Source organism: Genypterus blacodes, unplaced genomic scaffold, assembly GCF_046128005.1.
Source record: "Genypterus blacodes isolate CSIRO-AG114 ecotype Tasmania unplaced genomic scaffold, CSIRO-AGI_Gbla_v1 ptg000076l_1, whole genome shotgun sequence".
NCBI lineage: Eukaryota > Metazoa > Chordata > Actinopteri > Ophidiiformes > Ophidiidae > Genypterus > Genypterus blacodes.
The window spans coordinates 6,163,459-6,274,477 of NW_027466885.1; the positions used below are offsets into that span (position 1 = coordinate 6,163,459).

Consider the following 111,019-nt stretch of genomic DNA (forward strand, 5'->3'; position numbering starts at 1 on the left):
CTCCCTCTCCCTCTTGAATGTTTCATTACCATGAGCAGCTACAGCAGCAGCACCAGCAGAAGCAGCAGGCGTTGGAGGCGTTGGTGGGGGTGTTTCCCATCCTGTGGCGCGCTTGGAGGACACTGGCAGCTGCTTCCTGATGAACCTGCATCTGTCTCTTACGCATCTCCAGCCGTTCTGAGCCCATCGACTGAGGAGGGGGAGATGAGGGGGAGGAGGAAGGGGGGGGAGAGAGAGAGATTATTACCACATGAAGCTGTAACAACATACTCATGGCAGTCCAACACACAGAGATGATTAGAGGATGCAGACCGGAGGGACCCCTGCATAGTCTTCCTCCAAATCGATATCTGAGGGGGCGTTTGTCGTATAGGAGGACACCTTATCTTGCGGAATGCACGTCCACTTCACGACCATGACGCAAAGCGGGGGGGGGGGGGGGGTTCTTCACCCCAAAATGAACACAGCTTCATTTTGTGGTGAAGAAACAGCGCGTCGTGTTTGGTGATCGGTTTTTATATCTCCAATGCAAACAACCGCGTAAGATGTCAGCGTGTTTGGATAATAAAATCAGATTGTGATGAGCAACAACCCCCCCCCCCCCCCCCCCCCCCCCCCCCTCCTCCTCCTCGCCGTCGTCGTCCTCTCTGTGTGAGGGATGAGCAGTAATGATAACGACAAGGCGTTACGCATGGACCGCAACAATCACATCCATCAATCGCCATCTCAGGAGGAAACACACAATGTGGGTTTAAGAAACGCAACAAAAAAACGAGAAGAAAAAGGCCCCCAGCTGTTTATAAAGACGTGATAAGGAAAGTATTCGACCAGAAACACGAGGATTTAGAGAATTATCCGAGGGTTTCTCCGTCTGATCTGCAAAAAACGCCATTTCCCCGACGATATTTCGATTTCCGACTTGTTCAAAATGCTCTAAACATTTGTGCTATCTGTGATATTGACGTAAAGATGCTCCAGCTTCACTGCATCCTTTAATTACGCACAATTTTGCAAAGCTGCGCAGATGCACAAGTTGAAGCAACATCGCCAGTCTCTCACTGCTGGCATAAATGCGAGACGTACATGCCACTGTTAATGTTAATGTAAATGTACTCACTGTGTCACCATGAATGCAGGATCCAGGTGATTTGGGGGCTCGATCACATCCGTCTGCTTCCCACTTGACACAATCCAGTTGGGTTCCTCTCCGCGCATGCGTTTCCCCGCAAGTGTGAAAAGATTTTTCTGCGCCAGTGCATTAATGGCACAACACAATGTACGCTGTCTGTGACTGCAATGGCCTCACAGACACACACACAGACACACACACACACACAGAGAGAGAGAGAGAGAGAGAGAGAGAGAGAGAGAGAGAGAGAGAGAGAGAGAGAGAGAGAGAGAGAGAGAGAGAGAGAGAGAGAGAGAGGAGCTTATGCATTTTAAAGTTTGTTATTAAAATCTAATTCCATATCTATACCAAAACTGAAAACCTGAACACCGAACAGTTTGTTTTTCTTTTCGGGGTTGTGTGAATGTGGGGTTGTGTGACTGCTCTTTTCTTTTCTTTTTTCCCCTCCTTCTCTTCTTCACCACAGCCCATGATGCGATCTGTAGTTGCCTCTACTGATGTTTGACATCCTCCCGGAAAAACCTGTACCTATGAGATCATCGCCTCAACATTAGTGATGCCATCCTGGACTCCTGGACTCTCACTACCTTCGGCGGACGTGGCTTCCTGCTGTTTCTGTTTCAATTCACTTGTCTATTTACCTCAGGGTCTAAGTTCTCCTTTCTCCCTCTCCCTCTCCCTCTGCCTCTCTGCCTCGCTTCGAAATAAGTTAAACAACAACAATAACAATAACTATACAACCTTCTTTCCTTTTCCCTTTCTCTCTCCTTTCTTCCTTTCTGTATAAAAAAATGTCTCAAAACTGTATGCGCACTGTCATGTCAAATGCTTGCTTCAATAAAAATATACAACACAAAAGTTTGGATGAGGTTAGAGTGCAACAAAGTCATTTAACATAATTGTGTTTGGGAAGGGTGCGTTACTCTGACACATAGGTAGATAGAAAGGAATTCACCTTGCAGGTTTTATGAATAATTCAATAAAACAGCTGGAATTCCCAATCCACACATCTGCAGCTTCCCCTTACCTCGTTTGACGCGGCCGGGATGCTAAGCGCAGGATCTCCACCAGAGGCCAGTAGTGTTCCATTTAAGAACGCCTGGATTTGCCAAACAAATGATGGGATTCAGTGAAGCTCAAGATTATTGACAATTCCTGAAAAACTGGATTAAGCCAGACACTTTATCCTCGTATTGACCAAGTAGACCAATTGGAGGATCACCCTGTAATAATAAATATACAAAACAATAAAGGCACATGTGTCATTTTAATTTAAACAAAACATATCTAGCTGGACATAAATCATACAACATAGAACAGAGTAAGTAAAAACAGCACCAGTCATACATATAAGATTAAACACTAAACACAAAATTATAAAAATAATTAAACAGTACATAAAATGTAAATTATATACATTTTAACGATTTAATAGGACTTAAAGTTGCTATCACTCTCAATGATATGTTGTTTTAATACACATACTAACTTATTAATATAAGCCTAAATGTTTAGTGATGTTTCGTTGAGAAATACACAAAATTGCTCGAATGATTTCTAATGAACCATTTACAGCAAGTAAATGGTTAAAAATAGCCAATGATGCTTTATTGAAGTAGTGCCGGGGTCTTGAAATGATTTAACCACATGTCTATGAGTCATGCACTTCATTCCCCTCACACTCACTATATACTGTATACTCCACATTTTCATCAGACTTATGTTTCAAAAAAGCTTACATTTGGAAGAAAAAAATTAATCTACAGAAGTGAATACATCTTCCAATGGCTGCTCTCCTGTATCACGCCACAGCACACACTGCAGAGCCAGCTGAAGTTGCATATATGACAGTGTAAATATGGTATATGGTGATTGGGAAGCGGCGGAAGAGGGAAATCCATCCTCTTCCACTTTGTACTTGTGACACGTCTATAAAACGAAGTCAATACACAGATGTCGTTCTCTTGCAGTCTTATGGTAAATCATGCGTTTTGTAGCCCTGGTAATCTTTCAGAGAAATAGCCTCTTTAATGGACCTTACTTTCTAGTTAGATAACCACTTAACTTCATATAGCTGACAAATACGAGTCCCAGCCGCTATGTAACAGTAGTTTGATCTTATCACCGTGAGCACACCTGCAGTCTCAGCATGTATGGTGACGTATGTGCACTCTTTCTAAGTGCAATACTGTGTAAATTACACTGAAGTGATGGAACTTTCCAAAATACCGCCAGTGAATCAGCCAGCATGTCACCTGCTCAGGGGCCCAAGTCATTGATTTGTGTTGTGTTGCCAACATCTCACATATCAAGTCACAAGTCTGGACATGCAAGTTATGGAATCAATTCACAAGTCAGTTCACAAGTCCACACAGACTTACAGCTTGGTTTGATTCTTTTATGTTCTATTTTAGTATTGTGTGAATATGGTTGCTCTTGTGTCAATAAGACTTATGACTTTCCTGTCTTGACTTGAGACTTGCCTATTTTGTCTCGGGACTTGTCTTGTATATTGCCCGTGTTGGCTTGTGAACAGACTTGTTACTGGGCTTTCTTGAATTGTGACTTGTGTGACGAGTCTGTCTACAGGTTCGTTGGATTCCCTGAGTGGAGGCTACAGTCGGGTCGTCAGGGAGACGAGAATCACCTGCTCTGATTGACTGATGATTATGGTGTTACTCAGTCAATCACTCGAGATTCATTGTAAATTACATTACAAATTTGGGTCATTTTGTTACATTATTAGGATGCTTTGTGAAAAATTATTAGAGCATTTTGTGTTTTGGGAGTGTCGCACATGAGGAGTTTGTTTGATTTTGGCTGTGGAAGTGAGCACATTTGGTCCCTTTTCTGTGTTTCAGATTTGGTGGTATAAATTTGGGTCAATGCTGTATCAAATGTACATTTTGTTTAGTGGGTACTTCACTGGAACCTGCACAAAGACGAGGGGTTGAGATTTGCTTGAAATATCCATTTGAATATGAGCACTTTGGTTTGCTTCATTTGACTAATATTCCATGAGAAATGTGGCATCAGGGATTTGGTCTTGACTCAAGCACATTAAAAGCTGAAGCATTGTTAAACTTAATGTGAGGTCAGGGTTTGGGCCTTGAGATACACTACTGTCTCGATCGCTGTGCCTCTGCCTTAATTCAAATGTTACAGCTTTCCACCAGTCTAAGGTCCAGTGACAGATGTCCAATGACAGATCAGTGGTAGTCTGCACAGAGGCCTAACTGCTGCAAGTGTAAGGTAATGCTATGTCCCTCGTCTTATTTCACACGAAGAGGAAAATTCCACATTCTCCTCAGCCCCTCATTATTTTGTTCTTCTACAAACAGAATGGTTATACTTAGATGTGCATCTTTTATGAAGCAGGTCTTACCAAGAAATCACACTGTGCAATAGTGAAGAAGACATGTTGTGAGTCTCTGATATATTGTTTTGCCTTTTGTTGTGCAAGTGTAAGACTGACATGTAATGGCCTCTCTCATGGCCCTGCCAGCGGGATGATCAAGGATGATGGGGTCCACAACGTCAGGGTGCAGCAAGTGCACATTGGGGGGGGGGGCTCTCTTTTCCCTGGTGGTGGCAAAGTTGTGAAGCACCACTCATGCAGTAATGATCTGGCGAGCCCGCTCCGGGGACACCCTTAGGCCACAGAGGCATTGAATCCAGATTCAATGACCCAAAAGGTTGTCTCTATCCTGACCCAGGTTCTACTGACGGCCACGTTGGACTGACTTTGTAACCTCATTAGTGGGTCAGGATAGGGGGTCATTACAGTATAGCCCCTGCTGCCCCCAAGGACAATAAAGGACAAAGACACAAGAGTGACTAAGTTAAACTAAAGCACAATAGTAAAATGGAACCAAAGAGAATCAAACTAAATACCTGCCAGGGTGGAGAGTGATTGACTGAGTAACAGCAGCTGATGACCGTCAGTCAATCAGAGCAGGTGAATCTCGTCTCCCTGACGACCCAATGGAGGCGTCCACACAGGGAACCTAGGCCAGACTCGTCACACTAGTCAAAAAGGTAAAGTTACAAGTCAAGATATGCAAGTGAAAAGTTGGTTCACTAGTCAACACTGACAAGGGCTATAAGCTAGTCTGGAGTGAAGACATGAAAGTCACAAATCAAAACAAGCAAATCACATGTCAAGTCACGTGTTAAGACAGGCGAGTCACATGTGAAGTCCCAAATCAATTCACATGTCAAATAATCATCACCAGCGCTGTTAAGCCAAGATTTGATTCACTTATAACTCGGCTTCTCTTCTTTTCAGCCTAAGGCTCAAATTAGTGCGAGTCACCATTTCTGTTTTTCTGCAAGTGAAACTGAAGAAAGTTTAATGAATCGAGGAGCTAAGTGATTCACTCTTGCTCATTTTGTTCTGTAATTTAAAGATGGATTCATGCACCGATTGTCCTAAGTGAAATTATTGGAGTCTTCTGCCGTAATGATTCCTTCATCTTTATCTGGCTGATTAATTCATTTCCACCACTCAGCTCAGCTCGGGTGGCAATGCAGGAGAAGATCTGAGTTCACGGAGGCAGGACGTGCCTGCTGCACCTCAGTTAGGACACCTGGACGTGTCCTCAACTAAGCTACTGAGAGACTCCATACACGTTTCCCTTCCACAACTTGTCTCATACTTATACTTATTCCTCCCTGCAGTTTAAACATAAAGGAAAATATCGAGAAATCAAGACGAGATGTGCACAGCAGAAAGGAAAACGCTGACTTTCCTGAAATAATCCTTTTGTCCCAGAGAAATGGTCAAACCCTAATTAAATAATGAATCCATTCTGCTTATGTTTAATCCTCCAATGGGACACTTTAGGAAAGACCCGAGCCTAGTTTATCATTTCTTTGCAGCATTTAATTGAACTCTGAGCCAATATAATCGGAAAGGAAATCACCGTTATGCTTAATTTGCTCTATCTTCAGCATTATTATCATTTGTTTTACTTTCTCCTTTCCCGAAACGTTTTGTTATGGTTGCCTTATTTGGGTGTAATTTGCTGTAAGTAAATGCTGAGTATTCACTTTTCTAGGATTTGCAGCAACATTAAACTTTAATTTTTGTATAACTCAGGGGATGGATTAAATATTTATGTGGCCTGCATCCATCCTCCAGCATGTTGCACTGAGTGAAACATATTCCCTCAACATCTCTCTCTCTCTCTCTCTCTCTCTCTCTCTCTCTCTCTCTCTCTCGTATATTGTCTCTATATGGTCTATGCATTTTGATCTGTACCCCTTTGACAGCCATGACACAGTCGATGCAGGTTTCATCATAACGTTTTCTACAAAGTCAGGCATGATGTAATTGTTTTCCCATCTTCTTACGCATTTAACTGTGACTACTGCTTGCTCACAGAGAGGTGAGGAAGATATCAGTAACACCATCTCTGGTAGCATAACGTCACTCAAATACTGCAAGAATTAATTCAGTGATTCCTCGTGACTTTTCTCCTTCCACCCAGGAATCTCAACCCTCTGGAGTCTGACCTGAGTGATGTGATGTCAGCTGTCAGGATATAGTGACGGTCCACGACCATACGTACATACAGCTCACATACACACACATCCAGATGGACCCTGTTTTAATGTTCTGCCACCGCCATTAAATCAGTTCTGAGGCTTAACTTGTCTCCTGCTTGACAGTGACTTGGAAAATAAGGCAACTAATTAGAGTTCTGTCAGGAATAAAATGGAGAAATGGAATATGTTCCCACAATATAATTGGACCCTAACAGCGCTCTGAGAGCTACAGCCACAATTTGGCTGTAAAAAAAAAAACGTCTCCACGTCTCCCTCCGTTTCTTTTGTCTCACTCTGCTTTGTGCTTTAACGATTTCCACCGATCCATCTTATTTGCTCATTATCTTATATGGATATATGTCATGAAAAGTCACCTCCTATAGTGTCTATGGCCTCACTTCCATTATTTCCAGCAGTGATGTGGATGGTAGTACTCTAATGTGCACCTTTTTCCATTTCTTTTCATCTTTCTCATGTCTCTGTGCACTCTAATGTTGTGCGGTCGTTTGTTCTGCTGCCTCCTGTCTGTCTTTGCATGTGGTGGCATTTTGCTTTTTGTTTCAGCTTTTAGTTTGAAACCAAAGGAGTGAGATAGCCATAGCAGGGGCAGATCACACGCACGGTGTTCAGCAGCAGCTATCTCTATATAATTTATAAAATCTCTGAAATGCACCATCATCAAGCTAAAAAAGAACAGTTATAAAACAAGCTAAATCCTAACACGTAAGGTTAAGTTAAGTCAATTTCCATGTTATTATTTCCATATAAAATGTAGTGGATTAGTACAAAATACACAAAAGGGGAATACTCCAGTACAGAACCTCACCTGGACTAGTTTTGCTATAAAAACAGAATGGATGAACACCATTTTCTGCCAGCTCCCTGTCCGCTCTCTGCTTTTGTCACAATCAATGTTCCTCCATTAACTTTGCTCCGGCGGTTTAAGAGCTAAATTAAGTGTTCCAACAAAGGCGAGTAGTGGAGTGGAAAATGAGCAAATCTGGTTTGTTGTGCTGCTACTATTTTGTATGAGGGGACAATGAGGTTTCTGAATAAATTTTTTTTTTACAGCCGTCTGTCCAGAGCGGGAGACATAAGGTGGGACAAAGACGGCCAAGTGTTAAATCTCGGCTCATCGTGTCAAATGCAGATGTGATGTTGTTATACTTGGACTAAGGTGCAACAGATTTGAAGCAAATGGTCAATATCATGTTTTTACTTTTTGCCATGTGGATGCCTCAATGCCACAGATCCACACAGGAAATAAGTGAAGAGTGCTGCAGTAAACTACTTCAGGAGATACATGGGAGGGTTCCTGCTGAGGTGTGTGTTTTGTTTTGGCTGGATGCTTGGGCTTTTTGTTCTTAAGAATCAAAAAACCTGATGGATTTCAAGCAGACGCCTCAGTAAATAAATTTACCTGAGATATAGAAGCACACAAAGCTGCTAAGAGATAAAGTCTTTGAAATCCCTGTCACATCTTCCTTCTGGTCAGTTTATACAAACACTGCCTTTACTGCTGTGCTTTAGAGAGATATAAAGACCAAGAAGAGGAGAATAATCAACTTCAATGAGATTTGAGCTGTAAACTCGTCTACATTTTCCCTGCGACATGTTGATGGCGATCGCCCACAGCCCGAAGGCAATTACTTCAGGAAAATGGATGTGTGTGTGTGTGTGTGTGTGTATGTGTGTGTGTGTGTGTGTGTGTGTGTGTGTGTGTGTGTGTGTGTGTGTCGTCTGGAAACTTTATTATTGATAGCATGCAAAAGATTCTAAAACTCAAGAGGCTTCCTAAATCTATTCCCAGTGAGCTTAATTCCAAAAAGTTTTTCTTCTGATTTAAGTTATCAGAGTTATACCAAATTGCAAAAGTGAAAAGGGTCCAAGCACAATAATAATGAAGCAGGATTCATCATTCACTGTTTCAATTAAAGATTGTGTTTCATATACAAGACATCCCACAAGACCAGAGCACAAAAACCCCCAAAGCTGAAGAGAAATAATATAAAATTTCTTCAATTATGAGGCAAAAATCCCATTAAGAGCACTGTCAAGTTTCCACCAATTATTATGCAAGAGGCAAAATACAAAATGAAAACCAATATTAAACGATAAATCCAAGCAAAGTACGCAGGGGAAAACAAATGTGTCACAGGAAAGTGAAGTCTAGATAATTGTAGGTAAACAGCTGTAAGGACGAGACTCATCAACTCAACAGTTACATTTTCATTGATTCATATTAACTCACTTAGTTGTCAGGAGGAAATGTCTTTGAAGGTTTCATGTTGTTCTGGTTTCAGACTGGACTGGAACAGCTCTTCATTTGCAAATCACTTTATAATAAATTTGTATGAGTTAAATGGGTTTTTTGTTCATTTACGTGACTTGTGACTTCGCCCTGTTGCCTGCTTTGAATCTTGAAATTTTCCTGACTTGACTTGTTACTTGATTTAGGACCTGTTGCCAATAATTGAGACTTCCCTGTGACTTACAAATCAAAGACTCATTATTTTGATTCAAAGATGAAAACTTGATTTACATTTTTGACATTATTTCTCTACATTACTCTAGAGTGAGCCTTAAAGAAAAGTGTAATGATGATCTCTTTTGAATTATTTACAGAATCAAACAACCATATGTCGACTAACTCACCCGTTGCATTTTTCATCAGTCAGAATGGGGAATCACTGCATTATCACCAGTTGGTATAAATGATCTGTATCTCATCTTTGATCTGCTAATGTCTTTATGATACCGAGCATCTCTGTCGCTTGAGTTTGTTTGATGAGTCGTGATAAAGGTCTGACAGGCAGCAAGTCCCATTAAAAAGCACGCTGTGTTTATCAGCTTCGGCCTTTTTGAAATCACTCCCCGGCCTTTTGATCAAATATTCAGACAAAACATGCAAACAGGTCTGACTGAACGAAAACATCAAAGGAGAGTAGTAATCGCTTCTTATGTCAGGATTCTAAAAATACAGAGGAAGCAGATTGGAGTAAGGCGGATATGTGATAAGGGTGACTGATCAGACAGACGAACGCTCAGATCATGCTATCGTTTCCTACAACTGCAACCTTGGTGATTGTCATATGATGGTTATGGTCATGCCTTTTTATTTGCCCTCATTTTTATCGTTTAAGAGTTGCAATACTTGAGGTTCATGTGTCGATTGTCCCTTTACTTCTACAGCTTGTTTACCTCAATATGCAACACATTTGAATTGGCTGGCGAGCTTCTGGCCAACCTCCATGTTTGTTGTTATCACCAATGATGACAGCGTGGGTCCAGTCTCTAATACATGTGTGTCCTGTTTCACTCTGTGCACAGCAAGGGAGGGTTGAGAAAAGGATAAGTGCTTTACTGCACATTAAAGCACTGAAAATAGACCCCTCATGATGTTTTCACCTCATGATAAATATGTCTATGCAGTCGTATCTGTTTTTTCAAATATAAACTTGTTTGTCTCATCCTACAGTGAGCCAATTAAGAGAATTCATTTAAGACGACGACGATTAAATCACCTCTTTTATTAACTGGTGTGAAACAAACAGGAGTATAAACAGCCTCCTTTAAACTCTTAAGAGCCAAATTGATCAGAGGAACCAATCGGTAAATGTTAAATATCGCAGCAGGTTGTTGGCTGAGCAGCTCATCAGGCTTTGAGCCTTGTCACCCTGTAGGGACGGAAAGGAATATGTCTATTTTTAGTCATTTCTGTTCAGATTCTTGTCACAAAGTCAGCAGGTCGAGTGGAGTAAAAGTTCTGCTTTTGGCGAAAATGATGAGTTTTTAATCGCGGAAATAGCAGAATCTTATCACTGCGCGCACATTGTGTCTGTGAAAAGGATTTTTACTCACACCGTCTGGCTTGTGTTTGCCTGCAGACGACGAGGTTGGAATAAATGTGCCACAGACTCCTGGCGTTTCATTTGCAAAAGAAACTAGAAATGAGTGATAGTGCAAAATGTGGTCTGATATGCAATTGCTGATCATTTTTGCCAAATGCTAAAGAAATGCCTGAATGAAGTGTGAAGGCCTGAAAAATGTTTGAATGGTTTCTGTACCTGAAAGTATGAAGAAGTTAGAAAATGCCTGAGGGAAATCTGAATGTACTGTATTTATTCTTTAGCGCCACCCCTGACCATGATCAAACCCTAATCAATATATTAATAACCCAATCAACACGCCAAAGCATCCCAAAATTACCAGTGAAGGCCATGAACAAACCTGACAGTGCACTTTTGTACCTGCTGGGGTTCTCTTAAACTTAAATAAGAGTTAAATAAGAGAGCCTATGTCTCCACTTTGTACACACGTGATGACAACAAACTTCCAGACAAAAGTCATTTAATGCTTTATAAAAGTGTCGGAACAACTTATTTCACCACAACAAACTAATTAGCAACCTCCCCAAGCACGACCCAGTAGTGTCTAGCTTATCACAGCACACACACACATGCCGGGAGACCCACTGGACAAACAACAGCAAGTAGTTGAGTACCAAAACAACTTACGGAAGAAAAAAAGAAGAACAATATAGTGGCAAATATTGCGCATGATCAACAATTCTCATTTAGCTGTGACATCAGGGTAATTTGATAGAAGCCCTCTTTTGACTCCAGAACAGATGGATGTCCTGGAAACACAAGGCAGGTCTGTTAATCATCTTCAAGCACTGAATGGCAGATTGGGAACAATGCTGGTGTTTGTTGATGAAGATTCCTGTTTGGGTATCGAAGAGTTGTTTGAGGCAACTGGATTGTGTTGTCTTGACAACCTTTCAACACTCATAGCTTCTGGTTCCTTGAGGTAATTCTAATGCTTCTTATACTTTGAACGGATTTGTCATGGGTGCATTTACGCTTGCAATTTTTTATTGGCTGATCCCTGTTTTGATATTGTTAGAGTTGTTGTCTCGGCTTCTTGGCTGCATTTGTGTGCACCTGCTGGAGTGTTTGACAGATGTGTAACAATAAAGTCATAAAGTGATGTAACTGTGCAAGGCAATCCAGAAAGAAAGAGCTTGTGATCCCATGGTGGCCAAGCTAAGACAGGAGGAGAGAGCTTTGAATCAATCTAGGGCGACAACAAAGGTTACGCAGTGGAAGTGATTTCCTGAAACAAAATTGACATCCTTTATTCTGAACAGGGAGACTGATGATCCCGCACAGTGTGGCCTTCAGAGACAACACAAAAAATTGGATTGGAAAATGCACTTTAAAAAATGCAAAATGGGATTTTCTGCACACGGGGGAACACAACTACAGCACCATAACACACCTGAACAAGTGCAAATTCCTGTATTACTTTAAGTCAGCATGTTATCCGGCTAGTGTCAGTCTGTGAGTGCCTTTGTAAAACCTCCAACTAATGAAATCTTGATTATGATGTTTGTCTCTGTCAGTGTGGTGCGAATACATTTGCAACCGGCCCTGCAGTGAACGAATCAGCCAAGCGTATGAATTATTCACATTTTTGCATATTTGAATAAGCGAGTAAGTGGTTTGTGTTTGATCTGTAGGAGCGATGAGGGTAAAGGGAAAACTTCATACATTACATCTTCAGAATAGATTTTGTTCCATATGTCGTGTAATGGGAAAGGAACGACAACCATCCATACCATCTAACTGCTCCGTTGCCAGGTTAAGGATAGATTGGTGCATCACTGTTATTGAATGCATCTTTGTATTGATGGTCTAATTTATAAGAAGTGATGGATGAGGTTGCATTAAGAGACAGAGAGGCCCATTTCTCAGAAGAACAAACCTGCAGCTGTGTCCTAATATGACCAAAGCCACAATCTGGAGTTAATAAGTATTCACACCTGCATGGTGGAAGGAGGTGTATATGAGCTAAATTATTGATTTGGTTTTGCACAGCCAAGAAAATGGTAAATACAAATACCTGCAACACCACTATATTTTATCTTTTGATTCCAGGCCCAAATCCTTGTAATCAGTATTAAAAACTACTCACATTGAACTAAATCTAAGAAGTGATAAGAGAATATAAAGAGCCATATTGTGTCTTACTGAGGTGTAAAATGAACACTTTGCTGATAAATGTTTTACAGATACTCTGGGTAAAATGATAATGGCCCCTTAATGCCAGGGGCATGTAGTAAAAGGCTTGTAAGGTCAGCAAAGCATATAGATGGACCTAACAGCTCTCATTAGTTAGGCGCCTGTCAGGTTGGTGATCATTAGTATGATGGCGCTTGTCGATGTCACCTCCATTAACCCGAGGAGCAGTGTTGGGAGCCAGGGGACCCAAAAGGTCTAAAGCAGCATAAAGCAGTTTGATGGTGCATAACAACACAGATGAAATATCCTAAATACTTATATTTTTCTCTTATTTCTTCTTTGTATTGTATGGAGCAGCGCAAGAACGCAAAGCTCAGCAGTTTGTGGTTGAATACAGATGAATGCATACATAGATCCAGTCAGCCAAGTGGAGAATTAGCATCGTTATTGATTTTTTTTTTTTTCTTCAGACCATGACATCCTTGTCTTGTCTTGACTGCACGCACTTCAGATTGATTGTTGTCAGAAAAAAAACAAATAATTGTGCATATGGACACTTATTGTTGTTTTCGCAGGTCATCCACATCCACTCCCATCTTCAGTCCAGTCAGAAATTAATGTGAATCTGTACGACTCAATATCATCAGAAAAAGGCCGTAGGGACTAAAGATAACACTTCAAAGCCATAAAAGTAACAAGATTTTCAAAGTAATATAAGCTGTGATCCTCTGAATTTTTTATTCATGAACATCTTATGAACATGCAGCTTTATGGTTTGAATCTATAGCAAACACTGACGCTTATTGAAAGAGATGGAGTATGATTCATATGATAAATGATCTCTGCCTGCATAAAATTAATTCTACCAAATGTATCTTTCTGTTTGGAGATCGTTCTGGTCTTTAATTTGTCCAAATCGGTGTGAGTAATGAATTGGTTTTAAGGATGGAAGTGGAATCGTGCAGAGATAAATCACCTCAATGTTTTGTGCATAAGTGTGCACTCATTAAAATATCAATGAAACTGAAATCATTTTCTATCATCCATTGAGCTCTTTAGCAACTCCAACGTACTAGATTATAGACATGATATGAGGATTTATTGGCATAGATCTTCATTGTTTTGGACAGTTTGTTATAGGAAGATGGATCTGTGGAGCGTCTGACTTCGACAGGGCTTCTCAGTCATACTAATGTGCAACCATCTCTGGCCTCTGGCTGATAACTTCTGTCTTTGTGTGGGATGTGCGGACTGGGGTTGATTTTTTTGTAGTTAGGAATACAAGCAAATGTGTCACGATAACATGTAAAACAGACTCAACAGCTCCAATCAGCAGTAATCAGCCAGTGAAGTACTATTGATGCTGTAGTGCCAAAGTTCCTGCCTGTAACCTGCTGTCCAAACTTTCATAATGAATGTGATGTTTGCAGCAGCATCATTGTGCTTCACACTCACAGCTCTTCAGCCCTTTAGTCTTCGTTGTCTATACACTTGTTTGGGGAACTTTAATGGCAGACGTCTGGTGTTATAAAAATACATTTCCTTAATAAGAAAAGGAAACTGCTTCAACAGAAATCAGGAAGAAGACTAAGTACTTCACTCAGCCCAAATTAACTTTAACAACATTTATATAAGAGCCATCAGTAATGCTACACTACACTATTCAATATCAGAAAAAGTCATATTTCTTTTTTTTTATACATTACATTACGATCATTTGGCAGACGCTTTTATCCAAAGCGACTTACATTACATTATATTACCACCCTTCGCAGAGGGGGGAGCAATCGAGGGTTCGGTGCCTTGCTCAGGAGCACCTCGGCAGGGACTCGAACCGGCAACCCTCCGGTTCTTAAGCGGAAGCGCTACCCACTCGATTACTGCCTCCCTACATGCATGATTATCAATAGGTTCATAGCAATGCACACACACACACACACAGACACACACACACACGCACACACATACACACACACACACACAAACACACACACAGCTTAATTGCTCACAGGCGTTGCTCATTACTCACATGGGCTGCACCTGCTCCCTGTGCTTTGCTTTGCACAACAGACTCGACTCTCCTCATGTCGTCACTCAGGTCGCTCGTACGCTCACATCGCTCAGTCTGTGTTCCTTTGCCATGTGTCATTGAGAAGTTGTGTTACATTACATACGGTACCCACTTAAATGACACGTGATTGAGCACATGTTGGGTTCAATCTGTGCACATGCTTGCTGTTTTGCTCCCTCAGCACACTCACAGCTTTGATAAGTCTTCTTTGCTCAGATTGTTTTGTTCTGGTCTTTGAGTTTGGAGATTGAATTGAAGAATAAGCGGTTCTCTAAAGGTAAGAAACAAATCTGATAACTTATGAAAAACATAAAACCCAAAGGTCACATTTCTCTGCCTGACAGGTCTTTCTTACTGTTCCACTCTACTAACCGCTGCTTTTGATTCTGCTGCAAATAAATCATCTTATGCCCAAATGATACAGCAGAGGAAAGATGATTTCCTTACATTGTCTGGTGCACAAAATAGTAGTAAATTGCGATATTCCAGAATACTGCTAATCTATGCTGTAATTTAGGTATTTGTTTATCTGCCAATCCTAATTTTAGCAGCAGCAGAATTAGCTTCTATGTTGCTGAGGAGATCTTTGAAGAGATGGAGATGCAGCTGCGTCTTTTGAAAGGACGGTAAGAGGGATTGGATTTGAGGAAGATCTGAGTCGTGTCCAGAACTGATCTTTTACATTGCAGGCATTTCTTGTCATTTTAGCATATTTGTTTGCTTTGTATCCTATGATGGCTCATCAGCAGGTGCGGTTTTCGGCCAAATCTCAGGTTGAGCTGTCACATTTCTTGTGTTGCGGTCCATTAAACGTGAATTTGCTCGTCGAATCCCTCTTGCACATTGATCCAACGCCTTTTGTGTCTATATTGACAGGACCTTGATTGTTCCAGGTCAGTTATTCATCTAAAAAGGGTTTATGCAAGTCGATTCTTTCACCGCCTGAAAGGTTCTCAAGTGCTACTTTCAGTTGACAGCTTTTGTACAAATTGTATGTACAACAACTCACAGACAGTCAAGGATCTCTTGACCTATTGACAGCCTCGCAAAATGCAATCCCTGCATCTGGATAATGACAACAGTCGCTGGGACTTACATGTTCACTTATGAAACTATTCTTTTGTCATTTTGAATTCTGTGTGGGTTGTGATCGCATCTTGGTTTGTGTTTCCTCTTTGCACGATGGACATCCTTCATCTGTATGAATTGGGCATTGCAAATGCAGGGGAGACTTTAATGATGCCCTGCTCCCCCTTCCTTCCTTCCTTCCTGCAGCATCCCAAATCTGCCTCTACAGCTCCTCCACGAGAGGTAGCGATTTCTGGTGGGGTTAATGTTAATGTTCTTTAGATTTACCCAAATCAGATTAGGGGGCTCCACATAGAAATATTTTACAGAGCACTCAAGTTCTGGACTCCTATTCCTACTATTACCTGTAGCTTTAACGCAAACATCAACTGAAACTCTTTTGTGGCACTTAATATTCTCTGTTAAATGGGTTCCGCATTGCCTTTCTGATCTGTGCATTCCGCCTTCCTGCTCGCTCTCATCATTTCCTTTTTGAAGTGCTCTACTCAATTGCAGCTCCCTGTATGGTGGAGGATGAGATCCACATGGTCACAGTCAGATTCCTCTCCACTCTGATGGTGCAGATGGCGAATCCATGTTTAGACGTAAGTGTCAGAGCAGCTGTGCTTTCAGGACTAAACATCGCAAACGACTCCAAATATTCCAGAAGAGATGGAAATTAACACCAACATCGTTTACACAGATTACTCATCCCTCAAAATACTCATCACTCTCCATTTGTCCCAGAAACATTTGTAGCTGATGACATAGAGGATTAAAAATGGATCAGATCAGAGCATGCATTTTTGATTAAAGGCTGTGTTTCACTAGCAGCATTTCTTTATTCTTTGTCGTAAAGTGAATAAAAGATTGTGTAGGACGCACAAACTGGAGATTCTCCGGAGGATTGGCTTTATGCTCTTGTTGTAACTTTAAAGAAGATTTCACAGCAAAGGATCTCTCCTCTGTGCTCCCATCCCCTCCTGAGATCAGTCAGGTGTATGTGTGGTGTGTGTGTGTGTGTGTGTGTGTGTGTGTGTGTGTGTGTGTGTGTGTGTGTTGGTCCAGTGCTCTAGAGCAGCAATGATCAGCTGCCGCTCTTCATCATGGGTGAACTGTACATCGATCAAATCTGGACATTGAGAGGTGATGTGGTGAGTACTTTGTCTCCCAAAAGAAAGAGTAAATCAAATTCATCAAGATGCACGTGAACAACAGATAGCTTAGCTGGTTCATCACAGACATGGGGAAACACACACAAGCAAATATACAGTATGTTGCAATTGGATGCAATTCATATACATATACGGCGTATACTGTAAGTTATTTCAGATATTCCCTTTGAAAAACGAGGGAACTCTGAATAACTCCACATCTGACAACATGTACTTCTTAAATAATTCACAAAAACAGAAACGTGCTGAAGTGCCTCTGTTCCACTTTACACTCTCTCCGTTGCAACCCTGGCAGGTAAATACATAGAAATATGTGTGTATGATGCTTTTCTTAACCCTTAGTGAAAGAATACACAAACATGCAACACAGATGTTTGTTTTATAATAAAGAGCAAGTGATCAAAGGTGTGATTCTGTCTTTTCAAACTGCAGGCAGTGTAATGCTCAGTCCCCCTGCATGTGCTTTGTGGGTAGATTAAAGCCGCCCCCCTACAGGTAGGTCAAAGTCCTGCAGCGCAGATGCAGCAGCGTGTAAAATCTCATCCAGTCCCGCAGTCAGACAGAGACCTGGATCAAAACGCTGTGCCATCTGGGTCAGTGCTCAGGGACTCGTGTGGGGATTCTTAATTAAATGTGACAGATGTAATAGTAAGGACGGAGATAAAGAAACATGTGGGGCCAGAGGTAATGTGGTGAGATGAGGCTGTTCGGTTGCATTTGTGTGCAGAGTGATTTACATTGCGTTCACTTGTTTGTTTCAATTTATGTTGCAAAAGGAGAAATTACATTTTGTTATGTTTTTTGTACTAACCATGTTCTTCATCCTTTATGTAAATCTACTTTAATATCACTCCCAGGAAATCATTACATCTCTCCAACTGTGACCTTGACATCACTACTTTGCCTTGTGACGCGCGCACACACACACACACACAGACACAGACACACACACACACATACAAATGATACAATTGGTTTGAATAATTTAACAGTAAAATATTCTTTTCATGAGATTCATCATGTTGAAGGCCATTACCTTAAGGCCTTCGCTCCTGAATTTCATTTTAAGCGCACAGTATCTTCACTTTACCTTCTCCACTCATTAACTTCATATCATAATCGCCTAATTAGAATCCGTCCCTCTTTTACGAGATCAGCGAGCAAACCCCCTCAGAGAAGATGTTTACTATGAAAAGCATAGATTGCATCTGCACCAAGCAAACCACAGGGACCGATGAAAACAGGCATTACATACCCATTAATGTTCCCAAGTTACCTCTTGCTTTCTCATCTTTGGATGTCCACGCTTTTAGTTTGCGGTCTGATTTGGTTCAGCAGACACACAAGCCCCGAGTCATGCTGCTCTTCCCAATCCCTTCACTGTCATTTGTCTTGGTATGGTTTTTCACCCTTGCTACTGATCTTACGCACTTCAGTCTGATTTATCGCCTTCATAAATGGAACTCGAACTGACGATGATGATGAGGAGGTTGCAGGTTTACAAACATAGAGAATGGGTCACAAATTGCGTTAGGCCACCCCAGGGGGAGTTTCAAGGGTAGCAGGTTGGCAGTGAGCGAGAGAGATCATCTGCCGCCCCGAATACCGGCTGGTTCAGATGCATCTGCTCTGCTAAAGTGCCTTAGAGCACGAAACTGAATGTTTACCAGCTCTGTCAATATAAGAAAAAAGTCTGTGTGGGCTAAAATCTCTTTATAGCTCTATATTGTCCCTGATGGGTGTCTGGACTGAACCTTTGTGCAGTGTTTTCATGATACAGTGCATCTGATTGTGTATAACTCCTCAGTAGACACAGGCTATGGGTACACAGTACTTAATGAGGCTCTAGCTTTGGTAAATGTTAAATGGTATGTGATTGGTAAGAGACAAAACTTCTCTCAGACTGGCATAAGTGTTAAACTTCACACTGACAATGCATTCATTTAATAAATGTCTAGTGTCTCCAAACACTTCAAACACCTCCGTCTGCATGGCTTTAATGTTACCGACATTCAGTTTGCAGAACCTGCCGTGTCTTGACTGAGATACTGAAACATTTTGTAGTACATGAACTCAGATATCTCACTTTTCAAGGTTTGAAGTTTTTAACACATTTCATTCATTTTCTCAAAGTCCCTGATTTCACTCACACACATGGGCGGCATCATGTAGCAACAGAGTGGCTTGAAGTTTCCTGTGCTTGTGCTCAGACACCCTGCTGCGTCACGCTCACTGCTCCTTCTAAAAAACATAAAGTCTGTTTTATTATAGTGCAGATTGGAAAACATCCTCTGGCCTCACACAGGTTCATCCTGTTCCGGCACTGAAATTCATTTTTACAACAAACCACCAACAACAAATTCACATTTCGTCCATGTTCATTATTAAGTGGTCACAATATAAAATGATTCAGCCATTCTAAATGAAAACAATTCCATTTTCAATTTTGAGTTTCCTTTGTTTTCCTCTCGTTAAGGTCAGACATTTTGCCTTCTTGTTATTTTGCTTTTCTTTAGTCGCCTCCCCCTTTCCACACGAGCTGTAAGAAAACTTTTTTTAATGACCTAAAATAACATAGGTAGCGTCTCTGAAGGTCACCACCCACTCCAATGTGTCTGCTATCTATGGTTGCCGTGGAAACGCAGACGCAACTCAGCAGCAAGCAGCGATGTGATTCACCTCACAGCCAACAGACCGCATCAACATCTCCGCCTGTGTGGCTAATGACTGAATACGCCCATCTGTGCACGAGGGCGGGTGCTGCTGGGTCACTCACACACAAGTGCCCTGCTAAGACACACACAAAGCAGAACGCAACGACACACTTCACAACTGATACTTTGCTGCTAACTGGGACATGGCGGCGACATGTTTAAGGACCTTTAACCTGCTTGTGTGTTGTGTTTGTTGTGTCATGAAGATAGTCATGTTTTCACTTCAACAAAAATGATGATGAGTGATGACAGTGTGGAGAAGAAGACTTGTATTTATGACAGGATGTGACTTACTGTGTGTTTTCACCATCTGTCCCATTGTTCTAGTTGTAATCACAGATACACACCTGAGATCAACCTACTGCCTGAACTGTGTTACATGTTTACTGTTACTGTTTATGCCACATGTGCACTGAGAATTCACATGTCAACTGTTTCCATTACATTCAAGGCGACATCTGTTGTGTGTGTGTGTGTGTGTGTGTGTGTGTGTGTGTGTGTGTGTGTGTGTGTGTGTGTGTGAGTGTGTGTGTGTCTGCATCACCGAGCGGTAATTCTGCAGCTGTTCAGGTATGCAACAACAAGAGCATTGATCTTTCACAGTGACTTTCACTTCTCATTTACTCACAGGTGTCCATCAAACGCTCCTGGTTTCCCCGGTGACTGATCGTGGGAGAACACAGCGGCACGCCTCAGTGCACCGTGGTAGAGTGAGTGAATCAAGGTTTGAGTGTATGTTTGTGTCTTCATGAATCGCATGATAAAGTAGGTGACGTCTGCAGGAAGCCTCTGCTTGCCCCATGATGCTAAACAAGTCTGAGTGTGTGTCTGAGAGTGTGAGCATCACATTGGAATATATTCCTGCTGGGGGATTTTTTATCTTGTTGTGTTCCACTAAGCGAGGCGCCGTGATGTTTACATTAGGTTTTACTCAAATTCTCAAGGTGGTTTCATCCTCTTATTTTCTTTCCTCTCACATGAAATGAACCTGATACATGGTCATAATCTGCAGCTTCACAAAACGCTGTGTGTCTACTTTATGACATTCCGTGTCACTTTTGGGGATTAAGAGGAGGAATATTTTGGTAAAGGTTATGATAATTTATTCCTGTCACTCACACACAGTCCTGATATTCTTTCATGAATTCACGGTTAAGGGTTATTTCATAAGCTCCACAAAAAACCCTTTTACACTTTCAGCAGAAATGGAGAACCATTTCCCTCTGACACCGTGTTTCTGTCCAGCTGATCTAATATCGACTCCTCTGTTGTTTTTTCCACCAAGTCCTGAGTCAAACTGATCTTTATCTGTCAAGATGCTCACATTTCTTCACCAGCAAGGTATTAGCTTTGTTAGCTCTGTGGTTTGGCACTGGTCCGGTGCTGTTGGTGACTTATTGCAGCTTTTTTAATGGAAAAGGGGAAGATAACAGCAGCAACTACACAATGAATGCGCAGCTATAAAAGCAAAACAATGAGCTAAGACAAGCTGAATGCTCTGTAGCGCTGCAGGGTTTGGTCATTGCACAGAGACATTTGATTCAATGTAATTAAAATATTGATTGATAGCCTAATTTTTACAAGTACTCAAATATTTATCAGAGAACAAATAGTCTGAATCACATCGCAGCAGCAAATGACATCGATATTGAGTAGAAGGAACCCGGAAAAATATCTGGGACTAAATTGAAAGAGAAGGCATTCCCAAAGCAGCAGGTCACCCACACCTGTCCTCCTCTTCCTCAGCATTTCTGGCCTCTTTCCACCTCTTCCATCACTCCTTCCTCCTCTGTAACTTTTCCATCACACCTCCCTAAATTCTTCTTTCCCCACACCGCTGCTTGATGTAGTGGCAATCCTGTGTGCCGTCCGTTCTTGCAGCATTGATTGTAAACCGCCTGCCTTCCCACAGTGCACACTCAGCATTTTTTGAGATGATCAGCTGTTCCTCTGGGTTGTAGATCGAACCGCATGACCTGCTGACTCCCCATGACTGATCCGGGCTTTGCCGCTCTGAGGGTGAATCTTATAACTCCTGCAGTAAGTATGCACTCTGTGACTTACACCACATGTTAGTCTCAGCCATGCATTTCATTGGTGCATTTGGACTGAAACATACCGTGATTGCACTGCACACAGAGTAAGGATTGCTCTTCACAGGTTATACTGTACGTCTCTTTCTATTGATTTCAGTCCCATTTCGGTCTTCAATACTCCAATCCAATCCGTACACATTAATAAAGCAGAGGCTGCGGCGTCACCAATCAGTTCTGTTGCTGTTTTTTATAAGAAATGACCTTTTACTGGATTTATTACTGATTTATACAGTATATTTCTGAATATTTTCATTGGGAGGCAGATCATATTCTCCACAGATGATCTCAGCTTGCAAGACACAGTTTGCTATGTCGGTTATCTGCCTGCTGTTTGTTTTGCTTCTGAGAGGGATCAGGGAGTATTTTCAGAAAATAGCACAGGCTCCTATTACTGAAACTCCATACCGTGAAGAGCTACGGTTGCTCACAAACAAGATGCAACAGAAGCAACACGCTCAGTTTCCCACTTACATCTTTTCATTTGGGAAAACCAACAGACTGAAATAACTGATTCTACATCGGAATCCATACAATTGATCTGCTCCGCCTCTCAAACGCTTCGGAGTTGCTTAGTCATACTGCTCTCATACATTAACAGGCGTCGACTTCATTAATGTGGGTATTTGGTTTAGATTACATAATTCACATGGAAAACAGCAAGAACAAGAAGAAAACACTGTGGGCTAAAAATAAGAAGTCCAGGCGCAGTGATGCCCAAGGAGTCCAGTAATCTAAGACAAAGTATAATTCACACGCAATGAAGGAGAAGAGCTAAAGATTAAACCAAAATGAACAAGGTCTGTGGAAGTAAAAAGACTGACAGCTCAAGGATGGAGAGAGAGAGAGAGAGAGAGAGAGAGAGAGAGAGAGAGAGAGAGAGAGAGAGAGAGAGAGAGAGAGAGAGAGAGAGAGAGAGAGAGAGAGAGAGAGAGAGAGAGAGAGAGAGAGAGAGAGAGAGAGAGAGAGAGAGAGAGAGAGAGAGAGAGAGAGAGAGAGCATGGTAGAATTTGTATGCGTGGCATATACAATTGCACAGAGATTAGCACAGGAAATGGTCAGATGTTTGTTTGTTTCCTGGTTTGTTGGCATCACAGCCTTTGAAAGTTATGTTCTTGTAAACCCGTCTAATCCCTGGCGGTCCATGAAGGCTTTTGCAATGCTCACAGAAACGCTGACTTGATTGCCTCACACACCAGCATGTTGTCTCGTCTAGGCAGAGGGAGGGATGCAATTTGTTTTGATATTAATGCGAGTCAGCATTGATTTCACCAATACTGAATCGCATTACAGGGTGTTTTTTTTGCACCCTTATAAGAGGGGTCAGAGGTCAGGGCCAGGTGCAGAGCAGCAGGCATAGAGCTCATGGGCTTACAGTAATTTATTCAAGCTCAGTGGTCAGTTGGGTGTCATGTTTGCAAACACAGAAGTTAGAATTATGAGGATGAAGGAGGATCTAGTGACCAGAACATCCTGCAGCACGGTCATATTAAATAAACACAGACTTGGAATTCTGATTCACTCGGTATCGGTTACAGATTTGTGATCAAAGCAAGAAAGTTTCAAAGTAAACCACAGAGTTGGAACAGAAAGTCATTAATATTTTTGCCTTATTTCTCCCATACTCGCTGCACAAACTGAACATTTTTAATGGAGATTTTTTTTTTTCACCTCACAGAACTAATTAAACATCAGAGTGAGTGAAGCGTAAAATAACAAAACTCTTTACAGCAGCTGTTTCCCTTCAAACGTCCCTCTCTTCATTCATTGGTTTCCGTTGCCACTTATTCTCATCCACGCTCGCCATGCAGCTGGACCCAATCCCGGGGAAACTCTCCACAGCTTTCAGATTACACTTGCTCTTAATAAAGGCCTGGACTGGAAGGAGCTGATAACAAAAGAAGTACATGAGGCGGTGAAGATATTTTATTCCACTTCTTTTGTTCGATTTCTTGGCTTCTTGAAAGTCGAAGCCAAGAGCAAAAAAAAACCACTGTGAGGCTTAATAAGCTGCTCCGTAGACAAATACATGGTGTGATATCAAAATGAGATATTAGTTCCTTTTCATTACCTGTGGATCAGTGCCAGACATCACACATCACACCAATTTACAGGGTTTCTAGCTGAATGAGATGAATGTGTGCATGTTTACATTAATGAAGCTGTCCTGGGACACCGGAACGCTGCAAGGCCCCGCTGTGAATCAGTGAGAGCTCATGAGTCGTACGTGCTAATGGAGGGTAAATTCATTCATGAGGATTAAAGCCTATATAATGTGATTTTTAATGGTGCTAAATGTAAAGAGCTATGATTTGAGGGTATTCACAAAATTGATAACCAGTGGGTGTAACAGGCAAAGATGGTGAGTCTCTGGAGGGGAAATGAACGAAGCTGTTCACGCGTGTGTTTATATTCAGTGAGCACATAACATGAGCTAATCCGTCTATATTTCTCTAACTTCAATCATTTAGGTTGTAAGTAATAGACCTGATCACTAATCAGAGACACTTGTGATTGCAGTAATAACAGAGGCAGAAGGAGACAACCTGAGCAGAAATGATAAGGTGAGAGGCTGCAAATGAAAACATTGAGCTCTTTCCATTTATTACTTTGACTCAAGCTCGGAAACTGCGGAGTGTCTTTTGCCGCGATAATGAGTTTTGACATTTCATTTGCTTTCTCCCGCCATCCAACCCCTAATTGCTGACAGAAGCTCGTAGATCCGTGGCCCTCTAGAGCCTCTGAGGTACCAACAAACAAGACCTTTTTATATCCACAGACAGTGGCGGAGCCGCGGCGGATATATCAGTCGCTTCTCCGACTGATGACACACAGTGAGTCACATCAGGATGCATGATACTCTGCAGAGCGCTGATGCTTAGTACAGAGTACACAATGCAGCCAGGATAGATATAGATAGATAGATAAATAGATAGATAGATAGATAGATAGTGTGTGTGTGTGTGTGTGTGTGTGTGTGTGTTTGTTTGGCTTCTTCCCTGATCACCGCTCTCATTCGCCTCACGCTCAGTCTGCACACCTGCCTCCCATCAACCCATCAACTCAGCAGCATCCTGTCGTCCCTTTGCTCTGTTTGTTCGTCTCTCTCTCTCTCTCTCCCTCCCTTCTTACTCTTCCCAGTCTTGAGTCCTGTGTCTCTCCTGTTCACATATTAATTTAACAGAGGGAACCATTCTTCCCAATTTGTACTTAAAAATACTTTTGATACCTGAATACTTTTTCCTGTTCATACTTTCCCTGAGCTAAGCTGAACTTTTATTTGTCATTCAGAAGGATTTTCCCCCACATGGTTTTATTGGCTCACACCATAGAACTGTCACATTTTAGGTGTGAAGCCGACCCAGTTGTTGGTCATATTTCTATATCCTCTACAGCAGAGATGCTCTAAAATGTGCAGACTCATCAATCTGTCCTGCATCTCGTCTTCTCTGACTCCCTGCAAACAGTCTTTAAATTCTTTTTACGTCCCGGGGGACTGCAGAGATATGAGTTTGGGTGTAGATTTATATTTGGGTGAGAGGTTTCCTGCCACACATCTCCGCTGTGCTGATACACACACACATATTACTGCATGTTGATACAGTGACGATACAGTTTGTGTTCTTTTGGACTCATTCAACAGTTCTGTTTACTCCACATGAAAGCATTTGGCAGCTTGTTTGTCAGGATTTGCCTTCACTGAGTTGAATTCAATGTAACTTTATTGAGCTAAAGGAAGAAGAGAGTAAAAATTGATTAATACCATGAATACATAAAATAAGAATCAAACCCACCATTACCAATAGATTCTTCATAATCAACCAATAAACACCACAATACAGTACAATATTGATCAAAGCTCAAATTCAGTCAATGGTGCAGCTATTGACGGGATGAAATTCAGAATAACGACGCCTCTGGTGTAATACTTTGTGTGTGTGCGTGTGTGTGTGTGTGTGTGAGGGGGGGGGGGTCCAACCCGGATTGCGCGCCACCGCCGCTCCATCTGTGCGTGTGCACGCGTGTCCGCAAAGCCGCCGCCGCTCCTGCTCTCCAGGCGCACAGTGGCATCCAGAAAGTTTGACGAGCCGCAGCCTCCGAGCAAGACACCAAGAATTCATTTATGAAACTATATCTTACAAGGCTGACGAGTGCTGTATCCCGAGTGTGTGAGGTGAGTACATACGAGCGTCTGTGTGTTGTGTGTGTTGTGTGTGTGTGTTTGCAGTGTTTACGTATCCGTCGCTCAGATCTGAGAGTTTGCATGATCCACAAGTGTTCAGGAGCCAAAGTGAAGTTTGTCTATTGATTTCGTCATATTTCATTGCTTAAATATGGAATCAAGCGTTGGGTTGCGTTGCGTTTTTACGCGCGATCAAAGCGACGTTAACTCGTTTCTCCACCTTTATTTTACATATATAAAATACCGCATTAAGCCTCATTCTGTCCACTTTCTAACCTGGTGCGCAGGTGTCACCATGGAAAACATTCCGCTTGAGCTTTTCAAAGAGGACAAGTGCGTCTCCGCGGACAGTGAGTGCGTCGTGAACGCCTCATCTTGGATGTCCGGATACCCCGAGAGCCGTAACGTGACCCCGGATGAGAGCTGGGAACAGGAGCGCATGTCCCCCATCATCCCCATCATCACCGCGGTCTACTCGCTGGTCTTCGTGGTGGGTTTATTGGGGAACTGCCTCGTCATGTATGTCATCGTCAGGTAAGAGCTGGATTCTGAGTAATACTGTGGTAAATTTGGAGAAGGATGCTGCAAAGAAAGACCTGTATAATGTAGTAACATGTACAGGAAGCCTAAAGCTGTAGAGTGGCAGGGAATCATCTGGAAACTACAGCAAATTGAGGAAAATGATGGAGGAAGAATGTGTCTCTGTGAGCCTTCCCATAGTTATTTATATATGTATTCTATGCAGTATGTGTATGATGATGTAACCTGTGAGGGAGGCACAGGCATCGACCCCCGAGCTCCTATTGTGACCCCCTACGGTGACCCCCAGGCCATCTGCTCCACGTCTGCTCCTTTCTTCTGTGCCTGTGTTGCCATACACTTGTATTAAGAGGGCGTGTTGCTCTGGCTCATCTGTTGAGTTAGGATGTAATGTGCGTTTAATGGAATCAGCTGCACACGGCTGGTGAAGTATCCGAAATAACTCAAGGGTTAACGAGATCCAGGAGCTGCTCTGGTCCACCATTGGCAACACAAGAGAAAGCTGGATAAACATACAAAAGCAAAAGACACGTAGAATTGATTTGTGAATTGTTAAAGGTGAAAAGGTACGCAAAAACAATTCAAGTATCAATTAAATCCCTCCAAAATGCAGTGAGGATCTAAAATCATTCCCAGTTTGGAACGTGAGGAGGACGTGATATTAATTACAGCTAAAGCAGAGGTTCTTCATCATGCTGATAGACTTGCTTGCACCTCATTGGGTGTTATTTATGGCGTGTTAGAGCCACAGATGTCCTGTGATGTAACGTAAAATGCGGCAGCGCTATCAGAACGTTCCAGACCGTAGACAACAATTACCTTACATCAGATTCATAGCACCGTTTGTCAGTGGAAGCCAATTTACTCCTTTCAATTCCAGAATTGACTATGTGTTTTCCTGCGTATTGGCAGCGAGCAGGTGAATTATGCAGAGGGAAGAAGCTGTACGTTTAGAAATTCAATATGGGATAATCATCATAATTCATCAATACGGTAGATGTGCCTGGCATAGTAGTGAGGCTCTTAGACATCACAGGGTTGCACAATTAATCATATTAACATCAGGATTTCCATTTATAATGTATAATCGAATGCGCATATATCTACCAGTGTGAAGTTTGTGTTATTCATCTTTTGCAGCCATTGTTATCAGAGATGTTGAGTTCTGATTTTGGATTCCTTTCATCAGGGCTGTTTAATATTTGGTCACAGCTCATAAATCCATAGTGTAACTGAGGCATAAGCAAAGTGAAGGAAAACAAGTTGATTCAAGTTGATTGCACACAGCCTGAAGTAGCAGCAAGTGTTTGATTAAAGGAAGGAACTGTGTTGTAATGTTTAATTCATAATGAGCCCACAGCCAGGCGCTCGAAACACAGCCAGAGGGCAAAACTGGACGGATCCTTGAGTTACTTCTGATCATCCGGCTGTAACAGGATGCCGGTGTTGTTGATGTCACAGGTACACGAAGATGAAGACGGCCACCAACATTTACATTTTCAACCTGGCTCTCGCCGACGCCCTCGTCACCACCACCATGCCCTTCCAGAGCACAGACTACCTGTTGAACACGTGGCCCTTCGGCGAGGTGGTGTGCAAGGTCTTCATCGCCATCGACTATTACAACATGTTCACCAGCATCTTCACGCTGACCATGATGAGCGTGGACCGCTACGTGGCCGTGTGCCACCCGGTCAAAGCCCTGGACTTCCGCACTCCGCTTAAAGCCAAGATGATCAACGTTTGCATCTGGATACTGTCCTCCGCTGCAGGGATCCCTGCGTTGGTACTGGGAGGTACACAGACAAGCAGCGGTGAGAAAGAGCTTTAACCTGGCCTGATTTAAGGAAAAATTATAATAAAGTGTAAGAGTCCAGATCCTGCTAGTCCACTACTGAAATTAACATTCGGAAATTCCAAGTGTCAATCAATTTTCTAAGCATTAAAGGTTTGCTCCTGGCATATACCCACCATATCTTGAGTACAGAAATATATTCTGTCCATCTGTCGGCACAGAGTTTTCAATTAGTCTTGTGGCTGCTGAATGTAGATAAAGTGAACAGCGTCCCAGTCAAGGGCAGAATGTTCCCTTTTGAGTGCAGATTAGTGGTTCCATAACAGCTGGCCAAATTGAAAGCAGGAAGGTACAAAGTGGAGTTTTATTTAAGCACAATAACACCTCATCAGTGAACTCCCCCTCTCTGCTTCCTTCCCTCTCCCAGAGATAACGGAGTGTGCCTTGCAGTTCCCTGAGCCGTACATGTACTATGACACACTGATGAAGATCTGCGTGTTTGTTTTCGCCTTCGTGGTGCCCGTGCTCATCATCACCGTGTGCTACACCCTGATGCTCCTGCGCTTAAAGAGCGTCAGAATGCTGTCCGGCTCCAGGGAGAAGGATCGCAACCTGCGGAGGATCACCCGCCTGGTGGTGGTGGTGGTGGCCGTGTTCGTGGTCTGCTGGACCCCCATTCACATCTTCATCCTGGTCAAGGCGCTGGTGATCGTGCCAGAAACCACCGCCATCATGGCAGCCTATTTCTTCTGCGTGGCTCTGGGTTACACCAACAGCAGCCTCAATCCTGTCCTTTACGCCTTTCTGGATGAGAACTTCAAACGTTGCTTCAAAGACTTCTGCCTCTCACCCAAGCTGAAGGGGGAGACGGGGAGCAAGAAGGGCCCCTGCACAGTGAGGGAGACCGCAATCGCCCTCGAGACTGCAGATGGGAACAGTAAGCCCGCATGACTAACAGTTGAACTATCTTCAATTTCCCACATTGGAAAAGAAGATTCGAACGAGCTGGGCTTAACTCAAGTGACATCAGAATTGTAACTGTGACATTGTGACTCTGTAACAGTTAAGTTATGTTTGGACTTACATCAGTGCCATTATTGACCTGTGCCATTGTTTTCATTTCAGTGAGCAGATGAAAGTTATATATCATAAATTACAACATAGGATCAATATGAAAGTGGGGAGCCGCTCCCCAGGATCCTGAAAGGAGAGAGAATGTCATTGCTTAAACCCATAGTTGTCTTTAAAAGGTCACCTCGGGTCAACCATCATTATTGCCACAAACAACAGAAGGAGCTGCACCCAAATCATTGTCTGTGTTCAAAAATGGTTTCAGTTAAAGGCCACTAGGGGGCGGAAAAAACACAAGATCTAATTATGTTATGGCGATGGGGTCATGTTTGCTTCACTTTGCTTTCCTAGAATAGATGGATGAAGTAGTGTTACATGTTCCAAATGTAATAGCATAAAAGGTCATTAGACCAAAAATCTTCAACTTTCATTTACCTATGTTTTCGTTTATAAATATTCCCATGAATCTCTTTTTTTTTAAACCAAATGTGCCTTTTATAGTCCAGTGATAAGAAATGCTTTCAGGATTGGTTGTTGATGGGGGTCAAACAGTGCTTCATGTGTTTTTAGACTACGAAGGTCATTGGTTGTTCACATCACTGACAGCAGACTGGTGCCAAAAACACTCATCACTCCTGTCAAGTGTTTGAGTACCAAGTGAGTAAAGTGACTCATGAAGTGCTTGCTTTGCACAAGAGTCACTGAGTGTTAAAGCGAAAAGGGAGCATTACATGAAATAACAAGGAAGCAGCAGTTTATCACACGGATGAAACGAGGGAAAGGGAAAATCCTGGACGTGAATGTGCATTTAAATTTGACAGAGGGCTCGATATCAGCTTGAATCTAAGACTGATATGATGTTTAATTCATAGTATATATTTCACTCACCTGTGCTGTGAATATGGCTTTTGCGTCATACACCTATATGTACTAAAATACTCTTAAATGCTCTTAATCTAGAGAAATGTTCTATCATTGCAATTTTAAAACTCGAATCAATGTTTTAGCAAGTTGTAAGTTGACATTGTAAGTATATTTTAAGTATATTTTGACAACTGTACACAATGATATATTATGTATACAATACATTATTTAGCATTGAATACAACCCATTAAACAGATATTAAAATGTACTGTATGCATGCTGATTGATAAGTCCTGAGCTTCACTCACGAGGAAGTGATCAAGGGCTGTAGTACTGTTTTGGTTTTGCCAAGTGTTTGAAACCTGCACGTTGCAGAGGAAACCATACGTCTGTGTGTTGTAAAAGACGGACATTGTGCTGTTGTTGTCACTGTGGCTGCTCTTCACAACTGTGGCTTTAAACGTGTTGATTACCAATATTAATGACTTTCACCTCATCCTTAACATGGAAAACTCTAAGGAATCATCAAGGAATGGATTTATATAATATATTATATCTATTTCAGTATTCCATTGCTCAGTACTGATCAATCAATTTGTAGCATGCCAATAATAACAGCTATGATGTGCACATTGATACATTATAATGCTTCATATTTGGCCAGTATATGCTTGATGACTTGTGCTGTTGTAAACTATTTTGAATGTACTACATACTCTGTTAGATATGAACACATGATTCAACTGTGGTTGGAGCTCATCTAGAGAATATCTGCTAATTAAGTAATTCAGTATTAAAGCTAATGAAAATACACAATTGCTTTACCAGCTTCTCCATTGAGTGTCAGTTTGTGTGTCTCAACTGAGACTTTGTGGAGTTCGGATCAGCTTTTTTCTCATTCAGAAAATTAAAGTTGAAACATGATTAATGCATAGTTTCTCTTTGAAGATATAACACAAGAGTTGTGTTCCAATTTAATTTCAAGAAAATACACTGAGACCTACTGTAGCATTCATTTGTTTTACTCTAATCTGTGCTTGCTGTTTTACAACCTGATATCATATACAGGGCATGTACTGATCAAAACATCTTGCCTGTAGTGCTTAATATTAAAGCAACAGTTCAACAAATATGGATCTATGCTCTTTTTTGGGGGCTGAAAAGGTTTTACTGTTATTTAACACTGCAAGAGATTCTATTGTAATTCTTCTCTTGGAGCATAAATGTGGAAAAACTGTGTTCTACCGCATGAGATTTGGGATTTTCATTAATATTAAAATATCAAAATACTCTTAAATGTTTCACGGGCGCTCACTTGAGTCGCACTTGTGACTGCAGTGCCCTCCAGAGGAGAAAGGGTAGAACTGCTGAAAAGTATTTGTGGGCGCGGCCTGGCGGTGATCATGGGAGCAGGATGACGTCAGTGCCTGAGCTAAGTCTTTTCCGGGTGTTTACTTCGGGTTGAGTTTGCTTGTCTCGGCTAACTAACGCAGCTTTCTGTTCAAGTCACAGTTTTATTTCCGACATGAATCGTTTGTTCGGCAGAGGCAAACCTAAGGGCCCGGCCCCAAACCTCACGGACTGTATCGGGGGTGTAAGTATAATTTTCAAATAACTTTTTAAAAACTGTTAGAAACCGACGTAAACAACGGTGAATCATTTCTGGGCTTGGCTAGCGTTGTGTTAGCTAACTTTTGGAAGCCGAAACTAGGCCAGTGTTTGTTGTTCTTCATTAATGATCTGTTGTTTTAAATAAGTGTGACAACTGTTAGGTTTGGCGTGTGTCACAATATGATTTTAAGGAATAACAACCAAAATTGTGTTCTTCTCTAACGCTATGTGTTGGAGCATAAAAAAGACATTTAAACGATCAGAAAATGACAAATCGCACGATGATAAACGCATAAGATAAATAGATGTATTATGATTCAGAATAATTACATTTTGTGCTGGAATTCAACTCGCATACTGCAGGGATCATGTCACATTGTCTCATGAATCAGGCCTTTAACTGGTTAGACTGGTTGCTTGTCTCGTCAGAGCTTTTGTTGCTGAAATAAGTCGGAAGCTTGATATGTAACACGTTCAAAAGACACGTTATTTAATTACCGATAAACAATTTAATTACTATTAGGTTCATCCAATAACTAAAGTTGATTTATGATTGCTCCACTTCATGTTTTCATATATAGAAATACTGTAAATGTCTCTTAATTGGGCCTAAAGTGTAGATTTATAGCTGGTTGGTCTTTTCTAAATGCAGCAGGTATTTATATAGACCTAGGTTTATAGATATACAAGTAAATAACTATCCTAATCCAGTTGAATACAGTGTTTAAGCGTGTCTAGTCCTGGTCTGACTGATGTGACAGCAGCAGCAGCAGCAGCGTTAGTTATTACATAAACACATCAGATCCAAAAATGAATCGAGCGCCTTTCTCACTTCTCAGGTTGATTCTCGGGCCGAGTCCGTCGACAAGAAGATTGCCAGGTTAGATATTGAGCTGGTAAAGTACAAGGATCAGATGAAGAAGATGAGAGATGGGCCTTCGAAGGTGAGATTTCATCTGTGGGCTGCAGACACCGGACCAGTTTGTGTGTGTGATCACTCGTCTGCGCCCTGCGTTTGTTACATTTTAATCTCACTCTCTATTCTTCATCTTCCAGAACATGGTCAAGCAAAAAGCAATGAGAGTTTTGAAGCAGAAGAGAATGTAAGTAATGAAAAGTAAACTAAAAGGATCTTATAAGAACTCTTCCTCCTCTAACAGCTCCACCTGATCTCCTCTTTGTCTCTTCCAGGTATGAGGGTCAGAGAGATAACCTCATGCAGCAGTCATTTAACATGGAACAACAAAACTACACTATCCAGACACTCAAAGACACCAAAACCACCGTAAGAACCCACACAACCTTATATGGAAACGCTTTGATTTGTTTGAATCAGTCTAGCAGCTTTGTTCTCAAACGTTCTGTGTTTCTAGGTTGATGCCATGAAGGTTGGCCTCAAAGACATGAAGAAAGCCTACAAGCACGTGAAAATTGATCAGATTGAGGTAAATATTGTGTTTTCCTCTCTAAAAAAAAAGAATTAGTTAAGGGAAGATCAATATTTTACTCTTTACGTTCTCATAACTATCCAGGATATTCAAGATCAGCTGGAGGACATGATGGAGGACGCAAATGAGATTCAGGAGTCCATGAGCAGGAGCTACGGCACGCCTGAAATCGATGACGCCGACTTGGAAGCAGGTGAGTGAAGCGGCTAAGAAGCGGCCGCGTAGAACTCATCGTTCTCTAAAGACGATCCATTTATCGACTGAAAACTTGTCAATGTAAACAAACCCGTCCAATCTGCCGTTGCTTTACAGAGCTGGATGCTTTGGGAGACGAGCTCCTGATGGACGATGACAGCTCCTACCTGGATGAAGCTTCGACCGCTCCGACCATCCCAGAGGGGTTGCCCGGCGACAAGTTCGTCAACAGGGTACACCTCCTTATCATGTTTCCTCATTTTGTCCAGGATGTATTAGTAGAATGAACAGAATGAGACATTTTCGGCCTTGGTGGAGGTTTGTGTTCAGCGTTTCCTTGTTGTAACGGTTTCTGCTTGTGTTTCCGTTGCAGGATGGCGTGGACGAGTTTGGCCTCCCTCAGATTCCTGCTACATAAACTCTGACATCTAGACATGTATCATAGCCTTTTCCTATTTATCTGACACTCCTGCCTTAACTCCAAAACAAAAACAAACACTGTAATGTCAAATCAGAACAAGTTGATCAGATATTATGATTGTAATCTTCAATGTTTCCCCCTCAATTGTTTCTTTGACTTTGGGTTTCTTCACTTTGTACAGCAACACATTGTTGCAAAATATATATATTTTTCAATCAAGCCTTTACTCTGTGTGATGAGTTGAAAAGAAGATAAGCAAAGTAAATTCTATAAAAGCTATTTTATTGTTCCGTTAAGTGTGTCAATCAATAACTTAATACAATTCTCATGTGTTAGCAAAAATAAATACTGATTTCTTAAAGCTTGAACAGATTCAACATTAAAGGCCGGTGACCTTTGACACCGTGAGCGTCGTCATCATCGCCAGCTCAGCCTGAAGCTGTGAGGGAAGACTTTCCGGTGCAGATACTCAACCACGCAGGCCGGGGTCTGCAGTTTCTCAAATTCATAGTAAGGTATCTGGGAAAGAAAGACGAAGATCAAGAAATGAGAAACACACACTCTAAACCAAAACTACGATACTGATGAAGACGAAGACTTCAAAAACAGATCATGGCTACAAGTAAACGGTGAATCCCAAGCTCTAACCTGGACGACTTCGTATCCCAGCAGCCTCAGGTGTCGCTGCTTGATGGCCTCTTTCCCCAGCAGCTGTGTCGTCTTGCTTGTGAACCTCTTCTCTCCGTCGATGCAAAGTGCGATCCTGCAAACGCGAGTCAGGCAGTCAACATCAACAGTGTAATGTGTGTATGTTTTGATCGAGTTTAAGATGTCGATGTTTACCTCTTGTGGATGTCATCGCTATGACTGGCGGGCAACACGTAACCGTCTTCATCGAGTTTTAACTCCACATCTGCAAAAGCGAACCGACACATTGAGCCCTGGAGGAGCCATAGGAGATAGAATAAGGAATTACTTTGAGTGCGAGTGTTCGTCACCTAATGTGTAGCAGTGCGGCGTCAGAACTTTGGATCCAAAGTATTCCCGGGCCCCGAGCAGGTCCACCAGGCCGTTCTTCACAGAGTTGTAGAGACGCCCGTCCACTGGAGTCTCCAGGGATCTGCCACGCGTGAGGAAATGATTGACCCGGTACTTTGGATGAAGTGTGGGACCCTGAGGAGAGGACGGATCGTGTCTCTGGTTAGGACAGAACGTAGTCCTCATATAGAACACATTAAAGATAAGTGAACCCTTTACCTGATAGAAGGGACATTCCAACTTCACAGTCATGTAGAGTTGAGTCAGCTGAGCCAGAATGATCCGGTCCATTCCTTCGCCTTGTTCCGTGTGGGGCACAGAGACAGAGCGACATATTGGTAAAAGCAGCTATGACATTGTTGTTGTTGATGAACAGGACGTCTCACCTTGTAGCTGCTGGAGGAAGAAACCACTGAACACTTTGGAGACAAAATTGACGGGGAACCTCTCCACCAGGATGCAGGAGTGGAGCAGGTTGAGCAGTGTGCGAGGCTGGAAGTGGTAAAAGCGCGTGTGCAGGACGCTCTCCACTTTTCTGAACACGTCGGCCGCGTTGGGGGGGAGGTAGCCCAGCTTCCCAAACGGTATGATCTGCCGGGCCAGCTGACTGGTGCTGTAGTCGCCCGCTCTGTACACAAAGCTCTCGGCAACAGCGTCGAACACCGGCGGGGACAGGATGTTCCTCCTGCCAAAGAACTGCATCGCTTTAGTGACAGTTTCCGGGTCGGAGGTGAAAGCGGTCGTGGGTACGTGCTTCTCCATAGCTTCCACAAAGGATTGATTGCTGTGACCAAAGTGCATCAGCCCCCCAAGCACAGAAGCGAGCTCCTCGTCGGTGAAGTGAGGGACGTGCCGGGCCGCCTGCTTACACAGGTTGATCACCAGAGGGATGGCCTGGGTCTGGTTCAGGGTCACCAGAGCAGCTAGAACCCCGCTGACAGCAGGTGGATCCATGCGGGCGGTCACAGACACGGCGTGGGCGTGCATGGCGTTAAGGAGCTCCTGGTACTTCCCCTCTTCAGCCACTCCACCTTGCAGAAGTGTGTAAACAGCAGTGAGGTCCTCTAGGCTCCACTGGGCCGGCTCCAGCTTCTGGAGTTGCTCAATCACCCGCTCCAGCATCGCAGAGCCAGGACCCTCTAAGGCCAGCATGGCCCGGCCCAGTGAACACAGCTGCCCCACGCTCAGAAGCCCCCCGTCCAGCCTCTCCCGGCTCTCCGAAACCAGCCGGACAACTAAGGTGCTCAGGGGATCCAAGAAGAGGCGAGTACAGGCCAACAGAGCCGACACCAGCCCGCCATCCGTCAGGCGCTTTGAGTCCTGCTCCAGCTGGAAACAAATGGCCCTGATGGCGTCGTTCTCCAGCACCCTGGAGTCTTTCAAACCATGTCCATCGTACTCCAGATGGGCCACACGGTGCAGAGCAGCCGCAGCCATGGTGTCGGACAGGAGCTCCACAGAGCGCAGGAGTTTGAAGACTTGCTGGGAAGAGGAGCAACCGGTTAGACGCTGTTGGAAAGCCTGCTCCTCTGCGTCTGTGGGACAGTGCAGCCGGGTCAGGAGGAGCTTGGGAGCAGAGTCTTTATGTAGTCCGACAGAACCCACGGCAACGCAGAACGGGTCTCTGACAGCGGTGGACAGACCCATTCTCCCCCAGTGGGGCTGAAGCTGCCCGAGGCCTCGTCTGTGGATGCAGGGCCCAGCTGTGGTGCACAGGCGGGCCACACATGAGGGACCGTCCACACTCCAGGACCTCAGGGACCTGCTGGTGCTAATGAGTCCAACAGCAGGGTAATGCTGTATCCTGGCCTGACCCAGCGATGGAAGTCTCTGGATCAGTTTCAAAGCCATGATCCTGGTCCAGGACTCCTCAGACCCAACTGGCAAAACATATGGTGAGTAAAGGAACAACTTTATTAAAGAGTTACTTTATTAAATGATTGACAGGTGACAAAACACCCGCAAAACAAAACCAAAGCTCCTTTATCACTGTAAACAAACTAGCCTTCAATGTCTGTTAAAAGTGGCTTGTAATGATAGAATCCCGCTGGCAGATTAAATAAAACATAAAGTAAGTTTAACAATTCATTTAGGAATTTAGCCATTTGACTTTATATCATGTTGCCCTTGCCTCTGACGGAAACACTTAAAGCTAACGCTAGCTTGCTAGCTCAGACATTTGGTACAGAACATGAGACAAGCGCTGTTATTGCCGTCAGAAGCGTGACTGGTGACCGACTGATACTCTGTGTCAGACTGAAGAATAGAGACAAATGTCCATATAAGACTCTTAAAGTCAAACCTGGTCCTGCAGACACCAAAAACGCGTCACGATCCCACCGGTAACGAAGGGCATCAGCGTGGTTCCGTGAATGCCTCGTGAAACGTTCATAACACCTCGGAAATCACGTAATCTGACGTTATATGTCGCGTTATACGTGTTGATTATGGGTCATTTATGTTCACGGCGTTTGAAATTCCTAAATATCGGTAAAATTGGTTTTGACAGACATTCAAATGTTGGTCAAAGCGACGTGTGAATAGGAACACATGTATTCAGTATTTGTATGATTTGTTTGATGCACTTTATTTAGCTTGAAGATGTGGAAATAGGATACGATTTGCAAGTATGTGACCTAATATATGCGTAGACCTGTGATAATCAGAGGTGGAACCTAAACTGCTGGAAAAAGGTGGAACTGTCTCTATAATACATAAAATAACTGATTTTATATTTAATGGCTTGTCCGCGTTTAGAATTTTCCAACTGCATTGAAGGCGGCATTATGCAATTTGCAACATTTGAGGCAAACTCTAGAGGGCGACAGAACCCGTGTCATTGCTGTTATTCGACTCAAGGCATCGTGTTTTTGTTACAAGCTGCAATATTTTAAACAAACGCTAGAGGGCGAACGAACCCGTGTTATTGCCGATATTCGACTCAACGCATCTTGTAGTTGTTGAAACATTTGAGACAAACGCGAAAGGGCTACTCTGTTAATCAATTTAACATCTTTTTTTGTAAAAGCTGAGGTAAAAAGACTATGGAAGATTTATTTTGGCCAGTCTACTGTCTGACATTTATCTGCATAGTTGTATTTTGGACCTGATTGAGAGGTCCACAGTACATTGAAAGTCTGTAGGAATTGAAAACTGTTCTCATCAATTGTAAGTGTAAATGAAATGTATATATATATAATAATTATAAATAACTTATTTTCTGGTAGCAGCTTCCCTTGAGTCTAAGATTCTTGAATTGCCTTTCAGATTAAACAAGACATTGAGAAGTGAGCTGAGTGGACTGTGAGCTGAGGTAATGTTACTCATAGCATTTACCTTGTGCTTTATCAACAGTTCAGTGTCATCACAGGCCTGTTTTATAATGACTGTGCAAAGCCGCTCCCTTAATGACAGATCAGAGGTGATGATGGTATTTCGGTGTTCATGCTTTTGTATAATTCAGTGAATATAACTCAAAGAAAAACAGACTCCAGCTGTGAGTACGGCCTGTCAATGTTGAACATAAATGACTTGAGCGAGTGCTCGTCTGTACACGCTGAGGGAATCTGACTCAGAGGAAGGGTGGAGGCTTGTTACGACTTGACGAGCACCTGAGGGGGGTATGGAATGCAAGCCTTTTACCATATGGTAGGAAAATAAAGACAGGCTGATCCAACACTTATTTCAATCATCATTTATGTAAGGGAAAAGTCAGCAACATACAAGTTGATAGAGGGCTTTATTTAAAAAGTTCATATTATAAAATGTAAAAATTCAGCTAAACCGGATCACATGGATTGCAAAGACTTATCCCTTGGAGTTGCACATCCAAGGTGCTGCAACTTCACATTCTTACATGACAGACAAAACGACAACCCCTTTAATCTATGAGCAAATTTGGCAGTACTGGAAGTTCACAACAAAGATAGTAGTTATTGCTTTGGTTTGTTTAAAATGGGGTTGATCCAGTAGAGTTGAGACATGCAGCATGGTGATCTAGCCGACGGGAGAGGGTGGAACTGAATACACTGGCACGGCTCATTAATCGTCCTTATCCTTGGCACCGTGTTTTAGGATGCGTGTGAACTCCACATAGTTGAAGTTGCTCTTCTTGTCGATGGGGGCCTCTCTGAAGAGCTCGTCCACCTCGTCATCTGTAAACCGGTCGCCCATCGTCGTCAGCAGGTCCCGAAGGTAATCTTCCTGGATGAAACCTGACAGGGGGACAGATCAGAGGAGTTCAAATATAAATATCCAAACCATACTTAAACCCTGTCAAATTCACCCATCAGAGACTTGAGAATGTATTGTTACCTGTGCCTTCTTCGTCGAAGCAAGCAAAGGCATTTCTGATCACATCCTCAGGGTCTGTACCATTGAGTTTCTCTCCAAACATGGTGAGGAACATGGTGAAGTTGATAGGACCAGGAGCTTCATTCATCATGGCCTCCAGGTAATCCTCAGTTGGATTTTTTCCTATAGAAACACAGGTAACACAAGGCTATTAGACTACCAGTGAGGTAGATATGATTGTTTTCTTTCCAAAGGATGTGAGACACACAACCGATATGACATCAGCTCATTTTAAGTTGAGACTTTGGACTATGTCGTCACCCGTCCCACTCACCCAGAGACGCCAGCATGTCGTGCAGGTCCTCTTTGTCCACGAACCCGTCACGGTTCTGGTCAATCATGTTGAAAGCCTCCTTGAACTCCTGAATCTGAGACTGGTCGAACATGGCGAAGACATTGGAGGTGGCGCGCTGGGGGCGCTTCTTGGTGGTCTTTCCCTTTGCCCTTTTGCTCGACATTTTGGAGGATTTGATGTAGATCCCTGGAAGTAAAATAGAAAAAAGACTTACAGAGCCTCTATCTGGACCAGGAGCACACAGTTATTCAAAATAAGGTCTGATATTTCTGTGTGGTGGGGGAATCTAATTCTCTGGCAGTGAATCCCCAGTGTGGTGTCCTTCACTGAGCTATTAATGGAGGCCGTCTTCTGGGTTGCTCAGCTCACTGCTCCTCTAAGGGCAGCGGAAATTACTGATGCAAGGAAAGATTCCCTTATCGGGCAAGGTTGTTCATATACCACAACATTGTTTCCGACATCGTTTTGGTGACAACTATGTTTGGCTCAGTGACTCCACCTAGGAGCAGCTGACAATTAGGACATAGTAGAGCTCGGTCATGTATCAGGATGGACATTCTCTTCTCATCCTGGTCAGCATTTAATCAGGGAGAGGTCCCAACAACTGAATTATTTTCAAATACATATCACAAACTCGATCCAAAGTAATCTCAAATCGTCCCATTTACAATAATGAAACTTAGAAAACAGTAGTCACGACATTTTACTTGGTTATAGCCCAATTTAACGATATGATTAAATTGTTGATTGACAGTCTGGTCGATTAATCGATTGTTGCAGAGCAACACTTGTATTGACCGATTCCGAATGACGCCACATCAATTTAGAATCACACTACAAACACTGTCAAACACACCTGAAAGTATCAACTTATTACCACCAATAACGTGGAATATTTTGTTAGTCGACAGTGTTAACAATACAGTTTTTAAATCCCATTTGAAAAACAGTGCGAGCCAATCAAGTTGCTTAGTCTGACGAAGTTTGTTTGATTTAAGCACTGACCTAATCACAACAGCTGACAAAGTACGTAACGTTGCACAGCTGCAAAGGTTTGTGGCCTATCATACAATTACAAATAGATGCGAAGTTCAAACTCTCAAAGCCAAACGGTGTCTTAAATATACAAGTAAAACCAATACTACAGAGGAACTAAAGCTACAGCTCAAATTTAACACCGTACACGTAAGGGACCGTTACGTTAGCTTCCGTCGTTAGCAGTTCCGCTACACGTTAGCCGTGTTCGTTGCTATAAATCGAACATTTACACTAACTTACGAACGTGGTAACTATATTATACGTGTATTTGAACTATCCTATTGAGAAACATACATGTTGTAAATTGTTATAGCACACAACGTACGGAAAAAGAGCAAAGATGTGTCTTACCTGACAACAGACGAATTCCAGTCAGCTAGCCCGATGCTGCGCTTTTTCTCAACCACCGCCCTTCACTTCCTCGTCGTAATGTTGGTTCCGTACAACACACCCCGACCATACCACTTAAGAAGAATAGGGGTCAACAAGTATGAAGGCAATATTATTGGTAAAACACTAAACAAGCCCAAAGTGTTTTAGTCGGAGATTTAAACTCAGATATATTATATTTGAGTGCATATTTGAAATTGCGTTCTAATATATAATTTTTCTCGGAAATAAACCCCATCATTTATCTCAACACCCCTAGTGGAGTTTTTGTAGTTTGGGCAAAACACTCCATAGCCTGCCATGGCATTCCTGGATATGTCCTTATAAGGCCAGAAGGTGTCCATCATTCTAAGCAGTGGATCATGTCATGATGAACAAGGTGACTATTCCCGTGTGAAAAATGTGACATTAACATAATTACAGCACAAAAGAGAGCACAAATATGACAGAAAAAATACACAAGTTGTTGTTTAATATAATATTCTCTCGTGTAACAGGTGATGTTGTTTTGTTGACACCGGGACGATACAATGTTCAAACACTAACTTTAACAATGTCCAAATAATAAAGGGAAATATGGATAATTATAGATCCTGACTGTCCAACAAGGGTCAGACAACAGTTGGTACCCCAGTCAGTGCTGTAAACCGAGGATTACAGCTGCAGGGGATCACAAACGAGATGTGGAAGGGATGAGTCACAGTTTAAAATGAGTTGGGTGTCTGTTTCCAGGGGTATCACCTTCAAAGGTGACAACAAAATGCATGAACAATACGGACATGTCACAAGTTAGTCATGTTATGGTGTCCTAACTAAACAGTCTCATTAGTCTACCAATGTTTGCCCAGTTTAGTGTAGGTTTGTACATTGTAACACCAATTAGACAACAACAACACAGATCTAGCTTGATGGTACTTGCTTGTTTACTACAAGAAGCACTTCACAAGAAAGAAAAAGCTACAACTGTTTTGGTTTCTGGTTTTATTATTATTTTTGTAGGGACACTGGGTTTGGCCTCTAATTTTCATCTAACTGTGTGATTAGAAGATTGTAATTTTAATATGTGATCTGTGTGGGGGCACCAACACTTGATGAAGTAAACACCCCTGATGTACATGCAGTATTTGGGAACTTGAGGGCCAAGATGAGTGGGATTCGACTTTAACAATGAATTGTACTGTCAAATTAAACCACTAGAGGATGCTGTTCTCATAGGGGACGTTTCACTTCCTCAGAATTAAGACTGTTCATGAAATGGGTAAAATATCTCTTCATGTTTGCTGATTCCTGTGTGTAACCACAATAACTTTGTTCATGTGTCAGAGTTGTGACATGTTTCTTCCTTCAGTGTGAGGAAGGCGATACAGCACCGGACACAGAAATAGTCTTGATGGATCTCCTGAGACCTCCATGCAGCTGGACGTTTCCTGGACAGCTGAATTCTGTGATTAGCTAGGATATGGCAACGTAGAAAGATGCAATGGGGGAAAAGGGGAATGTGTATAGGATTTTATGAGCGTATGGGCATTTAAAATAAAAAAATAGAGTTGTATGTCATACGATCCCTCTTGGCAAATAAGTATAAATATAACATGATGAAGTCCTTAGGTGCCTGTGTTGTTGCATTCCTGGCAAGATATGCTATGCAATTAAACTTTCTACATTACTGAAGAGTGTAAAGGAAAATATGCTTTTATATGAGCAGTATTTGAGAGCTGTTAAAGGGGTTTATAGACGGATTAAGGTCAATCCCAGGATGTTTGAAATCAAGGTTACAGGGAGACTACATACTATATTTAGTTGAAGGTATGTTTTCTGGCTATGCTTTGAGGTTATGCTTATGTGTCACAGGTAACTTCTCAGTAAGACAAAACCGATGTAAACAATTGATCTAAGTTCTATTTCGTTTGTCTCTGTTGTACTGAAATAATTCACAATGATCACCTTCTACTATGGCCCTGGATTTAAAACCTTTTATTTCTCATGTCAAACAGGTGTAAGCAATGAAAGGAATGATGATGGTCGTCAAAGAGCGGCGCCACATGGCAACCACACATCTGAATGAATTGAGGTCATCAAGGCTACTCAAAATGTGGAGTAAGGTCAGTTCCGTACCCTCAAAGCAAGACATTCACTTATATAGCTATTGTATAAATGTATCATATCAATTAGAAATCGATATAGTTGTGACAGTATTTGACTTTGTGTGGTCATTCATCTCTTTGTGTGTTCATTCCTCTCAGTGGGATTGATCTGTTTTGGTTGGCATACACCTCAGATGATCGGCATGGCATTTTAGGTATGTCGCCCTATACATTTTGTCCTGTGGGTAAAGTGAGTGAGTGCCAGGAAAGAGAAACGTTTCCCACAAAAGTCTCAGAGGAGTTTGGACAGATGATATCTTTACTGTGGAAACTTTGCAGGTGTTGCATTCCATAACATTGTTTCCATAACATTGTCCAAATGTGAAGCAGCTATCTGAAGTAGCACTGCCAATGACCATTTAGCTTTTTGTTTACGCAGGGCTGATCCTTTCTAGTTGCAATTTCTTAAATGATATGTAATACTGACAGAAGACTGAAGAGTGTGTATTCACTAGCAGTGTCACATCAGTGTAATAAAACTTGAGTTGGAGAATGAAATGATTTAATGTTCTATTTCTTTTTTTTATAGCTGCAATTACAGAAGAGGGTGCCAGAGGGAGACGAAAGGTAACCTATGACACTATTATCATTGTGTCAACCACTAGTGAGAAAGTGAGAGAGGCAGAGAGAGAGGAACTGGAATGTGACGCATGTCAGACGATAACAATAGCAAAGCTAAAGTTAGAAACAGCCACAGCTGAGACTGCTGTGATAATAAGTCAAGACAAAAGCTACTGGAGGTTAACCAACAGGCCAACAAATTCTTCAACCACTGGGAGTATCTGCGACTTCCCCGATACAAATATGAAGAAGCCTTTATTTTGGAAAATTAAAATGTTATGAAATTTAAAATTGTAAAATTAAGCAGTACCCAATGAGATTGTCTGTAAATATATAAACGCAGTCAAATTCACCACTGATTTAAAAAGGAAAAAATGAATGAATGTCTGACTGCCTCTAAACACACACGTCACACCTGCATTTTTACATAAATACATAAAATGGACAAAACGTACAAAAGCACACTGAAAAATTCACCAAAACACTTAAATGTATATATTAAAATAATATATTTGTAATATATATAAATGTATGACATTCTAAACAGTGAGAGGTGCGCTTGTGTTTACCTGCGTATTAAGGTAAAGCTCACTAGCAGAGACCTGCACCCATAAATGTGTTGCACTCTGGGAGTTGCGTTGATTCCACTTTGCTCCTGGCTATATTTATCTGCACCCTCTCCATAAAAGGAGGGGACTGCTGCTTGGACATTCAGGCGAGTGCCAATATTATTTTTGTTGTGTACTGTAGACCACAGTCCAGCCTGCACTTACCTGTAGCTCTGCCGGGATATCAAGCCTTAAGTGCGGACTTGGACCATCTTTTCCTTTTTAAAGCTTGGAATTTGCGGCTTTTCGGCCGGGGTAAGTGATATGGGAGAGACTGAACGTCTGTGGGATTGCATTTGTCCGACTGGAGGAGCATGTTGATTGCCTGAATGTAATGCCAGCTGAGGTTGCAGGTTTTCATTTACAAGTTTATTCCCTGTGCTTTCTTCTCTCAGAGTATTTAAATGTACTCAAATCAGCACCAATGGGATGACATAATTTCTACACGATATTGTTTCTCCTTGAATACAGCTAACTTTTTTCAGGCCCAATCTATAAATGTTAAAGTATAACAAACATGGTGAAATGAGAGAAAGCGCAACCATCTCTGAATGTGTGAATTTGTAAATGCACATAAAACTTGATGGTAACCGTCAATCCACCTGCTCTTGAACACAAACTAACCGGACAGACAGAATAATAAGCAGGAAGAAACGAACTCAGCGTTCGTGCCAGTAGCAGCCTGCAGCATGTCTGGATCTATACCATTCTACCAGAAGCACCATCGCCACTATGACCGTGGCTACCGCAGCAAGGACATGGAGTCTACTATGAGCCAGTACCAGGCCAGCAGCAGATACACTGCTGGCAGCAGCGGATACGCTGCTGGCAGCAGCAGTGGCATCAGCAGGAGCAGGGGGTAAGAAGGAGGATGACGGGGAGGATGGAGACTCATCCTTTCATCAACCCACTCACTGGAAAGCCCTACGTCCCCCTTAACTCTTCCTAGCCACACCCCAACTGATCAGGTTTACCTCCATCATCACCTCTGTTGGAACACTTCCCCATCACAGTTTGGAATCATATTTCTTCCACTGCTGCCTCACCATGTAACCGTCATTTCCTCCAAAGTCATCTATCACTTTGATAAACCTGAAAGGAAACACCTGTGGATGATTTCCCTTCATTCACTCACTTTAAGACTGTTTACAACAGCATTGAATCCTGCATGCATCACCACAATGCTCCTTGCATGTATATCTTGCATGCCCACAAACATTTAACACATATTATTATTTTGTCTGGCCTCTGCTTCTTTCAGGTGTTATATATGCTGTAAGGGAATTCTCTGTTATGCAATGGCATGTCTATGGCTATATAGGCTGAAATAGAATCTTCACCAGTGCATTTCATATTGGAGAGAATGCGAGGGGTGACAGTCTTATGGATTTCACTGAATGTCATGAAGGATATAATCGATTATTGTTTCTTGAGATTGACTCGTTTGGATGAGGATGTGGTTTTTCTGTAGTTTCCAGAAGTTTTGACATGGAGATGCTCCTCTTGTCTCTGTGGATTGCCATCACTAGATATGTGACTACACATATGTTCCATAATATTTAAAGGAAATAAATATTGTAAGCTTTTGAAGAGACCCAGGCTGACCTTTAACCCCTCTGGCCTTGACAGTGGGAACAAGGTTAGAGGGCTAAGGTTTTACTAACACAGCTGATCGCTGCCTTTACACTCATGACTGTGGTCTGCTCGCCAAAACACCCGCCAATGAATCTGTGCAGAGGTGGGGAAAGGAGTCGTATGATGTAATGATGATATGGCATACAGAGTGGCAAAATAGCTTTGGACTGGAAAGTTGCACTATATTTATGCAGTGATAAATCAAACTAAACTAGTTTGTACATAACTTACTAATCTGTTGTGTTCTGATCTAAATAGGACTTTTTGTCACTGTGAAGTGTCAAGAGTTGCCGAGGGTAAAGAGGAGAGTGATGGTGACCCAGATAGATATGGGTCACCATGTACAGACCTCCCAGTGGTCCCGTTCTCTTAGGTCTGCTATGCTCTGGAAAGATACTGTAAGTGCAGTTGCCGTGTCCCCCTGTCCCCCCTGTCCCCCTATCAGCTCACACTCACTCTCACAACCCACCCCCACCCATCCAACACTGCAGATAGCTGCAGAAAGATAAACTGAGGTGCTTGACATTAACTCTGTTTGGAGTCTGACATGGAATCTGCAATGGACAGCCTGGGCAGCTTAAACACGTTGAAATTTTGATTTGTTTGATGAAGAAATGCTGTCCACGCCCTGTGCATTTCTCTCCCCTTTAGTGTACTGACAGGAACAGGCACGGTTGGGCTTTGTCTTGGTTTATCAGGATTATCGGGCCTTATGTGTGTCATTTGACCTACAGCATTAGCTTTAGTCAGATGTTTGTGGAATTGATATGTGCCAGTGCCTTTGGTTTTGGGATCTTCTTCTGACTGTGAGTTGTAATGGTTGGCTGGTCGTCCTTATACGAGCCAGTCTGTTGAGTTTGTGGGGGCGATACGGTCATCAAACTAAACTTTCCACTTTCCCACTGAGCATTAACACACCTACCATCGACACATGTTGATGTCGCACTGTTTGGCATCATGCCGGGCTGATGGTATTTTGTGTGTCTCAGACTTAAAGTGTGTTCACACGCTGGGTTGGACGCACACAGCCTGAGCCCTGTGCCAAAGAGAACCAAGCCAACTTACTTGGCTGTGGATAAAGAGCACCAAATCATCGGCTATGTAGTGCCTATCTTCAGGGGCAGGTAATGAACCAATAATGTTTGACTACATCTTTATTTGAGTTATTTTAGTCTTAATGCCATACTTAACTCCTTACATCCATCCCCTGGCTCTGCTCCCCCACCCCTTAGTCAAGAGTTTACCACAGGATATAGGAATATGCAGACTTCCGCAAGCATGGACCACAGGGATCATTTCACCAGCGGCTTGGAGATGGAGAGGTCAGAGCAAACCAGGAAGGAGACCATGCGCGAGTCGGCCGATCGCATCGCTCAGAACAAAAGGGTCAGTCTGGGCATTGTAGATGTTCTGACACCTCATAGGAGAGCAATGTCTTTAGTTACTTGCATATTAAAGATCAACATTTCATAAGAATAGAACATGAAGTAAACACGGACTCAGTAGCAGATATGGTGTGGTTTTGTACTTTTGGACCCATTTATCGGGTTGTCCAATGATTGCATCACCAAAGGAACTGACTCAAGAGAATTGTAGGAAATGCTGGAATGTCCATTGTTAAAAAAAAAAGCTTTGCTGTAGAAGAGACAACGAACCCTTCTACTTAATGGCTATTATTACATTCGCCTCTGAATGAAAAGCTTTCAACAGTAAGCTGCTTTTCTCAGTTGCAAATTAATTGTAGCAGCATTTAGGAATGATAAGTGGGTACGTTGTCACTATTACTCCGTACACAGGGGAGTTATTTATTTCCATGGGTGATTATGTGAAGGAGTTGCCTCCTCAATCATCACGGATCATGAAAGCCACAGTGGCTGTATGAATCTGTTCCCACACTGCCGGAGAGCTCTGTCACCGGGCGATAAATGCTTCTGGAGATCATATTTCTTGAGACACATGGAGGGTCCTAAGGGTGTTGTCATATTAGTTGTTAAGTTCCAGGATGCAGAAGTAGACGTGTCTTGTGACTCAAGCTATTCATGGGCGATAATGGACAACACACACACTCATAGCATGTGTCACACCGAAAAGTGTGCACAACTTGCACGTATAAACAAATGCAAGCTACTTAGGGCCTCATGCACAGCCTGTGTTTGTAAAAGCTCTGTGGCTCCAGCATGCATCATGCATTGTTGATGACACTTTAATGTTAAGGATTCACAGATTATGTACTCTTCTAATGCTGCTTTGTTGTCTTCAGATCCATGATCACGAGGAACACTACAAGCGCATGAACGAGGATAGCCTGATGCACCCCCCGGAGTTTGTGATTAAGCCTCGCTCCCACACCGTGTGGGAGAAGCAGTGTGTGAGGCTGCACTGCACCGTCACCGGCTGGCCCGACCCTCGAGTCGTCTGGTAGGTCACATAAACACACCAGCACCAACATCACCTCAACACTGTCCATCCTATCCGATTTTCCTAAAAATATAGGCTATATCTTCTTTCCTATCTGCTTCACCTTCTCTGGATTCTATTTTCAAACTTCTTTCTTCTTCCTTTGGTCTGTCTTCTTCCATGTTCCTTCCAATATAAGGTACAAAAACAATGTGGCAATTGACCCCCTTGCCCACCCGGGCAAGTATAAACTAGAGAGCAGATACAGCGTGCACTCATTGGAAATCAACAGGTATGTATAGTTACTCTGACTCACAGTGTTCAAACCACACAAACGGAAAAATAAAGCATTCCTTATGACAAAGCGATACCAAAGTTTCCCATATTTGACAAGAATATGGTTGCCGTCGGTTGTAGTCTTGTTCCCGCTGCATACAATAGTGACTTGTGAAGACCCACAACGCCTGACGCAAAATGACATCACCAGTGGTTTCTATTTCTTGCCTCAGTATTCCTGGCCAGGCGCGATGGAACGCCTTACAGTTGGGGGGGGGGGGGGCTCACATAGCTGGTATTATTTACATGCTGGAGAGGGCTGCGGTTGAGTTGGGCTGTAGAGCACCGGACATGTGAATCCTCGGGAGAAGTTCATAACCTGATGCTCTCCTCTCTCAGATGTGATTTTGATGACACAGCCCAGTATCGTGTCTCTGCCATGAACGCCAAGGGAGAGCAGTCTGCTTTTTCCTCCATCGTTGTGAAAAGTAAGCATGAAGACAGTTTCACATGTTTCACATCGGTACATGCACGTAATCAACAAAGCGATCAGTCATGACGTTATGATCATATCTTCTCCAGCCTGCTACACTGTGTGTAATGTTGCCAAGTGACACTATACATATTAATAAATGACTTTCAATCTAATGTTATAGTTATTTAAACAGGGACATAACATGAGTTGTGATCAGGATCTCTCTGTCCTATGTACTCAATGTGTGAAATTTGTCACGCTTACAGTTCTGTCTCATGTGACAGAATTACGTGGTGCACATTGAGTTATATACCTGACACAATGTACAGCATGTGTAAATATGGCAACTGTTGCTGTCCACATTCAGGGTTCAAAGGTGAATACGATGGGTCCCTGCCAGCACCCAGACGTAAGTTTGCACGAAACCTCATATTTGCAGCATATTGAGTATAGTAACTTAATCATTCTATATTTTTACATTTGTATTGATGTACATATTATTAACATTACTCATGCTTGGCTACGGATAATTAACCTCAGCAGTTAGTCGGTATGGGGGGGAGCTGTTACACACTCTTACTATCAACTCTTTTGTTTCCTTGACGCTGCCGTGGCAATGCAGATGTTACTCCTCAAGGTAACAGGGCCACAGCAATGTGGTTTGCCAAAGCTCTGGTTGTATCCACTGACTTTGTGTCTGTGCATGGCCACTTTTGCGTGTTTGTTTGACTGTTGAATTCACTGAACTCCTCTAGAATTGTGAGATGGAGATCTGGACATGGTTGGTTTGAATCAGCACTTCAGAAAAGCAATTTCTTAAGTATGCAGTCCACTAGAACCTTTGAAGTAGATTTTAGTTCAAAGGTTTTCATCTTCAGAAAATATATATTTGATCTAATTTACACTGTTGCAATTTTCTAATCACACATTTATATCCTGCAAATAAACAATTGAAATAAAGTTCAATTGAAAATCGGGTTTTTCATGTTGGTTGTGCTTCACAGTTTCATGCATGATGTTAATTTGTTGATTTTCACTCATTTGTTTTTGTGAACACTGTAAATGATTGTTACTTTTTATCTGCAACTGTGTTCCATACACATCTTTGTGTTTGTTTCTTCCTTCGATCCACCGTCCTGTATGCGTTTTTCTGGATTTTTTGATTGATCAATTCTCTCCCAGTCCAGTGTCCAGTCATTTGTCACATTTGTTTGAAGTTGTGAATGTGGTATTGGCACGACGATAGCCGTCCAAACTCTGACTCTGCTCTCCGCTCCTTCATGCTGTAGACGGCCCTGTGTCTGAGTATGGCATCACCTTCCAGACTCACATCGTGGATCAGTTCGGTGTTTCATTTGGAAGGGAGGGTGAGACCATGAGCCTGGGCTGTACGGTCATAATTTACCCTGCCCTGCACAATTACCAGCCAGAGGTCCAGTGGTACAGAGATGGTGGGTGCACCATACTGGATGATTACTTTGACCACTGATCTCTACTATAATGTCTCATATCTCCCTCCTTGGGGGTGTTTATTGTTTATTGTGCTGACATTTACTAATCCACCCTTTGTCTGTTGTTCAGATGTTCTGCTGGCGCCCTCTAAATGGAACCACATGCACTGGAGTGGAGACCGAGCTACCCTGACTTTCACACACCTCAACAAAGAGGACGAGGGTCTCTACACCCTGCGTGTCACCACCAAGTCTGGATATGAAACCTACTCGGCTTATGTCTTTGTCAGAGGTGGGGCTTCATTCCAAAAAGTGATCTTATCATTAAGAACTTGACTCCCTTCAGTTTTCTCGCTGAATTAGAAAAGAGGGCTGTCCAGGTTATAGACTCGGATTTAATCTGTTGCATAAACGTATCAACTTATGCAAACTTGCAGGCTGGGCTACAAAAACCCCCCCTCAGCACTCTAAAGCTTTTGTAAGGATGTCTGCTATGTCCACTATGTGATATGTAAGATTATTAGTTTCCATTTCCCCAAGCTTGTTACATGTGCGACCTGCCTTCAAGTGTTAATCAAGGTCAAAGGCAAAAACACACATCCTCTGAGACCTCATGACAATGCCACATTCAATATTCAAAGTCTTTTAATGTCAGTGTGTGTTATTAAATATAGGATAGCTTTAGCAGAGACCCCACAGACTCCCTGGCATCCTTTGGAATAAGCTGATATGATATCTCTGAATATCATTGCTGCCCTCTTCTGCAGTCTGACCTTTAAAGCTTCAGGTTGTATAAAGACCAGAGCCGTGATGGTTGTGAGCGTACAAGAAAATAGAGCCTGTACCCTCGACGCAGCTCAGTGGCCTGGTGACGGAGAGGCCAGGCCCGGCTATTTTCAGAGTTTGGCTGTGAACGCAGACAGATAGCTGCTTCAAGAAGGAACAATAGGCTGCTCACTTTCCTTATACGTATTATAATCCATCTGTCTATCTGCCAGTCGGTCTCTGGCTCTGGCTATCATTATCTCCTCTGCACTTAGCTGTGCCTACGCTATTATTATATTAAGCTGTGGTTGAACAGCAAATGTGACCAGTGAGCATTTAATCAACTGACGGAATCCAGGATATTATTGTTTTCTGACCTGGATTCAGAGAGGAAGTATGAGGAATAAGTCCTACCTACGCTTCTATATGCTCTTCCTCTATGATACAGCCCTCAGGCCTCTACATGCCCTGGGTTTACCCATAAACTGTTCTGTGTATCTTTAAGTGTCACCACTCTGATCCCCTTTCACTGCGCATTGGGCTGTAGCTAATTCTGTCCCCCGTGACACTCACTGCTGCGGGCTTGTGTTTAACCTGAAGAGCACTGAGATTCCTGGCATCAAGCCCTGAAGAAACACAGTTTACAGTCCAGCGAGGTGCACGACTCTTTAAAACTTTAAAACTACAAGCTAGAAGTTAACTTTTATAGATACAACTCATATGTAGGATATGATAATGTCGGCATGTTTATGTGTGTGTGTAAAGGACAGAATAGCAGAGTATGTGTCATAGCATAGCCCACCACTGATACCGATGATGTCCTTGTATGTGTTAGATGCGGATGCTGAGCTTGAAGGCGCTCCTGCTGCCCCTCTGGACGTGCGCTGCCTGGATGCCAATAAGGATTACATCATCGTCACTTGGAAGCAGCCGGCTGTGGACGGTGGCAGCTCCATCCTGGGTTACTTTGTGGACAGGTCAGTCAGTGTTTGGCCTGTCTAGTTCATTAATTAAGGCCTTGATTCATGCCAAAACTAAATCATGTGTTAACTACTGTAAAAATGATCCAGGACTTATCACAATTTGAACGTGTTCAGGTGTGAGGTTGGAACCACACACTGGATTCAGTGCAATGACACTCCAGTCAAGTTTGCCCGTTTCCCTGTGACTGGCCTGGTGGAGGGTCGCTCCTATACCTTCCGCGTGCGTGCCGTCAATAAGAGCGGCATGGGTCGCCCGTCCAGGGTCTCTGATCCGGTGGCCGCCATGGACCCAGCTGACCGAGCTCGCATGAGAGGTACTGCAGAGAGTACTGAGCACCTTCATTTGCTGTACTGAGAGTTACTGAGAGTTAACTAAACACTGAACTATGCCATGTACTATGCCATGTAGGTACCTCTGCTCCCTGGACTGGACAAATCATTGTCACAGAGGAAGAACCTGCAGGTAGGAACCCCAATTTCTATCTATCATCTATGTCAGGCTTCTCTTTCAAAATGTTCTGTAACTGGTTCAAAATTAGACCAGACCCATTTTGTGTTGCTGATATGTTTAGGGACCTAACCTTTCATTATTTACCACCAGAGGGCGTTGTTCCTGGCAGACCTCTTGAGCTGCTGGTGACAGAGGCAACCAAGAACTATGTGGTGCTGAGCTGGAAGCCACCTGGTGAGAAAGGCCTGGAGGGGGTCATGTACTATGTGGAGAAGGTAAAGAATACGTTGTTAACATCACGCCATTATTACACACCTGCGTCTTTGTGAAAAACGGCTGCTTCACCCGTGCGTCATTGTTTGTCAGTGCGTCTCTGGCACGGACAGCTGGCAGAGGGTGAACACAGAGATCCCGGTGAAGTCTCCTCGCTTTGCACTGTTCGACCTTGCCGAGGGAAAGTCCTACTCCTTCCGTGTCCGTTGCTGCAACTCGGCCGGCGTGGGCGAACCTTCAAACCCAACTGAGGCCACCACTGTTGGCGATAAGCTTGGTAAGATGATGGACTGGTCACATATAGCATCATCAAGGGAATTCTCTTGACGCAGGAATGTGTTCCCGGTCTATAGATATCCCATCTGCTCCCGGACGTGTTGTTCCCACAAGAAACACAGACACATCGGTTGTTGTATCTTGGGAAGCGTCCCGTGATGCCAAAGAGTTGGTGGGCTACTACATTGAGGGCACCATTGTGGGCAGCAATGTCTGGGAGCCATGCAACAACAAACCCGTCAATGCCACCAGGTGAAATTACACTTAACTGTCTCGTCTCAACTTATGTAGGAACTCGGAAACTATTTATTAAAACATCTTGCCTCCTGTTTGCAGGTTCATCTGCCATGGTCTGGTGACCGGAGAGAAGTACGTGTTCAGGGTGAGGGCAGTGAACGCAGCAGGAATCAGCCAGTTCTCACAGGAGTCAGAGGCTGTGGAGGTGAAGGCGGCAATTGGTGAGTAAAATGGAGAGAGGTTAGCTCACCCTGTAAACTTAGCAAAGGAAAAGATCCACTGTCCAAAAATACTGTTACTGTCTTCCTGTCTTGTGAGACACGTCCTCGAATATTTCTGTCATCTGCATCGACACTCCCACACTTCCCACACTTTGTCCTCCACTATGTTACTTTGTTATTCTGCACTTGTTGTGTGACCCACCCACCACCCTGTCCAGCCACATCCACATCCACATCCACCCCCTCCACCCCCTGGGGTCAGGACTTGTAGACTTCCTCTATTTTGGGTCGCTGCGATCCAATTCAGCGGTTGTTGCAAACCAGCCCACCTTGCGTTCCACTGTCACAAACCACCACTCCCCCATTTCCCTCACCTATCCTGGGCATCAGGTTGTGTGTCAACAACCCCACAAGGTACCACCCTCACCGCACATTCCTGCACTACCCCATCGGCACCATTATACCATTACTCCGAGTTACTACCTGAACCTTCACCTGAGGTATTTAACATTTCAGCGATACTCTCTTGCACTAACATCACTGGTCATTAACACAGCTTAAAGCCTTGATATGTCTCATGCTGCATGCTCTGTAAGGTAAACAGACTTAGTAACGATGCCAATGTATTTCATTTACAGGCAGATTAATAATGCACAATTCTCAAAAAATACAATATCTTAATTATTATTGACGATTACCTTTTTAGGATGAATTGTTTAGTGTTAAATATGTGGGACTAATAGTGACAGATTTGGTCCCAGAGCACAAATTAATCTCTGCAAATTCCTTATTTTTACACCTTGTACACGATGATGATGATGAAATCTATTGGCATCATTACTTAACTACAGTGTTTGACTCATTTTCATTGGCTGTTACACTCACACGTCTGCGCTCTCTCACTGTTCCGGTGCAGCTCCTCTCACACAGATGTCACTTGTTTGTCATCTTGTCTTCATTTTTCACTCTCGGTCAGATGAAGACATGTTATTGCTATTTATGAAGCTGATTACTGTCTCCTGTCTTTGTCTCTGCTTCTCTCAGAATGTTGGCTTGGTTCAAGATTTTTATTGTTGTTTTCTGAATCAGACCTTTGCTTGTTTTAAACGGCTTCTTCTGCCTTTCTCTGCTAACTCCTGTAGGGGGCGGCATCCCTCATGGTGTGTTGCCGGAGATGGGGCCGGGGGGTAACGTGGGCCAACTAACCGAGCACAGGCCACGCTGGACGGGCATGCATGAAACTGTCCAGTCCTCCCCTGACACTATGCAAAAACGCAATGCTCAGACTGACACTGAAGCCGGGGCCGGGGCCGGGGCTAGCTCAGGCCTAACAGAGCCCGACCTCATGAAGACAAAAAGCAAGGGGGCCAGAGTGTCCTCTGCCCCTGACCTGACTAATAGCCTGGTCTCAGAGTCTCTGTCAGGCTCAGTGTCCGACTCGCTTACTGACATAATCAAAGCCGCACAGTTAGACCCAGTCACTGAGGTTCAGGATCAGGCTGCGTCTGGGAATGCACGTAAGTTCTCAGTAGACGCTTCTGCTAACGAGGAGAGATCGCGGCCCAGGAGAGAGTCGACAGGTGAGCACCGGACAGAGACGCCAAACTCTGCACCAAAACACAGCACACATCGCACAATACACCACAACATAAACTATGATTTCTCCTCAAAACATCTGCAAGGTTCTACTTTCATATTCACTGTATTAGATGAAGTGTTCTGATGGTTCTCGTCTCCATTAAAGGTAAGTCACCATAGAACTTACTGTAAGTTTAACTCAACACACTCACGTGTGTGTGGGCTAGTTTGCTGGCCACCTCCTTCACTGGGTTGTATCAGTCGAGTCTTTGCGTCCTAAAGCCTCGACTTTGGACATTCAAAGCACTTTAACACACTCACATGAGCCAGCCAATCACAGCTTGTCTTTCAAATGTAGGTCAAACCAATTCCAGAGCTGAGAGACATTTTTGGTGGCATGCTGGGCATTTCTTCTGACATCTCTCCCTCAGATCCTTCAACATTATCCTCAACCTTAAATAGAACAGGGGATCAAGTATCTCTGCGCCCAGTCTCAGTCTCAGTGTCCTCATTTGTTACAATGATGCAATATAATGTTTTGATAAGGCTAGCAATTTAGAGCAAGATGATGTTACATGCTCACTTGGGTTGTTGGTTGACAGTTTTGGATTAAAGCAGTCATTTAAGCATGCAGTTACTTTAAATTATATTCTTTCGAGTGAAATTATGGCAATGTTTGTTGTCATGGATGCAAAGAAACTATCAGCATAGCCAATATTTTCTCTAAAAGGAAAGGTTTTCAGTAATGGAACACTGAAGTTCAACAAGCTCCAAAAACACATTGTGAAATAAATTTTTTGACATGATTGCAGCTCGACAGATGTGAAAAAGAAATTGGAAAGTACCACATTGTATTGCTTCAGTGTCCCATTACATCATAGCTACCCTGCCCACATGGTGTACAGTGTTGATGTAGTTTCTCTGCCATCTCAGCATCCCCGGCGCCACCCTATGGCATCACGGTGCTGGAGTGTGTGCGCGATTCCATGGTGCTGGGCTGGAAACAGCCGAGCTTCATCGGTGGAGCCGACATCACCGGATACTTTGTGGATTACCGCGAGATCATCGATGGCGTACCGGAGAAGTGGCACGAGGCCAACATCAGGGCTATCAGTGAGAGGGCGTACCGAGTGAGTGGGCTGTGATATGAAACACACTGTTTGACCCGTATGTGGCATCACTACCATTCCATTATTCATTTTTAAATCCCAATACAAGTTCAGCTTCTTGTTAAATTAGCCACTACTAGTTACTCGTCTGTATGCTGGGTGAGGATTAGATTACAGTTTTGCTTTGAGGTCACACCAGACAGATTGTTGGGCACCAAGGGACCATTAAGGTTTTGACCTCTGCCCTGACTGTGTTCCTCCAGGTGTGTGACCTGAAGGAAAACAGGAAGTACCAGTTCCAGGTGCGAGCAGCCAACATGGCCGGTGTCGGAATCCCGTCCCTGCCCAGTGAGGTCTTCTTGTGCGAGGAGTGGACCATCGCTGTGCCAGGTGGAGCCACACCCCTTATCAAAACGGTCCATGACTGAAGGTTTCATAGCACGCGTGTATTTGCGTTGCGTTTCTGACCTACCGTCTGCTCTGAACCACAGGACCTCCTTACGATCTCCAAGTAAGAGAAGTGCGCAGCGACTCTCTGACCTTGCTGTGGAAACCACCTGTGTACCAGGGCCGCGATCCGGTCAACGGGTTCTACATCGACATCAAGGAAGCGGGTGCAGAGGAGGAGGCATGGAGAGGAATCAACACCAAGGCCACTGAGGGAACGCATATTAAGGTGGCCATCATGTGGCTGAGATGCTGTGTTGAGAGGTTTAGGGATGAATCTTTACTGCTGTGAGACTCACTTGTTTATTTTCTTATTTTCCAGATTAAGAACCTGAAGGAGGGAGAGGCGTACGTGTTCCGCGTGCGTGCTCAGAATAAAGCCGGTGTTGGAAATGGCTCGGATATCACAGAGCCGGTCCTGGCTGTGACCAAACCCGGTATGTACAAACATCAACTGATATCAAATGTATGCAATTTGACGTCTCTAACGCTTCGCTCTCCGGGTTCCAGGCACCACGGAAATAGTGGTGGATGTGGATGACGAAGGCGTGATCTCCCTGAACTTTGAGGCCGCTAACCTGACCGCCGACTCCAAATTTGTGTGGTCCAAGAATTATGAAGACAGCACAGACTTATCCCGTGTGACCGTAGAAACCAAAGGAAACAAGTAGGTGAACAGGAGCTTTGAAATGAAGACTTAAGAGACGCACAGCACAGCATTCTCATCCCACTGTTTCCCTGCAGGTCCAAAGTCATCTTTAACAGTCCTTCAGAGGAGGACATTGGGATTTACTCATGTCTTGTCACCCACACTGATGGTGCTTCATCCAGCTATGATCTGACTGAGGAAGGTGGGTTACAAAGCCCAGAGAACCATGGAAACCAAACAACAATTAGCTTTTTAATCTAATGATTTCTGTTTTACTTTCTGTTTCTTTGACAGAACTGAAGAAGTTGCTGGTGATCAGTCACGACCACAAGTTCCCCAGTGAGTTTTACGGCATTATAAGACATTCCTGAGTGTGTTGCGCACTGACCAATCTCTCTGAGTTTTGCTCTCAATCTTTCAATCCAGTTATCCCCCTGAAGTCAGAGTTGGCTGTGGAGCTGCTGGAGAAAGGCAAAGTTCGCTTTTGGCTGCAGGCAGACAAGATCTCAGCTAACGCCAAAATCGATTACGTGTTCAACGATAATCTTGTCTCACAGGGAGAGGTCAGCAAGCAACAAAGGAGCACTAACTCTAAATTATTCATCTCGTAATGCTTCCATTGGTTTGATGAGATTTGGACCTTGTTTTACAGAAATACAAGATGAACTTTGATAAGAACACAGGTGTGATTGAGATGATCATGGATTGTCTGACCCCGGCTGATGAGGGCACCTTCACCTTCCAGATGCAGGATGGGAAAGCCACCAACCAGTCCAGCTTGGTTCTGATTGGGAACGGTATGTTCACAGGCACAAAACACCAAGACTTTTCTGTTCAAAATTCTATAAAATGTCATATTCTTATACCTCAACATAAATATCAAATTAGTCTAATATGGTCAAAGATATGAACTTTTGGGAACTTCAGTGCAAAATGCTTACATTGTGTCTTAAGCACATTTTACACCAGGCAGTAGCAGTCTTATTTATGTGACCACAAGAGGGCAGTAAAAGTATTCCTGAAAAACACACCACAACAGAGAAAGTCATGAAAGATACCAAGTCTGAAAGCATAACTGTACCAACTATTTATTTCCAGTGTTCAAGGATCTGCAGAAAGAATCAGAGTTCCAGAGCAAAGAATGGGTCAGGAAGCAAGGTATCAAACTCTCACACTATTATCATCTCTACAGGCACTATGTTTTTATTTTACGATATGATACATTTTCTTTTTGACCCCCACGCTTGTTCCAGGTCCTCACTTTGTGGAGTATCTGGGTTACGAGGTGACCCCAGAATGCTGCGTTATTCTGAAATGCAAGGTGAGACCGAAACTCTGCGGAGGATGAATGTGTGTTTAAGTTGTGGTGAAAGAATCTTTTTGGTGACGTGTTTCTGCCCCCTTGTCTCTCTTCAGGTTGGAAACATAAAGAAGGAGACGACGGCACTTTGGTACAAAGACGGACGTGAGGTCAAAGCCAACGAGAGCCTGGGCTTCACAGAGGGAGTGCTCAAACTGGAGATTGCTCAGGTAAGACAACTGTGTGTGTGAATCTTTTCCCAAATATGGAATCTTTGCACAATTCAGATTATGTCCATATTCCAAAAATCCATTGAGGGGAATCACAGGAATGTCTTACCTTTGGAGATCAACATTTGTTTTAGGTTGGAGTGAGAAAGAGAAGAAGATTTAACATTTTACTAATCTTATAATGCCATAACAATAATTAAACATAGCATCTAAATAAGAGCGAACACAGCCATAAACTGTACATTTTCAAAGTAATTCCTGCATATGATTGTTTAATTCTAATCCTCTTTTCTGTATCTCATAATTGTTCATCATCCTGCTGTATTTCCCCTGTCTGACCTGAGTGACATGCATATATGTACCAATGTAGCATATAAACATGTGACATTTGTCCCATTCCAGCGGGAGACCCCTGCAGACAACGCCTTCAGAAAACTTAAAGTTGGGATCAATAATCGGTTTTACCGTCTGAGAATGCTTGTTTAATGTTTGTCCGTCTGCTTTTTTGCATTTCCAACACACATATTCACGTGTGTATCCTGCAGCATCCATAGCAGGAGATCATTTTGTCTTCTCATATAGATATAGGTATAGATATACTGGAGATATAGATATAGAAATGGCAGTGTTGTACCATGTTGTTTAAGACGCTGTGTGGCTTTTATCTTTCAGATTTCCAAGAAAGATGCTGGTGTGTATGAGGTTATTCTGAAGGATGACAGGGGAAAAGACACTTCCACATTGAATCTGACAGATCAAGGTAAAGGCTCCTGCATTAATGAAGTCAATTTCCTACATGAATCCAGCCAATATGTTGTTGTAACAGGTAACTCTTGTTCCTTTCAAGGTTTCAAAGACTTGATGAATGAAGTTTTCAGTTATATTGGTAAGAGGCTGCATTTAACTCTTTGTAAATCTCTCTCTCACACAAAGTACATGTTTAAATCCCCTCCATGTGCCTCTCTTTACTTGTAGCCAATTCCTCCACCCCACTGAAAATCACAAGCACAGATCAGGGCATCCGACTCTACACGTTTGTCAGCTTTTACAACGATTTACTCCAAGTGACATGGCACTACAAGTAAGTCCTGAGTCTGTATTCATAAGCAGACTCTTTAAGACACCCCTGTTTGAGTGACATCTGAGTAATATTCCAGTGAAGTGGCACACATGCAGCAGTAATCTGTCTGTCTCCTTGTCAGGGACTCGGCCATCGCCTTCTCTGACCGCATTAAGAGCGGCGTCGTGGGAGAGCAGCTTTGGCTGCAGATCTCAGAGCCCACAGAGAAAGACATGGGCAAATACGCTATCGAGTTCCACGATGGGAAGGGAGGCCTGAGGAGGACCGTGGAGCTGGCTGGTCAAGGTGAAACCAGCACCATGTTTACACTTGAACCCAGTGCTCTATTCTCAACATGTGTTTATACCTTTATGCATATATTTATCCCACAACTTACCTTCAAAATCTGCCAGGTTCTAACATATTGAAGAATTAAGACACTGAAATCTTTGTCTATTTGTCTTTATTTCAATCATAATTTTAATGAGTCATAAAAACACTTCTAACTCTTGTGTTGCAGCATTTGATGATGCCTTTGCTGAATTCCAGAGACTCAAGTAAGTTCATTCCTACTGGATAGCGTCTGCACTTCTAACTTAACATTCCTTTTAACTTTGCTTGGCTGGGACAAATCAATACAATCGCAATGTTCTACTGGCAAACCTGTATTCTCTGTTTGAGAAACTGTACAAATTCAAAATATAAGATAAAATGCAGATTAAGATGTTTTTTTTCATTCTTGCCTGTGTTTTGCCTCCTCAGAGCTGCTGCTATTGCAGAGAGAAGTAAGTCAAACTGTATTTACAGTGGCTTTGCTGCTCGCTGCTCGCTTGGTGTTTGTGGACATAAATTATTCAGATTATCTTTTCATTCTGTTTACCACACAACAGATAAGTGTGAACTGAAGTCGGCTTATGTTGTTCAGAATGCTTTAGGATGGCTTTTAAGTGTAACTCACATCACCTAACGCTCTATGATATTGGGCCTTCCACTTAGATTCAAACATAAGATTTCACTGATTACAAAAGCAACAAATGGCCCAAAGTAAACTAGGGCTTTTATCTCCTTATATAGAAAAGTGTTATTTAAAATATAGAAACAAAGAAACATTGGAAATGGAAACATTACTTATTTGTTCTGTTGGTTTTTGTTTCTTCTAGGTCGTGCTCGAGTAGCAGGAGGCCTCCCTGATGTGGTCACCATACAGGAGGGCAAGGTAAAGTCTGGGGCAGGGCAACAATACATATGATCCAGTAGAATGACATGTATGATATCAATGCAATGATCATCGAGTAGCCTGCACTCACACTACTACTCACCCAAGGTTTTAATGTGTGTGTGTGTGTGTGTGTGTGTGTGTGTGTGTGTGTCTGGTGTGTTATTTTCTCCTCAGGCCCTCAATCTCACCTGCAACATTTCCGGCGATCCCATGCCAGAGGTCACCTGGCTGAAGAACGACAAGGAGATCACCTCGGATGATCACTGCATTCTGAAGTTTGCGTCAGGCAAGTTTGCCAGCTTCACCATCGTGGCCGTGAACACGTCGGACACTGGCAAGTACAGCATCCTGGTGAAGAACAAGTACGGCACAGAGAGCGGGGACTTCACTGTAAGTGTCTTCATCCCTGAAGAGGCGGGCAGCAAGAAAAAATAAAAGCGGTCCAAATCTTGTCGTAAATATGTATAAATAACAAAAACTGGAAGCAACAAAAGGTGTGTAGACTATGAATTAACTCTTGAGGTGCTATACAATCTGAATCTGATAGTCAAGAAACAAATCCAAAGTGTGGCAAAGTTCAGCTAAATGAAAATACGAGAGAACGATAAGAAAATCTTTGGTCCAATAATATAATGAGGCATTTGTGACATCATACCCACCAACAAAAAACAGTTACTTTTGTTAAAAGCCCACGTGTGTCTTCCAGAGAGGCCAGTGTTTCAATTCATTTCATTTAAAGTCTCTGCAAGTTAATTTTCACACTGTAATGACATCAACTGCACACAGCGGCTGCATGAAATGTGGAAAGGTTTTGGAAAATTGTTGAAGTAATGAAGTACCAGTATGGTCCTTTAATGTAACGCCATATTTGGTCTTATTTATTGTTTGTCCCATTTTGATTCACAATCACTCTGAATGTAGTGATTATGATGTCCCACCATCCTGTCTTTGTCTATAGTGAATATGTCACCATCTCTGTTCTGACATCCCCTTCACAGTCCTTCATTAATTATTATGATCTTAATTTCTAATGATAACAATGTTCCCACTGCAATGGTAATGGTGAGTTCACTGTTAATCCCAAATGTTTGCAATTATTGCTTTCACTTCCTCTCTCTGTTATTTTGATGACTAATAAAAGACAGCATGTACTTCCCCACTTCCTCCTCTTCCTCCTCTTTTGAGTTGTCTCGCAGCCCTTCACCTTCACTCCTTTCACGATTCAGCTGTCTCTTCCCTTTTCCACACCCAGTTACATGTATGCTATCTGTAGCCTGGACTGCCGAAGATCCAGCACCAGCATGGAGACCTCCCCCTCTACTGCAATCCCACCCTGATCCACGCCCTTGCACATACGTATGTTTAAATGAGATTACATCAGGTGTGCTTGAGAGATGATCTGAGGAAAAAGACACCGAAACAGTCAAGCTCACCTGAATGTAATTGAGAGTAAACTAATTCTGTTTCCCCTTGTCTGATCACCAGCGTCCAATATCATACAGTAGAAATAAAGTATAATCTATTTAGGTTATACTAAATAGATTATACGGTTACACGGTTAGTAGTTTTCCTACTCAGTATTACCACAGAATCATTAACAGTATATCATAAGGATACTAAGGAAGTTACAAAGACCATAATTCAACATTGATGACGTGTTTAAATACCACAAAACATTGTAATGGATGATTGCTAACTGATCATACATGATCTTAAATGGACTCCTACGTGCTGTGTTCCTGTTTAAACATGAGGATCAGCAGGGCCTAGGGACAGTATTTAGATTCACCTACTGAAACGTGTATAATGTCAACCGACAGTTCATAGTGACACTAAAGCAATGGATGAATTTGTAAATCTTCATGTAGCCGTTATGTGAGCAGCAGGATGTGTGGGCAGTTTGAGTCTGACAGGTCCGGTCAGATCCTGCTGTTTGTGTCATGTCATGGCTGTGACTGTAACAGAGTAACAGCAGGGAGGAGTGCAGCAATGTCATATGTGTACACCAGTCATTTTGGTTACATTACAGACATCAAATTACATTATATTACATTGAGAGACATCCTAAACATAATTTCTATACCACATTATTAAATCTTTACTTCATATCAGTGTATCCATATCTTTATTAGTGAATAAGCTAAAATGATCTGCTCTGATGTATGAATATCAGGATGCACATGTCGTGTCCTCCTCAAATACCAGACATTAGATCAAATATTAGCTTACATGTGGTGATTGTGGATCACATTGACATTTAGGGCTATGGTTGACCTCATTGAGCCTCCTGGGTAAGTAGAGGACATTATTCTTTGATCCGTGGTGTGACAGTTTCATTCTGTGATTTAAGAACAATCGTAGTAAATGGTGTTACCTAACTTGAGTCCGTCTCCTCTCAGCTGGAGGTCATAGAGGGAACGCCTGACTTAGGAGTGACTTCCTACAGTACTGATGCAGATGGAAATGTTGTGTTTGGTCCAAACACGCCAAAGGAAAAGATGAAAACCTCGGTCACTGGAAAGAAAACACCAACACGAAAGGGTACCGGTACATTGAAACGATTTCAAATGCTTACTCTTCCTCCTTTTGAGTTCTGTCTTCATCGCCATTGTTTGCTCCCTTGCAGCCTCTGTCATTCTGAAGATGCCTTCTGTGGAAAAGCTGGAAAGCAAAGTGGAGAGTGAAAGTGCAGAGCTGGAAGAGCAGAAACTGGAAGAGCAGAAACCGGAAGACCGGAATGCAGCTGATGCAGAAACCAAAGATTCAGAAAAAACTGAAGATCATTGTGAGGAGGATGGTGACCAACTGGAGGTCCCTGACCCGCAGGAGGACGCGGTGGGAGACACGGTGGGACCTGAACCCTCACCTGAGACACAAGCAGAGAAGACTGAGTAAAGCCCTGAGAGACGAGTGCTCAGTAGCTTAGGTTTGATGTGATTTGGTGTCTGGTGTGTTTTCAGCTATCATAAAGTTTGCTTGTATCAAATATTTATGAATATAAAGTGTACTAATGGCACAGATAATGGAATCTGGCATCTTATCAGCAGACCATATTTTTCTTGATAATATTTTCAGTTCTGTCACTGCATGATTTCTACTCTTTCCCTCAAAATGATTTGGATATCTTACATACGTGTGTGTTCTTTTGTGGAATAAAGGCCTTTTGGAATATTGTATTGATTTTTTACGGATCACACTCATTGGGCAGAAATGCACAGCGTAACACAGATTTGGCCGCTTCGGAGGACAAAGCAAACATAAAGAATCCTGAGGTGAACCGGGGCAGAAGTAATTTAGATCAACGTGTGAATGTGTCATAGAGGTCAAGTTGAGACAACAGTGTGGCCGTTGAACCGCTGACTGCAGCTTCTTAAAGGGGCAACAGACAGATTTTACACGTTAAATTCAGTCTATTGGTCATGGGGCTTAATATTCAGTATGTAAAGTCAACTGTATGAAGGCTTTGTTTCTTTCATTCATTACCAAATCCTTTATTTTCCATTGTTTATTGTTTGTCAGAGCAGAAATCAGATTAAACCCTTAATAATTAACCCCGTCATCATTAGCAGCAATCACGTGCGGACCGGTAGCCGCATCGTCACGTGGTCTGTGCCTGAGCGACACATGCACGCACATGCGCGCGCCCGCACACACGGAGGAGTGACAGGCTTCGGCGCGCGGCAGCAGGCAGACTGCGGGAGGTAAGCGGCGTTTATTAACCATTTTTACCACCCGCTTTTTAGCAAATACCTCACATATTCCACAGCCGAATATGGTGTGTCTTCTCGATACGCGCAGTATTTTCTGTATGAATACCGCGAAGTGAGTTATTGAAGAGTCATTGAGCTGCTTGTCTGTACAGTAACTCGTAAGTCGCTCTCGAAGTATTTTCATAGATGACAGGGATAAAGGTATCGAATATTTACTCCATTTTATGAAAGCTTATTAACCGGTCTCCCGTATATCTGTCTGTGTTTGGTCCTATGGAAGGTGTCCGTAAACGCCTCATTGGAAGAAAATAATGTTCTTTCACCCAACTTCAGGATTTTTTCAATTTTATCTCAGTCTTTGGTTACATTGTGAGGTTCACAAGGTAAAGATATGAAGTATATTTTTTATCCAGTGAAGATCCTGCGCTTCAGATCTTGTAGTTCTTGATATCGTTCAGGCTTCCACTACAGAACCTGATTGTTTCAAGATGCAAATTATCAGATTATCTTGAGAAACTGTAGACCTGATGTATCTATAGCCTAAAGAAGTGCTTAATTATGAAATGGGATTTGCTATGGAATGTTGTTTACAATATATAATATAGCTGGCTGTCTCTGCGTCCTCTCTTCACCCATTGCAGAGGATGAAAATTACATCTGTTTATGCCCACATTAATAATTGTTTTCATGTCACCTACACCAAGTTTAGACATTTGAAAGCACCAAAACATCACTATTATCAACAAAAAGGAGATCAAACAAATGTGGGTGATACTGGTACAATTAATATCGTTATTGCTAATATTTAACATTTTAGTCAAGTGCAACATGGTAAAAAGTTACATCCCATTGAGTTGAATGAGTATTGTTGGTAATTAATTGGACCTACATCCTACTATCATCCAGCCCAAGTCAAAGATATGGTCATGTAGTTGTGTAATTGTGTCAGTGTTGCCTCGCTGGAGAAGGAAGTGGTCAGTGTTTGAAATGACAAGCTGCTTGCACAAAGGCACGTCGGCGAGAAGGTGTCTGGACAAAACAACAGCGTGTGGGAAAAATAATCACGTTGGACACTTGGATTTAGTGAGCGGGAGATACACGGTCAGGCAGAGAAAGTCAGATTAGCCATAACCTTGTAAACAGGATTAACCCCTCTGAAGGTGTGTTTATCCCACAGAGAATGAGTGTGTGTCTGTGTATTTTATCAGTATCAGTGGTCATCGTTGTCTTATAAAATCACATCTTTTGCGCTAGACCTGAAAATGTCCAGTAACCATAAACGATTACAAGTAGGGCTATACACACCTTTAGGCTTTTGTTCAGGTTTATGCTGTAGGTTAATCCCGCTGTCTCCTAGGAGACGCTCCAGATTACTGTGTTGTGGAGCTGTAAAGTGTTACGTCATCACGCTGGGATCCTGGTGAAGGTGGCCAAAATGGGCAGATAATGAAGGGCAGGTTAGCATGATGTTTGCTTAAAAAGGAAATGAAAGTATATTCTATTATGACCTCAGTTAAGGGGTCAAACAACAACAGCTCTTTCTCTCCCTCCCTCCCTCCCTTCCTCCCTCTCATGAACTCTCACACCTCAGTGTATTCTCCAATGTGGTGACTTCAGAAGGTTCTATAATTTGCTCGACATTCCACCAACGTTGCAGTTAACCGTTGTTAAACCTGGATAAGCAATTGTTCAATTTGCTTTGAGACATGCTCAGAGTTTGAGCCTGTAACATGCAAACAAACAAGTTTGAAATGTGAATCTTTCATTTTCAACAAGGGTCAATTATTAATGATTTTTTTATTATTAAACAATCTTTCATTTGCATACGTTCAACAAATAACTGTAACTTAATCCTGACTGAGGAGAGAACACTGGAGGGATCAAATGAGGGTTTAGCTACTGCAATTGTGTGTTTGTGTGTGTGAGTGCTTAATGCAGACAGTGTGTAGTCAGTTCAGCATTTCAGTAATGGCCGATCACCTAGAAGCTTCTGCTTTGTGAAAACATGCAGGAACACACTGCATTATATTACATCTGGTGCGTGTTTGGAGACATGTTCTTGGACTTTTGTATCATTCTATCAGTCTCAATATTTACATAAGGCCTATAGATCAAAATTAAGTGGCACTCTCTTGTGTTTTGAGGTCTTTTTAGGGAGGGTTGTACCTCAGGATGGGGCGAGGGGGTTCAGACAGTTTACATAAGCGTTTTAGGGTCAGGCTGGGGGTTATTGTGGCGTTTGTGTTCAGTCAGAGGGGTTAGAAAGCTGTAGTGCGTGGCAGAGAGCGGGAGTGGAGTGGGTCACTGCAGAGTCCCCAGACTTCTTGTCCTTTAGTTCTGCACGCAGCTGTCAGGGACGTTTCCAATAGAGCAGAAGGAGCAGCGAGTTCACCTGATGTCCACCTGGACCCTGGTGAGTTCAGATGTTGGAGTCATGAGTAGTTTGTTCTGCAATGTTTGACTCTTATCATAAAACAAAAGCTAAACTTATGACTCGTTAGATATTATGTATTTATATGATAGATTGTAAGACTTAAATCTTTAAGAAGCAGGTGACAAAAGTTGTTGCTCAAAGTCTGATTTTAGTATTTTTTTTGTCTGTAACCTTAGTGCTGATCTTCTAACAGCAGTCCTGACCCCATTTCACCTTAAACCTAGAATCAACCCTAAGAAACGAAAGTATTACCTGTCTATTGACATAATAATCACCCGGTTGAGTTTATCTTCATTATTGTACCACCCATGTAGTTTATTTTCCTGTGACTTAAAGTATATTAGTGTTTAGCTCAGTGCCCGAATGGTTTCAAAGTCCATCCAGCTGGTATGCAGCTCTACTTAATTCAGCGTAAATTACTGTAACACGCTTGTGTAGCCTCTTTGTTTTGTTGCTACTTGAGGACCCGTTCTACGCTCCAGGTTTCGATCTATCAGAGGTGTGTGTTGTATTGGTTTTTATTTCTAGTCTGTTAAGTTACAAATGCAGATTAGAAAAGAGGTGTGTGTTGCCTTCATTTAGGTTAGTTTCATTTTTATCCCACTGCTTTTGGATTGGGTGTGACTTCCCTGAGAGCAGACAGAGCGATGATGAAGGCAGACCATCTGCTCATCTTCATGACAGAATGAGGTCTTACTTTCTTTTAATCTTTACTTGAGTTTCCTGGGGCTGTTTATTATGGTGCAGGATGACACTACTTTTCAGCACCTTTAATGCTCACTGAAAGACACAGATAAAGATTTATGCATGGACGTATGTATGTGCTCCCCATAAAGACATTTTGAAGAATTTGCTCCATATAACATTATTATAAACTACAGAAAACAACAACATTCTTTGCGTGATGGTTTCATTCACTGTTCCACATCTTCACTACAGATGAAAGCTCAATGTTCATGCATAGAAGGAGCAGTCTAGTACATAAGGTAACAATTAAAGGAGGTGGATGTGATGATGCGTGTCCTCATGCTGCGTTCAAGGGCCCGGTGAATTTCCGCCCCAGACTCTTTTCAAGAAAATGGGACAGAGCTTCGTTCAGGGACCGAGTTGCATTTCGTCTGCAGACTGTTCTGAACAACAGGAGTGCCCAGTGGCCTAAAAAAAGGCCGAGTTGTTTCACTCTGCAGTTCATTGAGGCTCATTCAATTCATTCAGATGTTTCTCTCCGAACATATCAAGTATGTACTGTAGATTAAACTTTACGAAGGTTATTTTTGGTGTTGGCAGGTGAACACAATGAACTACGTGGGGCAACTGGCGGGCCAGGTGCTGGTGACGGTGAAGGAGCTGTACAAAGGCATCAATCAGGCCACCTTATCCGGCTGCATCGACGTGATCGTGGTCCGGCAGCCTGATGGGACGTTTCAGTGTTCCCCTTTCCATGTCCGCTTTGGAAAACTCGGGGTGCTACGCTCCAGAGAGAAAGTGGTGAGTGCCCACACAACTCTGGAAAATGTGTCTTAAAGCCTATATTAGATTGAGTGTTAAACCTGTGAGATGGTATCTGATTAGCTAAATTATTCTGGTCCAGTTATTATTAAGCTATTATTTACTCTTAGCTCAGTAAAGGTCTGGTGGAATGACAAAGTGGGGAGATTGAACAAACTATTTGAAAGGGTTATAATGGAGCCCCGTGATAGATTTTCTCTCCATTTCTCTAATTGCCCTCTGCAGCTCTCTGAACCATCCAATCCCTTCTGCTTTCAACAAGAACTGCCTGTCCCGTCTCTATTTATAGCCACTGAAGGGGCGTCAGTCGAGGAATAAGATGGGATTCACACTGTGAAGCTCATTTTTAGCCCCATCTCTTTTTAAGAGGCGAATATCATTGTGAAAGTAAAAGGAAGGAAAACATCATCTAACTGATAGCGACAGGAAGTCTGGCTGTCGCTTGCAGATTTGTGTAAATCATGTGATTAAGTGGGCGGGGCATTTGTGGAGAAACGGCAGGGGAAAAACAATTTCAAATCTTAAAGGACAACATCATTCATGGTTTTACGTGGCACAAGCTGTCACACACACACAGATATCATTTCAACTGATATAAATTTGTGTTAAAGCGATGAAATGAAGGCCAACCTGGTAGTTCAGCGCAAAGCATTGTACTTGATGTGTACATTCAACTCTTGTGCAATGTCTCATTGACTTGGCAGATTGATGTTGAAATCAATGGGGAACCCGTCGATCTACAATTGAAGCTTGGAGAGAACGGAGAGGCCTATTTTGTCCAGGAGACACAGCAGCACAATGTGAGTATTGTATGTGAGGAAAGCAGAATGTCGTTCTTAATTTGTGCAAACTCATCCATTTGGATTCTGTTTTTATCTAACCTCACAAAGGAAATTGTCCCGGCCCACCTGGTGACGTCCCCCATCCCTACAGAAGAGGCTCTGATCAGGGGAAGAGAGCTTAGATGTGGGGGATCTGCAGTGGAGAACGGTCAGACCTTGAGCCCAGAAGATCCTGCTCCTGGCAGCCACCAGTCCAGCAGCGGCACAGCTGGTAAGAAGAAGAAGAGGCGCAGGAGAAAACACAAGGGCGAAACTCGCAAGGAAGAGCAAAGCGTCCCTGCAGGCAGGGAGCTGGAGACCTGTGAGCTCAGTTCAGACGAGGAGGTCAACACTCACAATGGAAGGTGAATGTGACACACTGGATTATGATCTGATACTGGATTATATGTTATAATTCTAGTTGTAACGTTGCTGGTTTATTTTTGTCACCCTTCCTCAGAGCTTCTTCTCTCTCCACTTCAAAGGACAGCACAGACCCAAAGCAGCATTCTCCCCTTACCTCCCTGGAATGGGACAGCTACCCTTTCTCTGACAGAGAGTGGTCCCCCTGCACCACGTAAGGCTTGGGCTCATTATTTTCTATTTATACAAACATTCATCAGAGTATTACAAATCAGATTACTGTAAAAATAAGATAAGAAAAATACAATATGCCGCACAAACGCTTTGTACTGTGTTTACTCTGAGGGAGACGCAATCATCAAAACATGCATGCAGCAGCTAATTTGCGTTTTCTCTGTCTGTCTTGACCTCATCACACGCATTCTTTTCTCTTGAAACAGTGTGCTCTTCCAGTGGAAAACAACTTTTGCTTATATGTAGACAAACCTGTTCCATTGTCCTAAGTATAGTTAAAAGAGGAATGGTGAGGTTTTATTTCCTGTGTGTGAGCAGAAATAAATGGGTCAGTGTTGTAAAGCAAAGCACTTCCACAAACCGCTGACAGCTGATTCAGTGGAAATGTTGTTTGCTTACAGCAGGGAAATGACTGAGGCCCTGCTGCCAAAGAGTGACTCCGAACTGAGCGTGAAGCCTGCAGAGAGCATTCTCAGACTGGACTCCCACATGCAGTGGACCTGGGGAGAGTTCCCAGAATCCACCAGGGTATGGTTCATGTATGGGATAACATTTGTGAGCTCAGAGTTTGCAGAGATACTTAAGACTTGACTTCTTACTTTTGTTTAAATCTAGGTCAGTAAGAAGGACAGATCAGAGGCAAAGACGTTGACCATCACTCCCTCAGAAAACACACATTTCCGGGTTATCCTCTCCTCAGAAGCCATGAAGGAAGACCTGAGGACAGACGAGACGCCCACGAATCCCATCTGCAGTCTTGTGAAACCAGAACCTCGAACCCTCAAACCAGACGAGTGCAGCTCCAAACCCCAGCCCCCCGAAGCTTCAGCCGATCCCTCCGCGCACAACACGAGCACCACTCAGAAAAACTCGGGCCCTTTAAAGTCAAACTCCTCCATCTCTACATCTGAGCCGTGTCCTAGTAACTCTGACCTTAGCAGCAGATCAGTGTGGAAGACCAGGTGGACGTCTTCGCCACCCAGTCGCAGGGACAATGGCCCTGCTCCCGGCGGGGGCAGTATCAAGGCGGGAGAGTCTGCAGACACAAAAGCCTCAAGCAAAACCAGCGACAAAAGAAGAGGTAGCTCAGGATACAGTTTGACTATGATATTTAAGTGCCTACTGTCTAGAAATTTGACCCTATTTTATACATATTCTCCAGTTATTCCACATGGGTAAAATATAACCAATCCAAGGCACACCAATGTTGATTATTTTAATCTGAAATGTAACTGGACTGCACTAATTTCACCTGTTTTTGTCTTCATATCCAACACTGAAGAGTTTGTAGTGAAGCTCCACAGTGTTAGATAGAATACACCCAGTGCAAGTGTGTACAGGAAGGATGTGGCTTCCATTCAGGCCTGAGTTGTTGTTTTCAGTCTGAGGCTGTTTTTGCATTGACATAAAGGAAGAGGAAGTGAAAGGATGAAGTAAGCTCTCTCAGATTTCCATTCTCTTCATTCAGGTGTGAGGAAGAGAAGTCAGCATCAGGGACCTGAGGACATCTACCTGGATGATCTGATTGCACTTGAACCTGACGTTGCTGCCCGGTACTTCCCTAAAAGGTACAAACCTGAGAAGTCACATTAGCTCAACAAAGCCCTCAAGCCCCAATGCAAGTGTAAACAAATTCTCAAGGATCATCTTAAAACAATCCTGCAAAATGTGATATTTGATGGCACTGTGGTAAGAACTCAACACTGCCTGCGCTTAAGAAAGGAATCAAAGCTCCTCTGTGTCTCTTGTGAAGGATTTAGCTGGCTGGGTTTATAAATGTTTCTCTGTTTCCGTGTGTGTGTCTCAGTGAGTCCGAGCAGGTTCCGAAACACTGGGAGGAGGTGGGGATGCATTCGGACTCGCAGTCACCTCAGTCTGTGGGCAGCGCGGCGGCAGACAGCGGCACAGAGTGTCTGTCCGACTCTGCCGGCGACCTGCCCGACATCACCTTGTCGCTCTGTGGCGGCGTCGGTGAGACCTCAGAGATTTCTAAAGGTGAGATGCGGCTAGAAGCTGGAACATCACCGTCCTCTTATCTTCCAGACGTTCCAGTCGGCTGAGCACCTTTTTTCCCCCAAATAAATATTAAAAGAAAGTTATTTTTGGATTGAACGATCTGTACAATGTTATGGCCAGTTTGTACACATGAATGTCAGACTTCATTCCCTCTGTTTGCCCTTAAGTCTTCATAATGAGCCCTTTGTCTTATTTATTCCAGAAAGGTTCATGGAGCACATCATCACATACCATGAGTTCTCTGAGAATCCTGCAATTATTGACAATCCCAATTTGGTGGTTAGAATTGCAAATAGGTCAGTGTGAACACGTTTTGAATCAACATTTGCTATAATACATGGACTATGTCATTGTTTGACATATGAATAATTAAAATGCTATTATGGTCATGGTAAGAAAAACAAATCTTTATTTCACAGATATTACAACTGGACGCTGGCAGCACCTTTGATACTTTGTATGCAGGCGTTTCAGAAGAACTTGCCCAAGGTATCTGCCGATCTAAAACATTTACAATTTAAAGCTGTTACATCTGCACATTGACCTCATTAAAAACCGGAGCCGTTTATGTGACTGGCAGGCTACAGAGGAGTCCTGGGTGAAGGCGAGAATGCCAAAGAAGTCTGGGCGCTGGTGGTTCTGGAGGAAGAGCAGCGTGAAGCAGGTACTCAAAGTGTTTGCGTAAACGTATGGATGCTATCCGCATAGGGTGGGCCGAGTGAAACCCAGCACTGTTTGTTTAACTTTTGTTTTGTAAATTAGTCTAAACAACTGAACAGGCCGGCCAAACGCCTGACTCACCTTAATGTGATTGTTCTGCATTGTAATATAAATAATTTATAAGCTGTGAAATTTACAACACTTAAAAAAAGTATTGTCAAGCGTGCAATACTCATCTCAGCTCACTTCCAGTAAAAGACTTTAGTACGAGTGTGTTGCGTGTTGGGTCTGAGACTTACTGATGTTTTTTTCTTCTCCTTAGTCATCAGAGACCAAGTCAGAGAGCCAGGAGTCCCTGAGCAGAGACAGTCCTGCCCTCCAGCAGGCCTCACAAACCGAGTGAGTCAGCAACAAAGCCCAGATCAGATCACACACAAACACACGCTGTTGGAGCAACATGGCACATAGAGGCGGGATCAGCGTGTTAGTCATTAAGCAATATTGTCATCTTGTCTCATAACGTCATTATTACGACGTTAAATATTTGTTTGTTTCAACTTGTGAGGTTCTAGTTCCAACTGTGCGTGAGATAAGATAATTAAGGAGGCATTCCCAATTTCAGTTATGTTGCTGAAACTCCTGCAGAGTTACAGCCAAACGTGGTGTGCTGCTGCCCTCTTGTGACTGTAAATGATTCTGCAGGGCTTTTCTGTTTTAAAGCGGTCAGACGGAGTAATGTAATACTAGTACACAAATACCATGTTCCATATTTAAAATGTGAACTTTATTAGCCTGTCCTCACCCTCCTGTATTCAGTCATTGTTGTTCTTGTTGCTCTTCTGTCTGCAGGCAGAAAGCACCAGAGTGGTCTAGCGATGACGAGTCTAAAGAGATGAACACTGTGGCACCTACAGCTGCACCTGAGCACGTGCAGACGGAGGCACCAACGCCGTCCACGTTTCCCTCCTACAAAAAGTCTCTCCGTCTGTCATCTGACCAGATAGTAAGACTTGACTGAGAGAACATGACCTTCAACCTGTGGCATTTGTTTCTTTTAAAACCTCTTTCTCCTATACAGGCCAGCCTGAAGCTGAGGGACGGACCTAATGATGTCACCTTCAGCATCACCACACAGTACCAGGGGACGTGCCGCTGTGAGGGAACCATCTACCTGTGGAATTGGGATGACAAGGTCATCATCTCTGACATCGACGGCACCATCACCAAGTAAGAGAGTCTAGATATCAGATATTTAATCACAGGCAGCCCTCATAAATCATGTTGTTATTCATTATTAAAGGACAAATGTTGAACACTAACTTGGATATAAACGTTTTCCTCCCCAGATCAGATGTATTTGGTCACATTCTACCTCAGCTGGGGAAAGATTGGACGCACCAAGGGATTGCAAAACTTTACAACTCTGTGCATGAGTAAGCATCACCGCCGATTACACTGCGTTACGACAGTTAAAGACCAAACTGTGACTCAGTGTCTGTGACAACCGCAGGAACGGATATAAGTTCCTGTACTGTTCGGCCCGAGCCATCGGCATGGCTGACATGACCCGAGGTTACCTGCACTGGGTGAACGACCGGGGGACTCTGTTACCTCAAGGACCCCTCATGCTCTCCCCAAGCAGCCTGTTCTCTGCCTTCCACAGGTAAGAACCAACAAACAAAGGTGTTTCACTCTATCATTATTTGGAAGGTCAAATAAGTCAGCAGTGTAAATGTTTATGAAGGAAACTCGTCATGACTAGTTATGGGAATGGGACTATTTAGTCCAAAATATGTTTGAGGTCAAATCTAATTTTTGTGTAATGCGGCAGTAAAACTTTGTCAAATCTTCACAAATGTGTCGAGTCTTAAAGTCGCCCTGAATTACATTAAGCTCTCTTAAAATTAAACAGGCAGCAGAAGGTCAAAGGTTGAAACTAATCCATTGCTTTTGAATTCTCTTGTTAGAGAGATCATAGAGAAGAAGCCTGAGAAGTTTAAGGTGGAATGCCTCACGGACATCAGGAACCTTTTCTCCCCGAACACACACCCTTTCTACGCCGCATTCGGAAACAGAGAAAATGTAAGCGTCACTTTTGCTTCTTGTTGTGATGTGAAGAGGTTTTACTTCACTTTGACATTGTCTTTGTGTCTTTGTGTTTTTGTCCGAAGTAATCGCTTTGACAACAAACCTTTATTTTGTATTATTTTGTATTTCTTATTTTTATATTTCTTAATGTAAGGACGTGTTTGCCTACAAGCAAGTGGGGGTGCCTGTGTACCGGATATTCACAGTGAACCCAAAGGGGGAGCTCATACTCGAGCAGGCCAAAGGCAATAAAACCTCGTAAGTATCAAACAAATCACTGTTTTAACTTTTCAGCCGCTTCCCAAATGTTAAGCGCTCGTGCCGCGTTTCTCCGCTCTGCAGCTACAGCCGTCTGAGCGAGCTGGTGGAGCACGTCTTTCCTTTACGGAGCACACAGCACAGCGCCACCTTCAGCTGCCCGGAGTTCAGCTCCTTTTGTTTCTGGAGGCAGCCGATCGCCAAGGTTTGTTTGGAGGAGCTGCACTGATTCAAACTTTGGCTCGTCATCAACGTTCTGGATGAGTCACAGGCGATGAGTAGAACCTCGAGCAATAGTTTCCTCGTGTAACATTGTGGGCACTTAAATCCACGATGACTGAATGCACTGGCTCACTACTGATGAAACTTTGTCCGAGTCAATTTTGTAGACCATTGGAATACTATTGACTATGACTATTTTAGTTGCACACTCCATTTTTGGAATATTACTGTATTCCATGTTCCTCTGCAGGAGAGAATCATGATCTCACCATAGTATGAGATATTTTCTGGGACCATTTTTAATGCACTGCACCATCTGTCTCGGTTTATTGCGGGTTTATTCCCTTAAAACGCTGGGCTTCAGCTACACCCAGGACGTGGTGTATTTTCACAAGCATGTCTGTAGCTTTTGACATATTTGAAAGTCAAATGTGTGACTCATCAGTTGTTCCCTACACTTTGCACAATGTTTGGAAGAATGAGAAGAAGTTGGATAAGTCTGTAGTTTTCCTTTCTCAATGACTTGAGCCGTTAATCAAATAACCGTAAATGTCACTGACAGACTGAAGATACAAACCAACATGTTGCGCTGCTATGTGGTCCTCTACTTCAGGCCTTATTCACTGGATGGTCTTATTTTATGTGCAGAAAGCTTGAATCTTTGCTCCAAAGCTTAACAGTTTTGCACTTTTATTCTAAGATAAAGTAATGTGAGATGATAGTGATTTGTCTCAGTTTCTCACATTACATTATTGCACTGTGAAGTGTCAGAAAGCACATTATCACTGCTACTCATACATGCGTCAGCCATGAGGTATTGTTCCAAAATCAGGATTTAGCAAAACACTGAATTTGTTTTCAGATGACAGACGTGCATGTGTGTGATTCTGCCATTGTATCTGCGATCTTGTTCTGTTTTGCCTCATGTTAGTTTTGTTTCTAAGTTTAATCTTTCTATGAAAGTGTCATTTGTGTGAGGAGATCACACATTTCATCTGCAGTATTTTAGTTGTTTTTGTCATTTTCTTTACTTTTGTTTCACAAAGAGCCTTTGCTGCTGCTTAATGTAGATTCCTGTGAATACAATATGGAAACCCACTTGACATGAACATGCAGCCTGTATGTCCCAACTGGGTTTCAGACTGGCAACTCTGATCTTCACTCTGTCTGTTAAACTTGCCTCAAAAACACAAAACATCTGAAAAATGTGTCTTTGGGTTTAATGTCTGTAGACTAGTAATAAGTCATTCAGGAAGTCAATTTGGATGTATGTGTGTATATATAGATGTATATAAAATCAGTATATTATGTGTGTATAATAAACAGGCCTTTAAGATAAAGTATGTGCTTTTATTGAATCATTAATATGTCAGAGCTATTGTTTTCAGCTTATTACAACTTAAGTTTGTGTGTGTGTTCATCAGAACCTCTACTTATAATACATAAATAAAACTGATAGCAGTAAACATTAGTGAAACATCACTTCTGCATCTCTAATCTGCTCAGTAAAGTTCATAAAAAAGTGATTGTCAAAGCTTGTAGGAATACTTCTGTAGTTTAAATATGAAGAAAGTACTGATTGCACTGCAGTAGCTCACAAGATACAAAGATCAATGAAAAATAATAACACATTGCAAACACAACAATATAAACAATATTAATACTCATCAAGCTCCACTTCTGACTTCGCTCGTTGTCACTGAAAGGGGCGGGGTTACCGTTTAGATGGGTAGGGGTAAAGCAGGGCCACACTGAAGGAGGAGAAGGTCTCAGCTGAGGCGGACACGGCCAGCTTCCCTGCAGTCATCAGCAGTGAAGCTCGGTCTCCCCTCCTCAGAGACAGAACCAAGCTCACAGAGGCCGAGCTGCTACAGTTACATTGTGGTTGCGAGGTGGATGCTGTCGCCCCGGGTGAGAACCCTGACGTGTCCAGCCTCTGGATGCTGCGATTAGACACAGAAAGGACCGCCTGGATCTTCTCACCTCGCTGGGCTGCCAACACAGCGCTCAGCAGGTAGCGGCCATCTGTGGGAGCTGTAAAGATACCTGACAGCACGGGGGGGGGGCGTTAAGTCAATGTGTGTCATGATCCAAACCACATTACAGGGCTGAACATGTAAAAACACTGAGATAGAAAAGTTGTAATCCAAGTTGCTCTTATTGGCAGAAACTTTGATGGACATTTCCCTTCTGGCAATGCAATGCAACTGTGGGTCAACAGTGTTTATAACTTGCTTTTATGCTATTTTTGTACCTGTGTGGGGGTCGTAGTGTCCTCCGTCATTGAGAAGCACTTTGTTGAATCGTATGATTCCGATCCCTCCTTGGAAGGGCAGAAGAGTGAGACCAGCGGAGAAGGAGACCCTCTCACCTAAACACACGGAAAACATCATCATTCACTAGAAAACAGTCAGAGAGGCAAAATCTGGAATAAATTATAGATTCTGACCTGATTCCATGTCAGGCTTTTGTAATGATGGTCTGTGGGGCTCATTCACATCTGCTGAGAAGAACGGCAATGTGACCCACAATGGAAAAGCTCAGTCGTCTTACAGTAAATGAGAAAGTGAAAGAGCGTTACCTGAGATGAGTGGCATGCTCTGCTTAGGGAAGTCAGTGGCTTTGACGGGGTGAGCTATGGAAACAGGAACACGTGTAAAAGCATGCTTGGAAAACATGCAGAAGAGGGCGTGTGTATGTGTGTGTGTGCATGCTGTCTGATCCCATGCTTAGATGGAGTGAACCAGTGTCTCAACCTAAAACTTGATCAGCCAGAGTGAGTAGAAGCTCCTTTGACTCATACCGGCTGTTCCCTGATTCAGCCCCGAGTCATGGAATCGCTGAGTCAGCCGGCTCGTACATGGGCAAGGAGCCACCCTAGTGGACCGTCACCAACACTACATCAAATGCCTCGTTAACACAACTGCTGACAGCTGCCCACGCAAACTAGATCGCCTGATTCGTCTCACCTGGAGCTCCGGCAAAACCCTGCTCAGACATCATGCTGCCATGAGTCCCTTTGGGCAGCTTGGACGAGCCCATGGTCCCAGGTGGTCCGGCCTCCCCGGACTCCATCACATGTAGCTGCGGGAGGGAGGCGTCCAAGGGGCCGGCCAGCACTGCAGGGATCTTTACAGGCGTCATGGACCCCTGGTGATGTCCCGTGTCTTCAGCAGCACCAGGCTTAACAACTGAGAGAGACAGTGACAGGGTCAGACAGAGACAGATGGAGCTTTGTGGAGGTCAGACAGTCCCTCTTAACATTCACCCCTATGCATCATATTCCCCTTTGAAACCTTTAAATCCTGAGTGGAAAGGATTGTGAAGATAAATGGGGAAGGATTCCTCTGCACATATAAAGATCAAATAGCCTTTTTCAGTCTTTGAGTTTTACTGATTTGCTGCGAGCAGTTAAATACCGACTTAGACAAAATGGTTGCGCATTAACTTTTAGTCGACTGTAATCATGAAGTCGTAGATTTAAAGTATATTGCACATAATCATTTTGGGACTTTTTCCACACTGAAAGAGCTTATTGCCAAAATAGGTTAACAGAACAGACAACTTATACCTCAAATATGTTTGCAGGGCTATCATATTAATTAAGGTTGTATTGTCCCTGTATTTCCCATACAGAACCCCCTTGGTGTAATTGTGTAAATTTGAGCTTTTGTTCACATGCTTCAGCTTGCATGCAATTATATCAAACATTGCATTTTCACGCTAAGACAACCAATCAAAGAACATGCAATTGTGTTTATGTTTATAGCAGGATCACCCTCTGCTCTCATTACACCAAATGGTGGCCGATCATCTCAGCCTGTTATTAAGAACATAAACACAGAAAATAACAGGCCAGATCTAAAGGCCTGATGCATTCCTGAGAACCACGACTGAGACACTCTGAGGTTTATCAACAAATCAGCCCTCTTGTCTGACGGCTGTAGCTGGTGTTGTTCTCTGGCGCAAACTCCAAGAGGGTAACCAGCACATAAAAGGCATACCAGCATACCAAAGCATGGCCACACATCCAGCAGACAGACTGCCCCTCACCCCAAGGGAAAGGGTCATTTACTATAGGTCTGCCTATTAAACATCACGTGTGTTGGGGGGGGATTGAGCCTGTAAAACAGCACCGGGGGTAAGACTGCACAGACGCTTGTGGTGCACATATGCGTGTTTTACTGCATTTGTCAGTATGTTGTACCTTGTATACAGCTATAGGTATGTGCTCCAGTGTGTGCTGAGGAGGCTTTGATGAGACTGATTCAAAACTGATTTCAAACCCGAGGCCATGTAGATGAAAAAGTCAAAATGTGTGTACGTATGAATGAGTGTGTGTTATGATGAAAGGCTGCGCTCTAAACAAATGCAGCTGCACAAATCTAAATGTTGCGTCCATTCAGGGGTGGCATGGGAAACCCGCTCCTTATTGTTAAGTCGCCGGCAAATTCTGGGATACAACAGCCCCTTATGTGGTAAGTTTGCCTTTCTCCCCATTAAATAGCACATCGTAATGACTACACAGCTCTTTAAGTGTTGACTTTATGAGTCACTGTTCTCCAAACAGACTATGTTCTTAGACCTTGACTTAATCAAATCCTACTTGATAAGAAACAGCAGATTGTTGAATAACTCCAAACCTGTCTCCATTAATGGAACACCCACTCTGTCACGGAAAAGAGAGAACGAAAGGAGCGCTCCCAGATAGAGCAGGAGACTAATTTAGAAAGAAGAAAGTTCTTTCCGACTTTCAATCACGTCCAATCTTTGGTTGGATCAGCCACTGTGAGACCTCTGGCGGGGTTATCATGTTCGACCGCTGGTCAGAGTGCGTCACCCTAAGGTCAATGACCGACCTGCCTAACCACTGAAGCACGTCGGCAGCAGGAAAGCTGCGTTTCTTATCTCAGTACTTTCCCATAATGGAGCTTGTTAGTGAGCTGAGGCCTCCTTGTCAAACACAAGGAGAAGGATGAGCTTTAATGCAAGTGAAAGGATTGGGAAACGTATACATTTCACACGTGCACAATAACAATTGGGGGAAGTGTTAATAGGCAGTGTATGGCCCTGTTTATGTAAATATAACATCTGTCTAAAACATTTACATAATGAGGGAATGCAGTGGACACGAGCAGGCTGATGTAATGCACTATCTCATTCATGCTGCAGGAAACCCCATGGTATCACGGTGTTCTTTCTATTTTCGTGCCCTACAAATCTTGTGACTTGGACATAATCACCAGTTAACATGCTGATATCTTGGGAAACTGTCCCGCTTGGACTTGTTTGGCAGACGGAACAAATCTCTGAGTAAAGACGCACAGCTGTACACTACATTCCATACGAAATATCTGCAATACCACTGAGCAGAAAATCTCAATGGTTTATGTTTTCAAATTCCTATATGATGCCAGAAGAAATCAATGATTGTGCCATAGAGACACAACAGAAACACCTTCCCACCGCACACAAAAAGCAACAATTATCACTTGTAGGTCGACATGTCACCTCCCACTCCATCTCTGTCCTGACCTCCTTTCAGGTTCATAACATTTTCTTTAGGGACCGCTTTCCCCCTTATAAACACCTTGCGTGTATATCTCCATACATACTCCAACATACTCTCAGCTGCTTCACCCTATGGGGCGACATTTCACAAGGTGCGAGCCGATCGGATATAGGAGAGCAAATCCGTGAAGAAATACAGATGTTCCATGTTAAAAAACATCATAGGAAAAAAACTTTCTCAGGCAATGGTGAACATTTTTGTATTTAACTAAACAAGTAGCTTTTACAGGCTTCTCAATGTTGCAATGTGTTCCTTGGCTCCATACTGGTACATTGACCTGGTAAGTAAACACTAAGTATCCCCACAAACGCTCCAACTTACAAAAATCAATGTCGATGCCCTAATTTGGATATAAATTCTAAAAGTTTGTAACTTCCCTGGTGTATTGCTTTAACAAGTAGGACATCATGCAGCAGGTTTGACTAAAGGCACTTGGAGGCCTATGAGGGTTCACTTTTTCACAGTTTATTTAAAGACAAGAGGAGCTCTGGCATTGGAAACGTATCAAACACATTTGAAAATGATGCAAAGTTGGCAAGAGAGCGGGGCTAGAACACGCCAAAGCAACAGTGCCAGGACAAAAGGAGTAACACCGATGTCCACGTAATCTAAACTCTGAAGCAAAGAGCGTCCCTGAATGGTCCCTCTGAGTGGATTGTTGATAAGCTGCTTTCAGATCTTCCTGTAATGGACTCCTGTAAGCAGCACTTCCCGGTCCCCTTTAGATAACCCAGGGGAGAGACAACAGGATGAGGTCGCTAGTGGGCCAAGCACAGCAGAGATGTCAACACAGCCCCCTGGAAGTCTTTACCGAGTGGAACACATGAGTAACTGTGCTCCAACTCTTAAATGTCCCACTGACAGAATGATGATTTAAAGGGTTTATTATGACAACAACCATGTGTTGGGTGGCAACATTTCTCAGTCACCACTGGGGCATTTACAAGAGAAAAGGCTGTACATTATTTGCAAAATGCATACGTGCCCAGGAACTGAGTCTCCTGATGTCTGATTCGGAACAAGGACCATTTGATTCAAGCTCACCATATGACTCCAGACTGGATCACATGCTGGATCAAGCTGTCCCATAAACCAGTTACCTGAGCTCTTAAACATTACGGCCGTGCTGCTAGTTTATATTTACAACGGCAAGATTCAAGCATTACCTATAAACAAAATGTACATTACAGTAGGTGAACATGATCACTTTACGGATGCACAAATTCAAACACACACACACACACGCGCACACACACACACACACACACACACACACACACACACACACACACACACGAGTACACTCTTGGATGCACAGGGAAGCCCAGAGAGCAATATTTCTTGAAGCCAAGGCATTGCTCAATACAAGCGGGTCCATTAATTCAAACATGTGTCTTCAATCAGCTTTGCCTCCTTTAACTCTGAAAGCGGTTTGAATGGAAATACAACTTCCTCTCACCCACTCAGACAATGAATCGCTCCTATGCTGCAGGCTCGCCATTAAACACATACTTTAGTGGCATAACTGAAACAAACAGCCTGTGACTCCATCTACATAAGTCATTTTGTCCACTAGTGAGTTCTAAATTTATCTTCAAATAAGAAAATCCACTGTGTTGAGATTATTTCAACCTGTTTCTAATACAAATCAACCATGTTTAGAGATTACAGACAATACACACAATGATTGATTTTCCTTGGCTCACTTATAGAGTCAAAGTAGCTGCAGCTTACCCGTCTTCCCAAGCGAAGGTTCCGTCAGACCCTCTAGGTCTTTGGCAGCGTTAGAGATGGAATTCTGGAGGTTCTGACAAGTGTCGTTCAAACCTCCAATATCTCTGGCGTGAGACGTCAACGTGCCATTCAGCTGGTTGACACAAGTCCACAGCCCGCTCACGTGTTTATTCAGACCTTCTTTGATCCTCTGCAGGCTACCTGAGATGGGCTCCAGCTTGCCACATAAACTCTCAACATTTGATACGCGGCGGTCCACAGCTTCAACTTCCTTCCTGACATCTTGGCTTTTTTCCCTGCACTGATCAGCCTCAGATTTCACCTCCCTGCTAAGCTCGTCCAGCTTTTGTCTGAGATCTTCATGCTCAGTCCTGTGAAGCCCCAAAAGCTCCTCGACCTCCTGATCCACCTTCACGTTAACTTGACCCCCAGTGGAGTTGTGGTTTGGCAACACCTGAGGCTGCAGGTTAACAGAGTTGCCGACATCCGATGGCAAACCCTCCAACAGGCCCACACGCCCTCTCAGGGAGTCCAGCTCACTGTGTGTCTTCCCTATAACAGTGCTGCAGTTGAGCAGACTCCCCTGGATAAACTCCTCCATGGCTTTGAAACCATCTGATTGAGTTTTCACATTAATTTCTATTGCATCTATAGCAGTTCTGTAGCTCTGAAAGTCTTGTTGAATGTTTTCTACAACATTCAAATTAGACGTGCAGTCCTTTGAGCACAGCTGGTCCAAGACATTGATTCTGTCCTCCAGAGCATCAACGGTGGCCTTCAGAGAATTAACCTCCATCTGCGGCGCATCCTGATCCAGTGTCTGAACCACAGCTGGCAAAATGGGAGTCGCATCTACCGACAAATTTGTGATTCTGTCTTCTATGGAAGTCAGCCTGTCCTCCAGAGTCCCCCTCAAGCCTTGGATGACCTCACCCTGTTCCTTCCTCAGTTTCTGCTCCACAGAGGAGCACTGCTCTGCCGTAGTCTTCTCAGATAAGTTCAGATGGATTTCCAGGTTCTCCACACGAGCCAGAACAGAGTCAGATATGGTGTTTCCAGGCACTGCCTTGTTTTCGGTTCCTGGAGCATCCAGTTTTGCTTTAAGGTCCTGAATTTCATTGCGGAGGTCAGTTTCCTTAGAGTCCATGAGCTCGGCCAGGCTGAGGTAGTTGGTCTCTTGTCCCTCACACTCATCCCGGACAGACATGATCTTATATTCGCACAAGTTCTTTAAATCTGCCAGTTTAATGTCCATGCCCTGCATCATCTCTTCTCTCAGGGTGTCGATCCTTGCATCCACATAGGCACGCAGGTCTGCATCACTAACAGAGGGCGTGGCAGGAGGGGCTGTGGCCTGGGGGCTTTCGTTAACGTTCATTAGAAGACGAATTTGTGCCTCATTATGGTTTACACGACCCAAAAGGTCATCCAGGGCATTGCTCTTGGACTCCAGAGTGTCTGTGACCTGGCTGATCTTGGTCATGACCTCATCCAGAGGTGTTATTGCCTGCTCTAAGGGGAAATGCTGCAGCTCAACGGTGTGGGTCTGTGCGCTGCGTGCGCTGGCAGGCTGCCTGGGGTTATTTAGGAGTGAGATCAGCATTTTACTGGCATCCTCCTGAAAATCCAATCTCAAATTGGAGGACATGTCTGTCATTCTCGCCTGCATGTCAAGGACCATCTGGGACAGTTGCTGCACCTCTTCCTCTAGATGTCTTACACTGTGAGATCCACCATGACCTCCCAGCTGCACATGACCTGTCTGACCTCCAGACTGCCCCCCAACTCCCAGCGGTTGATTTCTTTGACCCTCTGTTCGTTTTTCGACATCTATGGGGGATAAAATCAGAAAAAGGGAACATGATGCTTCCCATGAGAGAAATTGCATTAAAAAGATTGGAACCATGGGCATAAAATGATCTAATTAAGATTCTGACATTGCCTTTGCTGTTGTCTAATATGTTAAGTTTGTTACACACGTTGTTATGCCAAGTCTTAATTGTGATCATGTCTTTGACCTTGAGCATGTCCAGATGCAGATGGCGTGTGAATCCATTGGTCTGTTTGATGCAGATTTGCGTCTTTCAGCTCTCTGCAGTCGTAGCCCTGGTACGCCGGGCAGCACCTCCACTCCAGCTCTGTTACAGACTTGTAGCCAATCTTGTACATGGGCCGAAAGTGCGTCCGATATCTGGGAACATATAACACCTAAATCCAACAGTTCCAACATGAAGCTCTCATCTTCATAAAATCTCTTTTCAGACAACACACACTATAAACACCACAGTCACACGTGTAATTGGTTAATCATGTGGCTGGCAAGAAGCAGCTACAGATTTGGCATTTCCAGTCAGTACAATGAGAACAGTGTTGGCCCAAAAGCCTCTCACCCATGATTTATTCCGTCTCATAAATGTGTTTGTGGTGAAGCAAAACAAAGACAAACCCAGATTCAAAAGTGCCCAAGTGTGGCGATTTAGGGAGATTTAGTGAAGATCCCTGAAGATTTAAGAATACTCAGAAATGAAGGGAGAAATTAAGGCTTAAAACACTATTGGGAGTGTCAATAAAATAAAATAAAAGTTGGCAGCATCAGGTCGACTCTGAAGTGAATAATCACTACCAGAGACGCACAATTCCCAAGGCGTAACATTGCGTAAAACTAACTTTGGATAATAATAGTAACTGCAACACATTGTTCAAATAAATAATAAAACAAACAGACGCCCTACACCCAGTTAACTGGACGTCTTGGCACTTACATGACTTGTTGCGCACAGTTTGGCACCTCCGGGGGACACGGCAGAGCCTCCGGTTGGACGAAGCTCTCCGTGCCTCCCACGACGGCACAGCTGACGTTCTTGTACACCACGTAGGCGCACCAGTTCCTATAGAAAAGCACCAATTTATCAACCCTGATGAATTAAGTTGCGCTGCGTGTAATTTCTTAGTAAAGAGTAATGCTATAATTTACGCGCAGTGCGTAAAAGCATGCGGTTAATGCAACCTGTGATGGATGAAAGACAACTTTTACAAAAATTACAAATCACACGCATGCAAATAGGAAATAAGGTGTCGAAGTCCCACTCACTCACTTGTTTCTTTCGCTTCCAGAATACGCGTTTCCCTGAAACATGCTGTACTGGAAAGGTGTTGCGTTGATGAGAGGGAAAGTCATCAAAAAATAAACAATAGGACTCCTCAGTGATCCAAGGCGAACACTCTCCATTGTTACAATGCTTCAAAACCACACAACTGCTGTCCGCTGAGTGTGATGAGGTCTGCGGTCCTGTGATCAGCTGCGTGTTTTCTCTCTCCGTGTAAAGACCAAACAAGCTCCGTACAGCGTCTGTGGATGTGACGTTTCAGGGCCCCCTCCAACATTGACAGATGCCTTTTTTCCGTTTTCTCACACACCCTAAAACCAAGATCCCGCTTTCCTCTCTCATCCTAAACCACAGTGTCATATGCCTGCGTGTTTTCCACGACGACTGTCCTCGTGCACTGTGCGTAAAGATGCGCACTCATGTCAGAGTCTGATCACTCACAAGTACTGTTCTTTTCTTTTCTCCCGTAGGTTTTGTTTTTTTTGGTAGTGAACTACTTCAGTATACTTAAACCTCTAGGCACCATTCAAACATTGGAATGTTTAGAATATTCAGGACATTATTTCTATGACTTTTGGTGTTCATATCTTTCATATTATCCAAAATATGATATAAGATATCCCCATTAAAAACTATTCAAATGTCTTCAACACAGACTTCAATTGTCTAACTTTTTCATACTTTCAGGCAGAAAACCATTCAAACTTCATACTTTCACCCTCCCATTCAGCATTTTCAAATATTTCACAGTTCACAGTTTTTCAGATATTTCAGATACCTCAATGGTGTTCATAGATGGAGAGAAATAGAGAATGAGAAAGAATAGAGAACGCCCTGTGGACCGATGAGACAAAGTTGCGTAATGATCCCAAAGATGCAGTGTGGTAAAGGCTGGGGTCGTGGCTCGGTGAAGGCTGGGGTCGTGGCTTTATGAAGGCTGGGGTCGTGGCTCAGGGCTGTTTTGCAGCGTATGGACCTGTGTATGGATATTGTATATTTGCAAGTTAAAAATACTTTTTAAGATTTTTAAGCCTTCCCCATATGTGTGTATTGCATCTTGTTAGTGGCAGCAACTTGATGTTGATTGGCTGAGAGCCTCGCACTTTAAATTCAGCCGCTGCACATCAAACCTTTAAAAAAAACTTAACTTAAATAACTTCCACAAATCTGACACTTCACAAACAATACTTACACACATTTTTGGCCTTTTTTAGAATATGTAATTTTAAACTGTGACATGTGTAGTTTTTGTTTTTTCTGCCTTCAGACTGACTCAGCGCTGTGTCTCTGCTTAATTGGCGGCACCTGTTCATATACAAACAGTAGCTTCAAAGGATTTGGGCATTAGTTGTCACTCAAACAGCTTGTAACTTCTTCATACTTTCAGGTACAGAAACCAGACATTTTTCAGGACTTCAGGCTTCAATCTTTCAAGCTCTTCGTTCAAATTTTGCAAGGCACAAAATGGAGTAATCATATTTAGCTCTAATATAAAAATGATAAAATCACAACAGAAATTACTGCTCGGGCTCCAAATGGTATCTTTGTTTTTCCCTCTTTGCAGTGATGCCCAATAGTCCACCAGCTCTGCAGCATCAGGGTTCACTAGTATGACAGATCGCAGGTCGCTACAGGGGAACACAAAAGGAAATGGAGGAGAAATCAATATCTACTACAGTTTCTAAATATTCTGAGCAGGTCTGCAAAGATACCAAGGAGTCTCTCATTCTCCTCCACCTGAAGAGGCCAGGGAGATTTTAGGGGATTTCAGGTTTTTAATAAAATCCACTATGTCCTTTTTGGCCTTGTTCTGCTCGACCTGTAAGCCCTCAGAACATTTAGGCAAAAAAAGGGAATGCTGGTGTGGATCCAGAGGTAGTCCTCACTCAGCGCCCTCCTGGAGCTCTGTGCAGGGGTCCAGGTCTTCAATCAAAAGAATATCTCCCAGAAGGTTCTTCAACACAAAGGAAAACACGAGGGCGAAACTCTGACCTATTGTACCAAATCAATGAATTAATAATAGTTATATTAATATGAGGATGAGTTTCTATTCATACATGTTACTTAAAACTGGTGTTTTTCATGCTAAAGAAACCATTAACAACCCCTAAGTAAAAACTTCAACAAAATGTAAAGAAATATTTTTTATAAAATCTGGAAATAGCCTCACCTCAAAAGTCACTCAAACTAAACAAATATCCCATTAGTGCCCTAAATAGCAGGGTCCTTGGGGGAAGAGCCCCTCCACTCCCCTGAGAGGATCCAGGTGGAACCATTTAGTTTGGGGGCACAGAGGACCAACAGAAAAACGCACAGACCTGGGAAGCCTCTGTTGTTGCAGAATAATGCTGGACCATGGAACACATCAGGGCAGCTCACCGAGTTCACGGTTCTCCTGTTCTGGGGATAAATCAGGAGATCTCTGCCGTACACTCCTTTCCCAGGGAGATCAAACTAATTCCATTTCTTGCATGTGGCAGTGGTCTGCAAGAAATTTGAGAAGGGAATGGACAATAATAATCTGCCAACATGCTGAGAAAGTGTGTGATGCATGTGTGTACTGCAATAACCTGTTCCTTCACCCTTGTTCATGTTAACTAAATCCATAACAGTCAACAACAAATACTTGAACTGCCTGCCTTCAAATATCGGACATTTTATTGCCTTGATATTGGGTATAAAGCACATTTCTAAACATTCTAGAGCCTAAAGTGAAAAACAACACAGGATTTTACATTTGTTTTGTCAGTTGTTTATCAGCAGAGGCAAGCCTGGGCATTAAGAGTTTACCAGCAGATCTTCAAATGACTGTTATTGCTGGATTTAGATTAAAGTGCTCTTAAATGTGAAGGACTATAATCATGAGGAAGAGGAATTGCAGCATCAACATGACCTTGCCTATCAAACAGTTCCTCTATGTACGGTAGAGTACACATAGGAACCTTAAGATTAAGTATACTCAGATGCCGATATTAACCTTGAAATAATGGCAGGACTACAAGGCAGGTGCGAGAATAATTTTCTTCTCTTTATTACTTGCATATTGGTGTTTTGCTGGTAAAAAAAATAATGACTTGATATTAAAGAACATTTTCTTCAGTGCCAATAGAAAACTGATGTAAACATGGACATAGGGCATGCAAGCACACACACAATATCAAGTTAGAGTCCTGCAGGTTTGAACAGCAAGATGTCTACATCCTGACCAGGGCTGTTTCTCCATGACAGCCAGCCTCTGCTGGGAACAAACAGATATTATTATGTTTGAGGTGCATGTGGCGATTAAATGTCAAAACAAAGCGTTTGTGTGGTCTCTTTCCCCCCGACAAGTTAATGTGAACGGTATTTGTTTTGCCGCAAACAAAGGGAAGTTTTGTTGTCATCTCCGCTGGAACTTTTTATGCAAACCACCACCTTCCCATCCAGGTTCAGCCCCACTGGGTTACCATATGAATCCTGGAATCAATCAAGGCAACTCCATCATTCAGGCTATAGATCAGCTCATAAACAAGACTGCAACTGTAAAATGTGTACAACTGGCTGCTTTATCTTCCTTTCTTAGAGTAGCTTTGCAATGTGTAAACATTTGCAATGGAAGACTGACAAGGTCCTCTGTCTTCTCCTCAGAGTCATATCCTCCACCAAGGTACGTTTGGCAATGACATCACTTTTGGGAGCTGAGAGTCCGGTGCCAGTTTGACAGGATGATTGGCCACTACATTTCATTTAATCTAGGTGACAGGAAACAGTCCTGATGTTAGTCATTTCACTCAGAGAGCCAGAATTACATCCCACAGCCCTCAGAGAACAGCTACTTTCCTGTGAACCAGATAGGAAGGAAAACAGTTTGAAGACCGTCTCCATTTGCTTGCATGTGTCAAAGTTAAGTATTGGGTGTCTACAACTAACTTGTCAAGAAACTGTTGTGATTGACAATGTGGATTTTAGGCAGATATAACGTGTGGAAAGCATCATGGTGTAGTGATTATGCCAGTTTATTGTAGTTATTGCCACATCCAAGCCAATGAAATTCAATCCAGTAGCCAAAAACTTTCTCTGACATTTACAGCACAATATTCTGAACGCCATTAAACACAACATGTAGACAAAGCATGACACAAACAAGCATACTTTGCCAATCAAGGCCTATTGATTCTGCACCACGCCTCTGTCCTCAGATTCTGTCTTTTCCTTGTATTTTAGAATCATCATCTTCGCCGTAAATCTCCAGCCGGGACACTTTGGAAACACCACCAGCATTTATTCAGCTGAAAAACATGGATTTGATTTATTAAGAGGAGCCAAGCCAGTGTAGAGATCTTTTTTATTATGGTGAGGAGGGAAACCAATAGAGGCAAAGGAAATACACAGTGACTCAACAAATGTGGATGGATGGATGTTTGGATGTTTCTGTGTTAAATTCCATCAGATCCTGTGAGCTAATGAGTCATCAAGCAAAAATTGTAACTGTTAATCCCCAATAATTACAACTAGGACCATATGTGTCTCTGCCCTTGTTTTGCCGTCCTTATGGAAACAGAAGCCTACGATTCAGATTCTAAATGACTCTAACTCATAAACATACAGGGTAAACAGCCAGTGGTCTCGTGACAAACATTGCAACCTTACAACCTTGCTGAACCAGAAAGCGAGTAACACTGTTGTAAAAGATAGTCTCCAGTCAAGATTTCACTTTTATTCAGTCCAGCGTTGACAATGTAAACTGTTGAAGATGAATTCAAAACGATGTGTGTATTTGATCCAATTGTCTTCATTCAGGTGCAGCAACGGAATCTTGGTGTGCAGTGAGACTCTAATTTAATGGTCAGCTAATGACTGCTTCACACACAGATGGAGGACATGTGCTGCTAAGCCTCGACGGCTGAAATGTCCCTTGAGACCCTTTCTTTCCTATGTTCCCCTAAAACATACAAAAGGCTGTGGTATGTTTCCAATACCACCCCTGGAGTTACTATCAGTGGGGAATAGTCTGTTTATTTTTACTAAAATGGGAGCAATAACCCAAAGACAATGGCCCAATATCTCTGTCCAACATGTAAAAATGTGATGTGACTTGTGGTTAATGACATTATGAACCACTAACTATGGTGAGGTTCTATCCAGCTCCTGCTGTTTTTAACATGTTAACGTATTTTTGTACTTTTGACAGGTACTTGGTGAACTTAAACAGTTTTATTCATTAACATTTCTAAGCATATTTATTGAATTACAATATGGCATTTCATCCTTGTTTTAAAGCATTTTTTAACAGTGAATGTGGTCCATCTGCTGTTCACTCCCTCATAACTCAGATCCAGGACAGAAAATGAATAAAGATTAAATCTGCTGTTTTTTTAACCGTGGCCACAACAATTTGCGACATCTGGCAAATTAATGGCACGTGAAGTGGTCGGAAGATCCCTGCCACCTTATGCATACAAATCAAATGCATAGACTTGCTCTCTCTCTCTAGTTAAAGCCCTGCAATAAAACCCTTTCACACAAGAAGAGAAATAACAAGAAGAACAACAACAATATAACACACATTTTACATTTGTGTGTGACCACCTTTCTGGCAGGAAATGTAAAAAGAAATCCCAGAAAATCACAACCAAGATCACACGTATCAACATATACAGAATATTGTACTGGCTGATAGTGACGTTTATACTGTGACTTATACTGTGGTTCATTACTCGTAAAATGTAAGCCAAAGTATTCTGTTAGAGGCTGATATCTGAGTACTACTTCTACAACTTATTACCATTTTTGGACAGTTTGTAGTTGTTTGTTGTATTTTATTTGATTCTAGGATTTGGTATTCTTGCTCTGTGGCGGGCTCATCAGTGCTGATGCAGTACACCTGTGCTGTGACGAGCGCTTGAAATGCCAAACCTGAAACCATTACACTGATCAAGTACATGTCCGCTTCTTTGACTTGACTTGGATAAACCTTACACATGGATAATTTACTCCGAATGGGTCTTGGTGAGAAAATTGGTGCCTCATGGGGAGAGATTTGTAGGTGACGCCATTGTGCAAATTGTACTGGCTGGGAAATATCTCAAAGTTGATGTTGTAGCTTTCTCGTGATCAATCAGGGCTTTTGGGGGCACTCGTCAGTGCTGATGGAGTACTCCTGGGCCCGGTGTACACCCAAGCATTTAAAAGTAGCTGCCAGCACACAGTCTCACTTTTGTCCCCCATGCCTCTGCACACTTTCTTAGTTTGGGTTTTGTTTGGCACTTACACAGCTGACTGTAATGATGCCCAGGGACAACATTTTTATTTCAAACTTATCTATTTTGTCACTTTTGTTTTTACATTATTTGATGATCTAATGCTTTTATATGTTCCCCATTCTTTGTTACAACCTGAGAGCCAGGGTGAAAAACATCAAAAAGCTAAATTACTCATTACCGCCACCTACTGGCTTGGAGTGATTCTGGCTAAATCAACTTGCCAGATTGAACATACATTTTCTTCCTTCTCTTCCCACATTATTCTTATGTACACATCTTATTTCTCTGTATATAATGTACATGTAAAATTAAATATTTGATCAATATTTAATAAAAGTTTTAGGCCCGTAAATCTACTTCCGGAAAACGCACGCAGATTTCCAAAAGCTCTGAGCACCTAACCCGGAGGAAATCAGTATGAAGGGAAATCCATATGCTATGAAGCATTGTTATTAGTGATGGCCGCCGTAGTTGCAGGCGAGCGCTTATTTTGAAGCAGCAGATTCTTAATTTTTATCGTGATACATCTTAGCTAAGTGTTTCACAATGTCGGTGGTATTTGCGAATACAAGAGGGTGTTTTTTGGATCCGCGTTCGCTCATTGAGCGTGGATATTCACGATGTATCCGATGGGGAGACGATCGAAAGTCACACATGAAATGTTGCTTTAAACGGCAGTGTTTTGAGACCACGAAAAGCCATTATAGTGTTACTGAGGATGCGGGGAATGCGGGCTTGGTGCAGAAAACAGACTTGAAAACAGCAAAGGTAAATGTCAGAGAAAAGAAACCGAGGTCTCTTAAAACATGTACAACAGCGACACTGCCTGGTGACAGTGCAGAATACCGGTTCATCTGTTAATGCAGTTTAGATTGAGAAACACAACACAACCCGTACCTCCTATAACTCCCTTATCCTAAAATATATGATCAAACGCAAATATCTTAACTTTCACTTACCCACCCACCATTTTATCCTTTCCCCAGAAAAGAAAAAGGAAACACACTGATCTCAACCAAGGAGAAATAGATTCACTGGCCCTCCATGCGAAGGTAGGTGACCCCTCACTCACCAACCTGAAGGCTTTCATTTTGTTTATAAAAACACAGTAGTAGTGTAAGCAGTTATTGTTTTTTACTCGGACCATCATGATTTCAGTTTATAACTGCATATGAAAGACATAAGTACAACAAATCAAAATGTGCTTTGTCATGTGATGATACAGATCAGGTCCATTATTCTGGAGGGAACCAGTTCCTTGGTGGATAATGTCAGATCCTGTGGATATCTGAATGGGGTGACTGACGGAGGGAGAGAGCCCCTTCCCTCCCCGGAGAGCAAACTTGTCTCTCTTTGTGAAATGGCTAAAGAGCTTCCTCTAATGGACGATAGCGTCCAAGAGGACTGCGTTCAGTTCCTCCATGCTGAGGATGGCCGTACGTCACATCTGGATTTGTTCTCTCGGGTAACAGAGAACAGGTTGGACCAGGCCATGTTGGTTACACTGATGGGAGAAGAGTATATCATACCGCCACACTCAGCCTTTCTGCTTTCAGATTTCACAAGAATACAACCTCTAGTTCACTGTGAGTACAGCATCATGACAAATAATGCAACTTCAGATACAACTCAAAACGCAGTAAAATAATTTTCCAGTGTTGGAAAAGATAGGACCAAATGATTTTGTAACCAGTGTATTTCCCTCAGATGACAGATTTAGTCTTAAATATTTGAACTAACTTTTGTTCAAATAAGAGGAAAAATCTTTGAAATCAACTGTTTGAGCTTTATTTTCCGTAGACTCTCCAACTCAAACACTTTTTTCCACATCAATCAGTCTTACAAGTAAAACATTTTTGTGAATACATCAAAATGAAACAGCTTTAGTTTGCCTATTTGATTGAGTTCCATAAATCTGCTTCTCTTCACCAGATGGTAGGACGTTTGATTTAATTGTTATGGATCCACCATGGGAAAACAAGTCTGTGAAAAGGAGCCGCAGGTGATTTAGCTTTCAGGTCTTTAAAATCACGTAAAGCTTGTTGCCTCATCACACTCATTTCCTTGTTTTTTTTCCTTTTATTTTGAAGATACGGCTTTCTGCCTTCATCCCAGTTGAAGAAGCTCCCCATCCCCCTGCTGGCATCCCCAAACTGTTTAGTTGTCACCTGGGTTACAAACCGGCCCAGCCACCTGCGTTATGTCCGCGAGGAGCTGTATCCCCACTGGGGCGTGGAGGTTGTGGCCCAGTGGTTCTGGGTCAAGGTAAAGGGAAATGTTGATTGACAGAAGCTCTTAAGCATGGATATCATCATACATGTGCTGTCACTCCATATGCATTAAGGTTTCGCTCTGTTCCCTTAGGTCACGTCATCAGGTCACTTTGTATTTCCCTTGGATTCGCACCACAAGAAGCCTTATGAAGTGCTGATCCTTGGCAGATATTGTCCCTATGCCAAGAACTCCCCAAGGTATCAAATATCCAAAATGTTGGACTCCGTATTCAAGTAAATGTTTTCTGTTGTAACACACATGAGCATATATTACAAACATTACTATCAACTACCTTTAGCTCTCCAGAGATCCCAGAGATGCCTGTGGAGGATCAGCGTGTGATTGTTAGTGTCCCATCAGCTCTCCACTCCCATAAGCCTTCACTCTCAGGTACATAGTTTGTCTTGTCCAATTACACTATATCAAATCAATTCTGCTATACTGTTCCACTAGAGGGCAGTGCAGCACCATCAATGATCGTTATGTTGCTTTCAGTGACTTGCTCCAATTCCTGCTACGGTCTATTATCTTATACAGTTGGAGTCATTGCAAAGTTATTCCATCTGATTGAGTCTAAATGTAAACATCGCTGACATGACAGGCCTGATGTGCTATTTGAATCACATTTGTATTTCCTCCATGTTGGAAAGGGAAATTGTTTGCTGCGTGTTTCAGTAGTGTCACAGTAATTGAATCAAATTTCCAATTCATCTGCTGGATATTTCTCTTTGAGAAGTGTGTGTACAGTTGTTTACAGTTTGCCCGGTTGAGTCTGTGTTGTAGACACGGCGAGGGCAGAAGCCGAGTCCTCACAACCTGACAGGAGTTAATTGTCAGAGGAGGAACTTCTGCTGTTTAGACATCAATTTTGTCCTCCTTCCATTGATTGTTGTTTGGCTGGCTTAGACTCTAACAGGGACTCTGCTTCTTAGAATCAATGTGAGACCTTGACAATGAATATGCAGAGACTGTGAATAAGAGAGCCTTGACGTCATTTCACTCCCTGCGATTTATTGTGCTATATGGAGAGCAAAACAAAGCCGGTGTTTGCCACTGCCCTTTCAGCACAGAGGGAAGGACCTGGCACCCGGAAATGGCCGGATTTTTGCAAACATACATCGATTTAAATCACAATGGTGCTTTTGTACGACTGTGATACCATAGAGACTACCGATGCCAGGAAACAGATTAAGATATGCCAGATTCTGTATGTGCACAGACCCTGCAGATTTAATCACAACCAGTTTATTCCCCCCTGTTGATTCTTAATTTTCTATGGAGTATTTCAAGAGCTTGTAATGGCCATGACATCTCATGTTCATACTGCGAAATCTGCACAGGATTTGCTTCCTTGTCTGTCTTCAGTCAGCGGGCAGCCTGGGTGTCGTGATGGCACAAGGAATGTGCCGCAGTGTTGAGAAACCTTGACCCACTTCTGTCGCCTCTCAGATGGGGATTCTATCAGTAGCATAGTTGCCATGGAGAGATGAGCGACGCCATTGCTCCCATATGCATAACTCGGCCTTGCCAGATGGTCTAAGTGTCCACACATTTCTGGATGTGAATGACCCAATGTGAGGTTTTTATTAATTGGGACCCCCTACAACTTTTAAGATTATGTGAAATGAATTGCCTTCAGCCCTCAGCCTGGAACTTTGAATGGTAATTAGCGGCTGAATGGCTGTTACTCATATCCATCTCACGTACAGGGACAATAAATTGTTAGGAATTCCTAGAATAAAGGTCATAGGAAGCATTCTTCAGTTGAAAGGAACAATATTGTTTTATTTATACACCTTCACCCTTGTATAGTTAAATAAATGTGTCATCAGCAGTTTCTGTTATATTGTTGAAATATCACATGGAAATTCTATGGAGACCTAAGCTGGGGCCTAAAACTATACCCTGTGGGACTCCACAAGTGTGCTGAGGATGAAAAGTTGTATAGTTGTGATTGATTACTCACTATACAGAAAAAGTAAAGCAACAGACATGTACACAAACTCTGTTGCATTAATTGAATTATGCAACAGATTTGGTCTGTTCTCTCCCGCCTGACCACTGAATTAGAGCTTAATGATAGACTGTGGCCATTGCTTTGAGTGCAGTTTAGCAACATTTTTCTTTCCCTCTGGTCTTCCTTGTCAGCAGAGTTATCCACAGCCCCATCTCAGAGTTTAGAGGATAATTAGACCTTTTATGCTCTTGTCCAACTTTGAGAGCTGAGTCACCGGTTGGGACTGTATTAGTCGCAAAGGTGCATGTTTGGCCTTTCCACTCTGCGGCTGTCTCCCTGACGTACGTAGGAACAGGACACCATGTTGTATAGTTTGGATTGGTTTGGGGTATCAGGGTTTTTTGAGCTCATTAGCTCCCTGTTTTGGCTGAGCATGAGGAAGGAGCAGAAGATCAAAGAGGAAGTGAAAAGTATGTCAGGTGTGCTGCTCCTGGAATATCAGATTCAAGGTCACTACAACATACCTGCTCTGACCTTTGCTATCCATTATTTGTGAGTTGTGAGTTCATCTTTTCTTTCTCACAGAGGCGTTGAAGCCGTATGTTGCGGCTGAAGCAAAGTGTTTGGAGCTGTTTGCCCGGAACCTGCACCCTGGATGGACCAGCTGGGGCAACGAAGTGCTCAAATTTCAGCACGCTAGCTACTTTACTCTGACACCCGCAGATGATCCTGTAGATGTGCGCGAAGAGAAGGCAACAGAAGAAGAAGAAGCACCAGCAGCACTCGGTTCACCTGGTCAACTCTCTCCTTCCTGCTGCCGTCCTCCCACTGTCGAATAATCAAAGACCGTCGATCAACATCTCCCGTCACATCACGTCGACATCTCAGTTTTGAATCTGAAATGTTTCTTTTGATCTGCTCTTCCGTTGCATGCAAGACCTTTGATTTCTTTTCTGGGTCTCGCTACACTTTCTGAGGTAGCGCATCGCAGGCAGTTGGAGAGATGAAAGTGCATTTCTGTTGGGCTGTTTTGAACCCAAGCAACTGGAGCATTCTGTCTCCTTTACATCCCTTGTGTGTAATCTTTGGCACGATATCTGTCTTTAAAATCATCAAAGTACGTCTACATCTGCACATTTTATACTGTTTTCATACATGTTTTGCAATAAAAGTGGATGAAAGTTCCATATTGTGTGCATTTCTAACATCAACGGCTACAAAAAAGATATTAAAAGATATTAAAAAGTAGAGCTGCTTAAAATGGGGCTAGTTGATGGTCAAAGAGGCCAAACTGTCACTTCCTGCACTCCTGACTGTCAAGGACACTCGATACTCTCCCAATATAATGAGTGAATTTCCCTTGATTCTGCTAAAAGGACACAAAGCGGCTCTTCCCTCGTGTCACACCTAAAGCCCCTCAGTGTAGCCCCCTAACCTCTCTCCCCTGTTGGGTGGGGCCTGGCTAATGAGTCTGGTCTCTAGCATGGGGGTGGGGGTGTGAGGGGGAGGAGGCCCTGTCACCGAGGCAGATGAGCATGAGTTACGGCCACTGCAGCACAGCGCTGCTAATGAAGCCGGGGCAAGACTCCTGCAGGATCATTTACACATTATCTCGTCACGCTCCGTCGCACACGGACACACACACACACACACACACCACTCCTGGCGTATCTGTTTCCCTCTATCTGTCCTGGGTAAAGTAAAGATGAGAGGCAATTTGATTTATTGTAATGAAGTCCTTCGTTGCCGAGGAGGATTTGACAGGAATCAAATTCTATTCTCATTTTCTCAATAAACAATATATCAAACTAAATGCTGAACCAATAACATTGAGACGATACAAAATTTCAACAATCAAATGGTTTTGAGCTTCTTCAATCCTTTATTTCCTCTTTTATGTTTTGGCAGTTTTATTTGTTGCTGGCATGGGGATTACAATCTTGTATTAAATTCAGCAGGTTTATGACCTTTTTATTTTCATTTTAAATAAAAGCAACAAGGGGGATTATTGCACCTTTCTATATGCTTTAATGTGTTATATATTACCGATAATGTTGCAGTTAAGGCCTTTACTGAGGCAGTGGGGAAAAGCAAACCCTTACATCAGAGTTATGACGACTCTTAACTTGTCAAGGCCATATTGAAAAAAGGTAAAATATAAGGGAGACGTCAATAAGCTACAACTTTAACTTACACTTTCATTGCTCTGTGGAAAATAAAACAGCACTGTTCCACTGGGTTTAATATATATATAAGAATCATGAAGAAATACATTTTGTAGACCTAAGTTTCATTATTGTTCTTACAGTATTGTGGCTTATATAAGCAATTTGTCACTCTGCAAGGTTGCCCTGCTGTCATCAGGTGTTCTATTCATTTCATGTATTGGTGCAATGAAAGGCAAGTATAAAATAATTATAAAATGCTCTGTATACCAAACACGTAAGCAAATATTGTGAAAAGATTATAATAGATTGCTGTGCGTCAAATATGAAATAAGCTTGAGAAAGTGTAGGTGGAAACGTTTGTCTAAGGACTTGTCAAGGTCTTTGGTATTATCTGTGTGTGCACAAATCTGAAAATCAAACCATAGAAACTCTCCCACTCATCTGTGATTTTCTCAGAACACCTTGCATAGGGTGTAAATGAACGCGCTGATGCTTATGAAAGTCTGAGTTGAGTACGTGATGCCTTTAGCTTCTATTGTCCATAAAGCCTTCGATTGATTGTCTGTCTCAACCTTGCCACATCATACCTGTGCCGGACATTGCGTCCATGATTCTTCTTCGTCTTGCCTCTATTCTCTTTCATCACTACAGCCTTTTGTGCCTCATAGTCTTCATGTCTTCCAACACTGCAGAATGATGTCAGCAAGGCCTTTTCTTTGAGGCGCCAGAAAGAGAGGCTGTCTTGTCAAACTCAAGATGAAGAACCAGGGCGAGAGTCACCTTTCCTCCTCCGTTTCTCTCTCCCACGTCATTAAAAACTCGGGTACTTAAGGTGCCATTATGTGTGACGTGCCGGCTTTGCTTGTTGTAGTTAAAGTAAAAATAACGGATGATCTGGTGCGAGATATGATATTGTTGCCTGTGGTAAGCTGGCAGATCTCCCATGGGTATGAGTGGGGTGAGGAAAAGTTGCTGTAAATAGTGGGAAGCCTTGTCAACAACTTCGTCACACAGACGGCAAAACAAAGTCTTTGGTTTAGCGACAGCCATGCAGCACATGGCAGCACGGACAGATTTCCCAGAGGAGGCAGCAGGGGGATGAGACATAATTATATCCTAAGAGGTCCAAGATTCCATCTCCGCTGGTCACACACACATACACAAACACGGAGCAGAAACATCTAAAGAGTCAGCAGAGAGAAGCGAAAACTACAATGAATGAGAAATCACAGTTACTATTTTGATTAGCCAATTTCATCAGAGGGAATATGAAGGAGTAGAAATCCCTCTTGTGGTTCACAGTTAGAACCACAAAGTTTGATGCTGCTCTATGTTCTTGCAGTCTCGATCAGAACGTTAGTAACATTTTCTAACTGTAAAATCCATTCATTTCTGTCTCTGGATACTGATGGCCTGATGGCAGTTTATCAACTCAAGTGACAAAGTGACTGACAAAGAATCCTTCATAATTCCCTCTTCATCAGTCTGAAACCTGAGCTGAGAGAGTCAAACACTGACACATTTCCTTCAGATATATAGCATAACATTACTCATCATCCAAAACTTTCATATTCAAATCAATGATTCTGAGAGAGACATTGTGTCGCACCTTCATTTCCTTTCAGATTCACATTCAGATGATAATTTCATCCGTTTACTTCCAAATCCGAAACGATGGGAGTCAAAGCAAACACTCTTCTGAATAACTTAAACACATTTTTGAGGAGGTAAATTCTGGTAATGTAATCTTGATTTAACACAGCTCAGCGTGCTTTATGAAATGTTTCAGAGTCACTCAACAGACGCGATACATCTGGCTGTCATTAAATATGCATATGAAGAGATGAGGAAGACGAGTGCTTGGGCTAAGTCGGGCCACGGTGCAGCTCGCAGGGCTCGGCGAGGAAGATTACATTACACATTACCTGGACTCACATTTGGCAGATACACACCGAGAGCATTACATGTTATTCCAGTAAGAGCGATCAGATACCATCAGAAAAGAAATGTTTCCTCAAATTGAATCAGCCCCTTTCCTGTGATGTAAGAGAGGATTGTCCCAAATGTCTCCAAAGACATCCCCACCTGCATTACATACAGAAATGAATGTGACTGTAAAGTATCATATTCAGGCAACATAACCAAACCCCAAGTATAATCTTTACCCTAAAAAAAATTTCTGAAGACATTTTCTTTAAACTGGCAAACTGAGCCATGTGTTTTCCCGCCCAAAGCATGTGTCGGGATTCCCTTGACAATCTTCCCTTGGCAACTGAGTATGAAAGAAGTGAATTTCACCCGTCTCTTGTTTCTGATAGTCTTACAGAGCTCACTGCTAATCAAACTACTCACTTCCCTATTGTGAATTATGAATGGCTGCATGAGTGAAACTATTCCGGGATTCCGACTCTATTTCCCCTGGGCCACCTGCGAGAAATTCCTGTCTGGAGTCGTGTTCACATTAAGCTCATTTTCCAATTCTTTGCACCCTCTCGCTCCTCTCACTGTCAGTGCAGTCAGATGGACAGACGGCTCCATCCATATTCATTCACAGGATACCTCACATCTCTCATGTAAAGATCTGTCTACCATCGAGCAGCATGTGTCAGCAAGTCGATGACAAGCTGTTGGAGAAGAAAATAAGGCTCATTCTGAACATCTGACCATGAGAAGCAACTCAAATACACACAGAGGAAGATACATTGAGGGAAATGAGCAGTTTAGGTGTCAGAATGACTGACAGGTGGTTCCTCAGCTTAGTGTCAAATTTACTAATGTTTAGCCTTTGTCTGAATCGTGTCTTTTGCATGTCCACTTTTGTCTTTTGCTCTGTTTTTGGCTTTTATTTAACAAGGCACCAACTCTTTAAACTCTGAGAATTGATAACTTTTAAAATCATCCTTTTACGTACATGAAACACCATCATGATCTCAATCATTTCATTCGTCATTGAAAGATAAACAAGCTTGTTGTCACGCGTCATTGCTTTGCTGAGGAAGTTTGCAGTTAGTTCTGTGTCAAAAATGGGTCATGTTGCACGGCGGTGCTGCTGCTGATGCTGGCTATTCCGCCGTGAGTCGACTAAATTAAATCACACAAGTTCTTGAACTGTGGGAGTGAAATTAATCTATGCAAATGTATAAAAGCCAGGGGCTGCTGTTTAATACAAATTGTATTCAAGAATTCCTTTGTGAAATCGTGTATGTGTGATTAAAACTAGATGATAAAAATAAATGTGCCTTTGATTGTGGAGCCTCTATAGTGCCACAGAGTCAGACAGAAGTGGGAGGATAATGTGATTAGACAGTGGAATGAGATTTCAACAGGTGAGTGAGCTCTTTAATGAGAGAGGAGACGGTTTAATACATACTTTAACTAAGTATCATACTCTCTATTCCACTACATTTATCTAATGGCTGTTCCAATACTTAGCAGATTTTTATCTTTGTTCTTTCTACGATATTATGAATAGTATGATACCAATAATAAAAATGTGATAAACCCTTTGTATGAATGAAAATTGTTGTTTACTTTTACATAGGTAAACTTTGAATGCCATATATTCACTTTCAAGTACCTCGACTGATACTTATTCATTCCTCCCTTTCATCCTCTATGTACTCACTATTGCTTTACAGTAAACACTGATGTAATGATGTCATGTCGTCCGATGAACCAGAGAGTATTTAGTGAGCCTACGGCCTCAGGCTGTGTCATCATGGAGACATTTCATTAGTTTCGGCCGCTTTCCGGCTGCGGCGCCTGCAGGATTTGTTCTTCTCCTGACCGTGGAAGGTGATTGGCTTCCTCTGTCTGTGTCCTGTAGTGGCACTGAGCAGCCTTCATTCATTACAAGATGTCCTTCACCTCATTAGGTTTATTGTATTGCCAGACCTCAGAGGTGCCATTAGACAGGAAATACACAGCCACACGCAATTGTCGTTCCCTTCCCATAATACAATCAATTTTCCTAAATTGGGTGTCTAAAATGTGTCAGCCGCAACGGTCTTACTCAGCAACAGGACCGACTTTGTGTAGCTATAGAGCTCCATGCATGCTTGGGTGGTGAATCATTATTGGGGTTATTTTTGCATCAAGTTGTGCACGTTGTCAGGTTGAGCGGGAGAATACCAATCCCCCGTCTCTCCTAAGCAAAGGTCAGTGGTGTTTGAAACAAAGCTCTGTCAGACACTAATATGACAGTGGGCCCCTCTTCCACTCTTAACCGGCTCTGCTTTATGAGCCTTTTTACCTGCTGTAGTCATTCAAGGAAATCTTTAGAGGAAATCAGACAAGCGAATTCTGACTTGGCCACTACGACAAACTGCATGTCACGATGATCCTCAGGAGCTTCAAACATGGCTGTGAAAGACTGAATGGAGTCAAATTCAAGAAGACAGTTTCATCTTGTTCCTGTCTCCTTATTGTGACAATTGAATGAGTTTTAGGTGACATTTTAACACAGCATCAACTTTGGGTGGCTTGAAGCATCCACGACTGGACAGGGACTGAGTGTAACACAGCAGGTTGTTCATGAGGGATTCTGTATCAAGCCTGATTAGCACTAAAACACTCTAAATGTCTGTTTCGCCTCTTCACATCAGTGAGTGTGACAGACGCTTGAGCTCTGGACCAATGAGGAAGAGATTTCAGTTGCCCTCACCCACTGTCTTCACATACCACACCTGGATTCCTTAATTATAATTCTAGAAATAGGGTGGAAATGAATTCATTAGTAAGCTAATTTGTTTTAGATGTTAGTGCCATGAAGTATTAACAGGAAATCAGGCCAACAGTCATGGCTGTCGCGCGGCACACGAAGGGTTAAATGTGAGTTTGGGGTGTGGGTTTGTGTTCATGTGGCGGCAGCGGCGTCAGATTGCTGCCGGTGAGAGCCAGCTGCCCTGTCAGTCAAAGCAGTTTCCATCAATCACAGTCCCAGTGGTGAGTTGATGCCGGCCGAACTCCCTCCTCTGCACAATAACAGCGGCAACAACCTCTATTTTTTTCTCTACCGTGACCTTTAAGGAATATATGCAGACAATGCAGGGATGTCCAAGGTGACATTTAGCAAATGTGCTTTATTAGAGTGGTGTTGTTCACACACTTCCACAAAAATAGAAAAGCAGATGCATAACCTCCAAACACATGTAAAGTAAAACTACCTCGATCAGCCTTTTCTACAAGAAGCCAAAGTAATACATTTTAGGATGGCAAAAATAGCTTAAATTCAATAACTTACTGTGTAAACAAAACCACAGTGGGGTGACTGTTCAAACTGGCTGCACATACTGCAGTATGGATTGTGGCTTTATGGAAAGAAGCAGATGGATAACCTTTGTTGAGTATTGACCCAGACTCTAGTGTTCTGATATTGACCCGACTGCAGGAGAGGTGATGAAGCGAATGTAATAAAGAACTCTGTGGAGTTTATTTGGTCAAAGAGAATTTAAAGGAAATTGTATTAAAATTTATTGTAAAAGCAATAAACAGATCGGACCAGATTGTGCCTGTGTACTTTGCTGTTTGTTTTTTTAACTTCAAGACATATATAGGAGTTTTGCCATTACAGGTCAGTTACATGGCACTTATGTGTGTATGATGATGAAAACAGGCAAACAATCCTGTGCAATCTACAGGCACCATAAAAACAAAGCAATAACAACCACACGTGCAATAAATTTCAGCCTCACGACACCTAACAGTTCAACATTACGCAGCATATATAACAGCCGTGAACTGTACAGGGTTCCTGTTATTGTCATATCAAAGGTTGCCTCTCACTCAAAGAAAATGTTGCAGCAAAGTGAAATATCATGCTTGTTAATCCATCACAGAGTGAAGCGTCTCCACCCAGGAGAACAGTCTGCTCACATCTAAGAAAAGCTGTGGCAATGGAAAAAAAACCCTGTAACTATTGCCACTTATAACGACGAGGGACCATGAATCATCCACGCTGACTCTACTGAGAGTTATGATGGGAATTGAATAGCAATGAATAACTGAGCTTGACGCTGATGTTTGCATGAAAGGTTGAATTAAAGGTTGGGTGTGAAAATGAGATATTCCTCTGTCTGTTCTATAGTGCCAATGAATAATAACTAATAATAATAATAATACCCTACTACAGGTAAATCATATTAGATGATTCATAGTTGAGTCATTTTGTTTTCATGATCAAGTTGGAAAGGACATTACATTTGTGTGTATGTGTGTGTGTGTGTGTGTGTGTGTGTGTGTGTTTTATTCTATTGATTTCTGTATCAAGACATCATCGTTCAGATCAAAGGCCAGTTAAAAGAATCAAATGCTCATTAGACAAATGAGTTTCACCTTTAATGCTGAGCGATAACGACGGACACCGACACACCTGGAATTAATTTCAAAGTGTATAGATTGTAGTGACTGAATGGATTTAAATGAATAATTATTATCTAATTATATGGTTCTTAGGCAAATTAACTCATCTGTGACTATTTTTCGAAACTAAGGTCACAAGTTTCCTTTACAAGCTCAGAAGTTTGTTGGTGAGAAGAGTTTATTAAGAGAATATTTGATGTAATATGACTCTTAATTTGAAGTGACGACATCGAGTTGTAACTTTTTGGAGTTGTCCTATTTTAAAGTTCCAAATGAAAGCATATGTTCCTGCCTGACTCCGTACCTGCAGGCTCTCGCCGCGGTGATTTCCAATGTGTTCTTCACTATAGTGGCCTGCAGCACCTGCCACGCCACATAATGCTTCACATGTCACATTTCCAGGTCGACACTATTTCACTTACCTGTTATTTGCCTCTCTCCTGACAAAGCTGCTTTAACCAGCTAATGATATATAACATATCCGGCACTTTATTGAAATCCATTTCACAGCCTTGTGTAATTACTCTGCCCTCAGCCCTCTGGCAAGGCACAGACTATAAACCCAAATAATTACCACTCTGAATCTCTCCGGCCTGTCAGTGGGACAAACATTAACCTGCTATTGCTCGGCGTTATTTACAAAGTGACGTTCTCTTGTAGTACATTACGATAATGTGAATTCAAAGAAAGAAATAATCTCATTAAGCACCATTAGACTCACTTGGTTTGTTCTGAATAAAGGACTCTGCAGAAGTTGTTGTATTTCCCCTCACCGCCACTAGGGGAAACACAGGCCCCGGTCGAGGTGCTCTGTCTGGTAAAACATTTCATTGCATGGGGGCTGAGTTTTGAAGACGGTGTTAACAACACTGGGGTGGTGAGACGTCGTGCTGCCAACCAGCTCAGCAAGAGAGAGCGACAGGCTGGTGACAGGCTGGGAGCACAGGCCTCAGTGAGTCACTGATGTGGGACAGCAGTGACATGCCTTCACTTCGCCAGCCGCTCTCCAGGGCTCCGGGACTCTATTTTAGAGAAGAATGACTTGAAAAGTGATGGCAAATAGCAAGAGTGTAAGTGTGAAGGAGACAAGGGAGGGGCGAGAGGATACAGGAAAGGACCTTTTGTTTCTTCAAAACAGTGAGACCAAGAAATAAAAGCAAAAGTCTTGACCAACCAGATGCAATATGGACTCTCTACTTCCTGTCACTGAAAAGACCAATAATGACAAATATGGCAAATAAGTGGCAAATTTGTTTTTGTTGAATTTAACTCTGTGAATGAATTTAGCTCCCGGATAACTATCAATTTGAATGTCTGAGTGTAACAGGGCTGGGGATCAGTGAGAGGTTTGAATCCCCGATAAAAACTATGGGATGTGTGATGTGTATGTTCCAGTCTGTATACTTGCGTGTGGTGTTGGGGTGTTGGGAACTTGTGTGTGTGTGGTGGTGAGGGAGCAAAAAGAGAGCTCAGAGCGGGTTTTGTCAGGGATAATAATATCCTCTATTGTCCCCTTCATCATCTCATGCTCTCCCTCCCTTTCAGCTGAGTGAGGAGGAGGACTAGGTGAGGGTGAGCTATGTGTAGCAGTCTGTAGCAGTCTGTGTTGAGGCGCAGGTACTCTGAAATTTCAAATGAAATATCCACCATGGTTTAATGTCTGTGGAATGAGCGTGTGACCTGCGCCTCCAGGGTTATTGTTTGTTTTGTGTGGTGGTGGTGGGTAAAATGATTACATTTTAATTCCTGCCCGTGCATCTTAACGCTATCTTAAGAGTCAATAAAGCTGAAATTGGTGAGAATGAAACGGGGACTGAATCTGAACTTGTGTGTGCTAATGAGGTGCACATCCATCTCCCTGAAAGCTAGAGGGAGACAGACCAGCGTCAAATACTTTGGCTTACTGGATAAGGTGTTGTATCCAACATTTACTAAAGCTGCGTCTGCGGTGCTTCACGTGTCACCGCTTGAGCTCAGTGCAGAGAGGAAAGGGACAGCTACACCCTCGTTCACTTTGGACAGCTTGTTATAAAGTTAAGACGGTGGCCCAAACTTTTCATTCCTCTTACATGCACGAGCCTTCCGCCTTTCCAATCAATACATGATTGATGCTCATGTGAACATAGCAGAGGATTTCCCCCAGGACTCATCCATAACATTTCCTTAATGATTACAGGCCTGTGCCCTCGCTAAGGACGGGGTGAAGTGAAGGGGGAGGATATAATGGTTTGACCACTAAACTCTCACAATGAACGGCTTAATTAGGCTCCTTTTGGGCCAGTCTGGCATTTACTATCACCTTAAATAAAGCCTTGTCTAGAAGGTACAACTGCCCACCACTCCTACACACACACTCTCTCACACACACACGCACGCACACTCTCCCTCAGCACCAATCTCTTCTTTGTCCTCTGTTGCCCAGGCAGTCAAATCTAAGCCCACTCTTCCCTGACGAGGAAAGGAGGAAAGGACAGAAAACTTAACTAATTCCTGCCACTATCCGTGACTTTATTGCATGTTGTTGTGACCCTGAGCTCATTATCACCTACCATTCGTCATATGTTTGTTTTTAAATGTCAAATTAAGTCTAGGATGATGTTTGTTTTCAGCCAGGATCCAATCTGCTCCTACTGCATGTTGGTACTGTAGCAGGGTGTAGCTGAGAACACAATGAGATCAGAGGAGTAAATGAAGTAAACATGGCAAATGCAACATAATATGATTCGTTATCTTAATTTAATCAGGCTGAAATGAAAGCATGAGTACCTTAGTTGACAAAAAATGAATGTATCTAATCAAATGTTTGCCCCAGGTCACAGGAAGTCCTTGATAATGTCAAAATTAAAATCACATAAGCAAAGTGATACAGTGTAAAATCTATTAGATGAAACTAACTGTAATGACCATGAGCAGCAATAACACTTGAGACTCATTTTATGATAAGATGATGAGATCGCCCAGAGAATCAACCCTACATGTGGTTTCCTAAGAGGTAAAATGAACGTTAATCACAAAAACTCTGCAAAAGAGGCAAAGCTGAGCTCCTGTTTGGGCCCACGGGACTCTGCTGAGACAACCTGCCTATGACAACATGACCTATCAGCCTTAAGACAAAAGTCTTCAAACAGATGTGTCTGGTAATGTGAGTTAACGGAGGGTCGGGACCTGCAGAGAGCAGCGTCTTGTGCCCTTCTTAACCTGTCACGGCTAGTCTGAAGACTACTCAATCAAGCCGCCAAAGACAGAAAGAAAAAAAAAGCCGAGGTGAACGAGACACAGAGGAGATCTTGGAGGCTGTGTGTATTTATATCCCAGAGCATTTTCTTCTGCAGCTCTGTCTCTGTCTTTGTGTGGAGGGCTTCTAGAATGAGCTACCTGGACAGAATCACCGTGACCCGCCGTGGAAAACGTCAAGGCTTGTGAGATAAAGCTGAGATTAAACACTGCAGCGTGATCGCCAGGGATGCGGGAACGGCAGCCGCTCAGAATAGATGCACCCATGGGAAAGTATGTGGGTGATGTTTGTGCTTTGTGTGTTGTCGAAGCAGTTATTCATGGACGTATTTTCCTCATGTTTCTGGGAGTCTCCCTTTGAAGAGTCTGTCCATGTACTGTTAAATATAAGCTGCTAACTCCAGACTTATACATGGAAAAATGTTTTTGAGGTGATTCTAATTTCTATGCAAAGCAATATTTCGCAAGTGTAAAAATATCATATGCAACGAAGGAGAGGTTTTTGTGTGTGCATATGAATGAAGGGGTCAAAAATAACGAGAAGGTGTTATGTAACATTCACCTGACAGCCACTGGCTCACCAAACGTGCTTTCTGCATCCTAATGAGCTGTCAGGATGATGATGCGCAACAGCAAACCCGATTGGTCCAGACAAAGTAACAGACATGTGTGTCACTATCAGGCACACTCATGCACACACTTAACCTGAGCCTCACAGATGTAAACGCTGCTTTGTCTTCGTTAATGATCCTTCCTGTTCAAGTGGACAACCTGTTACCATATCATCAACCCGACAACATGAGAGTAACTCATGGGCATCACAGTGGGAAGTGACACAGGAATGACACTTAAATGTTTCAATATGTGGTGGTGTATCTCCACACGGGGAGGCATCACTCTGTGGGGGCTCTGGGTGACATTTGACTACAGCTCCAGGAGGGCCAGATGTGTTGCTTTGATGGAAAAGCGACGTGTCAGCTCAGAGTAACAGCGTGACAGTACAGGGGAAGACCAATCCCAGGGATGGGATCCGAACCCTGGGCGCCCTCGGCCAAATAATAGCGCGGAGTGACAAACACGCTATCTCGGGAGGGGATGGAGGGTTTGAAGGACGTTTGGAAGCATCTTCACGCTGATCCGTCTGCCCCCGAGAGTCCTGGAGACAAAATAAAAGCAGGAAATAAATAAAGTGGACTTATCACTTACTGCCTGTCAATTACAGCGAGGTCTTATCAAGGCATCCAGCTTTATTAAAATGCAGAGCACTGACAGTCCAATAACCCCTGACAAATTAATTGAATTTTGACAGACGGCTCATAACAAGAGAGCAATCTCAGTGGAGAGACATCGATAAGCTTGTCTGTTTGAGGGCCATAAAGCGCCTTATATGACTCCATAATGTTTGCACACGTAGAGTCGCACTCGTAAATTCATTCAACAACAGAATTGAATGATTTAAGTACATTGTGGAATCATGATAGTGAGGTTTCTGTTAATGGACTGAGGATGATAACGTGAAGTCACAAAGTCACGTAAGCCACAGCGCACTGCTTCTCTGAGAGGCGTTTGGCTCATTTTAAGGTGGAGCAAAGGCACATGAGTAATTTAAAAGTTTGAGAGGGCAAAGTGAAGAGTGTGACGTTTCTTACAGCTCACTGCTGAAACCTGTGAAAGGTGTGGTAGCTCCTTTCTTCACCAGAGCAAATCAGGATCGATACAGATGAAAGGAGCGTTGCCGAGCGCAGAGACGATCTTGATTTTCCGGGGTGTTTCATTTTGTGCAGCTCTAGCTCGCTCTCCTGAGAAGATACTGGGAATAAAAGCTCTCATTTCTTTTCCTCTGGGAGAGCCGGGGTATTGATAGTCTCATGTTCAATAACCTGGGTTCGGTGTCACTTATCTGCACCCTGACCCCTCCCTGCACTTTAACCTTTAACCTTAACCTAAAACCTCACTCACATTCCAACTGTGTCCAGATTCTCCACCTTTTTAGACACAAAATCCAGATTAGTTACCAACAAATGAAGAAAGGAACATTTTATTCCTCTGAATCAAGTAGTAGATTCAAGTTGTGCAATAGTATCCACCACTATCTCATTGCCTCAATATCATTTGTGCTTCATAACTTGAGGAGAAGCACTAATAGTACTAATATGTACACAATTAGGAATTTCATGATTGCTTTTCATTTTGCAAGCTGATTAATTTAGCTCCATTTAAAAGCAACAAGTGCCTTAAAAATTAAAATAATAAACCACAAAATCACCATCGCAACGCACAAATTATACAATTTGTAGATTCACGCTGAATATAGTATTGCTTTAAATGTGTGTGATCTATTCCAAGATCTTTCATTTTTATGCATCTTGGCCTCTAAAGCTGCAGGTTAATAGATCTATCACTATCAAAAGGCTGTTCTCATGTCTTGTCCTTGTCCTTGAGTTAAAGGGAGCTATTTGAGGAGCTCCCCCATTATCACATCACCCTCTGAGCCTTGGTAGTAAGTGGGTGCCAGATTGCTTAATTAAGGCCTGATTTCCTTTGTCGTAAAAGAGGGCTAAGTCGCTGTAAAGTGCAGGAGTGCTTGCGACACACACTGATGGAATGCTTTGTTTCGTTTAAGATGCAGATGAAAAAGATGA

At 42.8% G+C, this 111,019-nt stretch overlaps 8 protein-coding genes, 1 long non-coding RNA gene and 1 pseudogene across 10 annotated transcripts in view; 6 read left to right on the forward strand and 4 right to left on the reverse strand.

The window, feature by feature from the left end:
• LOC143006934 (regulator of G-protein signaling 20-like) overlaps positions 1–202 on the reverse strand; it is a 2,441-nt gene extending 2,239 nt beyond the window's left edge. The window contains exon 1 of the mRNA XM_076158297.1: positions 30–202. Within this exon, the coding sequence (XP_076014412.1) occupies positions 30–187 (158 nt within the window). The 5' untranslated portion in view covers positions 188–202. The remainder of the gene's footprint in view (positions 1–29) is intronic.
• A 25,703-nt stretch (positions 203–25,905) lies between these two features.
• On the forward strand, positions 25,906–31,368 carry LOC143006853 (delta-type opioid receptor-like; annotated as a pseudogene).
• A 342-nt stretch (positions 31,369–31,710) lies between these two features.
• On the forward strand, positions 31,711–34,174 carry chmp5b (charged multivesicular body protein 5b). The gene is made up of 8 exons (XM_076158217.1): positions 31,711–31,874; positions 32,731–32,835; positions 32,948–32,994; positions 33,083–33,176; positions 33,265–33,336; positions 33,424–33,532; positions 33,652–33,767; positions 33,908–34,174. The coding sequence occupies exons 1-8, from the start codon at positions 31,806–31,808 to the stop codon at positions 33,950–33,952; spliced, it is 657 nt and encodes a 218-aa protein (XP_076014332.1). The 5' UTR covers positions 31,711–31,805; the 3' UTR covers positions 33,953–34,174.
• Positions 34,175–34,220: 46 nt separating this feature from the next.
• On the reverse strand, positions 34,221–37,367 carry fastkd3 (FAST kinase domains 3). Its single transcript, XM_076158216.1, has 7 exons — positions 37,296–37,367; positions 35,380–36,873; positions 35,213–35,292; positions 34,954–35,128; positions 34,799–34,868; positions 34,604–34,718; positions 34,221–34,474 (listed from the first exon to the last, which is right to left on the reverse strand). Exons 2-7 carry the CDS (start codon positions 36,842–36,844, stop codon positions 34,373–34,375), a joined length of 2,007 nt encoding a protein of 668 aa, XP_076014331.1. The 5' UTR covers positions 36,845–36,873; positions 37,296–37,367; the 3' UTR covers positions 34,221–34,372.
• LOC143006881 (uncharacterized) lies at positions 36,815–43,367 on the forward strand. Its single transcript, XR_012964338.1, has 3 exons — positions 36,815–36,888; positions 43,064–43,171; positions 43,313–43,367. It is a non-coding gene; the product is annotated as an uncharacterized LOC143006881 (long non-coding RNA).
• myl12.1 (myosin, light chain 12, genome duplicate 1) lies at positions 38,714–41,114 on the reverse strand. Its single transcript, XM_076158257.1, has 4 exons — positions 41,031–41,114; positions 39,621–39,827; positions 39,308–39,469; positions 38,714–39,207 (listed from the first exon to the last, which is right to left on the reverse strand). Exons 2-4 carry the CDS (start codon positions 39,802–39,804, stop codon positions 39,035–39,037), a joined length of 519 nt encoding a protein of 172 aa, XP_076014372.1. The 5' UTR covers positions 39,805–39,827; positions 41,031–41,114; the 3' UTR covers positions 38,714–39,034.
• Positions 43,368–44,572: 1,205 nt separating the features above from the next.
• myom1b (myomesin 1b) lies at positions 44,573–61,909 on the forward strand. The gene is made up of 36 exons (XM_076157913.1): positions 44,573–45,241; positions 47,007–47,141; positions 47,250–47,403; positions 48,278–48,435; positions 48,614–48,706; positions 49,090–49,178; positions 49,533–49,574; positions 50,455–50,616; positions 50,747–50,908; positions 52,217–52,358; positions 52,479–52,678; positions 52,774–52,827; positions 52,966–53,090; positions 53,182–53,365; positions 53,442–53,616; positions 53,701–53,822; positions 56,334–56,530; positions 56,773–56,899; positions 57,001–57,185; positions 57,279–57,393; positions 57,467–57,623; positions 57,701–57,807; positions 57,900–57,944; positions 58,032–58,168; positions 58,258–58,402; positions 58,704–58,763; positions 58,859–58,926; positions 59,022–59,135; positions 59,808–59,895; positions 59,983–60,021; positions 60,111–60,216; positions 60,338–60,501; positions 60,716–60,752; positions 60,958–60,980; positions 61,356–61,411; positions 61,589–61,909. The coding sequence occupies exons 1-36, from the start codon at positions 45,072–45,074 to the stop codon at positions 61,847–61,849; spliced, it is 4,398 nt and encodes a 1,465-aa protein (XP_076014028.1). The 5' UTR covers positions 44,573–45,071; the 3' UTR covers positions 61,850–61,909.
• Positions 61,910–65,053: 3,144 nt separating this feature from the next.
• Positions 65,054–76,926, forward strand: LOC143006867 (phosphatidate phosphatase LPIN2-like). 2 transcript variants are annotated; one of them, XM_076158202.1, is made up of 20 exons: positions 65,054–65,115; positions 68,846–69,046; positions 69,772–69,867; positions 69,958–70,253; positions 70,349–70,465; positions 70,887–71,013; positions 71,101–71,566; positions 71,954–72,053; positions 72,293–72,480; positions 72,704–72,797; positions 72,921–72,990; positions 73,082–73,165; positions 73,484–73,560; positions 74,011–74,164; positions 74,240–74,388; positions 74,508–74,594; positions 74,672–74,824; positions 75,129–75,243; positions 75,404–75,507; positions 75,592–76,926. In XM_076158202.1, the coding sequence occupies exons 2-20, from the start codon at positions 68,855–68,857 to the stop codon at positions 75,734–75,736; spliced, it is 2,814 nt and encodes a 937-aa protein (XP_076014317.1). In that variant the 5' UTR covers positions 65,054–65,115; positions 68,846–68,854; the 3' UTR covers positions 75,737–76,926. The 2 variants fall into 2 exon arrangements, with proteins under 2 accessions (XP_076014317.1, XP_076014318.1); XM_076158203.1 differs by having other exon boundaries at positions 70,890–71,013.
• A 126-nt stretch (positions 76,927–77,052) lies between these two features.
• emilin2b (elastin microfibril interfacer 2b) lies at positions 77,053–86,429 on the reverse strand. Its single transcript, XM_076158204.1, has 9 exons — positions 86,131–86,429; positions 85,798–85,923; positions 85,054–85,226; positions 83,036–84,865; positions 78,699–78,920; positions 78,311–78,364; positions 78,179–78,229; positions 77,984–78,100; positions 77,053–77,775 (listed from the first exon to the last, which is right to left on the reverse strand). Exons 1-9 carry the CDS (start codon positions 86,262–86,264, stop codon positions 77,444–77,446), a joined length of 3,039 nt encoding a protein of 1,012 aa, XP_076014319.1. The 5' UTR covers positions 86,265–86,429; the 3' UTR covers positions 77,053–77,443.
• Positions 86,430–92,725: 6,296 nt separating this feature from the next.
• mettl4 (methyltransferase 4, N6-adenosine) lies at positions 92,726–97,787 on the forward strand. Its single transcript, XM_076157936.1, has 8 exons — positions 92,726–93,152; positions 93,371–93,436; positions 93,610–93,970; positions 94,317–94,386; positions 94,475–94,649; positions 94,749–94,855; positions 94,957–95,048; positions 97,201–97,787. Exons 1-8 carry the CDS (start codon positions 92,931–92,933, stop codon positions 97,452–97,454), a joined length of 1,347 nt encoding a protein of 448 aa, XP_076014051.1. The 5' UTR covers positions 92,726–92,930; the 3' UTR covers positions 97,455–97,787.
• Positions 97,788–111,019: the final 13,232 nt, after the last annotated feature.

What these genes read in the sequence shown, in the direction of transcription:
- mettl4 (XM_076157936.1), top strand. Translation starts at nt 92,931, where the DNA reads ATGTCGGTGGTATTTGCGAATACAAGAGGGTGTTTTTTGGATCCGCGT. An exon ending in CACTGGCCCTCCATGCGAAG is followed by an intron (nt 93,437 to 93,609) that starts GTAGGTGACCCC and finishes GTGATGATACAG; the next exon opens with ATCAGGTCCATTATTCTGGA. An exon ending in CCATAAGCCTTCACTCTCAG is followed by an intron (nt 95,049 to 97,200) that starts GTACATAGTTTG and finishes TCTTTCTCACAG; the next exon opens with AGGCGTTGAAGCCGTATGTT.
- myl12.1 (XM_076158257.1), bottom strand. Translation starts at nt 39,804, where the DNA reads ATGTCGAGCAAAAGGGCAAAGGGAAAGACCACCAAGAAGCGCCCCCAG. An exon ending in CGACATGCTGGCGTCTCTGG is followed by an intron (nt 39,470 to 39,620) that starts GTGAGTGGGACG and finishes GTGTTTCTATAG; the next exon opens with GAAAAAATCCAACTGAGGAT. An exon ending in CTTCGACGAAGAAGGCACAG is followed by an intron (nt 39,208 to 39,307) that starts GTAACAATACAT and finishes TCCCCCTGTCAG; the next exon opens with GTTTCATCCAGGAAGATTAC.
- emilin2b (XM_076158204.1), bottom strand. Translation starts at nt 86,264, where the DNA reads ATGGAGAGTGTTCGCCTTGGATCACTGAGGAGTCCTATTGTTTATTTT. An exon ending in TCTGGAAGCGAAAGAAACAA is followed by an intron (nt 85,924 to 86,130) that starts GTGAGTGAGTGG and finishes GCTTTTCTATAG; the next exon opens with GAACTGGTGCGCCTACGTGG. An exon ending in ACCTTCGCTTGGGAAGACGG is followed by an intron (nt 78,921 to 83,035) that starts GTAAGCTGCAGC and finishes TGTCTCTCTCAG; the next exon opens with TTGTTAAGCCTGGTGCTGCT.
- LOC143006867 (XM_076158202.1), top strand. Translation starts at nt 68,855, where the DNA reads ATGAACTACGTGGGGCAACTGGCGGGCCAGGTGCTGGTGACGGTGAAG. An exon ending in GTCAACACTCACAATGGAAG is followed by an intron (nt 70,254 to 70,348) that starts GTGAATGTGACA and finishes ACCCTTCCTCAG; the next exon opens with AGCTTCTTCTCTCTCCACTT. An exon ending in GCCCGGTACTTCCCTAAAAG is followed by an intron (nt 72,054 to 72,292) that starts GTACAAACCTGA and finishes TGTGTGTCTCAG; the next exon opens with TGAGTCCGAGCAGGTTCCGA.
- chmp5b (XM_076158217.1), top strand. Translation starts at nt 31,806, where the DNA reads ATGAATCGTTTGTTCGGCAGAGGCAAACCTAAGGGCCCGGCCCCAAAC. An exon ending in TGAAAATTGATCAGATTGAG is followed by an intron (nt 33,337 to 33,423) that starts GTAAATATTGTG and finishes ATAACTATCCAG; the next exon opens with GATATTCAAGATCAGCTGGA. An exon ending in TGACGCCGACTTGGAAGCAG is followed by an intron (nt 33,533 to 33,651) that starts GTGAGTGAAGCG and finishes GTTGCTTTACAG; the next exon opens with AGCTGGATGCTTTGGGAGAC.
- fastkd3 (XM_076158216.1), bottom strand. Translation starts at nt 36,844, where the DNA reads ATGGCTTTGAAACTGATCCAGAGACTTCCATCGCTGGGTCAGGCCAGG. An exon ending in GCCGCACTGCTACACATTAG is followed by an intron (nt 34,869 to 34,953) that starts GTGACGAACACT and finishes TCGCTTTTGCAG; the next exon opens with ATGTGGAGTTAAAACTCGAT. An exon ending in AGCGATGACATCCACAAGAG is followed by an intron (nt 34,719 to 34,798) that starts GTAAACATCGAC and finishes TCGCGTTTGCAG; the next exon opens with GATCGCACTTTGCATCGACG.
- myom1b (XM_076157913.1), top strand. Translation starts at nt 45,072, where the DNA reads ATGTCTGGATCTATACCATTCTACCAGAAGCACCATCGCCACTATGAC. An exon ending in CTATGATCTGACTGAGGAAG is followed by an intron (nt 57,808 to 57,899) that starts GTGGGTTACAAA and finishes TTTCTTTGACAG; the next exon opens with AACTGAAGAAGTTGCTGGTG. An exon ending in TGAAGTTTTCAGTTATATTG is followed by an intron (nt 60,022 to 60,110) that starts GTAAGAGGCTGC and finishes CTTTACTTGTAG; the next exon opens with CCAATTCCTCCACCCCACTG.